The sequence below is a fragment of the Mesocricetus auratus genome, unplaced genomic scaffold (assembly GCF_017639785.1).
Source record: "Mesocricetus auratus isolate SY011 unplaced genomic scaffold, BCM_Maur_2.0 Super-Scaffold_100007, whole genome shotgun sequence".
Classification (NCBI taxonomy): Eukaryota; Metazoa; Chordata; class Mammalia; order Rodentia; family Cricetidae; genus Mesocricetus; species Mesocricetus auratus.
This window is the reverse complement of record NW_024429191.1, coordinates 39,214,318-39,356,851: the sequence shown is the minus strand read 5'-3', so window position 1 is coordinate 39,356,851 and position 142,534 is coordinate 39,214,318. Positions and strand designations below refer to the sequence as shown.

At 48.1% G+C, this 142,534-nt stretch overlaps 3 protein-coding genes across 5 annotated transcripts; 2 read left to right on the top strand and 1 right to left on the bottom strand.

The window, feature by feature from the left end:
• The first annotated feature begins 35,411 nt into the window (after positions 1-35,411).
• Pemt (phosphatidylethanolamine N-methyltransferase) lies at positions 35,412-115,984 on the top strand. Of its 3 annotated transcripts, XM_005067687.4 has the most exons (8): positions 35,479-35,646; positions 47,327-47,434; positions 103,423-103,538; positions 109,184-109,329; positions 112,442-112,553; positions 114,452-114,476; positions 114,601-114,606; positions 115,318-115,389. In XM_005067687.4, exons 1-8 carry the CDS (start codon positions 35,584-35,586, stop codon positions 115,387-115,389), a joined length of 648 nt encoding a protein of 215 aa, XP_005067744.1. In that variant the 5' UTR covers positions 35,479-35,583. The 3 variants fall into 3 exon arrangements, with proteins under 3 accessions (XP_005067741.1, XP_012967217.1, XP_005067744.1); XM_005067684.4 differs by lacking the exons at positions 114,452-114,476; positions 114,601-114,606 and adding an exon at positions 115,722-115,984 and having other exon boundaries at positions 35,412-35,646; positions 115,318-115,392; XM_013111763.3 differs by lacking the exons at positions 47,327-47,434; positions 114,452-114,476; positions 114,601-114,606 and adding an exon at positions 115,722-115,984 and having other exon boundaries at positions 35,412-35,646; positions 115,318-115,392.
• A 5,427-nt stretch (positions 115,985-121,411) lies between these two features.
• On the top strand, positions 121,412-123,642 carry Rasd1 (ras related dexamethasone induced 1). Its single transcript, XM_005067688.4, has 2 exons — positions 121,412-122,305; positions 122,435-123,642. The coding sequence occupies exons 1-2, from the start codon at positions 121,618-121,620 to the stop codon at positions 122,989-122,991; spliced, it is 1,245 nt and encodes a 414-aa protein (XP_005067745.2). The 5' UTR covers positions 121,412-121,617; the 3' UTR covers positions 122,992-123,642.
• A 983-nt stretch (positions 123,643-124,625) lies between these two features.
• Med9 (mediator complex subunit 9) lies at positions 124,626-138,864 on the bottom strand. Its single transcript, XM_005067689.4, has 2 exons — positions 138,615-138,864; positions 124,626-126,294 (listed from the first exon to the last, which is right to left on the bottom strand). Exons 1-2 carry the CDS (start codon positions 138,824-138,826, stop codon positions 126,078-126,080), a joined length of 429 nt encoding a protein of 142 aa, XP_005067746.1. The 5' UTR covers positions 138,827-138,864; the 3' UTR covers positions 124,626-126,077.
• Between the last annotated feature and the right edge of the window lie 3,670 nt (positions 138,865-142,534).

The window sequence follows — 142,534 nt, the reverse complement described above, 5'->3', positions numbered from 1 at the left end:
CACCCACTCTAAAAGTAACTGAAGTCAAGGGGTTATGGAAGAATAATTCTTATGCATGGTTACCTGGAACTAAATCCCTTTCACTGGAATTCATTCTTAGCAATATTGTTTATTGTTTATCAGAAAAAAATGACTCTTGGCAGAATATATTTAGTGGCATGTCTTCTAACTTTGGCTCTTTTTATATTCTCCCATTTTTCAGGGTCTTACTTATATGCTTCTACCATTAAAACTTGTCCCTTGTTATGTACTAGTTTACCACTGGTCCAGGAAACCTACAAACCAGGTTGACTCAGTCTTACTCACACACAAGGGAGGAATTAAACCAGGCACTTAAGCTGCTCTGCAAAAAGTGCTAACTCTTCACTTGGGTTCACAAGGAAACTAAAAGCAAGCTGGAAACCTGGCATCTGTGCCTCCATTTTGTGTCCGTCTCCTTTACTTTCACCAGAGGCACAGAGGTAAGATACAGGCCTTCGTCTTCCTCTTGAGCCACCTCAGGTATCCCCTCTGGGTTTTTATCAAACTCACATCACACTCCAGTGTTCTTTGGGTTGGATGTGCTTCATTCCCTGAGGGTCATGTGATGGGGTTGGTTTCCACTGCATTGGTGTTGAGATGATAGGACCTTTGGAACCTGGGGTGCTATATGGAATGTATCATGAGTGAAACATATGTAGATCATGGGGCTCTGCCTTCCTGCATGTATCAGTCTGTCTGTCAGGAGTGGGTTAGGCACTGTAGGCGAGGATTAGTTCTCACTAGAGTAGGCTCTTATAAAACAATGACTAAACAGCAAGTCTACAGCTAACCTGGTAAATAGGGAAATAAAAGCCTTTCTGTTAAAATCAGGGACATGGCAAGGGATGTCTTCTCTCCTCTACTGTTCCATATAGTGCTTGAAGTCCTAACTAGAAAAGAAAGACAAATGAAGGAGATAGAAGGGATACAAATAGTAAAGTTAGAAGTCAAAGTACCCCTGTTTACAGATGATATGACTCTATACATGAGAGACTCTAAAGTTGCCACCAGAAAACTCCTACAGCTGATAAACACAGTCAGCAAAGCATTGGGCTACAAAATTAACACACAAAAACCTCTCTGTATACAAACAACAAACATATGGAGAGAGAAATCAGGAAAACAATACCATTCACAATAGCCTCAGAAACACTGGAGTAAAAATAACCACCAAAGCCAAAGATTTGTTCAAAGGAAACTTGAAGAGCTGACTGTGGTGGTGTGTGCCATCAATGCCAGCATTCCTAACATCCAAGTTGAGGTCCAGACTAGCCAAGGCTACATAATGAGACCTTGTTTTAAAAAAAAAGAAAGAAAACTTGAAGACAGTGAAAAAGGAAATTGAAGAAGGTGCCAGAAGATGGAAAGGCCTACTCACAGATTGGCAGGGTTAATACTGTGAAATGGCCATTCCACCAAAAGCAATCTACAGATTCAGTACAATCCCCATCAAAATTTCAGTGCAATTCCCATGACTTGAAAAAATCATCTTAAATTTCATGTGGAAATATGCAAGATTCAGGATAGCCAAAACAATCCTAGACAGAAAACAAAAACAAATAAACAAACAAACAAAAAAAAAACCCTGCTGGAGCCAAGTAAAGCCTGGTCTACATAGTGAATTCTAGGCTAGCCAGGGCATAGTAAGACCCTGTCTCAAAAAATAGTAACAAACAACCCAGTTGCTGGAGATATCACCATTCTAAATCTCAAGTTATACTACAAAGCTATAGGATTAAAAACAGCACAGTATGGCATAAAAATAGACACATTAGGCATGCCTTTAATACCAGCACTTAAAAAGCAGAGGCAGGTGGATTTTTGTAAGTTCAAGGCCAGCCTGGTCTACATAGTGAGTGCCTGGATAGCCAGGGCTACATAGGGAGACCCTGTCTTAAAACAAAACAAAAACAAACCCCAAATAAAACAAGCAAAAAATCAGACACACTGATCAATGGAATGGAATTGAGAATCCACACATAAGCCCATTCTCCTACAGCCACCTTATTTTTGACACAGGGGAAAAATACACAATGGAGAAAAAAATAGAATCTTCAATAAATGTGTTGGACAAACTTCTACTTATAGGAATGAAGCTAGATCTCTATCCCTACACAAAACTCAGCTCCAAATGGATGAATACCTCAACATAAGGCCTGATACCAAAGATCTAAACTAGGGGATTTTTTGAACTTACCGGCACAGGAAAGGTCTTTCTGAACATGGCCTTGGTAACACAGGCACTAGGACTGGTAACTGATAAATTACCACGAAACTAAAGAGTTCAGTAAAGCAAAGGACACAGTTATTTGAGTGAAGGGGCAACCTAAAGAACAGGGAAAAATATTCACCAGCTACACATCTGACAGTTAATATCTAGAATGTACAAATAACTCAATAGCCTAAGTGTCAGGAAGGCAAACAAGCCTATTGAAAATTGAGGAATAAACAGAGTTCTCAAAAGATGAAGTACGAATGGCTGAGGAAGTTTTTTTAAATGGTCAGCATCCTTAGCCATCAAGAAAATGTAAATTAAAACTACTTTGAAAGTTAATCTTACCCAAGTCAGAATGGCTAAGGTTAAAAAAAACAAAACAAGCCTGGCAGTGGTGGCACACGCCTTTAATCCCAGAAGTTGAGAGAGAGAGAGGCAGGCAGATCTCTGAGTTCAGGGCCAGAGTGAGTTCCAGGACAGCCACGGCTGCACAGAAAAACTGTGTCTCAAAAACAAAACAAAACAAAAACAAATGACAATAAATGCTCTTGTGGACATGGGGTACTGGTATGAGTGCAGACTGCTACAGTGACTGTTGAAATCAGCACAGAGGTTCCTGAAAATTCTAGAAGTAGATTTACCTTATCATCAACCCATACCACTCTAGGGCATATACCACAAAGAATCTTTTTATCCCACTGCAGAAATACTTGCTCATTCATGGCCACTGCTGCTCTGCTCACAACAGCCAGGAAATGGAAGTAGCTTAGAAGTCCATCTACCAATGAGTAGATAATGAAATGTGGTACATTTTGATCTGGGAATGTCCTGTATATATGTTCTCATATTGGTTGATGAATAAAACACTGATTGGTCAGTAACCACGCAGAAAATATAGGTGGGACTACCAGATGAGGGGAATTCTGGGGAGAGGATGCAGAGAGGAATTGCCATATAGCTAATTGGAAGATAGGATGCTGGGCATTCTCCAGTAAGATAAGGAAATACATAGATTAATGGTTATGGGTTAATAATTAAGAGAGAGAGCTAGCCAGTAAGAAGCCTGAGCCATTGGACAAACAGTTTATAATTAACATAAGCAACTGTGTGTTTATTTGGGAGTAAATGGCTGAGGGACCAGGTGGGATAGAACCTCCATCTACAACACTTACAGAAAGTAATATTATTCAGTTGTTAAGAAAATTGAAATTATGGCCGGGCATTGGTGGCGCACGCCTTTAATCCCAGCACTCGGGAGGCAGAGGCAGGCGGATCTCTGTGAGTTCGAGGCCAGCCTGGTCTACAAGAGCTAGTTCCAGGACAGCCTCCAAAGCCACAGGGAAACCCTGTCTCGAAAAACCAAAAAAAAAGAAAAAAAGAAAATTGAAATTATGAAATTCATAGGTAAGCGGATGGAACTCAAAACAATGACTCTGAGTGAGGTAACCCAGACCCAGAAAAACAAATGCTGTGTATGTGAGGATGTTGACTTTGAACCTTTACATATGTTTGCTTCATTTGGAACATCCATGGAGATCAAGAAATTAGTAAGGTGCCATGGGAATGGGTGTTCCAAGGAGAAGAGGTAGGTTGTAGTACTAATAAAGTGTAAAGGGGAATGAAGGAACAGGAAGACTCAATGGGGTGGAGGCTGGAAAGGCGTGGCAGAGGAGGGAATACCGGCAGGCATAACTAACACTAAAGATCATTTGAAGAAGTCATATGGAAGTCTGCTACATCAGTACTACAGGCTAACTAATGAAAAGCCTAGTGCCAGGAATGGATTACCTATCTTGGATTGTTGGGTCAATGAAGTACCATAGACCCTCAAACATTGTAATCTAATTGCCAATGCTCTTGGTTACCCTTTAGAACTTGATGGTAAGACTCTGTTGCTGAAGGCAACACATACTTGAGTCATAGAATATGGAGAAACCAAGCTGGACCTGACTTGGAAGCTCTATCCCTACTGGCCAGCTTTCATAGTACTGGAGGATGCTGGGCATGATCCTAGAGGAGCAAAGTAATCATCAGTCATACTCAGCTATGAACCCTGTAATCCTCAATAACAACTTTCCTGGTAATATGTGCCCACAGGTACTATAGTGGCATGAATGTCATAGGAGTAACCAATCACTCTCTGATTGGATTTAAGGCCCACTCCACAAAATGAAACCCATACACAGCACCATTACCAGGGCTAGATGTGTTATAGGCTCTAAGGGTGACCTACTACTATTGTTCTGCTAAATGGACACAATATTAAAACAATCCCTAATACTTATCATTATACCTAGAGGTCAGAGCATCTCTCAGCTCCCAGCTGAGAGGCCTCTTTTTTGCAGTTGATGGAAAGTAACACTGAGACACAGAACTTGTCAAAGTGCAGAGAATAAATAAAAGCCTACAGAATGATTAGTCCTAGGAGCGAAATCATTTCTGTTGCTGTGATAAAACACCAGGGCCAACGCAACTTAGAGGAGAGTTTGTTTGAGCTTATGGTTCCAGAGATGTAAGAGTTCATCATGACAGGGAAGCAGCAAGATGGTGGCAGGAACAGGATGCCAAGGGTTCACATCGTGAACGACAAGCAGGAAATAGAGAGCATATAAAATGACTCACATCTTTAAACACTCAAAGTCCTCATCTAGTGACAAACTTCTACCAACAAGACCACATGTCCTAAGTCTTTAGAGGGCTGAAGAGTTGGCTTGGGTTAAAAGTGGTCATTGCTCTTCCAGAGGACCTGAGTTTGATTTCTAGCACTTATGTCAGGCAACTCACGAAAGCTTACAACTTTAGCTCCAAGGGATTATACATCCTCTTCTGGGATCATGGACATGACATGTACATGCACACTTATCCGAATGTATGCCCACACAAACACACAGAGGGTGCATATAAATAATAAAATAAGCGTAGAAAAAGAAATCTCATTATAAATCATCTGGTCTCAGGTATTTTACAATAGCAACAGAAAGCAGACTAAATGACACTGTCAGTGCCAGGCTTTTTTCTTTTGGGACACTAACTAGCTCCCAAATCACGACACGGAACTTATTATTGGTTTTGAATGTTTGACCTAGCTCAGGCTCTTTTCTGCTAGTTCATTTAACTTAAATTAACCCACTTCTCTTTATCTACCTTTTGCCTCCGGGCTGTTTGCTTTTCTTTTTTGTTTTTCTGTATATCTCACTTTCACTGCTTTCTGTGTAGCTAGCTGGCATCTGCCTGGCTTCTGGCCCTGGGCATCTCCCTCATCCTCTCCTCCTTCTTCCCTTCCTCTTCCTGAGCCTAAATTTCTCCTCCTCATTATTCTGTCTGCCTGACAGTCACACCTGTCCTTTCTCCTGCCTAGCTATTGGTAGTTCAGCTTTTTATTAGACCAATCAAGTGCCTTAGGCAGGCAAGATGAAACAGATGCAACACATCTTTACATAATTAAACACACATCCTTACATGTTAAACAAATACAGCACAAATTTAACACACCTTTACATAGTTAAAGTAATATTCCACAGCATAAACAAATGTAACACATCTTTACATGGGCAACAACTGTCCTTGCCCATTGGCTTTCTCCCTTTGTTTTTTTTTTGTTTGTTTGTTTTTGTCTTGTTTTACTTTTCTTTGAAACAGAGCCTCACTATGTATCTTTGACTGTTCTGCAGCTCACTGTGGAGACCAGGCTAGCCTCAAACTCATAGAGATCTGTATGTGTCTGCCTCCCAAGTACTGGGACTAAGGTATGTGTTACCATGACAGCTTTCTTTGATCTTTTGCTTTTGTTTGTTTGTTTGATTTGTTTGCTTTTTCAAGACAGTTTTACTGTGTAGACCTGGCTGACCTGGAACTTACACTGGAGACCAGGCTAGCCTCAAACTAAGAGATCTGCCTGCCTCTGCCTCCTGACTGCTGGGATTAAAAGCACACGCTACCACTGCCAATTCTTTTTGTTATTTTTAATAAGCATTTAACTCACCAGTAAACTTGCAGCGGCTTCATCCTGGATAACCTAAATTGGCACAATCAACATCCAACGTGCCCAGGTAAACGCCACTCCCAGCTGAGCCCTGTCATTGCACAGAGATGAAATAGCCTTTCCTGCATCCCCTGTGTTCTCCCCAGAGCTAGGATTGAGTGACGTTTGTCTTGTTTGTATGTGCACATCCCAAGCCCAAGCCTTCTGCCAGTTGTTCACATTTCTTTTCATTTATTCCATCCGTGTCTTGTACTCTGTCAAGTTCATATGCTGAAGACCGAGTCCTCAGCTGGGTCTGTAGCTGATGCTTTCTTTAGTCCTGGATGGTCAGGGAAGGCTGCAGGGGGACACATCCGATCTGACACCTGAACACTGGGGAGATTCTGGCCATGGCAAGAGCTGGGAAACAGAGTATCATTTGGAGGAAATAGTGAAATGAGGGTGTTCCTGTCCTTCATTTCCTCCTCCCAACCACCAGCACTCAAACTAGGCTAGGAGGCTTGTGCGTGAGTGAGTCCTAGACTCAGGAGACCGAGCCGGCAGCTGAAGGCCAGCAAGATCCTTTCAAACCGTAGCAGCAACAGATTAAACCAGGCCAAGGAAGACCCAATCGTTTTTGGAAAACAGCTAAATTCCTGTCCCCAGAGCAATGGCTGGGTAGGAGACAAGTGGCACCTCTTTTTATCCTCTGAGGGGGCACAAACCAGTTGATCTCTGGGCAGCATAGATGGAGGGGACTAGAGAACATTTCAAAACTACGGGCTCATTGTTAGAATCTCCCAGATGGGACCAGGCTCTGATTTCCAGCTGTAGTAATACATTAAGCTTTCTTTTCTATCTTTTTGTGTTTGGAGGTGGTGATGTTGGCGACGGTGCAGCACCTGGGGACTGTTTCCTAGCAGCACATGGTAATTCCTGTAGTGACACTGTCTTCCACCAGATGGCAGTGTTTGATAGGTGTTGGGTAGACAAATCAGCCTCTTCAAGACCAGGTGTGATGGCTCTCGCCTGTAATCTCAGCACTTCAGAGGCTGGGGCAGGAGGATTACTTTGAGTTCGGGGCTAACTTAAGTTACATAACAAAACACTGTCTTAAAAAACAAAAATAGCTGTGAGGTGGTGGCTCATGCCTTTAATCCCAGAAATGGAGAGGCAAAGGTAGGCAGATCTCTGAGTTCAAGGCCAGCCTGGTCTACAGAGTTCCAGGACAAGCAGGGATAAACAGTGAAAATCTGTCTCGAACAAACAACGAAAATGAATATAATGTCTGGTATATTGGGGAGATCTCAAATTTTCAAGGGCCCTAGCATGCTCTCTGTCTCTGTCTCTCTGTCTGTCTGTCTGTCTGTCTGTCTGTCTGTCTGTCTGTCTCTCTCTCTCTCTCTCTGTGTGTGTGTGTGAGTGTGTGTGTGTGTAAAATCCTTTAGGACCACGGGCTGTGTGCTCAAATGCAAATGACTTAACATGGCCTCACAAGAAGGGTCAGGACAGCCTAATCTCTCTTGTGCGACATTAGCAACCACTTCCTGAGTTTCAGTTGCCTCCCCCAGAAACCAGGGGCTGGTGCCATATTGAGATTTTGCCAAGCAGATTGCAAGCAGTCTGTGCTTGGCATGGTACAGGTGGTCACTGAAGTGTGGCAGCTCTTGCTAATCTGCCCATGGGAGCCAGACTTCCCACACCCATGCAGCTCCCTTCTAGCTAACGAATGGTTGGATGGACAGGACATTAAGGCCATTTTTAGTTTGTCCATGATTTTGCCTGTGAAGGTACAAAGACTCCAAAACAACAGCAACAACGGATGGCTTCCACACTGGCTCCAAGCTCTGGAAGGCATTCATCTTTTGAAGAAAGATTCCCTTTTTCTTTTCCATGGTTTGCCTCGTTAGTAAACTGGTGAGAGTTAGGTGGGGGGCATTTGGAGTTCCAACCCCAGTGGAACCAAGCCCAGGCTGGTCTTGAATTCCTGGGTTAAAATGATTCTTGATTCTCTTGCCTTCCTGAGTAACGGGGACTATGGGTGTTGCTGAGCCTGTCAAGGCCTCAGTTCTGCACTCTTTTGTTTTGGATGGGATCTCCTGTACCCCAGGCTGGCCTTGGACTCACTATGAAGTTGAGAATGGCTTTGAACTACTCATCTCTTGCCTCTACTTCCTATGTGCTAGGGTTACAGATGTGTACCACCATCCTTAGTAGATGCAGCACTAGGGGTCAAACCCATATCTTTGCATACAAGAAAACTAAAACCCAGTGCAGCCTTGCTCGAACTTTTCTTTCTTTTTCTGAGACAGGATTTCACTGTGTTGCCCTGGCCATACTGGAACTCACTTTGTAAGCCAGGTTGGCCTTGAACTCACAGAGATCCACCTGCTTCTGCCTCCCGAGTGCTATGAGAGCTTTTCTTGAGATAGGGTCTTGCATGTAACCCACTCTGGATTCAGACTTTCTGAATTTTCCTGCTTTAGCTTTTTCTGTGCTGGAGTTGTAGGTTTAGACCCACATTTATATAAAAGTTATTACTGCTTTTCAAAAATGAACACCCATGGGTCCACATATTCTTTCATTCATTTGTGCATTCATTCTGTGTGAGGCAGTTAACCAATGAAAAATAAGGCACTGGCCACCCTGCCTTACCAGGATCCTTGTAGCTGGACATGGTGCAGACTAAATAAGCAATCGCATAGGGCAGTTGGTGCGGTAGGGTGAGGAGCTATGTGAGGTGAGGCTGTGACCTTATGGTGTAGCTAGTCTGTCCCTGTCTGTCCCCCCAGCCAGTTCCCAAATCACCACATAGAGACTTATTAATTGTGGAAGCTGAGCCAATGGCTTAGGCCTGTTTTTTTTTTTTGCCAGCTCTTATAACTTAAGTTAACCCATTTCTATTAACCCATGTGCTGCCCTGAAGCTCGTTTCCCTCACCCATGCACTGCCCATCCTGCTTGCCTGCTCCCTCTGTGTCTCCTCACGTGTTCACCCTTCTCCCTCCCAGCGACCTCTCTACCTGGAAATCCTGTCTGGCTGCTGGGCATTCAGCTTTTAGTAAACCAATCAGAGTGGCACGTCTCCATGGTGTACGAAAAGATCATTCCACAACACAGTGATGCAGAACTTGTTCGTGGTACTTGGTCCTTCCTATCCAACGCTCTACCAAACAAGAAACAAATTATACAACAGAAACCTGTCTTATGTTTTGGAAGTCATAATCAGCACCAATGGGCAGAAACCAAGGTGTGGGCTCCTGCCGTTCTGCAGGGCCATCGATCTGTTGAGTCTTTTCCAGTTCCCATGGCGGCATCCTTGTCTTGCCACTCGAGTCTTAAGGCACCATCCTCTGTCTGCCTGTCATCACTTTCTTGTCTGCCTCTGCCTTGTTCAGGCCTGCGTGGGTAGAGTACACCCTGACAGGCCTCAGTGAGCGCTGCATCTCAGGGTCTTTTACCACATAAGAGAGCTCAGGTTCTGAAATCAGAGGGTGAATGCCATTTGAGGAGAATTTTCTCAGGAGTCTCTGAAGCCCAGGGACCTGGGAGGTCCAGAGGAGGTGACGGACAGCTGTGTAGCCTCAGCCCGGAACCAGACGTGGTAATGCTCGCAGGTGATAGCCCATTGCTCATTCAGTTAATGAGTGAACAAGCTGCCAACAGATACCTAAGAGCATACTGTCTGTCGCCCCAAACCAGCTAACATCGCCTTGCTTGAGGATGACCTGGAGCCTGCACCCGGCATGCATCTCCCTGTGGGGTCAGGAGCCTGGGCACACAGCTGGTGCTTCCCATCGGTTTTCTGGTTTCTTACAAAAGCCACAACGTCCTGTAAATAGGAGGTGTGCCGGTGGCGTGGCCCCTTCTCCTTACACGCACTGCTTCGGTAGCTCTACCTGCACTCTTCTCGTGTATTGCAAAATTGCTTAAGAAGGATTTATTCATTTTCAAACAAACAAACAAACAAAAACCCCAGACATTGAGGGGATGGAGGGATGGCTCAGTGGTTAAGAGCACTAGCTGCTCTTCCAAAGGACCCAGCTTCAATTTCCAGTACCCACATGGTGGCTCACAACCATCTGTAACTCCAAGGTCTGCCACCCTCTCACAATGATATACATGCAGGCAAAACACCACTGTACATAAAATACAATAAAATAAATTTAAAAAATTAAACAAAAAAGATAAAAAACCCAGACATCGAAAGGTCACCCACCCATTCCTGGTTATCAGCCAGAAGTGGCAGGATTGGGAAGTGGCCTTGGGCCAGACTGCATTCAGAGCTGCCCCAAGTGATCACAAGCCTGAGTTGGCCCCTGAATCTTACTGCCTTTGAAAGAGTGGGCTCTGGTGCACGGGGCTTGCTGCTTGTCTTGAATGGATACCACCCAGCATCCCAGGGCATTCGAATCAACTCTGGCCCATTAGTTAAGTGTGAAGTGAATAGGGATGAGGCTCGGGTCTTCTCAGTCCTCAGTAACCCTGCCTTGAGAGCCTCCCTGAAGCCCTGGATCCCTTTGATGAGTATCTCAGGATGGGACCTGCAAGTGGGTGGCCTCAGGGCCTGGGGGCTCCCAGTCCACAAGGCAGGCAAGCTTGAGCCCTCAAGGGGCTCAGTGTCAAGCAGGGCCATTGGGAGTGGTTTCTCTGGGTCAGTCGGTCTAGCCTCTCTTGCTGCTGGGGCTGGAGCTTCACACTGGTCTCTTTCTGACTCTGGGCTCACTGGGTTTGGCCTTGGCCTGGAGTGCTGGGGTTTGGGTTTGCTGCTCTTGCTGCCATCCTCGGCACGTAGGTTCCCCCCTGCACCTCAGCAGGATCCGTGGTGCTGCCTCCAGGTCTCCACACCTATTGTGCCCCTGGCTGATCTTCCAGACATCTTTTGGAATCTGTAAGTCCTCCAGTCTCAGTGGGACCATCACCTCCTCAGATAGACCTCCCCTACTCACCTTTGCTTAAGCAGGCACCTGGTCCCTTCTTATCATAGCGTCTGCCATATCCGGAAAGGCCTGTGGCTTTCAAAGTGTTCTTGACTGTATGTTGGCTTCTATGTGGACACTTTTCCTTGTTCCCCAGCGTGCAGTGGAATCCGTGGACGACATGTCAGAGGGCAAGTAGAAGAAGGACAAGAGAGTGAGGAGTGAGAGAGCCAGACAGGAAGGCGCACACCTGTGGGGGCAAAGCAGGGATGAATGTGTTTAACAAGAATGTTTAATAGGGAAGAATGGGGCGCTAGGGTGATGTGTTTGGGCCTTGGGGATGCTGGGACAAGCTCTGGACTCCCTGAAACTTGCAAAGGAAGGGAAGGGGCAGCCATTTCATCACTGAGCTTGGACCAGGCTTATCCTGGGCCCAGGGTCAGTGTAACAAGAGGCGACTGGTGTGCTTTGGCTGTGGCTTCCTGTCTGGAGTGGACCGTGGTGTGTAGGGGAAGGACTAGGCCAGGTTGACCCCCTGGGGAACATTGGCAAGTCTGGCCACTTCTGCCTTCTGAAACAGCTAGTTCCCAAGACGATTTTCTTGGCTCTAAAGTGAGTCCCTGGTATGTTTCTCAGGGGCTTATGATGACTCAGCGAGGGAGACAGTTTCACCCATCTCCATACCTGGGGCCCCCTTCTTTGTGTTAGAACCTTCTGCCTCAGCCTCGTCTGGCTACAGTCCCTGGTGTTGCTGTGAGTTGTCTTTCTTTCCCTTGTCCCCTGTTGGCCGAACCTTGTTGGGGTTTCCTTGGTATACCATCGCTGCTGGCCCCTCTGACTTTGTGAAGCTCTCTTTCCACCATGTCCCCAACCCTGCCAAGGCTCTCACTGAAAGGATCCGATGTTTGGTCAGGATATACCCTTGTAGAAGCACACAGTATGTCTCGAAGCCAGCTTTGTGTTCCACATGCTGGTTTATGTCAAGTTAGCAAAAAACTAACTAGCACAGAAGCATTGGCTGCTCATCTGCAGCCATTGGCCTCTGTAGGAGCATTGGCCTCTGTAGGAACTGCCTATACACGGTGCACAGATATTCATGCAGACAAAACTCCCACATGCATATTTTTTTGATATTTCAAGACAGGGTTTCTCTGTATAGCTCTGGGCTGTCCCTAAAACTCACTCTGTAGAGCAGGCTAGCCTCAAACTCAGAGATTCACAGGCCTCTACCTCCCAAGTACTGGGATAAAAGGCATGTGGATGGCTTTTGAGGAGGCTTCACATACACGAAGACCTCTGGTTTCTACATGCATGAGCATAAATATTCAGATGCTAAAAAGGGTGATTCTGTCCTTTGTATGGTATTGGCCATGGAGATGTCTTTCTTTGCCAGAGTCCCTGGTGCCAACCCAGAGCCAAAGTTCAGATTGGCAAAGGACTTTTGTGAGTGACACTGAAGGGGCCCCACAGAGGCTACAGGGGACAAGTGTCCTGCAAAAAGATGGGAAGACCAAGGACCAGATAGGCACATGGTTGTGAAGTTCCTGGTGGGGACCTTGTTTAGTTCTTTGGGAAACTCTGTGTCTAAAGGCTCCATGGTTCCTCAGCAGTGGCCATATCCCCAACATGACCACCAAGGCTCGCTGCAGAGGGATCCCAATTCCCAGGACTTGGAAAATGGAGGACGTGGCTGTGGTGAATGCCTCTTCCAGATATCCAAGAGTTCCTCAGCTCCTTGAGCAACTTGGCAAAGGGGAAATAATAATAGCATGAGGAAGCCCAGAAACTTCCCTAATGTGTCTTGTCAGAACCAGAGATACAGCTCTGTTCAGGTTCCCAGAAGACCCCCAGGCCATGATTATTTACTAGGGTCCTAAAACCCTACAGGTGAGCTAGGGGCCCTGTTGGGACAGAAGCCTAGATCCCACCAAGGAAGCACCTTCAGGTGAGTGAACTGCCAAGGTCTTAGAGAGAGAGAAAGAGAGAGAGAGAGAGCGAGCGCCAGTCGGGCATTTACAGTAGCAGTGTGTGAATGTTTGAGGATGCAGACTTTTGTTAGTGTGAATGTGAGTGTGTGAATATGTATGAGCGTGAGTGAGTATGAGCAGATACATGTAAATGAGTGTGTGTGAGTGGGTATACACCTGCATGTGTGAGTGTGAGTGGGGCATGTGACTGGGTTCACGAGTGGTATGAATGTGTGTGTGTCTGAGTGTATGTAAGTGGTGATGTGCCTGAGTGTGAGTGGTGCACAGGGGTGTCTCCCCTCAGTTTCCTGAGGGTGCTGCAATGATCCACTCCTGAGCTGTCACAACCCAGCACCCACAAGAGCCTGGCAACCTTCTATGGACCCAGAGGCTCTTCCAGGAGCCAATAGACTGAGCTTCTGTTCCCATGGTGCAGAGGAAAAGACCCAGGTTCAGAGAGGTGAGGTCACTTGCTCATGACCCCAGAGGCAGATGAAGCCCAGGTGAAGCTCCAATGTTGTTTGAGGCTTGGAGACCTGCTCATTGCCATAGTCACAGGGCAGGCTGTGAATGCAGATTCCTTGCAACCACGCCCCCACACATCCCAATGCACAGGGCACCCCCATGGGTTTGGTTGGAGAATCTGCCTGCTGCTTAGAGGCCGCACAAGTTGGGTGGCCAGCTTGGCTAAGAGGAGCCTGGCTGTGTACATGACTTGGGGGGCAATAGAAGAATGGGGGGAGCCTTGGAGGTAGACCTCTGGCCACCTCACAGAACTGGAAACAGTACTACTACTCAGGTCTGGCTGTCAGAAAGTGAGTCAGCTTGGCATATCTGAAAGCTTACAGTTTCCTGGCCAAGATATTCTTATAAGGGAACCACCGTGTGAGAGACCCTGGCGGCTGCGTTTAAACACCAGCACCCACGGGGCCTTCAGCGGCCTCTCTCAGACATTCCAGCCCTCTCACGTCCTTTCATAGGAGCTCCCTCAGATCCAAACCGGAATTCTGCTGCAGTGGGTGAACGCTGCATGCCTCCAGAGAGATGCCTTTCATGCCCCCTGGAAATGTTTTAAAATTACACTTTATTTTTGTTGGCGTGTATGAGCACACGTATGTGCATGCGTGCCACACCAGGCACGTGGAGGTCAGAGGACAACTTGAGGGAGTCAGTCTTCTCCTTCTATGTGGGTCTCTGGAATCAAATTCAGTGGCCAGGCTTGGTGACAAGGGCTTTTTCCTGCTGAGCCATCTTGTCAGCCGACATCAGCAGTAATCTACATAAGACAAGAGCTGTTCGTTTATGAATAAAGTCACTGTTGTAACAAAGTGCTGATTTTGCAAATGCTTTTTGCTTGTTTTTTGTTTGTTTATGTCATCCTTTAATACAAACGTTGTATTTATTTATTTTAATTCACATCAATCTCTTTGAAGTCTTTGGGGTCAGAGAGAGATCCAGGCACCAGGAGTTTCAAATACACTGGAGAAGCAGATCCACTGAGATGCCTCAAGTCAGAGCTCAGAAGATGGCTCAGCAGGTAAGAGCGCTTCCTGCTCTTGCAGAAGACCCGGGTTTGACTGCTCGTGACTCCAGTTCCAGGGGATCCGAGGCACTCTTTTAGATTCCACGGGCGCCTGCACCAGAAAACAACATAGATGTAGGTTGGCACCAAGCTCTCCTGTTGTCCTCTCTAAGAAGCGTTTATGAGGGCTGCAGAGATGGCTCTGTGACAAAGCTCCTGTCACGGAGTCATCAGGATGGACTCCGGAGACCTTCCTGTTGCTCTCTGAGCAGCTGCCCACTCTAGCACTCATGGCTGGCTTTCCAGCATGTCTTCAGGGGGAGGGAGTCCATTTCTTCTTTCTCAGCTGTCCAAGTCTCTTGCTCTCACAAGGAGGCCCTGACATGCTGCCTGCCATCTTGCCTGCAGGCCCGGGGTTCAGGCGGCTCTGCTCCCCTCGCCCTTGCTGTGGCCGCATCTCCAGTCGTCTCAGCCCCTTTGTGTCTCTGCAGAGAAGCTACAAAGTGAAAACGAAAACCAGGGGAGGCGGTGCAAAGGCCTTTTTAATGTAGCTTTCTTTCTTGTAGTCTTTCTTCTTTGACCTGTTGATATGATGGATTATATAAATTGATGTTTGCATGTTGAACCAGGATGCTTCGCATGCTGGGACAGATTCCCTATAGCCTTGGTGTAAGGTTATTTTTATCGATTATTGGATTTGCTAATATTTTATCAAGGATTTTTGCATCCATGTTCATGAGAGAAATCAGTTTGAATTTTCTCCTCTTGTAATGTCCAGGTCTGTTTAGGCACTGGGTAACATAGGGTCCCTGGAATGTGTTAAGATGTACCTATACCCTATGATTTTGTCCTCTATAGGAGGTTATAGAAAACTGATATGGCTTATCAGTATTTCACAGATCTCACAGTGGGCCCGGGGCTCCTCTTTGGACTTAGTGACTGACTGGGTCTCTTTTAACAGGTATATGCTTAGTCAGATTGCCCACTTGTTGTGTTTTTCAAAGAATAACTCCAACCACTTAGCCTTTTGGCTAAAATCAAGAACTTAATCTATTGCACCTAGGGTAACACATTTGTGGACAGAGTGTGAACAGTGTTCATCTCCTATCCTTTTGATGTTCATGGAATCTGTAGTGCTGTCTCCTATTTCACATCATGTATGAATCATGTATGTCATGTTATTTGTAGTTATCCTTGTTATCTGTAGTTAGAGACGTATTAATTTTGTTGATTTCCCCCTAAAATAATTTGTTTTGAACTTTGTTCATTTTCTGTGCTCAGTTTCATTGGTGTGTGTGTGTGTGTGTGTGTGTGTGTGTGTGTGTGTGTGTACTTTACTTTGGTCTCTGGTTTTCTGAAACAGAACTTTATATGGCTGGTTGGGATCCTTCATCCTTTCTCATATGTACATTCAATGCTACACATTTTCCTTTAAGTATTGTTTTTTTCTGCATTGCATGATTTTTATGTTGCAATTTCATTTTCATTTAGTTAACTATTTAACATTTATCTTGAGAGTTATTTGCATCAGATATTATTTACATATCTATTGTTTAAACTCCATTAAAACAGTTTTTTAGTTATTGTTCTACTACTGGCGTCTAGTTTAATTCCCCTGTGCCCTGAGAGCAGATGTTGTATAGTTTGCATGCTAGGACATATGTCTCACGTCCTAGAAGGTAGTCAGCATGAGTGAGTGCTCACCTGGGATACAGAAGAATCTGTATTCCTTAAATTTTTTTGTTTTGTTTTTTTGAGACAAGGCTTCTCTGTACAGTCCTGGCTGTCCTAAAACTTACCTTGTAGACCAGGCTAGCTTTGAACTTAGAGATCTGTTTGCCTCTGCCTCCAGAGTACTGGTATTAAAGGCATCCACAAGCCTAGTTTATAGTCTTCAATTTTTTTTTCTTTTTGGTTTTTCAAGAGAGTGTTTCTCTATATAGCCTCCACTGTCCTGAAACTCACTCTGTAGACCAGGCTGGCCTCTAGTTCACAGAGATCCACCCGCCTTTGCCTCCTGAGCACTGGGATTAAAGGTTTGCGCCACTGCTGCCCGGCATATTCTTTAATTTTTAAAATGCTTATTTATTTAATTTATTTCCTCACTTCACACTGTGGGAGCATGCTACAGTGCACAGGGGGAGACTCGAGACAGTTTGCTAGATTGGCTGTCTCCTTCCACTGTGTGGGTCCTGAGGATCCAATTTGGTGCCAGGCTTTCAGCAGGGGCCGTCATCTGTTCAGCATCTTGCCAGCCCAGGAGATTGGTTGTTGTTGTTGTTGTTTGTTTGTTTTCCAAGACAGGGTTTCTCTGTGTATCCCTGGCTGCTCTGGGTCTCAGAGATTCTCCTACCTCTGCCTCCCGAGTGCAGGGACTAAAGGTGTGTGCTACCACCACTGGCCAAATGAAGGAATCTTAAAGTCTCTACCTTTAATAGTGCCATCATCTATTTTCTCCTGGAAATTTATCCATTTGTTTTTAAACAGTTCTGGGACTGAACCTAAGACCCTCACATACGCCAGACATGACTTTACCACTGAGCTGTATAGCTTATCTTTTTTGTCATACACTTTAATGGTCTGTTGTTAAACAAGTTATGTTTTGCATGTATGTTTTAAAGATTGTAATGTTGTAGTAGCTTGCTTTCTAATGTTATAAAACACCACAAACAAGGACAGCCTGGGGAGGAATGAGCTTATTTGGCTTACATGCTATAATCATAGTCTCTTGTAAGGGGATGTCTGGGCAGGAACTAAAGCAAATGCCATGGAGGAGTGCTACTTATTGGCTTGCTCCTGATAGCTTGCTCAGCTTCCTTATACCACCCAGATCCACCATGCCCAGGTGTGGCTCTGAGCACAATGGACTAGGCTCTCCTCCATCAATCATTTATCAAGAAAATGTCTACAGGCCAATGTGATGGAGGCATTTTCTCAAGCAAGCTTCCCTCTTCCTAGATGACTCTAACTTGTGTCAAGCTGACAGTACTTAACGTGTGCTCCACATTTCACAGGCCTATTTACCACCTCTGACCCTCTGAGGGCAGAGGGTCATCCTCACTTAAGATGCACACTTAAGAGGCTTAGAGAGAAGACATGATGCATTTTGGTCAATAGCCCATCTGCAGTAGAGGCACAGTTTGTCCTCACACTGGGCAGTTCTAAGGGTTGTTCTTATAAGTCAGGAATTACAGTGGTTGGTGGGAGAGATGTGACTGTAGTTTCTTAAACAATCGTTTTTTTTATCTTCATGTCAGAGATAACTGGTGGTGGGTCCATGGGTGGTTTGGAAACTGCACAAAATGATTAGGATCCCAGACACCACCATCTCCAGAGTATGATTGTCAACCTCAAGGTCACCGCACTGTCCACAGTGGCTTCAGAGGCTTCCATTATTTCATGTGGTTTGTAGGCAAGAAGAGGAAAAGAGAAGGCACAGAAAGATCTTTTCTTTGCCAGAACCTACAGGGTTAATGGGACTCACTTCCCAGGCTCCCTGCAGCTTGGGCAGCCAAAGATCTTGAGTTGGAAGCCAACCCAAGGCCCAGGATGTGGGTCTTGTGGTAACTGAGCTAGTTGGTCAGTCTGGGACACTGGAATCACCCCTGTCATGTGAGGGGCAGAGCCAGCTCTCCTAGGCACATGGTTAGGGGTGGGGACATCTCTCCCAGTGTGTTTTTTTCGGCCAGCTTTCCTATGGGGGAGCAACTCTCCTTCTGTAGTGACCATTGAGGGGCAGGGCCCCTATCCCAGGGCCAGTGAGGGGGTGGAGCCAGCTGAACACGGTCCTTGGATTTCAATACTCATGGTTCCTGTGACTCCCAGTGGCAACATGGGCCATGGGCATCATCACAGACCCCAGCTGCAGCAGGGGCACAGATCCAGATATGACCATCAGCAACAGCTAGGACCTGGACATCACCATGGCCCTGGTGAGACACAAGTCACCCAGATCAGTGTGGTCTTGTCGGCAACAAGGCTTTGGACACCAACATGTTCTCAGGTGGCTACTCAGGCTCCAGGTATCCAAATGGCACTTGGTTGTAACATGAGCCACAGATATCAACTCAGACTCTAGCTTCTGCTGGGCCAGAGACCCAGACATGATCCTGTCAAGCAGCATAGGCCCAGATGACACTATGACCTCCTCTGGCAGCACAAGCTGTCTAGACTGGTAGGGCCCTGGTGGCTGCATGGCCCCCAGACACCAACATGGTCACTCACAGGTTGCAGCCTAGACCCCAGGCAACCATGTGGCTTTGGTGTTACCATGGGCCACGGCCACTAACACAGACCCTGGCTGTGGTAGGGCCACAGAACCAGGGATGGCCCTATGCAACAGACCGGCTTGAATGTCCCCCTGGTCTTGGGTGAAAAGCAGGCCACCAACATCAGCGTTGCTCACAGCATTCGCCTCTTCAGATCTGCCTCTTACCACAGCACACAAACCATGCTGCCTCTCTTTCTCTCCCATTTCCTCACCATAAACTTGTTCATCATAATGGCACCCACCCACGCTGGCTGGGCCTGTGGATGCCTTTAGGCAGCCCAGACTGTGAGGTCCCAGACTGCCCCATGGGTTTCTTTCACCCTCCTGAGCTGCATGGCATCAGGCAGGCCTTGGATTACTATGTTCTTAAGAAACTCACTCATGGGACTGGAGAGGTGGTTCAGAGGTTGAGAGCACTGGCTGCTCTTCCAGAGGACCTGAGTTCAATTTTCAGAAACCACGTGGTGGCTCACAACCATCTGTAATGAGACCTGGTGCCCTCTTCTGTAGTGCAGGCATGTATACAGGCAGAATACCGCATATACAATAAATAAATAAATCTGAAAGAAGAAAAAAACTCACTCATTCAAACCTGGTAGTGGTAGCACACTCCTTTAATCCCAGTACTCAGGAGGCAGAGGCAGGTGAATCTCTGTGAGTTCAAGGCCAGCCTGGTCTACAGAGCGAGTTCCATGACAACCATGACTGTCACACAGAGAAAACCTGTCTCAAAAAACCAGAAAAAAAAAAAAAGAAACTCACTCATTCAAAAGCAAAGATATGTGGGGTATGGGGGCACACACTTTTGATTCTAGCACTCCTAGGCAGAAGAATCTCTGTGAGTTTGAGGCTAGACTGGTTTATAAAGAAAGTTCCAGAACAGACAGGACTACACCATGAGACCTGTCTCAAAAATAAAACAAAACAAAACAAAACACAAAACAACACAACAACATCATCCTCAACAAAACAAACCAAAAGTGTGGTGTTGAAGACCATGGTGTGAACCATCATGGCACAGAAGCGTTGTAGGTCCATCGGGAGAGCAAGCCAACGCTGCTGGCTGCTTTGTATGTAGGGATCTTGGTCCCAGAGAACACATAGCAACCTGAAGGGTCAGGGATTGCACATCGTTGCCTGTGGCCTCTAAGGGGCTCCCTGATGCCTGTGTGTAGACCTTGCTCTTCCGTCTTCTCTCCCTGTGCTGTGGCAGGGACTGGAACGGAGCCCTGACCCCACTCTGCCCTGCTTGTGACCTCAGCAGAGTCGGGGGATGCAGGGGCTTCATCCCTCTGTTCATAGCACCTGCACTGTCTGTGTTTTCCCTGGAGCATTCCCAGCGAACCTAGGAGATGACTCTCTGAGGAGGAACCTGAGCGATGGGAGATTAAGCACAGACATCTAGGGAATGGCCACACTGGGAAGGCCTGTGGTCTGGCTGCAGGGCTTTTCACTGCTCACGGCCTGGGAGGTGCCCTGAGAGCATGAGAGGGGAGGGCAAAGGTGGTTGTGTTCACTCCCTGAGAGGATTCTAGGATGGGCTCCCCTCAGGGCCTGGCTCACCAGATACTCAGAACACAAGGCCACCATTGTCTTATCCCCAGGTCCTTGGATTCTCCCCCTAAGTTCTCACACTGGACTCAGTATAACTTATTTATTTTTATTTCCATTTCCTTGGGAGTCTGAGTTCTAGTTGAGCTGCTTGGGGGACCTGGAAATTTCTCAGATAGGAGTAACCAGGAACACTATGTCTATTTTGCAGAAACCAATGACTAGGTTCTTCTGGAAGGGTGACTCCAGGTCTCTCTTCCCTTCCTGGGGACAGAATCCAGCCACACCAGGATGGCTGGGTAGAATCTTCTGGTAAAGGCAGCCATGTCTTCCTGAAGACTTCCTGAGAAAAAGCCCCAAGGTAGAGCCTTCACTCCCTGCCCCTTTGTCCTTACAGAGACCGGTCCTAGAGATCTAGGCCTGTTGGCTCTGGAAAGAAAAATAGGTGCATGCATTTCTTTCTCTCTTTTTTTCTTCTGAGACAGGGTTTCTCTGTGTAACAGTTCTGGCTGTCCTGGAACTTGCTTCGTAGACCAGGTTGGCCTCGAACTCACAGAAATCCACCTGTCTCTTCCTCCCTAGTGCTGGGATTAAAGACATGCACTACTACTGTCTGGCTGGTGGATTTATTTCTAATGCACAAAAGTTGGGGCAGGTTGACCAGTGAGGAGGCATTGCAAGCCCAGAGAAAGCCATGAACAGTTCCTCTGGACTTCTGTGTTCTGAATCTGTTGCTGGACCATGGAGAGATGCAGGTGGCCAGGCACAGCCCTTCCCTTTACAGGGTGTGGTCAGCTCTGAAGGACAGACTGGATGGGGCCACTGTCCTCTGCCTTTGCTATCTCTGCTGACCCAGACAAGTACCTCCTATAGAAAGCCAGCTGCTATGACAAAGAAACCTGAGTCTCAGAGAGCCACACAGGCAAGCCCCCTGTGGGATTCACAGCCCATCATTGCTGGCAGGGTTGGGCAGCATGGGAGTTACTTGGCTTAGGCATTTGAGCATCTAGACTCTAGATCTTGTGTCTCTACCTTCTCTTGGTCTCCTTCTCATCACTGTGACAAGCCACCTGACCTAAGCTAGTTTGATGAAGAAGAATTCATTTCTGCTCAAGTTTCAGAGAGTTCCATGAAGTCACTTGGCATCAGGATTTTTAGGCAAAAGGCCACCGGCATAGGAATCTGCAGCAAATCAGTTGTTACAAGTGGCAACAGGGAGCAGAGACAGAGCTACTCCTGAGACCCTGTCTCCAGTGACCCACTTCCTGTAGATAAGCCTTACCTCCTAAAGACTCTAGAGCCTCTGAATGTAACATCCGTCACTAATGGAGACCTAGGCTTTGACACAATGTGAGATACATTTCATAATGAGCATTAAGATTTTTCTCAGCTGAGAAGCTGAGCTGAGCAAATGAGAGAGCAAAGGCAGTGCCAGCAGGGCTTCTGGGCCAGGTCAGAAGTGGTGCTATCACTGTCTCTCACATTTTCATCAGCTAGACCTTTTTACACATCTAACTGCAATAGGGTGCTAAGAACTGGAGTCTCCTGTGTGCCTGGGATCTGTATGCCACACAGATGCTGTGGGTACTACTTGGTACTTCTGAAGCAGAAGGCGTTGTGGGAGGTTCTACCTCTGCCTCCAGAGTGCTGAGATCACTGGAATTAAAAGCACACAATATCATGCCCCGCTACTCAACTGCTGGTTTTTTGTTGCATTGTGCTCCATTCCCAACACATTCTCAGAAAACTGAATGAGTGAATGAACCAACAGGAGCACATTCCTGGTAACATGACTAGAATTCCAGTTCTCAGGGGCCAAGACAGGAAGACCAGGAGTTTAAAGTCTACCTGGGTGGCTGTACATGCCTGTGATTCCAGCACTTGGGTGGCAGAGGTGAGAGAAAGAAAGACAAACCAACTTGAAAGTTCTAGGGCAGCCTGTTGGAAAGACCCTGTTTCCAAACAAAACCAGGGAGGACTCCAGACAGCTGATGGGGTCTTGGAGTAAGGGGTGGTCATCTAGGAGTATTGTCAGTGAGTTCATTCTGTGGGACGAAAAAGAAGAATTGTACATCTGGGAAAGAAGACTGAAACAGAGAAAGAGAAATCGATAGGATTTGGAGAATCTGCAGGCTCACACAACAGAGAAAGAAGTAACAGACCTGGAGAGAGTTAGGAAAATGAACCGGCAACCTTCTTTAAAGAAAACAACTCCCTGTCAGAATGGGAGGGGCCCAGAGCTGGGAGTCTGCCTGAACTGCTCTGGGTTGAATGTTTGAGAGGGTCCCCAGCCTTCTCCTTCCCTGATTGGTCCTGCCTATGTATCCTTTCTTGGCTGGGCTCTTTGACATGCCAGTGGGCTTTTTCTATAGACCATTAGCAGTTTCAACAGTTGTAAGATAAACTCAAGGAATGAGAAGCAGGCCCTGGGAGTGAGAAACAGTCTTTTTGGAAAGGGTTGGGCCTTGCTTTCCTGATAGACTTATGGTCCCCTAACTTTCCCACAGAGGGAGATGGGGTGACTCAAGATTGGGTTAGGCTAGAAAGAAGCAGGGTAGGAAGGCTTCTAGGAGGAGGCAGCAGTGGGGTGGAGCCTGCAGGAAAAATGAGAAATCAAAGTTGGAAATGGGAAGTTAGGGGTGGCCAGAGAGTACAAGAGATTGCTGTGCCCATGCAATGGCTGAGGTGATTGGGTAATATTAGGCATTGGGGATGCCTGGAAGCCACTTTGCAAGGCGGGCAGGCAGGATTGTAGTTAGAAGGCATAGCCAGGTTCACCTCAGTAACTGGAGATGTCTTGAGAAGCTATGAGCTTCTAGTTTTCTATGAGCTGGAGGTATGGTTACCCCACCTCTTGGAACCTAACCATCAAGAGGCAGGTCGCTCAAGTACAAACCATCATGGCATCAGATTCTTCTTCAAAGACAAAAGGGTAGCTTTTGGCACAGGAGGACTCTGCATGGACAAGGAAGTCCACCTTGCGCTGGGGAGGGCAGAGGGCATGGCAAAGAGGCAGAAGGTACCGATGGACAGGACTTAGCATATAGGGCTTTACCAAGTACACCCCCCGGGATTGAATAAATAAACAACCCAACAAATAAATACTAAATTAAAGGTGAAAGATACATGTGCTGGGGAACTAGCCTCCTCCCCCCATGACCGCTTATGCAGTTGGTCACATCAGAGCCCTAAGCAGCCCTGTTTTTCAGGTGGTAAGGCAGGTGGGGATGCACCTGGGAGTGATTACAACAGCGAGTTTCCTTGACTCAGAAGCAAAGACATGTGCCCCTAAAAATCCTGCATGGGAGACGGGCATTGCAGCACACGCCTTTAATCTCAGCACTCGGATGGCAGAGGCAGGCAGATCTCTGTGAGTTTGAGCCCAGCATGGTCCACGTAGTGAGTTCCAGGACAGCCAGAGCTACTTACTGAGATCCTGTCTCAAAAAAAAAAAAAAAGAAAAAGAAAAAAGAAAAAAAAAAGTCCTACACTTGGCATGCTAATGGCAACTGTTAGGTTTCTGAGGTAGTATAAAGAGACAGGAGGCAGGACCCTGACCTTTGACAGAAAGGACTGTGTTTATTGGAGCTCACAGCAAGGGACAGACTCTGTCCTATGGAAAGCTGAAGAGTCTACCAGAGAAAAAAGATGGCTGCAACCTATTACAGGAGCAGGGTGAGGGGGCAGACATGCATACCTCTCAGGTTTCCCTCCTGTAGTTCCGCCCCCTTGGAAGTTGCTTGCCCAAGTCGAGACAAGCTGTCCAACAGATCCAACACATACTCCATTCTAGGGTGACCAAGCAAGGTCAAGCCAGATTATCTGTGAGCTTGTAGGAATCCTGTTTTACAGTCCAGACACTCTATCAGCAACGTTTTTCAGATCAGCCCAAGAAGGGAACAGCAGTGATAAGCAGTGCAGTCTGTCAGACTCAGGGTGAGGGCTGGCTGGGGGAGGAAGTAGCTCAGATCCCTGCCAAGCTGAACATGGGAATCTGGTTCTGAAGGAGAAACCTGGACCCAAGTGCTGTACGTCCTACAAGTCCGTGGCTGTGACGTGTCGTGATGGCAAGGCCAGGAGACTGGGCATGGCAGAAGGCGCCAAGGACCACTAGTGGGCACGGATAGAGTGCTGGGGTGGGACACAAGCTGGGACAAGGCCGTGATGGTTGCAAGACAGTGACAGTTGCTCACAGACATAGGTTTCCATACAGAAATACATGACTGTATGCTTTGCATTTATTTCTGTGGTGCTGGAGCGGAATCCAGGGTCTTGGGCTTGCTAGGCAGTGTTCTCACTGTGCTGTAGCCCACATCTCAATACGTCTCTAGGGGCTATTTCATGTACTTCACATTCAATTTCTCTACAAGCCCAGAAATGATTTTTGTGGTTGGAATACGAAGTGTCCCACACGGGACCATGTGTGACTACTCAGTCCTCAGCAGCTGGTGTTGTCTGGAGAACTTGTTGAGACTGTAGGAGCTGAGGAAGAAGAGTTCCTGGGCCTGTCTGTCATTAGGCCAGCTCTGCTTCAGTCTGAGCTCTCTGCTTCTGGTTTGCTGAGATGTAAACACGCCGCCACACACTCCCGTCATCACAGGGCCGCATGCTGCCATGCTGTCCCTGCCACGGTAGAATGTGTCTCCTTGCTCTGTGAACCCAAATAAGCCTTTTCCCTTTATCTTGGGGTTTTGAGACAGTGTCTTCCTTCCCTATGTAGCCCTGGATGTCCTGGAACTCAGTCTGTAGACCAAGCGGGCCCCAAACTCAGAGACCCACCTGCCTCTGCCTTCAAAGTGCTGGGATTAAAATCTTTCCTCAAGCTGCTTCTTTTCAGGTATTTGTTTACAGCAACAAGAAAAGTAAGGGATCCATACTTCTAGTCTAATAGTTAAAAGACTCAAACGAGACTGGGGGTTCCCAAGGAATCAGTGGCCCTGAGCTTTCAGGTCTTTCTTACTGGCTGAGGGGCGTTGGCACCCCCTTGCCTGTTTCAGTGTGTTCACTGCCAGCCTATTCTGTCCTCTCCTCTCCTGAGAGAGTGCTGGCACCACCTTCAGCAGGGGCTGTCTGCACCTGTACGAAGTGTGCCCAGAATAGGTGTCTAGGCCATCAACAGTGTGTGTCTAGGTCACCAACAACAGAGCAGTGTGTTGGGCTGTCGAGCATGAGAGGGTGTGGGGGTTCAGTTCCTGCACTCTTTCAACAGCAATGCTGAGTATGGAGATGCAGACAATCACTGTCCAGAAGATATATAAACTCATAGATAGGCCACATGCTCTTTTCCCAGACTATACACATGTACCCTAAGAGGGTGAAACAAACCACACCACACACACACACACACACACAAATACACACACACATACACACTCATACTGAACAGCCACACCCACTCACACACACTGAAGAGCAGATAATTGGTGTCTCTGGAGTTGGGGCCTGAACTCTCCTCAGGAACCCTGTGATGCTGTTGCCTCTGTCTGTCTGCTCATGGCATTAACACCTTTTCTAATGAACTCTTTACCCACAGAGAGTTAGTTATCTAAAGGGCTTGGGTGGACTGTGAAGCCCTGGACATGAAAATTGACTTACTGATAGCACAAAGGAAGCTCCTGATCAGGACCACAAACCAAGCCTGCCTGGGTCTACCACCCAGACTGCAGGGTGACTGACCAGCAGACAGACTCTGCCATCTCCAAAGTTCCTCCCTTGCCATCCTATAAAACCCCAAGACCCCTATACCACATGCACACTTCTGCAGAGTCTGTGGTCTTCAGTTCTGACTAAAGAACAATTCTGTTTCTGGAGAAGCCTGTCTGCTTTCTTTATTTCCACATCACCCGGATCAACCCCTACCTAACACCTCCAATAATCCATCGTGAAGTTCCTCTTGAGGCCTCTCCATCCCAAACATTTCAGTCATAAGAATGGGCATGCGGAAAGCATGGAAATGCACATACTGAAACAGACACCAATAGATGCATGAAAATATGCACCGGCATGTATGTGTGTGTACACATCGATGGACACACTCAGAGAGACACACACAGAGCCAAGATGCAGGTCCAATACTTCTCTTCTACTTGGGAGCCAGGCCAATGGACACATATGATTAAAAACCATGGAGAGGGAATGGGGCTGGCCAGGAGGAGCTTCTGGCCTAGAATTTCCTGTGGCCTGAGTCACTGTGACTTACCTGCCCAGAAGATACTTGACCGCCTGGTGTCTGAGAGCCTTCTCCAGATTGTCACAGATAGTGGTTGAGGCCTGGGCTGGTGTGAAGAGACAGGGAACAGCACTGTGGTCAGGATAAGGGGCAGTGGCCTATCATCTTTCAAGGGCTGCCTATGTTAACATGATCATTCAGAACCCTAGGGTGGATGTGCTGTGTCTCCTGAAGTCACAATAGTGGGGACAGTGGTGATGAATAACACTTATCACTCACTTTGTATATCAGACATTGCACAAGAGCCCATGCCTTCACTCTATCCACTCCTAGGTCTACATAATTAATTGCACACAGTTTTTGTATATAGTTACAGAGGCAAGCAACATGTTAGGTAGGGGTTGATGCCGGTGATGTGGAAATAAAGAAAGCAAGGTCAGCCCGGTGCTTGCAGTGAAAGTCAGTGTGCTTGACTTTGAGAGGGCAATGGCTGGGCAAGAATGTCTGCTAGATAAGAATCCCATCTCTCATTCAGCCTTCACTTAAAAGCCCAGGTTATGTGCCCATCACTTAGAAGCCCAGGTTATGTATCATTAATTAGAGGCCTAGATTATGTGTCTGTAAGTGCACAGAGTTACATAGAGAACGAGTGCTCAGTGGCCGGGATTGGAGCCCTGCTTCCAATCCTTCATTTTCTGATTGGCAAGCTGGATTTCTGGAAGGTTCAGAGGGTTAATGTTTATCAACAGTGTGATGGGAGGCTGGTGCATGGAGCGCACAGGATGCAGTGGCTATGGTTACTAGTGACTATTAAGTACCCTTGCACGCCTGGCTCCTGCCTCAAGGGGAACAACAGACCATTTATTCTGGAGCCAAATGTCTGTGGCTATAGCTGGGGAACATGGATTTGGGTTGCCCCGAATAAAATGTTCCTGTCTGTGTTGGGGAATATTATTTTAAGGTGTGTTACTTTTTATGTTGCATTTGTTTAGCTCTGTGAAGCTGTGTTACTGTGCCTGTCTAAAACACCTGATGGTCTAATAAAGCACTGAATGGCCAATAGTAAGGCAGGAGAGAAAAATAGGTGGGCTGGCAGGCAGAGAGAAGAAATATGAGGAGAAATCTGGGAGATAGATCAGGGAATGAGAGAAGAAGGAGGAAGACTTCAGGGGCCAGCCACACAACCACGCAGTTACTTGGCCAGACACAGAGTAAGAAAGAAAGAAAAGGCATACTGGAATAGAGAAAGATAAAAGCCCTGAGGCCAAAGATAGATGGGATACTTTAAGAAAAGCTGGCAAGAAACAAGCCAAGCTAAGGTCGGGCATTCATAACTAAGAATAAACCTCCATGTGTGATTTATTTGGCAACGGGGTGGTGGACCTCCCAAAAAGCCAAAAGAGTAAAAAAGTAAATAACAACCACAACAAGTCTGGAAACAGTTTCATGGAGTCTTTATAGTTGCAGAACAAAAAAAAAAGTTAAAAAAATCAAGGTGCTTTTCAAATATGTTGGTAGGAAGTTGGGGTAGGTCAGTCACAGTGAGCAGGGAGGTCTCTGCTGATGGTACAAAAACAGTCCTCATCACGAGCAGGGTAAGAACTCATTTATTCTGGAGCCAAATTTGAGTGACTATGGCCTGGAACACAGCTTCAGCTCTCTCCGAATGCCATGCTCCAATGAGAGGGTAGGCTCAGAACTTTTTATGGTAACAGAACAAAGAAATCCACAAATCAGGATGCTTTTTCCAGCACACTGGTGGACACAGCAGGTAGGGGGCTAGGACGACACAAAGAGAACTCTGCTATTGGCTTTAGTTGTTGTCTGAGAGCATTCTCAGCCCTTTGGTGGAAAACTAGAGTTTTGTTGATGCATTCACAAAAGGTTTTTACCTGCTAGTGACAGATGTTAGGTCTGACACAAAGATAGACACGGGGCTAAAGATAGCTCCAGATAAACTGTAATTAGGCTCTGGACCTGCAACATTCCAGCTCTGCTACATCACTGAAGGTCTAATTGGTGGACAGCCTTGCAGACACAGGAATTCTTGTCCCCCACTGCTGTAGACCTCAGATGCTATCTGATACATTCTTAGCTTTGGTTGATGGAAGCTGGTGGTCTGTTAATAATGCATTCCAAAAGGCTTCCCATGATAGTTACAAGGATGTTAGTTTAGATACGAGTAGGTGACAAATAGCCAATTAAGGAGACTAACGTTAGTTAAGATAGTTTGGATTTGTAACATTCCAACTCTTCACAACCACAGTGTTGTAATCAGTCAATCAGCCTTGTAGAACCTTTAACATAATTGTGACTTTTTTTTCTGGGAGCTTTGGTTCATACTGGCCATCTTCAACTGGGGTTCTATTGCCCTCCTCAGAGTCAGTAGCTAGAAGAGCATTTAAAGACTTATTTCATGGGTGAAGGCCAGAGGTGCTTAATATCCCACCCTTACCCAAGGCTACACAAACCACAGGGAAGTTGCCCTGCCTTATGCTATGTGCCCTGAACCTGACCACACGCTTTCCAGCGCTGTGCTGGGAATTGAACTCAGGGTTGCTGGACTACGTACTCAGCCTTGAACAGACTCTATCTGGACACTGAATTTACAGGCAAAGAGGTAGGGCCCAGGGAACCCTGCAGGGGCAAGAACGGGTAAGTTGGCTGAGAACAGGTGGGCTCATCCCTGTAGTGGCTGGGGCCTTTTAGGTTGTCTCTGGGTGGTACTGTGGTCACCCATGAACCTAGTAGCCTAGTGCTGGTGGGAAGTTGCTGATGTCTCTTCAGCCCGAGGGCACAGGACATATGATCCCCTTTCTCTTTCTAGCCCTTCGCCAGCATTAAAGTGTGCCCACCGAGTCTGGGCCTGGGAGGGCTGGTGATGGCTGCTGCCACTTACCTTGTCTAAGAACCAAGAGGAGCAGCACAGGTGGGCATACATGCCTGCCATCCTAGGTGGTTGAGGCAGGAGGACTACCAAGAATTCAAGGCCACCTAGGGAATTCTATGCTAGCCAGGGTTAGAGAGTGAGACCTTGCCTCAAAACAAAACACTACGGCAAAAAATTCAACCCAGAACCAAAACCAAAAACTTCAGGATTGAAAATGGCACATTCCTAGCCTGTGACAATGCACCTGTGGGGACATTCCTGATTAAAGAGGCAGAACACTCAGTGAGTTGTGACAAATCTCAGAACCCCCTGGCTTGAGCTCTTCAAAGTTGCCAGTGTCATTCTTCAACTTCTAAAATATTATTTTTGAGGCAGGATCTCATTCTTTGTGTAGGCTGGCCTGGAGCGTGTGACCCTCCTGCTTCAAGCCTTCCAAGAGCTGAATTATAGGCATGTGCCACCACACCTGTCTTTGAGGTCTTCTTTTTAAAAAAATGTGGTTAATAAATTGTGTGTGTGTGTGTGTGTGTGTGTGTGTGTGTGTGTGCATGTGAACTCTAGAATGCATGGGTGCATGCATGCACACACATGTCACAGTGCACACATGGGGTCAGGGGACAACTTTTGGGACCTGGTTCTCTCTTTCCACTACGGATCTTGGGGATTACACTCAAGTCCTCAGATTTGTGGTAAGTGCCTTTCCCCCTCCTCTGCCAGTATATTTCTTTTCTTCTTTTTCTCTTTCTCCCCTGCCCCAACTCGAGGGAAGTTCTCACCATGTAGCCCTGGCTGTCCTGAAACTCACTATGTAGACCAGGCTGGCCTCTGACAGAACTCTGCTGGCCTTTGTCCCTGCCTTTTGGGTGCTGGGATTAAAGATGTGTGCCACTATGCCCAGCCCCCTAGTATATTTCTAATGGACAAGGATGGAACAAAGCAAGCTCTATGTGGCCTGTGCTGGGGATTTTAGAAGTGCTTATTGTCACCCGGGTGGTGATGGCACATGCCTTTAATCCCAGCACTCGGGAGGCAGAGGCAGGCGGATCTCTGTGAGTTCGAGACTAGCCTGGTCTACAGAGTGAGTTCCAGGACATCCTCCAAAGCCACAGAGAAACCCTGTCTGAAAAAACCAAAAAAAAAAGTGCATATTGTCAGGATGTCTCAGTGTGGATCTGGGCTGTATGTCAGCTGACAGTGTTGGGTATCTGTTAATTCTAACCCTGAGCATTGTGCTGTGGTGAGTCAACAGAGTGTCTGTTCATGGAGTGCCAGTGAAATTCACCCCAGCCCCTCAGACAGTTCACAAGAAAATAGAACATAAAATCAGAAGCAGATGAAACATATGCCAAGAAATTCAGAGGCAAATCCAGGGGAGAGGTGCCAGGAGCCAACTGGATAACTCTTGAGTGCTCATTGTGGCTTGAAAAGTTTTGAGATTTAAAAAAATCCTTAAGGTATGAGTTTTCTGCAAAAAGAAACAAATTTGCTTAAGTCTGGGGTGTAGTTCTATGATAGAGCACTCTTCTAGCAGAGACCCTGGGTTTGATCCTCAGCACTGCATACCGAACAACACTCCCCAAACACACTTATGAAACGGTACAGAACAAAAACACCTAGGAAAGCATTGTATCTCCCCCTTTTTGTACCACTGTGTATGAGAGTGAGTCATGCCATGAATCATGTCATGAGACCAAAGTCCTCTGCATGTGTGAAGTCCGACTCAGGCTTAGTACATGGTCCATTTGGGCTGAAGCTTCCTGGGAGCTGGGAAAGCAGTCCTGGTGGGGGTGGGACTGTGGACATATAGCATAATGTTTGAATCTGCAGCTGGGCTGATTTTCCCTGAATTTGCTCTCGGTTACCAATATAAACATTTTCAAATCTACAAGACAGATTCATGGTTGCCAGTATCTACCGCTCATTCCCATTTGCTGACACAAAGTCTCTGTCCCTTTGTCTGTGTCTTACATGCCAACTTCTGTGGGGCAGTCTTCAATTTCTGGGAGAATCCTCCTGGTGTGCCTCTTCTGGCTGGATCTGCTCCCAGTTTTTGTCTCTCTGAAAACATATTTTCTTTGCCTCATTTTCATTTTTAAAAGATGGAGCTTTGGGGCTTGTCTTAGGGTTTTTTATTGCTGTGAAGATACACCATGACCAAGGCAACTCTTACTAAAAGAAAGCATTTAATTGGGGGCTTGTCAGAGGTTTAGTCTATTATCATTGCGGTGGGAATCATGACAAGAGGTATGGAACACATGATGCTGGAGAGGTAGTTGAGAGCTACATCCTGATCTGCAGGCAGAGAGAGAGAGAAACACTGGGCTTGGCATGGACTTTTGAAACCTCAAAGTCAACCCCCAGTGACACACTTTCCTTAACAAGGTCACACATCCTAAGCCTTTTCAAATAGTGCCGCTCCCTGATGACTAATATCAGCCCAGGGGGGCCATTCTTATTCAAACCATTACAATCTGTGTGGGAGCAACAAGGAGGCCAACAGGAAGCAAGGGTCAGTGAGCTTTTGAGGCTGAGGTGCAGAGAAACCCCACCAGCACCCATGGCCATGATGGGTTCCTCAGCTAACTGTTACTATGGAGAACTGGGTTCAGACTAGTTTATTCATGTGCCATTTTGCCACCACGTAGGACACTTGGGGAAAGGGCTACTTTCCAAGCCTAATGTGGAAGGGAACATTTGGGAACTCTGCAAGGCCTTTGCTCCAGATGACCTCTGAACTGGAAGAGTCTTCCCACCACACCTAATCCTGACCCCTTCAGAGTCTGCTCACTGGAGAACAAGTGTGCTCAAGACAGGAAGATCATTTTATGGGTAGAAAATAGATGGTGGGCTGGGAAAGGATTATGGTATACCAATAGTTTCAATTAGCAATGCTAGTTTGATCAGTAAAAGCCCGTTTTGTCAACCCCTCCCTCTACACTTCCAGGAGCTGCTACATCCAGATCCAACAAGAAGGGAAGGCAGCATGGAGGCAAACGTCTGTGCAAAAGGAGCATCTGGAGCTGACTGGAAGATGTTCTCAAGTGTGAAAACCAAGAGAGAGCGCTAAGGATAGAAAAGAGGTCCATTTATTAAAACTCGAGGAATGGAGAATGGAGTAAGCAGGTATCAAGAACGAACACCCCAAGAGAGAAGCAGGTTACTTTGAGGTGGTGAGCATCCCATCACTTGGGATAACATGCTCTTCCACTCAACAAGGAAGCTGTGGATGAAAATCCTCACTGCCTGGACGACATCAAGCTCAGAGGTAGAGGCTTCCAAAGACCCGGATGAAAGCTTCTTCCTCAACATACTGTCCTTTGGCTTGTGACTTGAGCCCCAGTTGTATTTCAAGTGGCAAGTTTGACGTCCACGACACCAGAGAAGAGCTACCCTGGTGGGGTGATTTGAGTAGGGGGAAGGAATACATTGCATCAGTTCTGATGTGACCTTTACCCTTTACCTTTCTCTGTCCCCTGAAAAAAGCAAACACAGAGAAATTCACAGTCACAGTTCAATAAGGTATCCAGTAGTTGAGAAGACTGGACCTTCAGTGGAAAGCATTTCTGGTAGATGTGGGGGTTGCCAGCTGGGAGACCTCTAGATAGAGACTCTTCGCTGACTAGCAGGTCTTCTTGTGACACTGGGCAGGGCCAGCCTCTGATCATTGTGAGCAGCATAGCAGTGGTCATTTGGAGACCAGTTTATTGAGCCTTTTGTGTCCAATCCAGCAGCAGCCAGTGCTGGGTCCCATGGGTCAGTTCCTGTTCGATGAGTCTTACCAATGTATATTTCCTTTATTCCTAAGCAAGGGAAAGCTGGGCTTGGCCCCAGAGCTAGTGTGTCATTCAAAGCCAGTGTCCCTCCCATCTCCTTGGTCTGCTTGTCCCATCCTAGCCATCCCAAGACTGGGACCATCTGTGAGGTGGTCCCACGGAACTAAGCCAGGCACCTGCCCATGATCTGCTTGGTTCTTGGTGCAGGGGGTGGGGACAAGGTGCAGAGAAGTGGTCCACAAAGGATTAGGAAGTCCTGCCTGGCTTTGGGTTGGCTGGGTGCCTGAGCAAATATTAGAATTTCGAATTCTATTTCTCCATAGGTCTAACTAGCTACAAAAGGGATTGTCCTTCACCCTGTCACCTAAACTCCCACCTGCTCCCCATATCCCATCACTATGTAGAGATCGCTTGACTCCCCAGTCCCAAAGTGTTCCCAGTGCTGTCCTGCCTGCTGGTTTGCCCTGTGCTGGCACTTGCCATACTTGGCACTTCCTCTTAGCATTCTAAAGCTGTGCCCTTCCATAGTATCTGATATACCCTCCAGTCTTTCCCATCATACTACTAAAGTTATACCCCCCTTTTTAATCTCTGGAAGCATTGATGTCAGGGATCTTGTGCTGCTGTCCATAGCACCATTAGCATGAGGCATGTTCAGCAAACATTTAAGAATGAATAAGGAAATCTATGAAGGAATGAGTGGAGGACGTGTAAGGATTCAGGCACTATGCTGGCCTGCCCCTGTCACCTGGCAGAATGCACTCAGGCAGTACCCTGGTCAGCCCAGGGTCCCATGATTGCATAGTCCGCAGGCACACAGATGCAAAAGACCCCTTTAAAATGACAGACCCCGCCCACTTACGCCCCCCCTTTCTCTGCTCTCTTTCCTGCTGTTCCCCTGGGGCAGACAGGACTTTTCCTGTCTCCCTCTTGTCTTCTGTCCTCTCTGTCTCTATGTCTCTTTACCCTTTTTCTCTTTCCTCCCCCATTTCTAATGAAACTTCTCACGTAAGCTCTACCTGGCATGTTTGTCCTTCCACCTCGGTCAACCTCACCTTTCATGGAATCCTCTAAGGTCCCCCTCATGCTTTATCATAACAGGAGGGACCTCTGGTTGGATCAAAAGCTCTGGGAGCTTTGAGGCACCCAGAGGAGCAGTGTTGGTATAGGGAAGCTGTCGCTGGCCTGTTACTACCTCTGGGTTGCAGTGAGGGACACTGACCTGGGCTAAAAGTCAGATGGTAGAGGGGTGTACATAAAGTTACTTTTATCTCCAGATCACTGTCTGTAGTCACTAGTCCTGTATACCAAAGGACCTAGCTTCCTATCCTTCAGGGACCTTCTCTCAGGTAAAGCTTGATCCTTCACTTTATGGTGGAAAGAATCTCAGGAGAAGGCAGCTTAAAGCAGAATTTATTGGGGAGGGTTAGAATAGATATAAGCATGGGGATTAATAAAAAGAGGTGCTCAGAAGAAGAAAGACACTGCAGAGTGTGGGTGTGGGCTTCTCAGAGGAGAGCCACACTTAAGTGTCGGTAGCCATCCTGGTGACTTTCAAGGTACATCTTGGAGGGCTGATAACCGTACCCCCTCGACAAACGAGATCACAGGGTGGCTCCAAAGGCGCCTTGGTTAGGATTGTAATGTGGAAAAATAAATACGGTGGCACAAGGGCGTCAAGAAATGTCTTTTAATTACTATAAATGGGGTTTGTGAGACTCCTAGAAAATTGTAGGTTTGTAACTGGGAAAGTAGAAAGGTTATATACTCTCAGGCCTTAAAGCTTGGTGAATTGCTGTTTAACATTCTTATTTGAAAAGATCCATATAAAAGGAACACTGTATCTAGGCAACTTTCACAGCAAGAGTTAATTGTGCTGGAATCCTTGATCCTCAGCTGCCAAAAGTGTTACAACCATATTCTGGAGTGAGGGTTCTTTCCTTTTTTATCCTTTCTCAGGGAAAACTAGGTAAGCTGGAGTGTGGGGTGCAGCCATGGGTCCCAAAGAAGCAGGGTAATAGTCTCAATTTGAGGGATATTGCCGAGTCCTTTTGTAACCAGCAGTCTCTGTCCAATAGGACCCTGGGACTTGTAGTCCTCCGCTTCTTGTGACTTGCAAGTGCGCCCCACGGGGCAGAGTCCGGAAACTACATTTCCCAGAAGGCCAGGAGACGTTGGGGACACCAGGAAAGCTTCCCGGCCTGCCGCCCTTCCTTAAGTGTTTAAGGGCTGGCTCCCCTGCTATGTGTTGGGGCGAGGTCCCCACGTGTCACCTCCTGAGGGAGCTTATGGGGTGGAAGGAAATTCGAGTCCGGCAGCCGCACTTATGAGCAGCTCGGCGGCGGGACACGATTGCTGCGGAGGCCTCAGCAATATCGACTTCAGACAGGTACAGCTCGCACAGCAGCTCCGCTCTACCGAGAGTCCGGGATGGTCCAGGCCGAGCCAGCAGGCTACGCCTTCAACGCTTGGTGGGCGGGGCTATTCTGTTCCTAAGCAACGATGGGCGGGGCCTGGAGGAGGTGGTAGTGTTGGGAATTGCTGGAACGTGCGCGAATCCTGTCACCTGTGTTGTAGCAGAGGGGCGCCTCTGTGTCTGTGATTATGTTGCTCTGGGAAATTAAGCTTGGAAGTCTCTGGGAAAGTGTGAGCCTGGGGTTTTGCATGTGAGTTCCTGGAGTTGTCAGAGTTGCATGGGATGTCAAGAGTGTGAGTGCGTGCAGGGAGAAGGCAGCTAACTACATTTGGGAGCTGTTGTTAGATGAGTGGCAGCCGTCATTGTCCCTGGCTCCACACTTCTGGTCAGAGGAGTGGAGAACGTAGTCCAGTCGGGACGGGATGGGAGTGGTGGGCCCCTGGCCATCTTGGGACTTGGTTCGACCACCTGCAAACTCGTGCAAACTCATGGGCATCTCCCCAGGCTCCTGAGTCTATCTGAGTCTCCTCTCCTGTGTGTTGCCTTTTTTTTTTTTAACCAACCATGTTTCACACAGCCTGTAACATCTCTTCCAGAAGCAGCCTCTAATCCACTTTTTAATGTGATCATATTCATTTATTCACAGATATGATCAATATTCAGAAAGGGACTGCTGAGGTACAGTTCCTGGGACAGACAAGTGCTGGCTGTCACTGAGCTTTCATTCATGTCATGGAGACTACAGAAGTAGGTCTTGAAAAGAGAGGAAACTGATCGGTGTTTTAGAATAGCAGGTGAAGGTTTGCCTTGTGTGCCAGGGAAGGGATGGAAATGTAAGCCGTGAGTGATAAGTCACTGTGGCGGGAGTTCCTTGCGGAGGGACAGCAGGTGCACAGGAGGGAACAGGAAACAGTTACCCACTGAAGGACAGTCAAGGTGGTTGGGTGGGCAGTGGATGCTGGAGAAGAGTTTCTTCTTTGGAATATTTGTTACTGAAGCATCTCCTCCATCCAGCTAAGTGACTGATAGGTCCTAAGTACATCTCCAGCCTTTGCATAAGACAGACCCCCACTTGTCCCTTATTCTGTCTTTATCCCCCTTCCCCTTCTTTTATTTTTCTTGGGCATGTGAGACAAGTGTCATACCAGCCTCAGCTGCAGTGAGTCATGCTTTCCAACCCAGTGCATCACACACAGCAAGGATACTGGCTGGAGTGGTGGGTAGCCTTGAACTTGGGAGTAGGGAAGATGTGAGGGACGGGCTGGAATGCAGGGGGTAGTAGTGGCACAGTGTAGATTCCTCACACTGCCAAGGGTTCTCGACTTACCCCAGGATGATGGAAGCAAGACCTGTGTGGTAGACCCGAAGCCAAGAGACAAGTAGTAGTCTGTCTTGGCTGGGATGGCTGCCTGTGTGTGAAGCTTTTCCATCCTCCTAACACTGTCAGGTCTAGTGGGTTTTCCTATCCTGCATGCTCCCAGCCTCATACAGCTAGAGAGCCAGGGGCATTTCATGAGATATGTCAAGATGACCCTTGTTGACTAACATTGTGTTTTTGCTACCACAGCCTGGTCAGCACACTTAAGCTTTCTATTTCCAAGGGATTTTTCTTAATAAAATAAAAGTAGTAACATAACTGTCTTAGTTACGTTTTTATTGCTGTGATAAGACACCATGACTCACGTAATTTATAGAAGAGTTTATTGGGAGTTTGCAGTTTCAGAGGGTTAGAATACATGACCATCATGGTGGGGAGTGTAGTAGCAGGCAGGCATGGCATGGCGTTGGAGCAGTAGCTGAGAGGTCACATCTTGAGCCACAAGTAGGAGGCAGAGAGAATTAACTGGTAATGGCATAGGCTTTTGAAGTCTCAAAGCTCACCCCCAATGATATGCCTCCTCTAATTAAGGCCACACCTCCCTTCACAAACAGTTCCACGAAGTGTGGACCAAGCATTCAAACATATGAACCTATGGGGGCCATTCTCATCCAAACCACCACACTATGCAACATCAACATTATTTTCTTATGCAGGAAATCTTGCTCTGTCAAAATCCCTGGGTAAAATATGTTAGTCCCTGGTCTAAGAAAACATTAATGTTTTTCTTCACGTATGGATACCTGAGCTGAGGTGCTCAATGCAATGGAAGTGTTGTGTGTCTCATATGTAGTTTAGCCTTTGTGCTGGGTGTGGCTCAAAGATAGGCCCTAAATTGGATCCCCATCATCTCAACAAACAATATATGTGTGTGTGTCTATGTATGTATATAAAATTAAGGAGAAATATAAAAGAAGGCTGAGTATGGCTTATTCAGTAGAGTGCTTGCTTCTCTGCACACATGAAAACTTGAGTTCAGATCCTCAGTGTCCACATAAAAGGTTGGGTGCAGCCGTAGCATCCATAACCCCAGCTCTGGAGAAGTGGAGACAAGAGGACCCTTGGGGCTCTCTGACCAGCCAGTCTAGCCAAGTTGGTGAACTCTAGGTCCAGTGAGAAAGCCTATCTCAAACGATGAAGTAGAAATTATAGAGGAAGACATTCAATGTCAACTGTGGCTTCCACACGCACCCTACACACACACACACACACACACACACACACACACTTTCCCAAAATACAATTTCTCTCCATTCTGCAGTTTGCTTATCTGAACATTACCTTATCCAGATTGAAAAACAATTGTGTGCACACATGTACAGAATTTTTTCTTGATATAATTCCCTAAACATATAGCAGTAGCTATCTATACAGTGTCTCTGTTGTGTTGGGATATGATTTAGAGCATGTGAGGATGCACAGAGTCTATGAAGACACCATGGCATTTAACATGAGGGAACTTCAGCTTCCTAGCATGTTGGCATCTGCAGGGATTGCTGGAACCAGTCCTCTGTGGGCTCTGAGGGATGACTGTATTTTATCTGCAGATAAGGATATTTCACCAGGTGATGCTATGGCACTCACGACTTCCTGTTGCTGGTGGCTACTGTGCAGTGCTGGACAGTCTAGGCACCTGCTAGCCCACTCAGCTGTTACTGTAGTCTTGTTTTTGTGTTTAGTTTAAAAAGCCGTTGACTAGGGCAAGAAGTGGACCTGTCGTAGCTCACACATCTTCTGTTCCTCTGCGTGGCAGCTGTGTGAAGCAAGCTGAGAAGGGCTTGCCCACATGGGGGGTACTTCTAAGATTCAGGGTGTTGTCTTCTTAAGGCATCCAGGTTTTGGATCACCCTGGGATACTCAGAGCCAAGGCACGAAGGTCTAGGTGGCCCTGTTTCATGTCCAGCCATCACCTCCTTTTCATGAGAACTTTTCCTGCTCAAGGGAGAAGGTGATATATAATGTCACCAACTTAGCCTAGGTGTCACAAAATGTGCTTCAGTTTTTTGTTTTTTAATCTACCAGATGAGTATAGGAACAGCTATGGGCAGTGGTCCTCAGGAAACTGAGAGACTAGGTAGGGGGATAGGTTCCTTTAGCTGCTCAGCCCCATTTGTGATCGCTATGTCCAAGTGCAGCTCTGGAGACCAGGCCTTGGCTGCAGACGTGGTGTGTCTTGGCTATTGTGCTACTCGGCTTTTCTAACACTAGAGAATAAATTTAAAAGGATAAAAGGTTTAGTTTGGGTCACAGTTTCAGATGTATCAGTCTGTAGTCACTTTCTCCGTTCCCTTGGATTGCTGGTGGCATGGCACATCATAGTGGGGGCATGGGACAGCATGTTTACTTCATGGTGACCAAAAGCAAAGGTCACTCCATCAGTGACCTACCTTCCTCCCTCTAATCCCTATCTCCTGAAGCCTCCATTCTTTCTCAGCAGTCCCATCAGTTGGTGATCAAGCTTTCAACACATGGGACTCAGGGGGTCACCTCAGATGCAAACTATAGCAATCTATTTCAGGGAAAGATGATTGTGTGCTGCCAAAATAGTTTCAAATTATCTTCTTTCTTTTTTAAAAATTATTTATTTTTCTTTTATGTACATTGGTGTTTTACCTACATGTATGTCTATGTGAGGGTGTCACATCTTGGAATTACAGACAGTTGTGAGCTGCCATGTGGGTGCTGGGAACTGAACCCTGGGTCCTCTGGAAGAACAGTCAGTGCTCTTAACTGCTGAGCCATCTCTCCATTCCCTTCCCTCCCTGCCTCTTCCCTTCCTCCCTCCCTCCCTCTTTCCCTCCCTCCCTCCCTCCGTCTCTCCCTCCCTTCCTCCCTCCTTCCTCCTTTCCTCCTTCCTTCCCTCCCTCCCCCTTCCTTCCTTCCTTCTTTCCTTCTGTCTTTCATTCTTTTTTTCTTTTCAAGACAGGGTTTCTCTGTGGCTTTGAAGCTTGTCCTGGAACTTGCTCTGTAGACCAGGCTGGCCTTGAACTCACAGGATCCACCTGCCTCTGCCTCCTGAGTGCTGGGAATAAAGGCATGTGCCACCAATGCCTGGCTCCTTCTTTCTTTTTTATTTTTAAGACAGAGCCTTACTGCATAGCACACACACACACACACATACACACACACACACACATACACACACACACACACACGCTATATGATACACACACATATACATTGTTGGTCTCATAGAGCAAGTAGGAAACAGTCCCTCCTCTTGAATGTTCTGAAAGGGACCCTGTAGAACTGATATTATTTTTTTAAGTCTTTGGTAGATTTCATCCAGTGAAACCATGTGAACCTGGAGGTTTTCTTCCTTCTTTTGATAAACTATGAGTTCACTTTCTTTCATAGGCAAAGTACTATTTCTTCTTGAATGAATTTTGGTACCTTGTGTCTTTCAAGAAATGGTGTATTTCATCTTCATTGTTGAATTTATGACCATAAGATTGTTCATAATGTTTTCTTACTATCATTTTAATGAGTTAGATCTGTAGGGGGATCCTTTTTATTGCCAATGTTGGTAACTGCCCAGACCACCATCTCTATCCCTTTCTGGGAAGACAGGGTCTATTTTGTCTCATGCTTCCAAGAGATGCCAGCCCATTGTGGTGGGAAGCTGATAGGGTGGCCCCTGTCCTCAGTGGCAGGACCTCCAGGCTGTTCCTTCCTCAGGTGAAGGCAGACAGGAGATGTTAACTTGTGCCTTATCTCATTTGCTTCCCAGTCAGTTTGGTTAGAGGTTGGTCTATTGCTTTCTTCCCCAAAGAACAAGCTATAGGTTTGGTATTCTGTTTTTTCTCCCGACTTGAATAGGATTGGCTTTTGCTCCTCTCTTATGTTTTCTTCCTGTCTATCAGAGGATGGCCCCACTGTCCAGGGCTGGCTTTGTTTCAGTGTTTTCTGGTTCTTGCTTTAGGATATGCCTTCCAAGAGGTCCCCTCCAGAAAGTGAGAGGTGGTACATTTGTGCTTTGTAGTTAGGGTATCAGAGGAAAGAGTCCCAGTGACTTGGCACCAGAGCAGCCCTATGTACCTTCACACCTGTGTTTCACACCTGCTCTTCACTCTGTGCATGGGTAGTCTTGGGTGGCCATTCCTGTCAATCTTCTTCAGTGAGGGGATCTGGCCTCAGATTGGCCCTGGTGGCTGCTGTGAACCCTGTGGGGATCAGGAGAAAAGCAGAGCTCCATCCTTCACTGGGTCCCACCTCAGATCCAGGCAGGCCTCAGTGTAGCAAATGGGGTAGAAGGAATTTTTTTTTGAGACAGGGTTTCTCTGTGTAGCTTTGGAGCCTTTTCTGGAACTCGCTCTGTAGACCAGGCTGGCCTCAAACTCACAGAGATCAACAGCCTCTGCCTCCCAAGTGCTAGGATTAAAGGAGCGCGCTGCCGCCACCACCACCACTGGGATTCCTTAATATTATATGTGGCGCCTACTCCCTCTGGGGTGTAGATCTAGATGGAAATGTCCCAATACCTGGCTCCCCTGTTCAGGGTTAGGGTTCTTGTGGAATTGCCCAGGGAGTGTTCCTGGACCTGCTGGTAATACTCAGACACTGGGACAGCTGGGAAGAGGGAGATGGTATGCAACCACAGAGGTCCCCTGTATGGCATGACAGATCCTGTCCCTTTTCTGAGACAGTTCCATTCAGTCCCTTTTCATCCTTTGATGTGAATGGTCCATGCCACAGAGTGGCCCATTACTGTCGGGTGATCAATGCAACTTTGACTGTCCTGTGCTCTTGGTGTTTATTTGAATGTCACAATGTGACTTGTACCCTGGGTGCTATTGACCCCCTGCAAATCATTCCCTAACAACAGGACATTGCTCTGAAGTGTGTCCAGGTCCCCAGTGCCGTGGAATTGCTATCTGCCTCCTTCCTAGCAGCCTCTGGGGGCTCTGCAACTGAGTTCATCACCAGGAACAGGTGACCTGAGCTGTCCTTGGAGCCCAACTCCCATTTCATTCTGGTTCTGGTAGGTGGTGTCTCTTTAGCCTCTAGTAGGCCTGTGACCCTGAGGGAAAGCCCTTCCTTAAGAGTCAGGCTTCCCTGTTTGAAGTAGGTTGAAACTGGGAGGAGGCCCCTCTCCTTCCTGAGGTGGCCCTTATGGAACTTCTGGCACTGGCTGGGAGGCAGAACCTAGGCAAGAGAGCCACGGTTCCCCTGTTCATGTCAGATGGGTTTGGGGTTAATTTTGGCTGATTCGGTTTTAAGTTGGCTTTGGGGGGTGGGCCTCATGTGTCAGGTGTGGAATGCTGGGAGCATGTTCCCTGCTTCTGGTTTCTGCTCAGCATTAGCAATTCTTTCCTAGGAAGCAGCTGCTCCTCCAGGCAACATTAACCCTCAAGGTGACCTGGCTTCCAGATGAACTCACCTTACCTGCCAAGGCAGGCTGACCAGGGCACTGGGACCTGGTTGTGTGTCCTGGTTTGGATCTCTTCAGCTTTAATTGAATGACAGATGGATGCCAGTTTTTGTTGGGTTCAGCCATGTTTACTAGTCTTTGAGTACCTCAGTTTCCCTCTTTTGTTTCAGCTCCCACAAAGGGTGGAAGAAACATGCTTTTCCCTACCCACTTCACCCATCTTATGGTGGGGGGTCCAGGATCCAGAACGGTCTTTTAGAGTTGTCCACTTGGGTGGGTTGTCGTCCCCTGGTGGCTGAAATTCACATCTTGTGCGGAAGGGTTGGGCTGGTTAAGGCTGGTGCTGGTCCTCACAGTCTGGGCTCTGCAGGTTTCTCTAGGCCCTGGTTTCTCTTTGGTGGGGCCAGTGATAAGTCTTCTTTCAGAGCCTGGTTTCCAGATCTTGGTGATGGCCCTAGGGATGCTGTCAGGCCTGGTCATTCTTTTGGTTTTTGACATCCTATACTAGGACAGGGTCCTTTCATGATGCTCAGCACTGGGAGAATTCTTGACAATCCCTAAAGACTGTGAGAACATTTTTCACCCCGGAGCCCAGGAGAAAAGAGGGAGGGTTCCCACTGCAAAGGCAAAATGCTGTCTCTGCCGGGCATTGGTGGCACACGCCTTTAATCCCAGCACTCGGGAGGCAGAGGCAGGCGGATCCCAGTTAGTTCAAGGCCAGCCTGGTCTACAGAGCAAGTTCCAGGACAGCCTCCAAAATAATACAGAGAAACCCTGTCTCAAAAAAAAAAATGCTGTCTTCTCCAGGTGTCCCTCCTCCACCTTGCTCCCATAATATAAGCTCACTGCTAAAAATTATATTGTTATTTATTCATTTTGCATATGTGTGGGCATGCATTCACATGCCACAGCATATGTGGGATCTTATAGGACCTATAGGCCTAGGAGGTCCTTCTGTTGAGGGAGCTGTACGGAGGCCAGCCAGTGGGCGAGACAAGTAGAGGAGCAGAGTCAGCAAGAGAAGGTGGGCTCTGGGATTCAGGCCAGTCCAGAGGCTCAGGGCTGTTAGCCCTCCCACGTTTTCTCCATGCCCATAACTTGCATACCTAGGAGCAAACAAGTCCCACCTGGGGACGTCAAACTAAGTTCCTCCTCTCCTAGCTTGGCATTTCACCTCTGCCAACTCTTGTAAAGCATTTCTTCATCGTTCAACCCTGCAGAAATGTGTGTTTATGAAGCATAGTGTCTGGGTAGCTAGTGATTCCAGGAGTTGCAGTCTTACAAGAAGCCATGCCTCTGTGTCCAGAGGGGCCTGTTAGTCATGTTGGCTGTCCGGCTTTCTGGTTGCTTGCAAAAACTCCCTCCAGGGACTGCCTTGGCAATTTCTTGTCTCTTTCCAAAGCCAGACTGGAGGAAGCCACAGGGTGGTTCAGCCATTGAGCCCCTCGGAGATGACCATTAGCCTTCAGATTTTATTGATGATGAAACAAGGGCTTCTGTTCACTTAGCAAAATATTTACTTTCTGCCAGCCTTGGCAGTCAGAAGTGGAGACATGAAGATCAATAAAAAATGTGGTTCTTAGCCTGAGGAGCAGTTGCAAGACAGGGATGATAATTAGATAATACAAAGGCTGAACCCCAGGAATACAGTAGAGTGCCTTGGTAAGAAGTAGGATACTGCTTCATCTGGCTCTTGAGGGATGTGCAGGAGTTTACTCACAGTGTCTAGAAGGACAGATGCCATTCCTGGTATTCACAGAGCCTTTGTGGGGTGACATAGGGCCCAACTGCTGGTGTGCTCTGATGAGTGAGCCATGTGTAGGTGAGGAGGTATGAATGAGGGTGGCCAGCAGGATGTGAGGTGCCATCTAGGAGTGCTCAGGAGGGAACCAAAAGGTCATGAAGATCTTTTACTGTGCCCTGGGGGAGCCATGAGCACAGGGGTTGTGAGGGTAAGGGATGGATTGAGTGGTTAGGTAAGGAAAGACTGGACAGATAAGACAATGAAACAGGGGTGTGGTGGGGAGTGGGTGTGTGGGTGCCTAAGCAATGGGAGTTTTTGGCTGGGGCTGGAAATGCAGAATAGGAAGGAGGAGTTGTGATGTGTAAGGACTTCCTGCTGGGTAAGGATGTGTGGTCCACCCAAGGGAAGTAACATTAGCATGCTTGGAAGTGGTCAGGCAAAGGCAGCTACCCTTCCTCTCTCTTTGTTCTGCAGTGCCTCCTGCCCCCATGAGTGGTTGGGGCGTTGTGATCATGGATGCTTAATACAGGTCTCTCCCAGTGGGCTCAGATTCTAGACGCTTTAGGGCCTCACAGCTCCAACACCCCCCTTTCCTGTAAGGCAGCATGGTCTATTTTGAGATCTGATCCAGTGGCTTTGTCCTGCATGAGTGGTGTGTGCTCCAGGAACAGCAGCCTGAGGTTGTGCTGAGAGGCCCTGATCTTGTCCAGGGCTTCCTGAGACGTTGCCCAGGGGCTCTGAAAGGCAGGCTTGCCTGCTGTATGGCCTAAGTGCTCTTGTACTGTCCGCAGCCTGGGATGAGGCTGTGCCTTCAGGCTCATTCTCCCTGCAGGTTCCTGAGCAGGTTCTGTCATTCATTTGTCTACACCCCGAGTGTACCCACTGAGGTGTTTCACATCCTTGCTCCCACACTGGTGGCTTATTATCTGCTGAGCAGGACGGCCCTGCGCCTGTAGCCTGGGTCTGTGGTCTCCACAGCAGGATGGTGAGTAGAACACAGGAGAGAGAGTTCACACCACTTACTCATGTTTTAGTCTCACGCCTCCTCTTGCTTTTGTTTTGTTTTTGAGACAGGTGCTCACTTTTTTTTTTTTTTTTGCTTTTTTATTAATTTACTTTTTACATTCAAATCCCAGTTCCTCCTCCCTCCTTTCCTCCCACCCCTTCCACTCCTCTCCTCCTCCCATCTGCTCCATGGAGAGGGTAAGGCTCCCCCCTAGGAAGTCTACTAAGCCTGTCCCATCATCTAGTTGAGGCAGGACCCAGGCATCTCTCCATTCCCACACTACAGGTGCTCACTATGTAACCTTGGTTGGCCTGGAAGTCACTATTTAGACTAGACTGACTCTTAAAGATCAGCCTGCCTCTGCCTCCTGAGTACTGGGATTCCAGCTGTGCACCACCAAGGCCAGCTCTGGTTCCAGTTAGTGAGTAGTTATCGCTAGCCTCTTGATGTGCCTGTTTTACAAAATAGTTTCTATTGGAGGTTCATGTGTATTAGAACAGCAACAGTATAATATATGTAGCTTTTGGGGCCAACTGCAGGTTAGGCATCTGTAGGGGTCTTAGTGTTTCCCTTGTGGATGTGGGTGACTGCACACTGGGTTTGAACATTTAACATCTGTTTTGCCCACCTTTGGTTCCATATCCTGGTGAGAATTGTGGTTTGGTTAGGTAGAGAGGTGGCAGTGGAAGACCTTACAAGCCTAGTAACTTTCCAGTGTCTCTTGTGTTACACGGGTCGGTGTGGTCTGGCTGGCAGACTGAGTCTTCCCAGGAGGCTGTCACTGGGTGAAGTAAGAGCCTGGGTAGAGGTTGCTGCTTTCTCTCCAGGGATGGGCAACTCTGAGGGCGGGTGGCATGCTTGCACATTATTTCCTCTCCTCCCCCTACTGTGGAGAATGGAAGCACTCTTCGAAAAGATTATTCTGTCCTGGAATGAAACAGCTAAGCGTGCCATGAGAGCAGCGTCTGAGAGAGGCCATAGGCCTGGGGCATGAAGCCTTATTTATAATTTAGTGTGACTTATTTCAGTTGCGTGTGGGGAGACAACACGATATCATCAATGCTTGGGGCCTTTACGATTCTTCCTAAAATGAACACTAAGGATGTTTAGAGAAGAGCACGAGGGCCCAGAAATACCGCCCAGCACCAGCACCAGATCTTCTTCACTGTCTGAAGAAAGAAGCTGGCACTGAAAGTGACCGGCTTCTCCTCTCCTGGGGCAGAGGCGCCCACTCAGAAAGTTTGTTTCCACCGGACATACGGAGACATCTCTGGTTGCCTCAGTGGGGAGGAGCTGCCATCCTCCAGTGGGTGGAAGCCAGGATCGGGGCCTGCCAGGCATTCTGGAATGCATAGCACAACCTAGTACTGACAACTTGCCCCAGACGTCAAGCCCCACAGAGCTTTAAGTGCAGAGGGAACTGTCTACCTTTGTGGCTTGGGGGCTTCACACATGGGCTGTACCTTATTTCTCTAGGTTGGCCATGTAGGTTGATCTGGTGGTTTTGTTTTGGTGGTGATATTGCAGATAGAATCCAAGGTTTTGTATGTACGAGGCAAGTGCTCTGCTTCTGAGCTGTACCCGTATGCCTGGGCTGTCTCTTATGACCCCGGTCATTGTCATTGAGCGGAAGGGAGTGCTGCTACATGCTGTCCTCATGCTGTGTGTAGAGTCACTTCCATCCTTAGCTGCAGTCACACTGCTCCTCCTGGGAGAGGTGGTCATTGCCTGTGGTCATGAACTTTTCCTGTAGTCTCCCGAGGCTGAGCTTCTCTTCTCATGTATTTTGGTCTCCTGAGTTTTCCTTGGGTCTCTAGAGAATCCTCATCTGAGGATTTCCATCACACCCAGAGTTAGTGCCACTTCCTCCTTGGGAACCTGCCTCGAGAAGCCATGGGCATCTGCATACAGTGCCCACAAGCACCTCCGCAATCATTAGCCTAGCGCCCTCCTGACAGTCGACACGGCTGACTAGTCTCCAGCCTTTTATCTTCCCTTTTATGAGACTCAAGTGTAGTGACTCTGTCTGGACTTGGATGCCCCAAGCTTCCTTTATTCTCCCAGAGGTCTTTGCACCCTGAAGCCTCCCAGATCCTGGCAGTTTCTGAGTGTTGCTAGACAGGTCCCCTGCTGATGGCAATTCTGTCCTTGCAGGCAGATCTCTTCGTTATGACCTGGCTGTTGGGGTACGTGGACCCCACAGAGCCCAGCTTTGTGGCAGCTGTGCTCACCGTTGTGTTCAATCCGCTCTTCTGGAATGTGGTGAGTACCATTGTGTTGGCATTGGCTAGCCGGTGAGCCTGCTGTGGTGGGTCACTGCTGTCAGCAAGCTAGACACACAGTCCGAGGGATAGATGGTGGTTCTGTTCTCAGTCTTTCCGTGCCTGTTACTGTCCTCTTCCCTCCTTTCCTCCCGAGGTGCACTCAGTCAGTGTACACTGAGGGGAGCTTCTTGCCTTTGTGGAGGCCCTGGACCGATGTCAGGGTGATCTAGGGTGTTCCAAGAGCCTACAGTAGACAGCTGCGTGGTGGGGGGCTTCCACCTGCATCTGGCCTTCTCACTGGATGGCCTGGACTGTCCAGGTTCTTCCCAGTACTGCTCCCTGGGTTGCTCTATGGCAGCATTGCTTTTCTTACAGGAAGTTTCTGAACGTAGCCCACACACTGGGTGGGTGTGCCTGATGGAAGACAGGGACTGAAACCTGAAGACAGTGGCACTCAGTTCATTATGACACAAGGAGATAATGGAGGCCAGAGTGCTCGCTGAGGCAGAGCCTGGGGTACCCTGTGATTGCCCTGGAGCTGGTCTGTAGAAGGCTGTGCTTGCTGCCAGAAGCACACTGTTCCCAGACTATTGTCAGTTCAGCTGTACCAGGGTAGAACACTGTATTCTTTTCATCTGGTTTATGCTTTGGATCTTTTTTCCACCTGAGGCAATGATAGGGTGGGTGGGGGCAGGGATGCTTGGCTCAGAGCAACCACCTTCTGAATGTTTTGTCCCTGCAGTCCTGAACATGCTGGACCTGCCTTAGAAGGGAGCTGCTGGGTGGGATCCAGATGTCAGCCAAGACCACTGTGTAGGTGTGACCTCCCCTTGCTCCTGAGAAACCACGGCTTTGGCATGTGCTGCTCGAGTGTGCCAATGCTGGCCCTGGTTCCCCGATAGCCTTCTGGCACGGCCAGACACATGGTGCTCTGTGCCCTTAGCCTGCCATACTCACTCCTCACTCTTCCCCTGTGCCCTCTGTCCTACCTGTGCACGCAGAGCCTGTATGCCATGGATCCAGCAATCAGGCTGCAGGACCCTGTAGGGGACAGATGCTGACTTAAGCCATGAGAGAATGTTTCTGTTGTTTTAAACGAGTCAGAGGAAACTAGTACAGGGCATGAAAGAGGCTCCTGGCCTGGCTAGGAGATACCATAGTCCTAACTCAGTTTCCACTAGATGTGGTGTGTATAGTACTCTCCTGCAGGAGGCTGCTGGCCTCCATAGCTGGATGGAGACTGTGCTTTCTCTTCCAGTAGGCCTAGGTTTATTAGCAGGTGCCTGAGTGTGGACTGGGTTCCCAGCACAGGGAGAACAGTTGGCCAAATGCACAGTGGGTGTTGGGGAATACTTTTATTGATGTTCAAGTCTCCTTTGTTCTTTTTCCAGTGACACTTGAAACAGTATGTCTTTGCACACTTAATTTTGAAGCTGAGCTTGGTCCACAGGAACAGCCTAAACAGCCCAGATCTGGAGATGAGTGCCCTGTGGCTGTGCATTTATAAGTGGTTCCTTTTTTTTTGTCGTAAGTTTTTGATTTGACTCATTTTGAATAACATTATTCCTTGGAAGAATGTAGAGTCATTAGTGGAAGAATGAGTGAGCTCTTTAGTATCATTTCAGACTGAGACAGTTGGGCCAGCTGAAGCTCAGAGGAGCTGAAATGGCATCTGGAGGCAGGAGGACAGGAGGCTGGAAGTCTAGCTCTGTGCTTGGTGGGGACAGGAAGCTGTTGTAACAGGTGCATGCTGGACGAGTAGTGCAATATCTTGCTGACTATAGCACTGGGCATGGCTCACTGTGCTCAGGCTTTGTTTATTTTTGGGTCTTTTTTTTTTTTCGAGACAGGGTTTCTCTGTGACTTTGGAGGCTATCCTGGAACTCACTCTGTAGACCAGGCTGACCTCGAACTCACAGAGATCCACCTACCTCTGCCTTCTGAGTGCACTGCCACCCAGCCTGTGCTCAGGCTTTGTGCCTGGCATTTTTGCAAGGGGGCACTGCAAGGTGCTGTCATTCTTACTCTAAGAAATGGGTTGCAGGAAGGTTTTAGCTCCTCTCTGTTGCTTTTATACAGTGGTTCTTAACCTGTGGGTCGCGACCTCTTTCACAGATGTCACACGTGTTAGATATCTTGCATGTCATATATTTACATTACAATTAATAACAGCAGCAAAATTACAGTTATGCTGTAGCAATGAAAATAATTTTATGGTTGGGAGTCACCACAACATGAGGACCTGTATTAAAGGGTCACAGCATCAGGAAGGTAGAAAAACACTGCTTAAGCTGGGCATTGGTGTTGCATGCCTTTAATCCCAGCACTTGGGAGGCAGAAGCAGGCGGATCTCTGTGAGTTCGAGGCCAGCCTGGTCTACAGAGCGAGTTCCAGGACAGCCTTCAAAACAATGCAGAGAAACCCTGTCTCGAAAACAACAACAACAATAACAACAACAAAAAACCTCAAAAAACACTGCTTTAGCAGAATAACTGGTGCTGAGAACTGTTTACAAGGAAGAAGGATGTTTAATTCATCATGTCTAGAAGATCCCAACAGTGTGGTGCCAGCATTTTGGCATGGGCCCTCTAAATACATCAAAATATAACGGAAGCAGAAAGGAAAATGGCCTCATGTACAAGAGGCCAAGTATGTGTGAGTAGTTACATTTTCTAAGAGTCCACCCTCAAGAGAAAGAGCAGTCCTCAGAGACCAGCACTTCCTTCCCAGGGGTCTGCCATGATAACCCCTTCACACTTGTGCTTCTAAAGGGTCCCAACACCTGCCGACACCATGGTGCTGGGAATCAGCCTTTGGCACACCAGCTGTAGGACACATTGGAGTCATATCGAACCATGTCAAAGAGATTTGTTCACTTTTCTTCAGGTACTTATTGCGTAAACGTGTGTGGGCCTGGTCCTAGTGCAATGGCCTCCTAGGAAGGGTAGTAAATGAATAAAGACACAAACCAACCCCTCAGGGACAAAGAGGGAGAGACAGGAAGGGTAGTCAGAAGGCCTGTCTGAAGGGGCGGCCTTTGACCGAAACCTAACACTTGCATAAAAAGGTCCTGGTTTCTGGGGAAAAGTTGCTGGGATTGAGTTGATATTTTAAGGTGGTGTAGTGAGGACAGTGGGGAGGCAGCCAGGGTGAGCTGGGAGGCAAGCCCGCTGTAGAGGCCCACATGGTGGCTTGCAACAGATTGGGGCCATGGAAGTGGGAGAAACGGCAAGAGAGGTCCCAGTAGGATTGCTCTGGCAGCACCGTGCCCGTTCTGTGGTGGACTTTGTATGGTCAGCAGGAGGGCTGGTTCTTGGCTGAGCTGGGCAGTTGAGGAAGATAAGGTGTGAAGGATGAACTTGGCTCACCTCAAGGAAGAGCAGTGATGTCCATGAGTCCAGGAGGAGAGGCCATATTGGTCACTTTCCTGTTGCTGTGATAAAATAGCATAGCAAAAGCAACTTTTAGAAGAGTTTATCTGACTTTTGGTTCCAGAGAGATAAGAGCCCATCGTGGTAGGGAGCATGGGGTAAACACGGTGGCTGGAGCAGGACCTGACAGCTCATCTGCAACCACAAACACAAAGCAGAGAGCCAACTGAGAGCACCGGGAGACAGGCAATTCTCAGAGCCCAGCCCAGTGACACACTCCCGCAAGGCCGGACCACCTAGCTTCCCAAGCAGCACCGCCAACTGGAGACCAAGGGTTCACACCTACAGAGTCTGAGTGTGGGCCTAGAATTCTGGGCAGTGCCTGGGGCTGTCGAGTGGCTGCCCTGGGCTGAGCCTGGGGAACACAGGTTTGCTCTTGGGTTTGCCATCTGACCCCTGGGCTGTAGCTGGAGGATGTATGTTGGAACCTTGGGCCGGGTGGAGCCACTTCAGGCGGCAGCATTTGGGCAGGTGGGGCCATCCTTCCTTGTCCACATCCATCTCAGCCCCCTACTCTCCCTCTCTGATCCTGGCCTCCCTTTGATTTCTCCTCACTTCATCAAAGCTGACTGTGTCCTCTACCCTTAGGGACCCTTGTTCTTGAGGCCACCAGGGCTCTCTGTTGGTCAGCCCAGAGGAGGCCTTCCCGGCCCTTTTCTGCTTGGGTCTCTCGGAGCTGTTTCACCAGAGCCTTCCTTTCCCGGGGGCAGCTTTTCTGATTCCCCTTGCTGCCTTTTCCTGGCATTCCTCTGCCCTTGGAGATGTTTCTCCAACACCTCATATTTTTGAAGCTGGCAGATATGCATGTAGGTACCTCTGTACCAGAGAGGAGGCTGTTTGGGCACGGTAAGAAATGTAAGGGTCATAGTCATGAAAACTGTGATGGGGCAGGGAGGAAGGGGCCAGGATGCTATCAAGGGGCCATATGGGGCTCTCACTCTGACGTGTGGATTTCTGTGGTCCAGACTTTGCTCAGAGGTCTAAAAGCCCAGTGTCTGCAGCCTACCTGTGTGCCTTCAGGCTCCAAGGGAGCTGGACCAAGGTTTTCCCAATGCACTCTGTTCTTCCTGTCCTTGTAGGGGAGATGCCAGATGGAGGTCTGGCCACCATCCTCTGCCTTGACACTTGGGTCTGTCTTTACTGACTACAGCTGTCAGTGGCGGTCATCACGTGGTATTGGACCCTGTGTCTTTTGTAGGCACCTGCACTGCTCTAGCATCCATGCTGGTGGCTGTTACAGGCTCAGGAGGACTGACAGAGAGGGCGGAGCTCAGCTCTCAGCCTGGCCCGGGGCCTTTGTGTCAAGCATCTTTTTACCTGCATCCTTGCTTACCCTGGGCCCTAGCCCCTTACTGGATGTATGACCCCTGCTTTTCCAGAAGACTTTTGTCCCTGTGTTCTGTGGTGACCTGTGTCAGCTCACCTTCTGGTCTTTTCCGTCTCCACCTGCCTTCTCTAGATTGTAAACATTTGGGGCCAGCCACCGAGGATACTGTAGCGTGATGAACAGCCCCAGCTGAGGTCAGGAACACAGTGGGCAGTGGCCAAGTACTCTGAATGCCCCTCTGTATCTCATGCAGCTCTTGACACAGCTGCTAGGGACACTGCTCCTGTCTGTGTCTCAGAGTGCTCGCTTTTCCACGCTGTCCCCAGCCTGCCACACACTGAGCTCTGGGTAGCATCTGCTGCTTGGCCTGCATCTGAGGGGTTCAGCCCTGGTCCCGTTCAGTGCTCATCACCTTGTGCCCAGGAGGTGCTGGACAGTAGGGGGCACTGTGGACTAGAGGCCTGCTTCCTTGATCCTCAAGGAAGAAGAGGCGAGAATTACAGAAGGGAAGGCAGGGGAGAGGTGACAGGCAGGAAAGAGGAAGTTACAATGAGGGAAGAGGTGACAATGGGGGAGTGACAGCGAGGGAGGAGGTGACAGCGAGGGAGGAGGTGACAGTGAGGGAGGTGGTGACAGTGGGGGAGGAGGTGACAGGGAGCAAGAGACAGCAGTGGCAGAGGAGACACGAGAGAGGGGGAGCTGACTGGGAGCAGGTGGTGAAAGTGAGCGGTTTGACAGGGAGGAGGTGATGGTGAGGGAGGAGGAGAAGGTGATGGTGAGGAGGAGGAGGTGAGGAGGAGGAGGAGGTGATGGTGAGGAGGAGGAGGAGGAGGTGATGGTGAGGAGGGAGGAGGAGGAGGTGATGGTGAGGAGGAGGAGGAGGAGGTGATGGTGAGGGAGGAGGAGGAGGTGATGGTGAGGGAGGAGGAGGTGATGGTGAGGAGGAGGAGGAGGAGGAGGTAATGGTGAGGGAGGAGGAGGAGGTGATGGTGAGGGAGGAGGAGGTGATGGTGAGGAGGAGGAGGAGGAGGTAATGGTGAGGGAGGAGGAGGAGGTGATGGTGAGGAGGAGGAGGAAGAGGTGATGGTGAGGCAGGAGGAGGGAACGGAGGAGGAGGGGGAGGAGATGGTGGCGAGGGGTCACCTAAAACTGCAGTGGCTGGCGGGTGGTGCAGCTGTGCTGTGCTCCAGTGGTGGCCATCAGGAGCCCTGCCCCCCTCCCTTCAGTGCCTTTGTTCTGTTGCTGCTCTGCTGTGTGTGAGGAGCCTCTCAGGCGCCAGGGATGCTTACCCTGTGCATCCTATGGGGGGCAGCCTAGCTTTGTAGTCTGGTTCTGGCCTTGCTGACTCCGTTGGTCAGGTGAAGTCTATGCATTGAGATGTCTCTAGCTGTGGAAACCTGCATTACCACAGGCCTGGCCTGTGGTGAATTGTCTTGGGATCTTACCCCGCTCTCCTGGAGTGCGCACTTGACTTGGATACCAGAAGAGACGCAGGATAGCCAGGTGTGCTCATCATACAGCTGCAGAGGTGCTCAGGAGGGAGCACAGCAAACGCCAGGTCAGGCCTGAGTGTTGGCAAAGTGTCCAGCTGCAGGTTGGATGGTGTGTGGTGAGGTGGGTGGGGATAGCCGGTGTGGGCTTTCTAGAAGAGGATGAATGAGTGATGAGTGAGCAGCTGAGAGGGATCTGCTCTCCCTGGGGTGATGACCCTGCCTGCTGTTGTCTCCTGGAGGCTAGTGGTATGAGTGAGAGTGTATGTGAGAGTGACAGTGTGTCTCATTCAGACATCAGTGTGCAGTTTGGGATTCTTGCTCCATCTGGTTTAGAAATCTGGCACCTGGGGCCTGACCTTGTACCTACTAGGTTCAGAGCTGGAGCTTGGTGAGCAGAATATGTCTTCTCTTGCCTTGTGCTGCAGAGGGCTGGCCTGGCTGGTGCTGCAGCTGAAGACAGTAGCCCCTGGTTCTGTGCCAGCTGTACCCAGGATGCGTTCCTCCAGAACCAGTATATGCCCAGCTTCATACTGGACTGAGGTTGACTACTTGCGTTAGTAGTGACAGTGCTGGCTGAAGTGCAGGGCATCTCAGGGCATTTGCGTGTAAGCTGGGCAGTAGATGTGTGTGTAGCTGGGAGCAGCCTAGCCTCCTCACTGACCCCATCCACCCATGGCAGCTGTGTTGGTGACTCCAGCACCAGGGTTACTTTAGAACCCCACATCCCAGCAACGTGGGGTGAAGTGCCCACAGTGTCTCACACAGGGTGAGCTCACGGTCTCTGCTAGGACAGCTCAGAGACACAGCAAAGAGCAAAAGGAAGGAAGGCCGGACAAGCTTGCTGAGTGAGGGTCGTTTATGTAGCAGTTCATGCCATGGCTCTAGGCACTGGTTTCAGTTGCCTTAGAGTACGCTAGCTGGGTGGGACCGAGGACATCTTCTGGAGTATTTGATTAGTGTGTTGTGGCAAGGCTATCCGATACCAAAGCATGGATGATATCAATATACCTGAAGGATGGTGGACGGGATGCTTGGCCGTGTGGTTTGTTAAAGATGAGCTCAGGGACACGGGAAATGAGGTCTTAGTACTTCACTGTTTCCTCTGTATCTCTGACCAACCAGGCTGTTCTACTGCAATGACCCCCTCCCTGCTTTCTCTCTTCCTCCCTCTGTTTCCCCTCCCTCCATCCTTCCTCTGTTCATTCTCTGAAGGTTGAACCTAGGGCCTTACCATGTTCTGATGTTTCTCCACTGAGCCACACTCCTAGTGTCTGACCTTTATAGATCCTTGTTGCTATAGCATGGTCTGAGAGGGGCTTTCATGGGGCACTCCTCCTGTGACATCTGGAGCTCTGGCCATCTGACTTATCACCAATCTATAGACAGATAATTAATTCTCCATGTGCCTCTGGGTCCTATTCACTCTTACCCAAGGGATTTCCACCATGTCCTTGCTGGGCTACCCGTCCCCTCTTCAGCTAGACATCCATGATTCTAGCCCTAAGTAAACATGGCTAAGCATCTAGGTCCTCCTGTCCCTATTGTGAAGCTGAGCCCTGGCCATGGGAAATGTTAGTGCTAAATGTGGGTTCTGCTTTCTCCCAGGCTGGGTTCCCATCCACAGACACCCAGGACTGAGCCTAGGATGCCGTCCTTCCTGGAGAGTGAACCTGTGGTGGCCCCGGGGAGGAGTAGAGCCAGGAGTGATCAGCTCCTACTCTGCTTAGAGCACAGGCTTTCGCTGGCCATTCTCTCCCACCTTTCTTTCTCCATCTGTAAAAGGGACTTGCAGCTACCCCAGTGGGTCCTGCACGTGTCTTTTTGGGATCCATGAGGTACAATCATGGCCTTTGCACCTAGAGCCAGACTGGCCTTACCTTCACTTCACTCCGTCCTTGGATCTTCTGTTTGGCACAGAAGAGCTGAACATATGTATGGAGTGGAGTGACATGTGTGTACTGATCACATCAGGTTTAAGCAACATTTCAGTCTCCAGTGGAACTGAGCTTATGTATGGAGGAGAGCGACAGTTCCATGTGTGTCTGCAGTGTGTACTGATCACACCAGGTGTAAGCAATGTTTCTGTCTCCTTAAGCATTTACACATTGCTTTGTGCTGAGAGCCTCCCAACTCGCTTCTGCTTCTTTCCAAATTTGTAATAAACTATTGTAAAGATAGTTCCTTACATTAGGCAGTCATTCTATATCTTCCCCTTTCACTGTATTTTCCTTCTCCCTTTCTCCCTCCCCTCCTCTTCTCTAACTGCATCTGTTTTAGCTTCCACATGAGTAAAATCATGCTTATTTCGCTTAGCATAATATCTTCCAGCTTGACCCATTTTTGTATCAATTGGAGGATTCCGTGTGTGTGTGTGTGTGTGTGTGTGTGTGTGTGTGTGTGTGTGTGTTAGAGATGGACCTTGGCTGTTTTTCTTCAGGAGCCACCTAGGCTTCTTTTTTGAGAAAAGTTCTCTCATTGGCCTGGAGTTCACCCAGGAGGCTGTACTGAGTCTGAGTGGCCACTGGAGCCATAGGGATTTGCTTATTTCTGCCTCTCTAGTTCAGGGATCACAATAAGTCACCATATTCTCTCTCTGTGTTTCTCCCCACCGCCACCTCTCTTTCTCATACACACATGGGTTTCAATTCTTCATGCGCGTTTGGCAAGCATTTTATCAACCAAGCTGTCTCCTCCGCCCAGGAGTTCGTTCTTTTCTTGTGTGGTGAGTAGTATCACAGGCCTCATTTCCTTGTCCATTCATTCATCATTGGCTGATGTGAGTAGTGAGAAATAAACATGAGAGGCAGGTATCTCTCAGATGTGCTGGTGCCATTGCCTTTGACCATATGAGTCCTAGTGGGTGTGCTGGATCTTGTGGTAGTTCTGTTCCGTGTGTGTATATGTGTGTGCGTGTGCAGGTGGAGGTTGTAAGCTGACACTGGATATCATCTCAAATTGCTGGTGACCATGTCAGAGGAGCAGCAGGTGGCAGTTGCCTTCAGGATGTCAGTCCACCAGCGGGTGAATTCCTGATGGACAGAGCTTAGATAGGCAAGGCCCAGAGACCACAGACTCCAGAATGTCTTTTGCTTCTTCTGTGCCTTTACATGTGTGCTGCTGCCATCTTTCTCTGGTATCTGGCATGGTATGAATGGGTGTGGGGGAGATCCCCACCGCCTGTTATGTAGTGTGTTTGTCTTATGGAAATATCTCATTCTACTGGGCATTTTAACCTGTGGACTATTATGAAGATGGTTTCTTCTTAAGCTGTATCTTTTAATTGATAATAATAATGTTAGCTTAAATAGAGTTTTGATGATAGAGAACAGATACAAAGAAGTGTCACACAGCCAGAACACATGAGTTTCTATTGAGGAGCCAAACAGATTGTGACTTAAGTTAATGATTAAGGAAAACAACTGAGTCCCAGTAGCCCAGCTAGCTTAAATTCTTTTAACCTTAATATTGGGAGATGTGTTCACAGATTTTGGAGTGCTGAAACAAAGCTTTGAAAATAAAGTTAGACTAAAATGTTTTTGCCAAATAACTTTGAGGTGAAAAACGCAAGAAGACAATCTGAAAGTTTTAGAAAGGCACACAGTTGAATGAGGAGCTCGTTAAGGTCAGGGAACAAGAACAAGGCAACCCAATTATAATTAGCTGACATACCTTTCTTGCTAGCATTGGTTGATGACCAAAGGTGATGATTAATTCCTTATACCCATTTATGCCCTCAACTTCCTGATATGAAAAACTATTGATGAATGGGTATTTACCCTAAAGGTTTAAAGTAGAGCTGACTGATTGTTTATCGTATATAAAAGTTTAGATTTGTGATTCCTTTAAAATTCCTTATAAGATTACCTTTCAAGATAAGTAATAAAGTGATTGGTCCCTTCTTTGTAACTGCAAAACACAGCCTGCCAGTAAAAGAATATCTTGCTTGCTTACATGCTGTTAATCTATAACAAGTTGCTTGGGCATGAATGTATGTGGGTTCTTGGGATAATTTGTTTTTCATCTGTAATACGCAAAATGTTTAATCATGTAAGGGATATAGAAAACATGGTGTTTTTTCCTTGTATCCATTGTACTCATTCACTTGAAAAAAAAAGAAGGTAATCACATTGTAATTTTTATATTCCCTGAAAGATTTTGCTGGGGTATGTAAGCTGTAAGGGAAAGAATAGAGTTAAAATGAGTTACAAGGAAAACACCAAGAATGAGGGAGTTAGAAGGAAAACATTAAGAATGAGAGAGTTAGAAGGAAAATATCAAGAATGATGGAGTTAGAAGAAGGAAAGCATCAAGAATGAGAGAATAAGGAAGAATAAAGATAGAGCTAGAAGGAAAACATTAATGAGAGAAGGAAATCGCTAGGAAAATAAAGACTAGGGAATGCAAAAGAAGGATAAAGAATATCAAAGGAAATCATCAAGAGGGTGTGTGAATGTCTTTTCCCTAAGCCCCTCAGATAAAAAAGTCAAAGTACATGGGGACTCTGTGAATTCCCTGTGAGCCCTGTGCTGCTGGAGTCTGGTCTCCCCAGATAGCAATACCTACTGATAGTGAGGTATGGAAAGGTGATATTGAGGGGTTGTTCTCTGCAGATCCATCTACTGTTTGTTTGTTTGTTTGTTTGTTTAACAAGACAGGGTTTCTCTGTGTGTAGCCCTGGCTGTCCTGGAATTCACTCTGTAAACTGGGCTGGCCTCAAACTCAGAGATCCTCCTGCCTCTGTCTTCAGAGTGCTGGGATGAAAGGCGTGCACCAACATGCCTTCTTACAAAGGAAAACATTTAATTGGGGCTGGCTTACAGTTCAGAGGTTTAGTTCATTATCGCTGTGGTGGGAAGCATGGCAGCATGCAGGCAGACATGGTGCTGGAGAAGGAGCTGAGAGCTCTATTTCTTGATCCACAGGCAGCAGAAAGAAGACCGAGACACACTGGCTTCTGAGACCTCAAAACCCTCCCCCAGTAACTGACTTTCAACAAAGCCACACCTTATTTCAGCAAGACCACACCTCCTAGTAGTGCCACTCCCTACAGACCAAGCATTCAAATACATGAGTCTATGAGGGTCATTCCTATTTAAATCATCCCAAGCCCCAATAAGGATAGGGGTCTCAGCCTGGAAGGCAGGGAGGTCGAGCAGCTACATAGATGGGTATCCTAGTTAAGTTTCTATTGCTGTAATAAACACTGATCAAAAGCAACCTGCAGAGAAAAGGGTTTATTTTGCTTACAGGTCACAATCATTGAGGGAAACCACAGCAGGAGCTCAAAGTGGAAACTGAAAGCAGAGACCACGGAGGAATGCTTCTTACTTGCTTCTTCCCTAGGCTTGTTTAGCTACCTTTCTTATATAATCCAGAATCACCAGCCTAGGGGTGGCACCCCCCAGAGTGGGCTGGGCTCTCCTGCATTAATCATCAATCAAGAAAATGCCCCACAGACCAATCTGATGGAGGCAATTCCTCAGTTGAAGTTCCCTCTTTTTATTTGTGACTTTTATTTGTGTTGACAATGGGGGATGGGATCAGTGGCCTCCCCAGTGCTCCACAACCACAATGCAATTACAATCACCATAATACCCCCCTTTGTGTCCCTGGCATATTCTCAAGGGACAAAACTGATAGAATGAAATATATGTATTTAAGGGGATTTATTAGACTGGCTTACATGATATGATCCAGGTAGTCAAACATCAGCTATCTTACACTGAAGAGGCCAAGAATCTTGATAGTTCAGTCCATGAGGCTGGATGTCTCAGCAGTCCCAATATGGTGCTGGAGGCCTGGGGGATCCTTGGGAGTGCTGGTCTTAAGTCTATGTTGGAATCTGCACTAAAGTTGGTGCTAATATTAGTGAAGTAATGCCATAGCAACAGAATAGATGAGCTTGCCAGTGGGAGTGGGGACAAGCATGTGAAAGGCAAGCTTCCTTCTTCCACGTCCTGTTATGTGGGCTGCCTCCAGAAGGTGTAACTGACATACAGGGTGTGTCTGTCTTCCTGTTTCAATAATCTGATCAAGAAGATCCCTCACTGGAGTGCCAGTAGCTTATGTTCTAGTTGATTCCAGATGCAGTCACTTTGACAGTCAAGATTGGCCCTGGAGCCTGCTGCACTAGGGCACTGAGGACTCAGCCTCAGATTTTACAGAAATAACCACCATGGTCAGAGAAGTTCTTTGACAGACTTGAGCCACACAGCACTGGTAGAGAACTGGGTCTGCCCGCTCACACGCTTTCTTCCACCTACCCGTATTTACAGCCACAGCCACAGTGGGACACACACCCTGTACAGTGAGATGTGGTGCACAGTGTTGAAGAAGGATAGAGACATAGCTTGGAGTGGCAACATGGCCTGGCCTGGCCCAGATATGCTGAGTACTAAGTCCTGCTGTCACCAGTGCCTCTTAGAGCCTGGGTGGGGCCACACATGCCCTGCAGCCCTTTAGGGAGTTTTGCACGGTCTTATTTGTGGGCCCGTGTGTGCTTGCTTGTGTCAATGTTTTGAGTACGTGTAGGTCTTCCTGTGGGCAGGGCTGCACATGGCCAGCCTCGTGAAGTGGTCACGTGTCAGTGATACTCTTTGTCCTCCAGCCTGCCACCTTTCCTGGCCATCCTCAGGAGCTTGGTGTAGGCATGTCTTCCCACTCGCCGGGCCTCTAAGCACACTCAGACCCACCATTCCCCTTCTGCTGCCTGGGCAGAACTGGCTTCTCAGTGCCCTTTCTCCTCTGTAAGTAGTGGGCAGATGTGGTAGCCTGCCATGTTACCACAAGACAAGGTAGGTCTTGGCGAAAAGGGTCCCCAGACCTGTGCTGCAGTTGCTATATTGCTTTGTCTCTTCTTGCCTCTGAGCTCTCTCTGGTTTTTACAGAACTGGCCCATCTTCTTGCCTGTGGGGTCCACCCAGGATTCTGTAGAGTGTGCTCACTAAGCGCCCACCCTGGGACCTACTCATGGGTCTTGGGTGTTGTTTGCTGAGTAGCTGCCAGCAAGGCCAGGGAGCAGTGCCTTGATTTCCTTCCCCATGAAACAGCAGCAGTGGCAGCTCTGCCACACCCCCACACTGTGTGATATTACTCCCGGGGAGGCATGAATAGATACCTACTCACACTAGATAGGGAACAGATGACAGATAAGTACTGTGTCCGTCCTTATGTTCTCTTGGGGTTGCTTATAGGAAGATGAGTGAAGGTTACTTATAGGAGCAGAAAAACTGAAAGACAGCTGCATCACCAAAGCCCACCACAGCATGGGTGACAGCTCACGGAAGCTGGGAACATGGAACATGCTGCACAGCCTATGGGCAGCTCAGCAGATGGAGAGAATTCTTTCTAGGCAGCTCAGTTGGTCTGAGTGCTTTCCAGGCAGTCTGACTAGTCGCTGCTCTGTCTAGGCGGTTGAGCTTGTCCTGGCTCTTCCAGACAGCTCTGCTGGTCTGAGCCTCTTCTAAAGCTCCCAGCTTGTCTGAGAGTGTCTCTTAGCAACCCTTACACATAGGGAGGGCATAGTCTAGCAAAGCTGGTCAGTTTGAGGAACTTCCTGAGCTTAAGGAGTGTCCCTGCAGGGTGGCATGCTCCCCTTGGAGCACCTTGCTGTTTCACCTCCCTCTAAACATCCTGTCTTAAAATATCCCATTGTCCACCTCCCCGCTAACATCCTGTGTCTTGAGGAGTGAAGGGGTGTCCCTCCAAGATGGAAGGTTTTGATCTTAGAGGAAACTGCTACACCACACCCTGTCTAGCCTGTGGTGAAAGCTAATGAAAAACTCTGAGGTGAGAATACCCAAGACAGTGCTGGGCAGCTTGGCAGGGGCTACTGTGAGTATCATTTGTCCTGTCTCACTGAGAACCACTGGTGTGCTGGTTTGAAAGAAAATGGCCCCCAAAGGGAGTGGCACTATTAGGAGGTGTGGCCTTGTTGGAGGAAGTGTGTCACTGTGGGGGCAGGCTTTGAGGTCTCTTTTTCTCAAGCTTCCCTCAGTGTGATAGTCAGTTGACCTCCTGCTGCCTTCTGATCAAGATGTAGCCTGATCCATGTCTGCCATACTCCCGTCATGATGATAATGAACTGAACCTCTGAAACTGCAAGGCACTACCTCAATTAAATGTTTTCTTTGTAAGAGTTGCTGTGGTCATGGTGTCCTTTCACAGCAACGGAAACCCTAACTAAGACACCTAGTAAAGGTGTCTGGGGGGCACATGGGCCCTAATGATTCCATGGGCCCTGGGAGCAAATAAGGGTTCAGTGGAAGGGCAGGAAAGTGGGGGAGAACATGGACAAGAAGGTACTGAAGAGGCCTAAGCATTCCCTTGTCACATCTCACCCTGCCAGGCTAGGTTGGAAGGCAGTGTGCAGGTTAGAACAGGGCAAGGTGGAGCTGCATGGATGTAGTGCGCAGAGGAGCCAGATGCTGCCTTGACCATCATCGAGGTGGGAACCGGGCAAAGGGGAGCAGGGTCGACAGCAAACTGGCGGTATGGGGAGCCATAGCCGCCTGGCTTCTTGGCTCTGTGGCACTTTTCCTCACGGGCGCGCTTGGTTCCTACTGTTGCCGTTTCTGTTGACTAGCCTCTGGACTCCTGCTGTGGGTTCTGTGGCCTCTTCTTTCTGATCTTCTTCCAGCCTTCTGGGCCCCTGTGTAGCATGTAGGACTGTGAGCTCTCGTAGACTGGGCAGGCATTTGAGACAGCATGGGTAGCTATTTTTTTTGTGTGTATATTTGGAGAAGTTCTTTGCCTTTTTAGGTCCTCAGTTCTTCCTCTGACAACTCTCTCTGGGTGTTTGGTGTTAAAAATCAGATCACTTGTGCCAAGGGCAAGACACAGAGGGGTGGTTTATGCTGTTGTGTGTAGGATGCAAGGATGGGGGGGGGGTAGGAAGTCACTTTTGCCTTTTGTCCATCTGGGTACCAATTCATCCATTCCCATGCTCCTTCCTCCACTCCAGCCAGCACCTCCTGTTGCTTGTTTGCTTCCCAGCAGGAAACCAACTAGTGCCAATAGCCAGAGTTTTCTCCTAGGGCTGTTTCTGCAGCTGCCCAGGCCTCAGGAAATATTTGCCTCCACCAGGAAGCAGGGATGTCACCTGTTGCTGCCTGCAGTCCTGCCCTCTCCCCTACTAGCTCTCTGTGAAGTCTTGTGCCATCGGTTGCTCTCCTGCTGACGTCTTCTGTTTGCCTCAGTTTGCCATTTTTTAGGCAGTCCGCTATGTCCCAGAGACTTTCTGTATAGCTGGGACTGTAGGCGCTATGGTTTTGCTCATTTGGTGCCCATTTCCTGGACATTTCCCCGTGGAAAACACTGTTTTGGTAGGAATTGTGGGTATTAGAAGCGGACAGGAAGCTAGCCTATCCTGGGAGTCTGCTGATTGGTCTCCATGGCCACCAAGTTCATAGCAAGAGGAGCCTTGTGGCCTGTGAGGCTGCCAGCTATGTGGCCAGCCGCTTGCATAGCTCTGTGGGCACCAGCATTTCATCTTCCACGTCTCATTTCCGTTTCCCTCCTGTTTAATGTGTGTGCTTTTGTAAGCGCCTCACTCTTCATAATGAGCGGTGGGACTAAGAAACAAAAGCTTCAGAGCCTAGTGCGAGACGGCTGGTTGGGCTTGTGCTTGACCCACTTAGTGAAGCTAGGAAAGCAGCACGGCTCTTGCTGGCTGTGTCTTAGGTAGAATATAGCTGGGCAGGTAGCCTGGGTCTGCACCAGGCTCCTTAGAGGTCAGGGAGGGCTGCTGTGACTGCAAGGGTAGACGTATGGAAGGAAAGGGGTCAGGGAAGGTAGGGGTGGGCTTAGGGCCCCTATCTCTGTAATCTTGCTCTCTCCCATCCTGTTCTTCCACTGTGGTGTTGCCACAGTACCACTGAACTGTCTCCGTGCATCTGGTTCTCGCATTAGCAGCAGAGTACCTGCTGTTGGGGACTTTATGACAAACCAAAGTGTGTCCCTCACCTTCCCAACTCCCCTTCCTTGTGTGGCTCATTTGGCCTCTGTCAGAAGAGAGAGGAAGCTTCAGAGGCCCTGCAAGTGTTTAGAGGTCCACAGGAACCTAGTAGGAGTGGTGATTGGCCCTTAGCAGCTCCAGCATGGCCAGGGTGTCTGATACCTTGGGCACCTGCTCCGAGCCTTTCTCTTGGGCAGTGGGCCAATCCCAAGGGCTGTGCTGAGTTTCAGTGGCTTGCTCAAAGTTTTAGGGAAGTGAAAGTGATCAGGGCCTGGCCATGCTTTGGGGAGCCTGTGGTCTGCCCAGGTCCATTTGTCTCTGAACTCCTAGGTCTTTTTCCTTTCCTGGTGCCTAGAATTGATCCTAACCTGCCATGTGTGGCTCCTGCATGCTCATCCTCTGCTCTCAGAGAGGGCGGTGCCTGAGGGTGGCTGCATGGACATGTGAGCACATGGGAACTTGTGCCCTTCCTCCTTAGAGGAAGACACACTCACACACTCTGTGTTGCATGTATTTTTAAAAATCTGGTGGAACCTCACTGGCTGTGATTGGTGAAACTCTACAGTGGTAGGGCTTCTTGGTAGAGGGCCCACAAGGCTCACAGCACATGTCTGTTGACTTTGAATATGGCCAGATCTAGGGCAAGTAAGCTGCTCTACCCTTGCCAGTAGAGTTGGGGTGTGGGTGAAATGCTGTATTGATGCCTCTGAGGCTGACAGTTTTCCCTAAAGCAGGATGTGGTTGGAAAATCCATTAACAGTGTGTTGACATCTCTTGCTCCTTTGTGGACTGTCAACAACTTCACCATTTACTGAAGGATGGAGGGTCTGATTCCGTAGCCTCTGGCTTAGGGCAGGCCAAACTCTTCTCATGCTCAGAGCCCTTACTCTGAAACCCAACCTCCTCTGCATGAGGTACTTTGGTGAGAAACGTAGTAGATTCAGGGGAGAACTGAGGCGGGGCTGAGGACATGGGCTCTGATAGCTTCAAGGTCCTCTCTACAAGGTCCTTCTCTGGTTTCTGCCTGACTCCTCCAGGCCAGCTCCTGCTAATGGGTCAGGCCACAGATCCAAAGCCCACACTTAAATAAGCTTTGAGACCCACTCTGGTGTTCCTCATGGGCTGCTTGGCCATGCATCAGGTGGGGAGGGGGATGGACAAGTGCTTACTCCAGATGCAGTGTGTTCACCTGTCATGGCCAGGAGCTGAATTTTCCAAGATGGCAACAGATGTCCGGGGAATCAAAGAGAGTTATCTAGATATTGCTGGACTCTCTGGGATCATTTGAAGGAGCCTGGGGCCTCATATGATTGTGTGAGTGACCTGACATCTCTGTAAGTGGCTCTGCAGGGAGGTGGCCATACATGGGACCCTGGGAGGTGTCTGGGTCAGTCTGGTACTGGAAGTCAGGGAGACATGAGGCTCTTCAGTGTGCAGAAAGGATACAGGCATTCCAGAGGGAGGGGCTGCCCTGTAATTTCATTGGAGGGATTTTTCTGAGACAAAAGGACCAGCAGCCTACCAGAGGACTCACATGGTTGATGGTGGGTGCCCACGAGTGCTCCTCTTCCTTCTTCTGTTTCTTGAGTCCTCAGAGCCTTCCCAAAGAAACAGAGTATCACAGGCAGGTGAGAAGACGGGAAGTTTCGATGTGCTCTGTCTTATATGTTCACAACCTAGCCTAGGAAGGCCACCTTAAGGATATGTTGTATGCCTACCTGCTGGTCTAGTGACAGGGAGAAGGGGTAGCTGGGTCGCCTTTCCTGGGCTAGGGGTGCAAGCTTTGGGCTGTGAGGGGTCCTGTCCTGCACCTGTTTTGTTTTTGTTTTATTTTGTCCTTGCATCTGACTTTGTTCCTGGACTGGGAGGCAGTAACATTAGCCCCCTCTGGCCTTGGGTACTAGGTCTGTGAAGAATACAGCATGTAAAAACCTTCCAAATCCCCAGCTGGACAGGTGCTCTTACCGCTTAAGTGTTTCCCTGGAGGGAGAGTTGTAGCAGGGGATTCTGGGAGGTAAAGGAGGAGCTGGGCTGCTCCAGACAGAGACTTCCAGTGTTGTCCTAGGCCCACCAAAGCAGATTAGCTGCACCTGTGGCTCCTGCTGGAGTGGAGAGGCCGCTGGGGGAGCAGCATGTTCTCTGTTCAGAAGACAATGTTCTCAGGTGGATTTACACCTCTTCTACTGGGAGCTTGGAAAATGAGGTGTGAGATGCTAATTTTAGACCTTTGGTCTCCATGTCAAAATGGCAGCAGGATATTTAGAAAAAATGACGGCATGGCCTTGTCCTTTGTTAATTGTGGGTCAAACACATTTCCCTGGGAGAAACAGGTCCATCATGGACTGCATGTTGCCTATGGGAGGGATTCTTTCAGTTTCCTGGCCTGGGGTGACTCTGTGGGCACCTAGGATAGCTCAAGGTCCCTGTAGATAGCAAGTGTGTTTTAGTTACAGAAGCTATTTTCCTGCAGTGGCAGAGCATGGAGATAAAGCATCTGGAGTGACCATTGTAGCCCTTTGGGACAAATTCTTCATTGTTAGGAGACAAAAAGGACAAAAGTCTGAGCATGCAAAGAGGTCACTTGTGAGCCAGAGCTCCCACAGGAGGGTCTGCTTCACATCTGAGAAAGCCCAGCTTTCAGTCACCTCCCGGCTATTTGTCCTCTCTGCCTTCCCGCTGGCTCCCCACCCTCCTCGGTCCTCCCATGTGGCAATGGCAGACGCTCACCAGCCACTCCCAGTTACTAACCCCAGGCTATGTCAGGTGCCACTAGACCCAGCTCTGTGTTGGTGAGCCTGGTGCCATGCTCTTCGGAAGCCTCTTGTTCCTTTTCACAGCTGCCCAACAAATATTCTGTCACAAAGGTGCCCTCAGTGGTGGCTGTTTGACTTGTTCCAACTCTTACTACTGTAACAGTGCTTATGTGAACTGCCTCATGTCACTCATGGGCCCCATGGGCAGTTCTATGATGTGTCTCCAGTAGTCATGGAATTGATGTATGACACTGACATCTGCAGGGAGGGGACTGTGTTTCTGAAGGATGGAGACCCTGTGTCCTAAAGTAGGCTGCTTCAGTGTGGCTTGTGCTGAGTGTCACATGGGCCTCCAAACTGTGTCCTATCTGCATATTTGCAAAGCATTGTGGGGCTGCTTAAGCCTGACTTGATAAGTGATACAACAGACCTGTGCCAGATCATCCCCTAGAGAGCCTGAGCTGCAGCCGGCTGTGAATAGGCAAAGAGCTGTTCTGTCACATCATGTGCCCCCCCCCCCCGTTCCCCAGGGTGACATCCCGAGCATCCTTGTCCTCTGAAACATTTTGGTGTGTGTGTGTGTGGTGTTAGTGGGGGTACTAATTAGCACAGAACATGATATTTAGAATTTAGACTGTACCCAGTGAGGAGACCAAGTCCCCGTGCCCAGCTGCTGCTAGCCTCTAGCTGTCAGACAGTTCCCAGGGACAGTCACACCACTCTGTGAAGTGGTGTGGAGATTGGGTTTCTGTGAACAGGCTGACTCTGTTCCTCATGGCTCTGGGCCAGGGTACATACCTCTCCATGCTCTTGCCACCCCTCACCCAGAGGAGTGCACAGTCAGAGAGGGAGGACAGCTGGCATGGGATGGGTAGGTACATAGGCACCAAATGGTCGTGCAAGCATGGCATGGATGCGCAGACACCAGGTGAGCACGTGACATAGTAGCTATGAGGCTCCTCCAATAGGCTACACCTCCAAGCTAAGGAACCCTCAACTCTAGCAAAAGAGTATTGCTTTTACCCAAGCCTGAACAGCATGTCACTGCTGAAGTTGTGACCTCTGCCCTACGTCTGTGTGAAGCGGTAGTTGCAGGAAGCTGGATGGAGGCATGAGAGCAGTCCTTACTGTTTGTTTTAGAGATCTCAAAGTATTCTAGGAGAAGAGGTTGTTTTTAAAATGTGCTTGTCGTTGCAGAAGGTTGGGACCATGGCCTGTGCAGAGTCTACTGCAGAAGGTTAGAACTGGTCATCCTACTTCTGGACATTTGCACAGGGCTCGGGCATCTTATGGTCCACAAGAGCTCCCAGCCTGCTGCCAAATAGGTCCTGCCATCACTCAGCGAATCCATGCCACTATAAGCCCACGGCAACACCAGTGCAACATACTCACTATGGTAATTAATATTGATTGCCATCTTGATGGGATGTAGAAAACAAACCTCTGGGCATGTCTGTTAGGGTGTCTGTGAGGGAGCTTCTTGTTGGGTTACTTGTGTTGGGAAGATTCATCTATCCTGAGTGTCAGCAGCAGCATCCCGTGTACTGGGACCCTGAGCCGAATTAAAGAGAAGGGGGTCTGCTTCCTGGTTGGATGCACTGCCATCTGCTGATTCCTGTCATCAAGACTGGCTTGTCGTGGTGTACTGTGCCCTTGAAGTGAAGCCTAGAAAAGCCCTTCCTTGAGGTTCATTTGTTAGGTATTTTATCCCAGCAATGAAGAAAGTGGCTGATACAGAAAGTTGGTACTGAGAAGTGGGGTAATTGCTGTAATAAACTGGACAGTGTCATCCTTAGGCCTTTGGATGTGATTTGTGAGAGGATTTTGGAAGAGCTTGGAACTTTGGGCTAATAGTGACCTTAAAAAGCTACTAAGAGGCCGGGCGTTGGTGGCGCAAGCCTTTAATCCCAGCACTCGGGAGGCAGAGGCAAGCGGATCTCTGTGAGTTCGAGGCCAGCCTGGTCTACAAAGTGAGTTTCAGGACAGCCTCCAAAGCCACAGAGAAACCCTGCCTCGAAAAAAAAACAAAAAAAAAAAAAAAAGCTACTAACAGCCAGAGGTTGTGGTGCAAGCCTTTAATTCTGTCTGTCAGGAGGCAGAGGCAGGTGGGTCTCTGTAAGTTCAAGGCTAGCCTGGTTTACAGAGCAAGTTTGAGGACAGCCAGGACTATACAGAGAAACCCTGTCTCGAAAACCAAAGCAAAACAAACAAACAAACAAAAAACCAAACAAAAACAAAAAGAAAAGGAAAGCTACAAGTTTAATAGGCCATTCTGATCCGAGTGTGCAAGGCAAGATTGCTAGGAGACAGTATAAAAGGAGAACAAAGAATCAGGAGTTAGGGACTGGAATAAATGTTGTTAGTGTGGCTTCTGATAAGGAATCTGGCTGTATTCTGCCCATGTTCTGAGAACTTGAGTGAGGCTGAATTTGAAGAAAATGGATGAATTTGTTTGGTGGAGGAAAAAGGTTAGCACTTGGGGTGCATCATGGTTACTATGGTTACTGCTCAGTGCTCTCATCCAGATCTGTTATGAGAAACTGAAAAGAGTGGAGCAGAAAAGTAAGAAAACCATGAAGTTTGGTGAGGGAAGGTGAATGAACTTGAAGTATAGCACACTCAAGGGGAGTGCTGATTACAGAGACACCATAATTCTTTTCTTTCTTTTTGATTTTTTGAGACAGGATTTCTCTGTTGTGGCTTTGGAGGCTGTCCTGGAACTAACTCGTGTTGTAGACCAGGCTGGTCTCGAACTCACAGAGATCTGCCTGCTTCTGCCTCCCGAGTGCTGGGATTAAAGGCATGCACCAACCCCCCCCCCCGGCATTCAGTAACCAGCAGCTCAAGGGGAATTTCTGACCAGCTTCCAAAGTATGAGACATGGGGGCCACCAAAGACCCATCCTGTCATATGTTCTCCTTGGTCATACTTTTCTATAGGAGAATATACCTGGAGCATGTAGGACAGGGACTAAATTGAAGCAGGGCCAGCAACTCAGCCCTGAGGTTGTTGGCAGACTGGCAATGGTGAGTGGTGTCTGTGACTTTCAGGCAAGCAGTTACCAGGGCACTCTCATGAATGTTTCTTGTGGCTCACAATTCTGAAGATGCTTCTCCTTTCTCAGCGCTGTGACAGATCTAGCTCAGATCAGAGCATTGTAGGCTGCATATTTCCTCATATCCACAGCACCTTGGCCAGGCCACAGGCAAGCTGTCCTGCTTTCTGCCTGCTTGGATCACACTGCGCTTTCAGGATAGGGTTAGGATTCTTCTCAGGGACACACATCCCAGCGGGTCACAGCCATAGGGCTATTTCTGGGAGCAGCTGCAGCACAAGTCACCCAGCGTGGGGCTTTGTCTTGTGTTCTGGTTTTTGCCTCAATTCTTCCACTTGACTCAACCTGCTGACAACAAAGCTCTCGGACTCCTCTTGTCCTTCCTAGGGGCTGGTGCGTCCTTGACTCCTTCATTCTATTCCTGAACAGTCACTATGCAAAATATTTTGCTCAAAGCATTTTCTTTTGTGATAATGAACCTTTGGTGATGTAGGAAGCACCCTTAGTTTTAGAAATGCTATGATGAAGGAGGCATGGAGGGCGTGTCCTGGAGTCCGTGATGTCAACAAATACAGAATGTTCTGCGATTTTGATGCCAGTGCTTGGAGGTTGGTTCTTCCTACTTTTATGTGGGTTCAAAAATATGTCAATTACAAGAAAAGGTGTGCTGGCAGGGCAGGACAAGGGTCCTTGCCCTGCTCTGCTGGACGCCACTCTACCTCGACTTCCCTGGTTCCCTTTCCCCACATCCTGGTCCTTTTTGGGTGCAGATTCAAAGGAGCAGCAGGGCTGTCTTCATTGGATTCTCAGAAGTAAGTTCAGCTGGGGCCAGGTTCCCAAGTACTAGGATCATAGGCAGGTACTGCAATGCCAATATGACATCATTTCCATTCTGATAACTTCCCTGAAGACACTGTTGATGAATCATCTGCATTTTGTCCTTTATTGTCCCCAGTTGCTAAGATTTGTTCCAGTTGTTTGTATGTATGCATGCATACTTGTGCCACAGTGTGTGTCTGTGTGTGTGTGTGTGTGTGTGTGTGTGTGTGTAGGTTAGAGGACAGTTTTTGAGAGTTGATTCTCTCTTTCCACGATGTGAATCCCAGGGATGGAACTCAGGTTGGCTGACTTGGCAGCAAGCACCTTTATCATTGAGCTGTCTTTCCAGTTCAGGCATTGCTTTAAAATAATTGCTTACAAGGTGGTTATATAAAATAACAGAGATACTTATATGAACCTTGAATTTGTTAAAGCAATTTCATAAGTAGCCAAAAGCCTGAAACATAAACTTCAGAAAGCAGGAATAATTTTAATAAAACATAAAATCTTGTAGGTTTGGTCCGTTGTGAAAATGACACTAAGAGCAGAAAATATCCTGAAGAAAATCTTGTTTTAGACACAATTAAATATATAAATAGTTTTATATTGGTATCTTAATACTAGAACATTAAGACTTTTGAAAATAGGTGAATCTTATTTCATTAATTTCCAAACTAGATTTTTATAATTAGGGACAGACATCAATTTCTCTCTTGTGTTCTTTTTAGCCCTGGTCTATACCAGAGGTAAAACAGAGCAAACTATCTGAATAAATACAAAAATACTCAACAGCATCAACTAAATGACATTTAAGTTTTAAAGTATGAGAAGCTGTTTATGGCTGTAGACTACCTCACAGCTTTCCAAGTCTCCAGGAGACAGAAGTCAAAAGCACACATGTTACTTCTGAAACATTTAAGAGCAAAACGACTGATCAGTCTCCCTTCCTAGTGTCCTCATGACTCTCCCCTGTTTGTGAAATAGTGGGCGACCAAGAAAGAAGAGCCAAGCCTCGACAATCTGTGGGACCTGGGATAGTAGATCAGTATTTATCCCTGGCATCCAAATGGACTTTGGAAGCCTATTCCACATGGAGGGATGCTCTCTCAACCTAGGCCCTGCCCTGGAGGACCGATATGACAGACTTTGGGGATTTCCCCATGGAAGGCCTTACCCTCCCTGGGGAGCAGAGGGGGTTGGGGGTTAGTAGGGGGTGGGGGAGGAGGGGAGGGAGAGGGAGCTCAGAGTAACATGTGTAAAAAGTTAAATAAAATAAAAAAGAAAGAAGAGCCAAAATTTTAAATGTGTTCTCAGCATGTATCACCTATATTTTTAATTTTTCAAAGGTTGAATTGCATTTAGTTTTAGATTCACAAGTATTTTAAGGTTTATATAAAGATCAAAATTTAAAAAGAATCAGGTGAAAATTTTTTTTTTTTGGTTTTTCGAGGCAGGGTTTTCCTGTGGTTTTGGAGGCTACCCTGGAACTAGCTCTTGTAGACCAGGCTGGTCTCAAACTCTCAGAGATCTGCCTGCCTCTGCCTCCCCGAGTGCTGGGATTAAAGGCGTGCGCCACCACCGCCCAGGCAGGTGAAATTCTTTAGTAATAATATTTATATAATTTTGGCAAAGTGGAAACTTAGGAAGGTAGTTAATTATTTACCTTGAAATCTGAACGGAAATTTGCAAAATTACAAACACCTTGAAACGAGAAATCAAGGCTAAAGCACAGTTACATTTCTAAATCACTTAATAGGTCAAAACTCTAAATGTTTTATGGAGGAAAAAGTCATTTGCAAGCTTGATGACCTGAGTCTGAACCCTGGAACTCACCAGGAAGGGAGAAAATGACTCTCAAACGTTGTGCATGTGTGCCTGTGTGTACGCATGCACACAAACACACAATGATAATAAGAAGGATAATAATGATTAACTTTAAAGACTAAGTAGCCAGTATAAAGTCAGGTTTTGTGGGGAAGTTCTGGCTTTCTTTCCCTAAGAGGTTTCCTAGTCACCTGAGACATTTTTTTTAATTAATACTGGTGCAAAAGGGATGAGGAGTCTGTTGCCCCTTCTAAAAGACTGACAAATGGCTAAACTGCAGAGTTTAAAATCTAAAGTCACAGAATAGTGAAGATAAACAGTCTTTTCTGAAATTTTTTGACCTTTAAAAATACCAGTCCCCTTCTAGTGAGAGTCCACACACAGCCTACCCAATATCCAGGTACACAGAACACAATAGGAGAGGGCCTAGCTTCAAACATAAAACTATCAGCCTAGACTGGAGGAAGGCCAAGTGTTCAAGCAGACAAGTTCCAGAATCCTATGGAAATAAAACCATTTGAACGAAGGCTAAGTGGACAAACTGTCTAGGTGAGGATGGAGAGAGGAGCGCTAACTCTTGGCACTGTTACATTAGGAGGAGATGGGCTTGCCACTGGCGAAAGCTGAAAAGAAGTAAGCTCCCAAAAGATTTGGAGTGTTGAAACTGACATACACTGTTGGCAACAGTAAATATATGCAGAAAACCAAGGAAGTGAACCAAACCCAAAGTTTTAGCATGTTGTGTCTGCCAGTCGTAAGTTCAGAAGCAGGTTTGTGGGAAGGAGCAGATGTGGGGTTACCCTCAGGAGTGCTTTGTTAGGAGAGACTCATGAACATGGACAGCAATGAGGCCTTAACATGGGCGAGCATTTAGGAGAGAGGGAAAGCATCGTGCCTGCAATAGCATGAGGTGGCCTAGAAGGGAGAGAATGCCTTTTCTTCAAAATCTCAAGAGGATCTGCATTGGGAGAGAGGTCATGTATAGATAGATGATAAGGGACCTGAGGGAGAGAGCTTTCAAATCCCCAAATGTCAAGAGAGGTAGAATGTCATGGCCATAGGCTTGGAGCCTTCAAAACCAGGCTGCAGTTTCTGACTCTTACAGGTTTCCAGAGTGGGCGGGCAACCTTTATACCAGGTGGCCCAGCCTCTGTGACTCCTGGCATGGAGGCAAGCACTAGGTGAGCTATAGTTTAAAAGTTTCCTTTGTCTTAGGCAACAGAGAAGATGCTGGGCCTGTTTTTCTTGAGTTACAGTAAGTTCCTGTTCTCCTTTGTCCTAAGGGACAGACTGTGGGCGGCAGTGCCTGATTTCTGGGAGAGAGAGGCAGCTAGAGGGTCTGTGATCTAACAGTTACATAATGTATTGCATCTATCCTAAGAACATTCTTCTTACAAACACGAATAATATCATGTTCATTAGTCTAATAAATGAGACTCTGGCCCTTTTGAGAACAATACTGGTGTCTCTTGATTATTTTACAATGTACATTCAGGAGACAAGCATTAATAGGCTTGGGGACTTGAGGACGAACCCCTTCTATAACAGAACAGACTGAAAATTAGTGAGTAAATAGAAAATAAGCATATAAAGAAGGTGCTCTGCCCACCAGGATGGCAAAGCCTTTCCTTTACATACACACCGTCCTTTGCATTCACCGTATACAGTGTGAACACATCCTTTGTATACAGTGTATGCAACTCATTTCAACATTGGCAAAATATGTGTATTTCATATCTATCAATGCCCAGAAATTCTAAATACATTTTATTTAGGTTTGCTAGCAAAAAGCAATTTAGATATTTTTTTCTGACCATTTAGTAAAAGCATGTTTTAATTATTAACTAAGTAAGGTCTTAGTTTATCTCATTTTGGTAAGACATAAAGAAGTAGCTTTTGGTTGTACATAGGATGCTAGCATGGATCCTCAAAGTTATTGTTTATAGGGATTATTTCTTCTGTAATTTTATTGGAAAAAGGAAATGAAACAATGTTTCTTGACAAACATATGTATCCATCATTTTTATGCCATAGCCTTAATGAAAATCTCATATTTATCACTTGTATATTAAGAACATTCCTAAAAAGAAAATCATAACAATAACCTAACAAAATAAATTTTTCTCCCTGCCTTATTTTCCAGAATTTTTGAAAGTATCAAATACTAGCATTCCTTCAGCAAAGACATTCATAATTGATACTTCAAGTAATTAATATTTTATTGACAGAAGTTTCTGCTCCACCCTTTCCCATTCCTGCAGTCGTTCAGTCCCAAATAAACACACAGAGGCTTATATTAATTATAAACTGTTTGGCCTATTGTTCAGTGCTGCACCTGCTGTGCAGCCTGTGTCCCAGAATGTGCGGAGGGTGTCGGGGATTGACAACACAGAGACTTGTTCAACGATGTAAAGAAAACTTTAAGCAGGCCCCAAAAAGGCTCAAGAAAACTTCCCAAGAAAGGACTACCTCCAGAAAAGCTTCTGCTCCCTCCTTACCCCTGGCTGGTTCTGCTCTGACACCAGAGACTGACTTGGGTATGTCAGAAGAGGCGGTTAGTCTTTGGAAAAGGTCGAGGTCAGGGCGGTTCCCATGGGCCAGCCCTTTTCAGAAACTTATTGCCCCGGGCATTGTATTGTTTTTAGTAAACATGTTTTTAGTAAACATTGTCTTACAGCTGCCTACTCCCAGGCTGATGGGGAAGTGGGTCTCTGCCCAAGGTCTGGTATCCCCACAGTTCAGGCTTCTTATTGGCTAGCTCACTCAATTATTAACCCATTTCTACTAATCTATGTATCTCCATGTAGTCTTGGCTTACTGGAGAATGCCCAGGCATCCTATCTTCCTGGTCTACATGGCATCTCTCTGGCAACCCACTCTCTCCTTCCTTCTCCCTGCCCTCTTCTAGTCTGGTAGCCCCACCTATACTTCCTGCCTGGCTACATCCTGCCTGCCCATTGACCAAAACAGCTTTATTCATCAACCAATAAGAGAAACATATAATCACAGCATACAGAAGGACATCCCCCATCCTTAACTGAAGTAAAGTTCAGCATTCTTTTTAATCTCAAATTCAAATTTTCTAATTTTTGCATCATTGCTTCCTCTTTAAAGGAAGAAACAAAAAGAAATAGAAAAGCAAAGGCTCCACTAAACACCCACATTCATTTATACACATACTCAGTCTGGATTCTCTAGAGAATAGAACTGATAGGATGAATTAAATAATTTTAGCATATAATGACAACAGCTAGTAGTAACAGCTGTCTCACCTTAGAGACTGAGAACCTAGTACTTGCTGGCTTCTTGAGGCTAGGTACCCTGGGCGTTGGAGGAGTCCCACACTGGTGGCCTCACATCGGAGAGGCTGACAGCCTGGCAGTTCCTTAGTTCATGAGGCCGAGCACCTTACCACATGCATTCCAGCACAGAAAACCTGGATGGTTCCTGGAGAGCTGCTGCTGGTCTGTAGTCAATAATGGAAGCCTGGAAACACTGGCTGTGATGTCAGTGAAGGAACCATCATTAGTGAGTGGCAATAGGGTAAATCAACTTAGTGGAGAGAGGGCGGTCAGATGAGCAAAGGCAAGCCATCCTCCATCTGGTGGCCCCTTTTATCACCACAGCTAACAGAAGGTGCTGTCCACAGGTGGGGTGGATCTTCCCACATTGCTCAAGGCAATGGGGACAATTCCTTAAGGGAGGCTCCCTACCCAGGCATGGCGGTTTGAATAGGAGTGGTCCCCTTAGGCTCATATGTTTGAATACTTGATCATTAGGGAGTGGTGCTACTTGAGAGGGATCAGGAGGTGTGGCCTTGTTGGAGGAAGTGTATCACTGGGTGTGGGTTTTGAGGTTTCAAAAGCCCAAGCCAGGCCCAGTGGCTCTCTTTTCCCACTCTCTGCTGATCTAGATGTAGAACTCTCAGCGCCATGCATGCCTGTGTGCTGCCATGTTAATATTGGACTAGACCTGAAACTGTAAGCCAGCCCCAGTTGAATGCTTTCCTCTGTAATAGTTGCTTTGCTCTCTTTACAGCAACACGACACTGACCAAGACACCAGGTGACGCTAATTTGTGGCAAGTTGACATTAAAACCAACCATCACAATCTGGGACCTATTGCTTTAAGTGGCCAGGTGGACACTCTAGGAGACTCAGGCCATGTCCCTTCCATCTGTCATTCAGGACAAGGACTTGACAGGTGCCCTGGGACAGAGCACTCAGGCCTTGAGGGGAAAAATAAGCCAGCAAATCTCACTTGCAACTGCAAGATAAGTTTATGGTCTTACCTTACGGTCTTACGGTAAGCCCGAGACACATAGGAGAGGTCAGGCCTAGTCATGTGGTATGGGACTTCTCCCAGCCCTGAAAACCTACAAGGGCCAGAAGACTCCTTTGTCCTGGGGATTTGAAGACTTTCCTTCAGGTCTCCCATGGCATATTTATGGCAGCTTCCCCTCCAGAGTCCCATCTCCCAAGAAAGCACATCTGAATGCTAACCTGTGTTTACGCCCTCCCATGCGCTGAGAGGCAGAGGGGCAGGGGTGGCCCAGCTGAGCTACAACCCTGGTTCTGCTCTCTTCCAGCCAGCTCACTCACCACCTGTAGGACATGCTTAAAGAAACTACTCCCTATGATGTTTTGGGGGTCAAACTCAATGCATTCAGAATTGGAAAAGGCCATGAAGTACCACCCTAATAAGCATCCAAGTGAAGGATAAGAGTCTAAACAAGCTTATAAGGCTTATGAAGTTCTCTCTGATACCAAAAAAAGGGGGGGAGGGGCAAAGAAAAAATATGCCGAAAGAGTGTTCAAGAGGGTGGAGCAGGTTGTGGTTTCTGCTTCCCATGGACATCTTCAGTATGTTCTTTGGAGGAGGAGGAAGGATGCAAACAGGGAAGAGAGGTAAAGATGGTGTGCGTAGGCTCTCAGTGACCTTAGAGGGTTTGTGTAATGGCGCAGCAAGAAAAGTGGCTCCGGAAAAGAATGTGACTGGTGCTGGATGCGAGAGCCAAGGGGTAGGACAGAACAGTAAGCAGAGCGCCTCCCAGTGCCCAGGGGAAGGACAGAACAGTAAGCAGAGCGCCTCCCAGTGCCCAGGGGAAGGAAAGAACAGTAAGCAGAGCGCCTCCCAGTGCCCAGGGGAAGGACAGAACAGTAAGCAGAGCACCTCCCAGTTCCCAGGGGAAGGAAAGAGCAGTAAGCAGAGCGCCTCCCAGTGCCCAGGGGGAGGAAAGAACAGTAAGCAGAGCGCCTCCCAGTGCCGAGGTGCAAATCAGGATTTCATCAGCTAGGACCAGGAATGGCAAAGCCAATTCACACTGTGTCATGGAGAACAGACCAGTTCTGAAGATGTATGTAAGGGATGCAGCAGGAGAAAGGTGCTCTGAGAACAGTTTTTAGAAGTTCATATTGACAGGGCAAAGACAGTCAGAAGGTATAACATCCATGGCAAGGGAAACCAAAAACCAGGGCTGCAGCCAGGAAGGACCATGCCTTTTTTACTGGAAGAGAAGAACTTTACATATGTATGGACTTAGAGCTGATTGAAGCATTGTGTGGCTTCCAAAGCCAGTGTCCATTCTTGATAGGTGAACCACAGGCATCATCTCTCATTCAGGTCACATTGTGAAGACATGCCAGTGAACTGTTGACCATGTGAAAAAGAATCATTGAGTTTAAGGCAAACCACTTAAAATGGCTTTCTCTCTCCTGATAAATTCTCTTTAATGGGAAACTCGTGAGAGGAAGGACATAGAGACTGGTGAAATCCTTTAGGTAGAGCTTTCGAACTCTGAGCCAAATCAAAGCCAATGCCATTATAATGGAAAAGAGTGTAAAGATGGTTAAAATCACCCCGGTGGGGCCAGTGAATAACACTCATTGCTGGCATTTTATCTGCAGTAGTGAAAAGTGTGTAGGATTATAATCATAATATGCTCGCTATTTAGCTATTGTTTTTGTTTTAATACTCAACTACATCAGTGTTTTAAAAGTTAGGTAAAGAATAAACTCAAGCGCACTGACTTTACCATGTATATACTTATTTCAGTGTGTAAGAAATCCACCACGAGTAAAATGACTTTAAAAGCTCCCCAGGGCCAGGCGTTGCTGGCGCACGCCTTTAATCCCAGCACTTGGGAGGCAGAGGCAGGCGGATCTCTGTGAGTTCGAGGCCAGGCTGGACCGACAGCCTCCAAAACAGAGAAACCCTGTAAAGGGAAGCTTTTCCTTGAGAGAAGCCTTCCCGCCAGCCTGGTTCTAGAGCCACATCAGTCCCAAATAAACACACAGGAGGCTATATTAATTATGAAGCTGTTGGCCTTGCTTGTTTCTTACTGGCTAGCTCTGACTTAAGTAATTGCCCCATAATTGTTAATCTAAGTATTTCTCTTACCGGAGAATAGTTCTGGGCTTCCTACCCCATGGCGTTACATCTTGACTCTCTTGTGTTTCTCCTTCCCAGAGTCCTCCTGGACTCCTAGTCCCACCTATCTAGATTCCTATTGGCCCAACAGTGCTTTATTGACATAAGACTTCCCCAACAAAACCCTGTCTTGTAAAACCAAAAAAAAAAAAAAAAGAAAAAGCTCCCCAGGGTCTGTTAGTACATTGTGTTCTGCCTCAGGTGTGCATGAAGAAAAGCTTAGACTGACGTTCTAGGTGCATGCGTTGACTTCATTGTATGACTCTTCACTGTTAAGCTATGAAATTAAAATTCTATATTTAGCTGGTAATCAGAAAAATTACGTAGAGATGTGTCAGTCTAGTTATATGAAGTGGACTCACTGTGATGCTTCTGCATTGTACTGCCTCAGCTATTGCTTGAAGGTGGCATAATACAAATTACATAGAAACGAGACCTTCCTAAAGAAGTTTGTCGTCATAAGCTGTTGCTTAAGTGCTTGCATTTCTAGATTACATTCCTCCTGTGGTGCCATCTTCTCCCCCCCCCACTCTGGCCAGTCCTGGATACATTCTTTTTCCCCTTTCTTTGAACTACAATAAGCCCTTGAGTAGCGAATTTCAAAGTGAAGTACCTTAGAAATCAAAGGGAAGAGACCTGTATGTGGAGAAGTGAGTTGTACTATATTCCAGAAAGATGTCTCAGATATGTCACCACTTACTTTAAACCATTTGCAATTTAATGTGGTAGCACAGTAAATTATGAGCAGCTCTAATTGTATGTATAGTGTCATGTTTTCACATGCTTAAATCTAGATTCCAGACTTTAACCAATCATTGAAATGTGTGACTGTCTCCTAATAAACTGATTACAAAGCCCCCTAAATTGAGGCAGTAATTGTAATCCCAATTTCCAGTGCATAATGAGTTCAAAGAAATGCAAGTGGCCAGAGGGATTTTTTTTTTAAACTTAGTTATTTCAGGAGCTCTGTGGAGAGATTGGTTTTGCCCCTGAGGTCATAAGAAACAATCCTAAGTTTGTGAGGACTAGTTGGCGACTGGGGCAGTAAGACTTCATATTTTCATCAGTACACACAAACACCCTTTTTTTCTGTCTCAAATGAGCTGTCTACAGAACTCAGTGGCTCAGACATGGAGGCTCAAAGCTCTCCTTGTCACATGGCAGATGTCCAGACAGTGCAGTAGAATTACAGCTTTGCTTGAAAAAAACTTCTAATTGGCAAAGAATACCTTCCAAATGACACAACAGCCAAATTCCTCTACAAAAGAACCCCAGCAGTTCAATTGAGTCCCCAAACAGACAGAAAGGCAAACCCTGAGTCACATTAATGGGGAAGAAACTCACTAACAGCCAGACATTCTCAAAAATTCAAAATGAAGTCCAAATCCTCACTTACCTGCTTAACTAAATAGAGGTTTAAAAAGCAGCTGATGTCGGCTAAAGTGGGGAAATAAAAACATGTCCCCAAGTAAAGTGATTACAACAGCTGCTTGAAACATTTTCTTTATATACACCCAGGGTCATCTTGTTTGCATCTTATCTCCCATCTGGGTTGCCAAGAGTTACTAAGGGTCAGAGCTAGGGTCCTGAGAACCCCAATAAACCAAGTCCAATTGCCCATTCTTAATAAGCCAATTTAACAATAGTAAAAAGGACAAAAAGAAGACTTATTTAGTATGACCACGCTGGGAAGAGGGACAAAAAGGGCCTGAGGCCTTTCCCAGCAGGTCCACTTTCAAGGTCCTCATGTGAGGGTAAGGTTAGGTGGAGGGCCAGATCTAAGCTGTCCTGGTCACAGGGCATAGGTCATCATTGTCCTTGCTCCAGTCTCTCTTGTAGGTGACCTGAAAATTATCAGCATGTGACATCTCTCTTCCAGAGACAAGTTCTCTCTGTGGCTGGCACAAGATTCCAGCCTTTTCCTTCTCCCAGCATGAGATTCTTGAAGGGAAATCCCAGCCCCCTGAGATCTTCTCTTCAGTCTTATAGCCAGAAGGAGGGACACATGTTTTATGCCTGCCAGACTACAGGCTGCATAACTGTCTCGCTCTAAACAGGTTACAGAGGTTTAGGTAGATGTTATGCAAGGCCCATGTGTGGAAGGCTTGTCCCCCAGCCTGTGCACTGTTGGGTGTGGGGGACATTTAACGGGTATGGCCCAGCAGGAGAAAATCAGGTCTTTAAGTGGGACTCTAGCCTCCTCCTCTCTCTCTAGTTTCCCACTCATGTGGTGAAAGGCTTTGTTCTGCCACACATATCATAGAGGACAGAAACTATGAGACTGACTGTGGAACAGAAACTTTGGAAGCTGTGAGGCAAAAACCAAACAAACAAAAACAAAACAAAAAACCAAAAACCTCTCTCTCTACAATCCATCTCTGGTGTTTGTGACAGTGGTGGGAAACTACTTAACACAGCAGGGGTGCAGCCAAGGGGACACAGGCCGCACATGGTGGCTGCCCCGTGGAAACTGACGGCACTGGTAGCTTTGTGGACTAGGAAACACCTTATCTCAGGGCACGTGGTCCATCTGGCCATGCTCAGGAGGAGGGCAGCCCTGGGACTAATCACCGCTCTGTACCATTTGGTGGAAGCACTGCAGACTGGGTGTTGGCCGGGAGTGTGGTGGCTCAAAAGCCTGTCTCTGCACCAATTTTGTGTGTGGAGGGTGGTCTGAGGTGTCATCCTGTAGGGAAATGTTCTTGGGCCTCCGAGAGAGGTAAGGAAGCAAGGCAGTAACTGGCTCAGATGTGAAATATCAGCTATTACCTGCACTCTACCCTCCCCTCAGGTGGCCACCCTGAGATCTCCTCAGCAAGTATGGCAGAGCCAGTTGCAATAGAAGGAGACCATAGGCGTTGTCATTTATTTAAAAACAGCGAGAAGGAACACCATACAACAAGGCTCAAATAGGAGGTTTATTGGGATAGGAGAGGGGCAGACAGAGACTGGTCCCTGGGAACAAGAGTAGTGGAAGAGAAAAAGAGAGTAAAGGAGAGAGAGAGAGAGAGAGAGATGAGGTGGGCAATGCCCACCTTTTAAAAGGGGAAGGTAGTGAATATGCACAGGAGGTGCTCTTCATGGCTGCAGCTGAGGTCTTATCCTGTCAGGACCAAGGGTAGGACAGTACAGATGCTTGAATACTAACAATAGGACTTAGGTGTGGAATGAGGTTGCCTTTTCCCACTACCCAGCTGTATGGCTTTTGGCAAATTACTTAACCCCCAGTGCCTCTGTCTCCTCCTGTATAAGTCTTCATATTTGGCAGAGGAGTCTCCACTAGGGACATTTACAAATTCGTATGAGCTGTGTCTGCCTCTTGTATGTCCCCACATGACTGGTAACAAGGCTATGTTATGAGGTGCCTCAAGGTATGTGCTCCATCTTGAAATTCTCCTCACATCCAGTGACAAAGCTTTATATTGTCACTAGGAACTGCAGGTCACAAACTACATTCATAGCCAAGCTCAGCCGGTCTGTTTTGGGTCAGAAAAGTCATGAGCTGGGTTTGCCCTTTGCTGAACACAAATGATCATGCAGGTGTCTCTTGATCCCCTGAAGGTTCTTGCAGCTGTGTGCTGAGCGGGGACTTGGTTCCTAGTAGTGTTGTTGCTTCAGCGACCCTGAGAAGACACTATATTCAATTCTACCCCTTTGGGGGGGGGTCTGCCCATAGTAAGGTATCTGACATGGTGAAAGATGGGTTCTTTCTGTACTGACATTGTTATAGCTTTGCATACAGTATGATGACAATGTGTTCACCTAGCATCTGTGGAGAGAAAGCTGGAAGAGGGAAGCACAGCCTAGAGTGATGGGGGCATTTAAAGGAAGGACTTCCCGAGCATGGAAATGGTTACAGGAGTGAATGGATCATGGGGTGTATGCGTGAGGGCCCTTAAAGCATGGTGGAATGACTCAGCTCTTCCCATAAATCCCGGGGGGGGGGGTAGAACAAAATGCAAGTTCTGAGGCCACATTCCAGTGGAGCCTGAGAGTCTGCATTCTGACAGGCTCTGTGGTGATGCTGACCTGGGAATCACACTGGCTGTGATGGGTTTTGAGAAGGGGAGGAGGCCAGCCTCTAAGGGAAGCAACCACAAAGAGCGGAACTATGTCCCAAGGCTCTCTCGGTGTCAAGACGTTCTAGCTTAGGTGGTCTATAGGGATGGGGTATGGGAGGGGGCTCCAGCTTATCCCCCTCCCCCACTGCTGCTGCAGGCACTGCAGCTTCCTTGCATTGCAGTAAGATGATGCGCATGCTCTGACAGCTCCCCCAGGGCCCTGTGAGGTACTCGAAAGGCCAGAATTGTGGCTGCTGTCTTCCTGCAAGGTGCAAACCATTCTCTTATCTTCTGTGAAAGATGATCCTGTCCAAGTTCAGCAAGCCCTGTGGTGTAGCTGTGTGTGTCCTTGCTGTGGATCAGCCTTCTTAGCTGGCTCTCCTTAGAAGGCTGAGGCCTCTTCTGGCACCTGGTGCTCAGAGCAGGCAGTGTGGGCCAGAGAGATGCAGAGAGGTGGCAGCAGGTGACAGCTGGGGTAACTCTGGGAAACTGGTGGGCTAAGGATGCCTCAGCTTACCTGAGCTGGCCCTCTTTATCCTAGGCCAGCATTCTTGTGTCTGTGACATAGGAGTCCACAGATACTGCCCTGCCCCCCTGTTTCTAGATTAGCTGCGAGAGTTCCACTCATTCACATTGCTTTCACCTTAATGACAGGATTAGCTGTGCCCTTCTGGCCAAGTGTTGGCTTTCAGGGAGCTTCACTGGCCCTGGAAGGACCTTCTCAGAGGCAGCACCTAGCAGGCACTGTTTAGGGCTAGCCCAGGAGACCATGCCCAGGCTCTGCAGCTCAGTCCTCTGAGGAAGCTTTCATGTCCATCAGAGACTCTGGATTCTTTGCACACAGCTGGACCAACGAGCCTCAGGCACCTGAGTAACAGTCCTTTATGTCAAGAGCCTTGCATTCCTTGTCAAGTTCTTTACTCTCTGAAGGCCACAATTCATCCCTGGAAAATGGTCACCACAATATTTACCCCTCGAGGCCCCTTTGCTGTTCAACACCTCTAGTTTCAGAACTCTTGAGACCGAGCGAATGGCCTCCATGGCTCATGGGATCCAGGGCAGGGAACTGGCCAGGCCCGCTGGGGATGAAGACCCAGAGTGCCTGAGTTTTCTCATGCTGCAGCTGCCACTCTGGATCCCAGCGCCTCTTGTGAGCCTTCCCTCCCCATCCCGCTAGTGTAGACCAGTGACCCTAGTTGCTACTGCCCCTGCCCCTACATAAGTTTTTCTGCTCCCTCAAATGACAAGTGAGAAGCCTGGGTCATGGGGATGTCTTCCATACAGAACAGGGGTTCTAGGAAGAGTCTAGATTTGATTTGGGTCCTCTGCTGACTTGTATCTTAGAGAAGCTGCTGTACCTGAAGATGTACCAAGACCTCTTTCCTGTGGGGTTCTTGGAGGTGACATCTAGCCTCGTGCCTGGCACCTGCTTCCCATAGAGCTCTGTGTGGCTGCAGGCCCATGCACCGTACTGTTGACATCCATAGCTATTCTGGGTAGGAATAGCCATTTGGTTACTGCTGTAAACCCAGAGCCCCCTCAGCTGGTCTTATCTCTAACTCAGCCAAGCCTTGAGCTTCCAGTAGGTACTGTGCATGGAATGGAGGAGCAGAAAGTGCCCCCACCCCCTACAGTGGGTTCATTTCCTGTTCCTGTGTCTTTACATTCAGTGGATACTTATGGAATACCGGCTTTGTGCTTGAGGTCCTCAGAGGGGAGTGCTTGGAAGTTACATTTGCTTGGTATGAATGCATGCCAGGTGCCCTGGCAGTTGGAGAGTGTCCATAAGCAGTCTCACTGTTTCCTATGACTCTTGAGCCTATCCTGGAGGAAGGCTGTGCTTGGGGAAGAGATGCTGCTGGTTCTGGGCAGACACACTGTAGGGATAGTGGGAATAGACACTGTATCTTTTGTCCAGCACCTAACTAAATGTTTGGTTCCCTGGAAGTGGTCCTAGCCTCTGCTTTAACTGGGTAACTCATATGAAAGGGCCACACTGTTCACATAACTCTGACTCCAGCCACTGGTTCTTGGGGTCTGGTCAACTGAGGCCCAACTAGTGTTTTCTGACACCTTCGTGATTAAGGGTTCATCCGGGGACTCAGCTCCTTTGGTCCTTCTGTGACAGGTCCATTGTTGGTATACCACCTGACCTCCTCCTTCATACCACAAGCTCGCCTACTTGGTGCCTGAGCCCATGTGTTAGCCAAGAGCTTCAGGGCAGATACTGGCAAACTGTTTACTTAGGACAAGTTGGCAGTATTGTCCCTGTGCAGCCTCTGACCTGGAGGACACATCTGCTGCTTCCCTTTGAGTCACTCAAGGTAAGGAGTGTGGAATGTTCCGACTGCCAGATCAGGAATCAGTCTTCCTGCATAGCCATCGGGGACCTTCCTGCCTACCCTGCTGGGTGAGGGGCAGGACAGGGTAGAGGTGGACAGTAGTGAGTAATGGAGCGTAGGAACCCTGGCAGGGAGGAGGGCACAGAGTCCTGCGTAATGTTTCCTTGACCTAAAGGAAAGGAGGGCCTCGCCTCCCCTGCTCAGCAGTCGTGTTAACAGCCTAGGCTCTATGGTTGCACTCAAATGAAACACCATAGCCTCACAATCCTGCATGTGCAAATGTCTGCCGCTGCTGTGTTTAGCACAACAGCATCCTGCATTCACCCTGAGTGGCCAGCCTCTGGGTCAGCCAACCCGGTGAATATATACTATGGAATCCTTTGCAGATATCCAGGGATCAAGTCATGAATCTACTCACACATCACAGAGACATCATGTGATGCAAGGAGGCACACACCACATGAATAAATTTCTGGGGTACACAAAACAAAAAAGGGGTAGTACGCAGGCCAGGGACAGGTGGGACAGACCTGGTTATTCCAGGGATTTTTCAAGGGGCGGACAAGTCCATTCCCTGTCTTGGCAGAGTGTATATGACTGCATTTATTTGTCAGAGTCTGTGGACTCTGTGTATAAAAGATACATTTGCTGGGCATGGTGGCACAGTCCTGTAGTTATAGCACTTGGAAGGCTGAAGCAGAAGTATCAAGAATTAGAGACCAGCCTGAGTTATATTGTAAGACTATATCTTAAAAAACTGAATTTTGTCTCGATAAATCTGACCTTAAGTTTAAAAACAAAACAAAACATCTGCCTTGAAAATCTGCCTATCCTTTTTAGTTAAAAAAAGAAAGAAAGAAAGAAAAGAAAAGCCTGCAACTATAAAACAAAACCGGCCTGTAAGCCTGTTGGCAGTAGGCACCACTGACTTGATGGTGATGAATATGTTGCTGCCCACCCCCTTTGATTCCTGTGACAGGTTGCTTGGGGCCACGGCCCAGCTGCTTATCAGGACAAGCACTCCATTGTTCACCAGATACTTGCAAGTTTCCTTCTCAAGGCAGGCTGAAGTCCATGTCAATATTGACGATAGAGGCCACCGGGTTTCACCATATTTGGTTAACCGTCCAAGAGTCATCTCTAGGTTATTTTCCAGTGGCTTTGCACGGGCGGGCTGTGTTTTATTTAGAATAAAGAGAACAATCTAAAAGGGCTTTTCTGAATTCAAGGTCATCGTGCTAGAAAAGCCACAGGTGCAGGTGAATCTCTGTGCAAACCTTTCAGCCTCTCTGTCTTTTTCAGTAGATTAAGCATATTCTTTTGAAAAGAGTATGTGTCACTGGGAGTTGGTGGCGCATTTGGGAAGCAAAGGTAGAGGGATCTCCATGAGTTTGAGGGCAGCCTGGTCTACAAAGTGAGTTCCAGGACAGTCACAGTGGTTACACAGAGAAATCCTGTCTTGCAAAAACAAAAACAAAAACAAAAAAACACCAAAAACCACAACATAAAACAAAACAAAAAATGCGCTTGAGAGCTGGAGAGTTCAGTTGTAAAGTACCTGTCACAAAATCATAAGGACCTGAGCTAGATCCCTAGAACACCTGTAAGAAGTTAGGAATAATAGTAGAGCACACTTGTAATCCTAGCTCTAGAGAGGCAGAGACAGGCTCATTGGCCACTAGGGCTCACTGGTCACCCAGCCACTAGTTTTCAAAAGACAAAGGTGGACAGCACCTGAGGGCCTCCAAATGCATGCATATATATATATATATATATATATATATGTGCACATGCATACACACATAGTATGTTGACTAGTATCTGTAATCCTGTGGCCTCCATAATACACAGTCCTTGTTCTGGTCCTAGGCGCATGGGTAGCTATCTTTGTAGGAACTAAGAAACCCTGATGGGGTGAGTGGTGTGATCCCCCAGAAGTTTCCTCTAGTATCCCATATCTACCTTTGTAGGACCTGAGAGACTTCAGAGCCAGTGAATACTCTGGCCTGATGCCCTCTTGCAGAAGTTAGAATAAGCTACATGGCGGGTACCAGAAACAATCTGTTCTTCAGAGGACTTTAAAAAAAGATTCTAATTAATTTAATTTGTGTATTTGCGTGTTTTTTCTGCTTTCATATCTATGTTCCACTTGTATGCTTTGTGCCCTTGGAGGAAGAAGTTGGATCCCAGGAACTGAAATTATGGTCATTTTTGAGCTGTATGTAGGTGCTGGGGATTGAACCCAGGTCTTCTGGAAGAGCAGCCAATGCTCCTAACCACTGAGTCATCTTTCTAGTGCCCTGAGGGCTTCTTGGAACAGCCAGCTGCTCCTTGGCTCCTCCTGCCTGATCTTTCCTGGAGGTGGCAGCTTGGACACAAAGATGAGGTCCTACCTCAGTGTAGCTCTGTGAACTTCTTCCAGATCTGCAGACATTCCCCAAGCCACCTGAAGGTTACTTTTCTTGTGGCCTGTACAAGACTGTCCATAACCCAGATTCCCTTCCTACCGGAGGCTTAAGAATGGCCTGGCAGCTGCCTGCAGTCTCCACCTGTAGGTCAGGCACCTGGGCTGACAGACACCTCTAAACATCTATAAACTCTGCCTGTCTGCCTTGCCACCGCCACAGCAGAGCTGTAGGCCCCAGGGTCTCAGGAGTCAGGACCTGTCTCTGACTTCCCACCTCCATCTCTCCCCCATCTTGTCTTTCCCTGGCAGCCCCACCCCTGTTCTAGTTTGCTTTCTGTTGCTGAGATAAGCACAACTTGGGGGAAGAAAGGGTTTATTTCAACTTCCTATCCATCACTGAGGGAAGTCATGGCAAGAACTCAAGTAGAAACAGGAGAAAGGAGGCTTACTATCCTGCTCACTGGTGTTGCTGTAGTTTTTTCTTTGTCCCACCAGGTCCTGCTGCCCTTCTCAGCCTCAAATAAACACACAGACTCTGTATTAATTATTAAACTGTTGGCCAATGGCTAGGGCTTCTTATTGTCTAGCTCTACTAATATATGTATTTCTACGTGGCCTTACCTTACCAGAGAGCACCTGGCGCGTCCTATCCTCCTGGTCCCTCCATGACGTCCTCTCTGCCTATCTTCCTGCCTCCTTTGGCCAAATAGTATTTTATTCATCAAACAATAAGAGAAACATATGTACAGAAGGACATCTCCCATCATCTCCTCTTTTCTGCCTAAATAAAAAAAAGGTTTTAACTTTAACATAGTAAAATTATATATAACAAAACAGTTATCTAGCAAGAGCTGTAGTTAATAATATTTAGTCTATTAATATTTGGCAAAATTTATAGAAAATTTCCTATCATCTATCCTATCTTTGTGACTCTACTTATCTGTTGTCATAACTAAGGAAAACCATAACTATAACTATCTGTCTTCAATTCCAATGAAGACCACAGAAGGATAATATATAAGCTCTAGAATTGACAGCGACATCTTGCTGCCTGGACAGTCACCTGAAGTTCCTCTGTAACATTGGGGCATCCATCTTCAGCCCATAGGCCACAGTGTGCCTGGCAGACTTCTCAGCAAAGCAGGAAATTTCAAATTGTCCCACCTGTATTGGTAGTTTGTCAGCCATTTTTCTCTGTGTCCTACAGAATGTCTGGCAGACTCTTCCATGAAGCAGGAACCCTGCAGGACTGTCCCATCTTGTTTTGAAAATTCAGCAGTCACTTTCCTGTGGGTCCTGCATGTCCACTTTATACAGCATACAGGCAAACAGTTCAGGCAAGACCAGTTTCTTGACAAATGGCTAATCTCGCCATACTGAAAGCAACTCCATAATGAGTTTCTTCAATGCCCATCTTCCTTTCTGATGTCATTGGTATTGCCAGGAGCAGTTGTGTCTCACTGTCATGAAAAACCCTAGACCACTTTAAATGCCATATTCTGTAGGCCTTTGAAAGGTTTGAAGAATGTCTATTCATCTCAAATATGTCTCTGTATATCTAGAAAACCTAACATAACTGTTTTTTACTATTATAGGTGTCTGTATTTAATTATATATTCCATTTTTAAATAAGCTGTGTAAACACAATACATAAACAATAGAAGAAATATACCTTTAACAAATTGATCTTAAATTTGTATCCATAAAACAAAATCCATACCAATGTAAAGTATTCATTTCTCTATCACACTGGCCTATGCTTAATCAGCTTTCTTATTCAGCCCAGATCCACCTGCCTAGGGATGGTGCTGCCCACAGTGGGCTATGCTCTTCTGCACCAAGCATTAAGCAGGGTAGTTCTTTGAAGACATGGACACAGGGCAGTCTGATTAGGGTAATAACTCAGTCGAGATTCACCCTTTTCAGGTGGTTCTAGGTTTTTGTCAACTTGACAAAAATACTAACCAGTGTGTCCCCTGCCCCCAAAAGACAAACATCAAAGCCAGAGACAGAGACATAACTGATGGACAGGTGAGCAGTTTACACAGTGGTGCTGTCCAAGGCTGGTGTTGGGAGCCACGGGGCTAGCTGTGGAGAGCCAGATGTATCTACAGGTCTGCAGCTTTAGGTTGCAAAGTCTTCAGCTTTGGAGGGTTCTCAGGAGGACAATCTGTGTGGTTGGAGTAATGCAAGGCGCCACAGGCTCTTGAAACCCGTGGGAGCTGGTTGGTGGGTAGAGAACAGTTTCATAAATTCTTCCTTGTAATATGTTCTCTACAAGGGTGCCAATGGAACTATTGATGGAGGGGACAGTGTCCCCAGGCCCCCCTGCTCCAGGAGGAAGATCCAGCAGCACCTAGATGGCTTTTGAAACTTAGGGGTAGGTCTGTTGTAAGGCCTGAGTTTGTTGGGTAGCCAAACACAGAGCCTGAGGTCAGCCAGGGGGACAAGGTACTGGTGATGGAGGTTCATATCATTTGCTCATCCCCACCTCCAGCTTGCTGGGTTCAAGACAATTTCTGGGACACTGTGATGCCTGAGTGCAGATGGTGCTGAAACCTGGGGGACAGCTCTCCTGGGGATTGGGCCTGGGTGGAACTTCCCTATCTCCGCAGTAGCTGAACAAGTCAGGGTATCCTCATAAGGGCTGGGCTGTAACTGGGACCAGACCCTGGGTCTGATGCATTTACTCACTGTCCTTGGACAAGTCCCTTTGTGAGCTATGCTGCTATCTCTTGTGGGGATGGATTCAATGGAATGTGTATGGTGCTGGGGGCTTTGGTCACATGGAGCAGAGTAGCAGAAGTGGGGAGATCACCACTTCTCTCTGTGTATGTAGTTTATGTGTTTGTGTATGCATATATATTTGTGGTGCAGGGACCAGGGGTTAACATTGGGTGTCCTGTGTCGCTCTTCACCTTATTTTTTGAGAACAGGTTTCTCACTGAACCTGGAGCTCACTGATTTGGCAGTACTAGCTGACCAGCAAACCCAGGGATCTTCATGTCCCCACCTTTAACAGCTGGGATTACAGATGCACACAGCCATGCTCAGCTGTTTTTCTTTTTTTCCTTTTTCATGTGGCTGCTGGGGATCCAAACTCAGGAGGCTGTTTGCATGGCAATCACTTTACAAACTGAGTTATGCTTTCTGCTAGGCCTGTGAGCATACCCATTTCCTCAAGTCTTCCTGAGTGCTTTTGTGAGATTCTGCCCCTTCCTCCACTCCAATCCAGCTGCCCTTCATCTGCAGTAGATACCACTTTGAATTTTCAGAAAGTTCTTTTTTTTATAAGTGGAATTGTCCAGTATGTTTTTGGTCCAGTTTATTTTACTCTATGGAGGTGTGTGATGGTCATTTTTGTATGTTGTACTGGTTCTTACTGCACAGGACTGCCATGTATGTGCACACTTCATACTGCCACTGGTTCCTACTGCACAGGACTGCCATGTGTGTGCACACTTCATACTGTCACTGGTTCCTACTGCACAGGACTGCCATGTGTGTGCACACTTCATACCGTCACTGGTTCCTACTGCACAGGACTGCCATGTGTGTGCACACTTCATACCGTCACTGGTTCCTACTGCACAGGACTGCCATGTGTGTGCACACTTCATACCGCCACTGGTTCCTACTGCACAGGACTGCCATGTGTGTGCACACTTCATACCGTCACTGGTTCCTACTGCACAGGACTGCCATGTGTGTGCACACTTCATACTGTCACTGGTTCCTACTGCACAGGACTGCCATGTGTGTGCACACTTCATACCGTCACTGGTTCCTACTGCACAGGACTGCCATGTGTGTGCACACTTCATACCGTCACTGGTTCCTACTGCACAGGACTGCCATGTGTGTGCACACTTCATACTGTCACTGGTTCCTACTGCACAGGACTGCCATGTGTGTGCACACTTCATACTGCCACTGGTTCCTACTGCACAGTACTGCCTTGTGTGCACAAACCTCATGCTATCAATAGTTCTAGATTCCTGAACCTTGAGGAGGGGTTTGATGAGGACATCCCATTTGGGACTGAGTTCTTTAGAGTGTTTCATGCTCTGCACTTTGTCCAGGTGTGGCTCTCTGTGTTAATTCCCATCTACTATAAGAAAGCTTCTTTGATGTGGGTTCCATAAGGCACTGATCTATGGGTATGGCAGTATGCCATTAGGAGTTGTTTTATTGCTACGTTCCTTTAGCAGAATAATAGTATTAGGTTTCCACCTAGGCCCATGACCTGTCTAGTCTCAGGTTCTTGGCCACTTTAGCAATGTTAGGCATTGATTCCATCTTGTAGACTGAGCCTTAAAACTAATCAGAAAGTGGTTGGTTATTCCCACAACATGTGTGTTGTTATTGTACAAGCATATCTTGCAGGCAGGTCATTTTGTAGATCTCAGGGTTTGTATCTGGGAGACATTGATGATTATTTTTTCTTCTGGTAGCATGCAGAGTACCTTCCTACTGAATGCTAGTCAGTAGGGGTGAAGAAGCACCAGCTCAACTTCTCTGTGTTTCATGGCATATGTAAGTGTCTTAATAGGTCCTTACCATCAGGTTGTGGAGAATAACCAATAGCCTTGGCAAGGAGATTTTCATGGGCACCTTTTGCCAGCAACTCAACAAGATGGGACCTATTCCTGGCACTGGAGGTTTTACTTGATAGCATAAGATGTCTAGTTGGGGCATCATCCTGTTATTTGGGGATGCCATTTAAATTCCTTTCCTACATGTATATATTTTAGGATGCTATTACAGTAGGTTTCCGTATGGTTTCATGTTAGCTATCCCTCCTCATAGTCTCTTCTTCCACCCCTTTCTATTTTATCCTCCTAATCTAGTTTCTCCTTTGTCTAGTAATGCATTCTATCTCCCCGTCCTTGGAATATTCCCTCCTTTCCCCTAGTCCATTACTAGGTACCGACCTCAGCGGTTATCTAGGTTGTAGCACACATATTGAAGGCTTGAAAGCTAACATCCACATATAAGAAAGAGAAAATACACAATATTTGTTGTAGGCGGAGTTTCTGTACCACCTGGTCCCACAGCCGTTTAATCCAAAGTAAACACACAGAGGATTATATTAAATTATAAACTGTTTGGTCGATGGCTTAGACTTCTTATTGGCTAGGTTTCTCTTAATTATTAACCCATTTCTATTATTCTGTGTATCTCCATGAGCTCTTGGCTTACCCAGTGATGCCTGGACCTCTTGTTTTCTTGGCCGCTACATGGCATCTCCCTGGCAGCTTCTCTCAGTGTCCTCTCCCCAGAATCTCCCCATCTGGTAGCCCCACCTATACTTCCTTCTTGGCTACTGACCAATCAGTGTTTTATTAAACCAATAGGAGAAACATATATTCACAGCATATAGACAGACATCCCCCACCAATTTGTCTTTTGGGGTCTGGGTTACCTTAATATGATTTTTTTCTTGCTCTGTCCATTTACCTGAAAATCCCATGATTTCATTTGTTTAACAGCTGAGTGATGTTCCATTGTGTAAAAGTACCACATTTTCCTTATCCACTCATCGGTTGATGGATATCTAAGCGATTTCCAGTTTCTGGCTATTGTGAATAGAGCAGCAATAAACATGGTTGAGCAGGTGTCTCTGTAGTAGGATGCCCAAGAGTGGTATAGCTGGATCTTGAGGGAGATCTATTCCCAGCTCCCTGAGGAACTGCCACACTGATATCCATAGTGGCTGTACAAGTTTGCACTCCCACCAGCAATAGATGAGTGTTCCTCTTACTCTACATCCCCGTCAGCATGAGCTGTCATTTGTTTTATTGATCTTGGCCATTCTGACTGGTGTAAGATGAAATCTCAAAGTAGTTTTAATTTTCAGTTCCCTGACGACTGAGGGTGTTGAACATATTTTTAAAAAGTTTCTCAGCCATTTGTGTTTCATCTTTTAAGAACTTTCTGCATAGTTCTATGCCATATTTTAAAGTAGGTTATTAGATGTTAACCCTTTATTTGGTATGTAATTGCTAAAGGTTTTTCCTCATTTTATAGGCTGTGCTTTGCCCAAATGATGGTGTTCTTTGCCATATAGAAGCTTTTCAGTTTCCTGAGGTCCCATTTATTAATTGTTGTTCTTAGTCCTGTGTAATCAGTGTCCTGTTCAGAAAGGCTTTTCCTGTGCCATGAGTTCAAGCCTATCTCTCACATTCTCTTTTATCAGTTTCAAGGCATCCATCCAGCTTTATGTTAAGTCCTTGACCACTTTGGATCAAGTGAAGAGTGATGGACAAGGACCCACTTGCATTCTTCTACATGTAGCCGTCCAGTTTCTTATTGTTTCTCTTTAGTTGCTAGTATTCTTAGAATTTTCTGAGAAACTATCCCTTAGTTCAAAACCATGAAGCTTTATATGACTGTTTTCCTCTAAGAATTTTATGGTTTATGTCTCATTTTCAGGTATTTCATTATTTTGAGTTAAATGTGTACAAGATGCAAGGCAGGGTTCCTGCTTTATTCTTAGTGTGTGGCTTGTCAGTGGTGTATGTGCTGTCATCAGCCCAAGGAGTCCCCCTCTCCATAGGGACCTCCACTCAGGTAAAGCTGAATTCTTGACTACACCACACAAAGAAATTTCAGTACAAGCTAAGTTAGCAAGTTTATTAAGTAGAGATAAGAGAAAATACATTTTTCAGATTTAAGAGGGAGAGAGGGAGGAAGGGGGAGGAGATACTTATTTGGTAAAAATGACTATATATTCAGGACAGGGTCATACTTAGTTGTGTTCACAATGACTGTATAGAGGCTGGAGAGATAGCTTAGTAGTTAAGAGCACTTCTATAGGACCTGGGTTTGATTCCTAGCACCCACATGGTAGCTCACAAGAGCCTATAACTGTAGTCCCAGGTGATCCAATGCCCTCTTCTGGCTTCCCTGGCATATTCATGGTTCATGGAGGCAAATATACTTATACACATAAAAATAAAAATATAGAAGGTTGTTTAAAATGTAAAAAATCTTTTAAAAAGTGAACTAACACATTTTTCTTGAAATAATTATAGGTTCTATGCCTTTTAAAGTCACATTGCTTAAAGAATATAATTTACAACAAGGTTGAAATGTTAAGCAAAATTTAAGTAAAAAAACATAAGCTGGCTTACTGATTTATTTTATATAACCTCCCCTTGTAAATACAACTTTGAGGTCTTTGGTGGCTTATTGTTTAGATTTAGGATGGGAGAGGCATGCTGATGTGGACTCAAGGCCAAGGCACTCAGCTGTGGTGAGCACAGTTTGCTATTTCTAGCAACCTAGTTTGAGCTGTCTAGGAAAACACTGTCTCTGTTGGCTTCATTAGCTGTGTTGAGGATTCTTGATTCTCAGCCAGCAGGAAACTCAAATAGATCCCAGGCTGAAGGGCTTTATTCTCTTCCCATGGTCCCTTAATTGCCCCTGGCTTTCTTCTTGCCTCATTCATCCATTGCCCCCGCACTTGGTTGAACTGATTACTCTCTCCCTGCTTGTTTGGTTTGATGCCTGGTGGAAAAGCAGATGATGAGCACACGAGAGTTTCTTTCTGGACTCTGTATGTTCCTTTTTGTGCTAGCACCACACCATGTTGATCACTGCTGCTAGTGATAACTTTGAAATCTGGAAGTATGTGTTCTCTCTCTCAAGATTAGGTTGGCTATTTGGGTTCCCTACCATATGAATGGTAGGATTATTCTATTAATTTCTACAAGGAAACCAGATGAGACTCTTCTGTGCATATGCTTTAAAAGAACACTATATTCTAGAATGTTCCTACAATGACTGTGTAGGCATCTCCCTTCCCACTTGTTGGCAGAGTCATTCTCAAAGGCGGGGCTGCCCATCCCTTCCCGATGGACTTGGGAGGGAGCTCTGTCTTCATAGGATGCTACAGGCAGTTCTGTAGTCAAAATTAGAATCCAGATTGAATTAATAATCTACCTGACTTCTTTAGGGTTTTGCCCACCCCCTCTCTCTGGTGGGGGGCAGTGTCTCCCTGCATTACAGGACCATAGGAAGCCTGCCTCCTTTGCCTCCTGTCGCAGCCCCTTAGATAGAAATGAGCTTGAGCTCAAGCAGTGGGCTGACTGGAAATGGTAGCCAGTACTAGATTAGCTAAGGCTTTGTGCCCTGGTTGTCAAATGTGACTCTCCCCAGGCAGTCCAGTGCACAAGTAAATCTGCACAGGGGAGGGGAATGGCTTCCTCACCAGGCTAGTGAGAGCAGAGGATAGTTTCATCAGAAGTGACCAGCTGGGTTCCATGACAGTAGCTTTTAGAGGATTCACAGTTCCAAGGAGGATAATGTTTCCTGGCAAGACAAAGATAGGTCTCAGAAAGGAGCTAGGTTGTCAGTACCTGAATGACAGGTGGTACTGAGTGTTAGGAATGGCAACTGAGAGCATGGCCACCTCAGGGTGAGTGCCACCTCAGGGTGAGTGCAGCAAGGAGGCATGTTGGATAGCGAGGCCTGGGTGAGGGCTTGCTCTCTGGGCCGGGAGCTGCCTGGCTCATGAGAGATGAGGGGTCCTGCTGGGTGCTGCTGAGCTCCCAGGCCACACCATGCAGGCAGAGAGAGGAGTGACAGTCCAGACCCTGCCCGTGTGCGCTATTGTATATCAGTTGGCTGAGTGCACAGGTGTGCTCCAGCTCTGTCCTGGTCTAGGAAACACGCACATATGTGGTGAGCTTTCTCATGCTTCTGGGCCTGGCCCTCTAGGATTGTTGGGACAACGGACACCTGGTGACCTTGGCAGCCTCAGCTGTGCCTACAACACCTCTTGACCCGAGGGATCCCAAATCCAATCGCTGCTATAGAGCCTATCTGGTGAAAGAATGGGTAATGGAACACTAGGTCCCCCACTAGGAGTCTATGTTTCTCTGGAGCCTGCCTTGGAGTTGGGGAGACAGGAGCCATGTGTCCTCTGGAACGTCTCCTTCTCTTACCTACTGTCATCTTGCTCCATGCAGGGGAAGGCTGCATCCTTACTCTCAGAAACCAAAATGAAACAAACGGCACCTCCCCCAGTGAGCACCAGGCTCCCAACACATATTCCAAGAACTGCAAGTGCAGCGATTCTTTCTTCCTCACAGTGAGTCTGAGACAGATTATTAGTTCCATTTTATAGACCAGAAACTAAAGCAGAGAGACAATGAACTAAGCAGTGTGAGAGGAGCTGGTTCTGCAGCCCAGAAGCTTGTACTCCACATACCCAGTGTTCTGCTGGGCACCATCTAGTTCTTCAGTGACCACCAGGAGTCCGCCTCCTTCCCAATGGGGCATTTAAAATACCCACCTTGGGGCAGAAGACGTGCCTCAGAAGTTAAGGCCACTTGATGCTCTTCCAAAGGACCCGAGTGTAGTTCCTAGCACCCACATCAGGTGGCTAAACAGTCTGGAACTCCAGTTCCAGGGGCTCCAACTCTCTCTTCTGGCCATCCATACACATCACACCCACCACCCACCCACCCACACCCACAAATGAAAATTAAAAATTAATCTTAAGAAAATTTACCCTCACTAGCCATTACTTCCAGGATTTCTTGGAGCTGTGAATAGTAAACAAGAGGATGTTTCCAGATAATAATATAGTCCCCAGAAGCAGCTTTGCTGCCTTTGAAGCTCTCACTGGGTTGGAAGAGCCAGCCCGCTCTCATTAGTCAATTCCACTGTGCCCAGCGGCTCCCCGTGGGATAGGCTCATGCTGGTATTTTCAGTAATGAGGCACGTTTGGCTTTAATCACAATCATGGCATAAAAACAAGAACACCATTGCTAGTTTTGTTTTCTCTTCAAAGCACTTTACTTTCTTAAAGTTAGTGACCTATAACAGCCCCCAAGTAAATGGTGGGTGTGTGGGTGGAATGATGCATGGATATGAATAGATGGATGAGTGGGTGGATGTATAGGGAGGTGGATAGGTGGGTTCAGGGGGTGTAAATGCATGGATGGGTGGATGGATGGATGGATGGGTGGATGGGTGGGTGGGTGGATGGATGGGTGGGTGGGTGGGTGGGAGGATGGATGGGTGGATGGATGGGTGGGTGGATGTATAGGGAGGTGGATAGGTGGGTTCAGGGGGTGTAAATGCATGGATGGGTGGATGGATGGATGGATGGGTGGATGGGTGGATGGGTGGATAGATGGATGGATGGATGGGTGGGTGGGTGGATGGATGGGTGGGTGGGTATGGATGCACTGGCAGGTGGATGGGCAGTGTCTATATTAATAGATAGATTACTAGGTGAGTGGATGAGTGAATGGGTGGGTGTTGTGGGAGAATATTTCTTACAGACTTTTGAGCTGGAGACTACTCTGTGATTTGGGTTCTGAGCACTAAACATACACTCACAGGATATCCTGCAGACCCTGACCTTATTTGGTCCTATCTCTGACAGAGTTGCCAGCATCCCTGGGAAAGGACTCTAGAAGACATGATTGTATGTAACAGTAGAATGAACAGAAGCATCTCCCTTTACCAAGCACCTGCCTGGTTCTGAGCTAAGCACGTTTCTAGATCTGGAATCCTCAGTAACTATGATAGGTACAGTTATTTCAGCAGAGGAAATGACCCAAGGTCACCTCATTTGTGAAGACAGACTTTATAAACCAGGTATGGGGCACACCTTTAATCCCAGCACAGAAGCAGAGGCAGGTGAATCTCTGTGAGCTTGAGGCCAGCCTGATCTACAGAGAGAGTTCCAGGACAGCCAGGACTACATAGACACTGTCTCAAAAAACCAAAAACCAAAGCAAACAAAAGATTGACTCCATGAGCATGCTGTGAATCAACAGCACAAACATGCACTGGTGCCCGCTGGGGCCCTTCCCTACATCCAGCAGTCCTAGGGTCTGTGTGGCAGAGACAGCTCACCATAGGAGTCTGAAAGCTCCTGGCTCTGACATCAGAAGTTTGCACCCCATAGGAGCATCACAAAGACAGTTTTCTTTCCCGCAGACACAGACCAGGACTACATACTGCGTGGGGTATTACAACAGACTAGGTTTACATACTGAAGGTTTTGGGAGTGTGAAGTCACTGGAGGCCTGCTGGAGGCTGTGTTAGCTTCCAACATGCATGAGCAACAGGGAAGGCTGTTGGGACTTCATAGAGTAGCTGGCCACAGTGGTCTCGTCTAGAGATTTTTCATCACTGACTGGGAGCCAGAGTGCTAATATAAAATTCAGAATGTTTAATTGTTAGATAAAGTATGTTTCATCTTTTTTCCTTTTTGTCAATGCTAGATATAGGGCCCAGCACCTTGTACATGGTAGGCTAGCACTCCACCACTGAGCCATACTCCAGCCCCAGTCCTACATATATATATTTTAGTGCTTCGAATTTGACCAAAACTCATCATGGACTACTAGTTAAGACCCCTGTCTGAGGCCAGTGGTGTAGTACCTGATGATACCAAGAACAGAGCACTGGAAACTTCCAGTAAGGATCATCCTTTCTGACTAGAATGGCAGCTGTGTGCCCTTCTAGGGAGAGGCACACACATGTGCTACCACTACAACCAGGCTGGCATCATTACCATGGCCAGAACCTTCCCAACCTGAGCAGATCAGAAAGAAAGAGGACACTGTCCATGCTCAGGTAGCTGTAGAACTCAGGGAGGATACAGCTTTCATACACCCTGGGAGAGACACTTGTGCCAGAATATTCCTGTCCATTACCTGGTCTGCCCTCCCACCACGCAGGGAGGCAGCTGACTCAGCATGGTAGCAGGTGGTGGCAGTGACATCCCTGGGCCTCTCACCAGGTGAATGATCTCACGAGTGCTAATGGGCTGCTTCCAAAGTGTCAGCAGGGTTTCCTGTGTCAGCAGCTGTCACTGCAGCCCTGGCACCCTTTCCTGCCTCTCACTTGGATGAAGTGTGCAGTTCAGCACCCAGAAAAGGATAGTAAAACAGTCACCGTGGGACTGCAGGCTACAAATTGATTGAATAGCTTTTGAATCAAGTGATCCTGTTGTTCATGGGACCTTCTCGTACCTTTTCCCTTTTCTGTGAGGCCTTTGGTGTCATTTTGTTCAAAGTGTACATTCCTCACTTGCTCTGTCACAGGCTAAATGACAGATGAGGTTGGCAATGTGAGAGAGGCCCAGGTGTCACAGTGGAGTGGTCAAGGGTACCTATTTTTGTAACCAGAACTCCAAAGACTGGAAACAGCAGAGTTTGGGTGTCAGAGACCCAAGGCTTATCTGGGCTTTTCCAGGCTCAGTTTGCTTGGCTACAGGGTACCCTCCTTCCTGCTGCATGCAAGTATTCTTGCAGTGTGGGCTTCAGCAGGCCTGCCATGTACCTTTGGGTATTTAGGGGTATAGACCAAAAGCCTCGTTAAGCCAGGAGGAAAGACCTACCTTCAGGGGATGAGGGAGGGCCTGCACGGTCCATGTCATTGGCAGCCAGCCTTGCTCTCTCACTTGACCCTAAAGGTCAGGTCCAACAAGGATGTGATTCCTAACAACTTCCTGGAGTGCATTGTCTATAAACTGAAGCATACATAGCTTTCTCAGTCTGGACAGATGTCACCACAGCCCCCATCAACATTGAAACCCTTCCATTCCTTTTGTCTTCTTCCTAGGCCTTTCCCAGTGCCTTGTTCACTGGTTCCATTCAACTGATATTGGGATTTCTCCTCTTCTTCCCCTCTCCCTCCCTCCCTCCCTCCCTTCCTCCCTCCCTCCCTCCCTCCCTCCCTCAGAGAAGTCTCCCACAGTGTGACTCTCCATCTAGGGTCTCTGTGATGCAGGTTATGGGAGGGTCACTTAGCGTTAGAGATATGTTGTTGTGTGATCACACCTGTCCTGAGACTTCTATATCTGGAAATATCAACTGGGAGAAGAAATATCAGTGAACCAGAAGTGGGTAGCCCAGTGACCACAAGTGTGCTGGCTATTTTTATGTCTGGACACAAGCTAGAGTTGTCTTAGGGGAGGGAAAGTCAATTGAGAAAATGCTTCCCTAAGATCTGCCATGAGGAGCAAGTCAGTAAGCAGCATCCTCCATGGCCTCTGCATCAGCTCCTGCCTCCAGTTTCCTGCCCTGTTTGAGTTCCTGCCCTTGCTACTTTGGGTGATGGATGAACTGTTACATGGAACTGTGAGTGAAATAAACCCTTTCCTTCCCAAGGTGCTTTTGGTCATGGTGTTTTATCACAGCAATAGCAGCCCTAACTAAGACAGCAAGCAGACCTGCCGATTAGGCTTTTGGATAGGAAGACTTCTAGCCTGGGGTCTAAGGGGAAGTCTCCAAGGCCCCAGTCTCCATCTCTGCACTTGTGGATGGGAATTTCCCATGCATTTGACTTGTCTTGAAACCAAGAAAAACAATGACACTGAAGCAACTGATGTTTTACTAGTTGTGTCACTAACAATAGTAGCACTAACTAGTGTTACTAACCCCTCTACCCTATCCAAAAGTTCCCTTGACCAACCCCACCCTTTATCTCCTCAGCAAACTAAAAAAATTCTCATTATATCCCAGCAATTGTACTCTTAGATATATGGCCAGAAGAAATGATAACACGTGCCCATAAAAAAAAACCTAGACATGATTCTCACTGCCAGCATTATTCTAAACAGCCAAAATGACAGTTCCCTAACGTCCACCACCTCATGACCGGAAAGGGTAATGTTGTACCAAGGACTGGAGGCCTTATACCTGATGCACAAATTGCAGGAAGCCACCCACAGAGGCTGTGGGTCTATGCGAAATGTTGGAATGGCCAGTCTTGGGAGATGGAGAGCAGCCTGGTGGGTACTAGGGGTGGGGAAGAAAAATGGGGTGGGTGGATACTGATGGGTATAGGCTTTTCTTCAGGGTGATGCAAAGGTCTGAAAGAAGTCACAGTGATTGTGGCACTAAAAAGCCCTTTTGAGTTTCATTCCAAACAGAAACACATGAAGTGGTCCCAAAGAGTATGCTGAAGTGGCCTTAGGCCATAGGCAATTGGATCCCAGCATGTCCCCAAAGCCCTCCTTCCTTTTCCCTCCTAGGAGAGAACTCAGCATCCCATAGGGTTGAGTGAAGGGTACCGTCAAGAAAGGTCTAAAGACTGTTTGCCTTTCAAGAGAATTGGCAACTGCACCAAGAAAAGATGAAGGAGAAGGTCTGGGAAAGCCCCTCCCCCTCCTTCCCTTATATGGGCTCTGAGGCTAACATCTGCAGGGATTCTGGAGATGGAGAATCAGTGGCCCTAAGCCAATTAATTCATCAGTACCTGGGGCTGGTGAGCACTTCCCCACTAATCAGCTTCCCAACGTGGCAGGCCAGTTTGGGAAGTCACCTGGGCAGCAGACAGTGACTGTGGGGCCAGGATTGTGATAGATGTAATGACTGGCCCTAGTGTACTGTGCCATAACATGGTGGGAATGAAACTGTAGCTGCTATGAAAAATAGTTCAGTCTCTACTCAGCAAATAAAAATTGCTGACAGTTTCAGCAGTGTAGGGGGCTTTGGGACCCCCAATGGATATACACTGCTTATGGTGGGGGTTGGTCTGGGTGAACCATAGTAACTTGAAAATATCAAATATCATAAATAAAAAAATTACCTGGGGGCTTATGAGTTGGCTCAGCAAGTTAAGGGACTTGCTGCCAAGCTGGATGAACTGAATTCAATCCCTAGAGCCAACATGGTAGAAGGAATGAACAATTGTCCTCTGACTTCCCATGTATTCCATGGTACTTGTGCATGCATGCATGCCTAGCTGCCTGGCTGCATGTGCATGCCTGTGTGTGTGTGTGTGTGTGTGTGTGTGTGTGTGTGTGTGTGTTTGTGTACAGGTTTTCAAACCTATACACGAAATAGTAGTAAATGTAAAAACAAAAACAAACCCAAAAAACCCACAGTGAATACACTTAACACATCTAACCAAATAAGTATCCCAGCTGAACAGAAACGCAAATCTATTTTATGATAAATTGTTGACTAGCTCATGTCATTTACTAAGTGTCCTCCCCCTCCCCAGTACTGCCTTCATAGCCCACCATAGAGCAGTCAGTTCCCTCATGATTGATGTAGCTGTACCTCCGACACTGCTCAGTGCTGTGAGGGGATTAGATCACATTAGTCTGGAAAGAACTGAATTCAAATTTAGTGTGGTTTCCACCAAAAGCATCACTTTTGCACCATTCTAAAACTGAAAAATTCCAATTTGAGTTGAGGACCATCCATACACACATACACGGACATATGGACACATACATGCACATGAATGTGCCCAGACACATGGACATGCACATGTGCACACACAAACATACATGTAAACACACATACATATTCATATTCAGGGCATTGGGGGGTAGATAGCTTGCCCTCAAAATTAGGCAACCAAAGTGTATGCCTGCCCTTGGGCATCCTCCCGACTCCATCCTCTCTTCTCTGCATCAGCAGAGTTCATCTGAGCACCTGGTTCAGGCACAACGCCCCAGGGGCCCAGTGGGGGCAACTCTAGCAACTTGGATGTGGATGTGTGCACGGAACTCAGGGGTGGGGTCTGCAGAGAGTTGAGAGAGGGACTTACTTTCTTCTTCTGGCTTAAAGTTGAGATGTGACTAGTTGGAAATAAAAGGATGCTAAGACTAAAAATTATACATGTGCAGTCTCTTCCTTTGGGAGAGGCCAGGCTGAGCACAGCATCAGGGTGAAGGACTGCATTTGCTTTGTCTTGCCCTTGAAACAATCCTGTGAGAGTCCCTGATGGTGACAGGAAGAGGCCTGGGGCCACCACTTCTGAGGCTTCTTTGCTGGTGGCATCTTGTCTTTTTCTAAATAATAGAAGCCTTTGGAACTGCACGAGATAGGATACACAGCTCATAAGATGGCCTGAGAATTGAGTCCCCACCTTTAGGGTGACTGTCAACCTGTTAGCCACTCCATCCTACCTACACTAAGGGATGGTGGAAGTCCTGTGAACAGCCCTGATGTGTAGTTGACTCCCAACTGATCACAGTTGCTGTACCCTGTCATTCACCTTCCTTGGAACTGGGCCTGGACACTCAGACCTGCTTCTCCTGCCCTTCCTGTACCCCAGCCAGCACCTCACCTCTCACTCTTGTTCTCGGCCCTTCATGCAGGTAGCAAGGTGGGAGCAGAGAACTCGCAAGTTGAGCAGGGCCTTCGGGTCCCCCTACCTAGCCTGCTATTTCCTGGGCAGCAGCATCCTACTTCTGAACGTCCTCCGCTCCCACTGGTAAGCCCCGGGCCACCACGAAAGCTTGTCCATGTGAAAGTCATGGTCAGGAGAGGGTGGGGGCAGCAGGTCCACCAATGCCTGGGAGTTCTGTGTCAGCGTGTCCAGGGAGCACTGCTCCCAGAGGGAGGGCCAGCAGGTCCACCAATGCCTGGGAGTTCTGTGTCAGCGTGTCCAGGGAGCACTGCTCCCAGAGGGAGGGCCAGCAGGTTCACCAATGCCTGGGAGTTCTGTGTCAGTGTGTCCAGGGAGCACTGCTCCCAGAGGCCTCAGGTCATTGTCAGCCACCTGTATCTCTGTTGGCAGAGGCATCCTAGTGATTTTGGATATCATTGTCCAGTGAAAGGAGCAGCTTGAGCAGAGGGGACAATACCTGGGGATATTCCCCTTGCTTATATCCCTAGAGCTTCCTCTACAATATGCCAAGATGGGAGACAGACACTCTGGCTAGGAGTCCCTGGGGGTCAGGGATCAAGCTTAGACCACCATTAGAAGCCATTGGCCTGCCTGTTGACTTGGGACGTGTTGCCTTCCTGTCGTCAAGGAAAATGGCCACAGTAGTTGATGGTGAAGCTCAGAAGCAGAGGCTCTGCATGGACCTCCTTCCCTGGTGTGGGCCTAGCTGAACTGAGCACTGCACCATAGGATCTCAGGCTATGCAGGAAGACAGTGGAATCTATTGTTCAGATTGGCTCAAGACTAGCATGGCTACTTCTGAGGCTTGGATCCGCTTCTCAGGTCCCATGGATTTCATCACAGACTTTGCACATACATAGGCTGGAGGAAGCCTTTGTACTGCTTTAGGAAATAAAGAAGGTGGTGCTGCAGTTTAGGCTGAAGAAGTACCCTGTGTGGACTGGTCACTGAGGCTAATCCCTTAGATAGGGCATGCACACCTGGCGTGGCCACTCTACTTATCCTGGCTTGGTGCTGTAGGTGCAGGATGCACCTATGAAGAGGCCATCAGTCACCCAGTGTCTGGTGTGCGAGTAGCCAGGCAGGGATGTGAGTGATGGGCCCAGGTCCTCATATTCACATTCTGTAAGCATTTGGCCCAAGCTTCCCCATGGCAGGACACCCTAACTGCAGACCCTTGTCATTTTCCCCTCCTGTGGGTCAGGAGTGTTGGGTGAGGCAAGGGCCCCACCCAGCTTGTCTCTCTGCCAGACTTAGTCTATGCCCTCTTGCCAGTCTCTGCCGTGCTGGCCAGAGGTCTCCAGGGGCCAGTCTGGTGCTTGTTTCTTTTTATGGTGCTAGAGTTGGAGCCCAGGCTTCATACTCCTAAGCAAGTGCTGCACTGTCCAGCTACAAGCATCCTTGTTCTGGATACCTCCTCTGATTTTGTCCTCGTCACCTGGGATGATATGATCTCAGCTGGTGTGTGCCTTACTGAGTCAGCATGGTAGGAGAACAGGTGTATTTGAGCCAAGTCTGCCTGCCTCTTGTGATGCCAGGACCCCCCAGTGGTTGGTGAGTCACTAGCACTCATGATGTATCAGCTGGCTTGCACTAGCTGGTGGTCTGAGAAGAGACCAGGGTGGATAAGCTAGCTTGTTATTTGGAGGTTAAGGCAAAATCTGGACTCAAGGGAGTGATTAGCAAAGAACAGTTTTGCTCAGGCTGGGCTCTGGCTGGGTTCTGGCTGTGTCTTGAGTGAGGATGAAGCCTTCTGGATTGGGAGGCATCCATTGAAACCCCTCCCTCAGCAGCCCCCTGATGGCAGCCGGCCTGAGCTGCAGCTTCTCATGGGCTAAAGCAAGGCCCCTGGGCAGTTGGATGACCAACCAGGCTGGGTACCAGGGAGACACTGGAACCTCTTCTCCCCTGCTGTCTCTTAGTGGAGGTCCCTGTGCATGGCTGGAGAAGCAGAGAGGGAATCTGATTTTGGTTTCCTGGATCCCAAGAAAACAAGTGTGGGGGGAATAGTAAGGGGGACCAGCCAGAATAATATCCAGGTAGAGCTGAATCTGTCCCCTCAGCTGAGGCCCTAACAGCCTGAATTCTGAGTGACAATGCCATATGTCACCTTTCACGTGGTGAGGCTGAGGACCTGCTTGTTAACAGGCCAGCTGGTAGTGTATGAGACCCTCTGGATGCTGCCAGGCTCAGGGAAACCTTGGGGAGATGGTTTGGTTAGTGCAGTGTGGGAGCCTTGCTATAGGGAATAATGTGGTGAGCTGTTGAGCTCCTGTGCTCTGTATTGGAAAAATGAGCCCATCAGATTCCTAGTTTCCTGGTCTTGCTTGGCCTGACTGGACTGTGAAGAGAAGCCTGAGATGGAGAGTTCAGGCCACCCTATGCATGGCTGTGAGGCTAGGGAAGCTCAGGGACAGGAGTCAGCCTCTCAGCAGCTGTGCACACCTCAAGTGGTCAAGTGTGAGGAGCAGAGTGCAGGCAGCCTCCAGTCTCATTGCTGATGGAAAGTTCAGTCCTTAAAAACACAGAATGCGAGTGGCTGGAAAGATGGGTCAGTGGTTCTTCTAGAGGACCCAGGTTCAATTCCCAGCACCCATATAGTGACTCACAACCATCTGTGACCCCAGTTCCAGGGGATGTGACTTCTGGCTTCTATAGGCACTAGGCATACAAGTGGTATAGACATATATGCAGGAAAGACACCCATACATAAAAAATAAAATAAGATTAACATTAAAAATAGGACCCAAAGCCCAGGAATGAATCTCCATCACTGACACACAGTGCAGAATAGCTCTGAAGGAAAATTGCTCCTGTTAGCCCACTCTGCTGTGGAATGTGGCTGCAGAGCACTTGTTTCTACTTAATTCTCCCTGTGGAATGGCCTGTGCTTTCATGACATATGAAAGTATATAGCCAGCTACCTAATTAGGCATCAGTTCTAGTGAGCCTGCATGTGTCACCTGGTACACGGGCCACTAGGCTAAAATGACCCCTCCTACCCCCCCCCACGCTACCATCTCCACACACATGTCATCTCAGTAGGCTGGAGCCAAGGACCCATGGTGCACTTTGCCTCTCTTGCCCTACTCCTATCCCGCCACTGGAGGAAAGTCCACCAATGGTGCAAACAGAGCCAGGGGTGGACCATCCTTGGCCACAGGGGCACTAAGTCTGTGAGGTGTCTGATATGGGCTCCAGACCTTGTCTGCAATCTTCCCTTCCTAGCTGGGCCAGACATCACTGGTAGAAGTCATTCCTGCAGTCTCCATCCACAGGGACCCCCAGCCTCCTGGTCCTCTGCTCCACACAGTGTGTGCACATTGCAGCCTCTTCCAAACACCTCTTGTACTGCACTTTTTCTGAGCCTCAAAGTGTCTAGCCCCAGCCATTCCTCATTCTGGAATAGTCTTTCTATAACACCCCACCACGTGAATGCTCCCTTCAGATCTCAGCTAAAGCATGAGGTCCTCACTCAGTACCCATATTGCGGCACCAGCTAGCACAGTGTCCCACATGCTTTGCATCTTCCCAGAGTTTGTCACGGGGTTGGCCTCAGAGTTCTCCTGTCTGTCCACTCTCTACAGTCTGGAGCTATGAACCATTCCATGTGTATAGCCCTTCAGCAGCAGTGCTGTATGAAGAGGAAGAGAGAGGGGTCACTACAGTAACTTAAAGGAGACACCAATACCAGGTTTCAAGTCTGTTTGAGGTATCCTACCCCCTTTTCTGCCAGGAGCTGACAGCTCTTATATGGCCACTGATGGTGTCCCTGAGAACTCAAGACAGCTGGCTTAGGGCTGGCCAGAAAGAGCCCCACAGGTTCTCTATCCTCTGTTCAGGTAGATGGAGCCCGGAGGCTCCTCCTATGCAGTACTACCCAGCCTGCTGAAGAATCAACCTTCTCTGTGCCATGGGCCCTTATGTCACATGGCCAAGAAGCAGGTGTCTGCATATAGCCAGCACGACTCAGCCTGAAGGTCTGGTTCATATACCTCTCCCACTACACATGCATTCAAGGGAGAGCAGGAAGGGTATGAGGCTGGGAGTCTAATTTTCCATGGCCTCAGCAGCAGGATCTACAGTGTGGAGGGGTCATTGTGCTGTCCAGAGTGTGGGTTGTAGGTGCAGCCACCTCTCACAACACAGGGTGTAAGAGATGCCACCTAGCTCCACAGCAGCCACAATCACAAACCCATCTTGAGCTGCAGAAGAACCCTAGGCCAGGGCAGCTGAACTGATGGCTGAGCTTGCCCTGACATTATGCATTGTTGCTTACAGGTCACTTGTGGGTTTGCCCTGACACCATACATTGCTGGTGGCAGGTCACCTCCAGCCTCTGCCATGGTGTTTGTTTCAGGCCTTTGTCCTCCCTTCTTTCTCATCTATCTCCTGGCCTGTGCTGAGAGCCAAAGTGACTGTTTCCAAGAGTGGAACATCAGATTGGTAGGAAGAATTCCAATGAAGCTAGGTTTAGTGTGACCCACTGAGTGAATGATGTGCTCTGTCGAAAGAGTCTGAAAGATAAACAAGCTCTGGGTGATGGCAGATGGACACCGGGTGGATGAACAAGTGGGTAGCTGGGTCTCTGGTGTCTAGGTTAATAAATGGAAGGAGAAGGTTGGACAGATGTGTTGATGGGTGTGGTATGGACTGAGGAAGGGATGAATGGGATGGGTAGGTAGGCAGTGGGTGGGTGAGTGGATAGAGGATGGACAGACAGATAGATGGATGGATGGTTCAGTGAGATAGGGGAACCTATAGAGAAATATATGTAGTCGTGTATGGACAGCAAATCTCCACGTCTCCTCTAAGCGTCATGATTGTGGACAGATGGAAATGTGTTTATACATGAGCGCTTGCCTTACACATCCTCCCTTTGTATCCCTTGCAAACCTGCATCTTTCCTGTTGTCAGTGCCCACCCTCTCTCCTGGTGAGGCCCAGACCCATTACTGACCCGCTTCCCTAAATTCTCCATCCTCTCCTGTGACAGGTGCCACAGAGAGCCTGACCCTCCACGCCCGCCAACACCGCCACTGTTCACATGCACCCCTCTGCCCAGACTGCCTTTGAGGAGGGCCTCCCATCACTTGGCCACACAGCCTAGATGAGGGGAGGATATAAAGAGCCTTTGGTGGGATTTAAAATTTAGGCCAGTTGCCCAAGTGTGGCTTGGCCTTGGCAGAAGCTATGGCAAGCAAATCAGCAGTGTGGGCACAGCCAGCAAAGGCCTGAATCTACAAGGAGAATGGTGTCCATCACCACACGTAGCACGTGCCAAGCTCAGGCCCCAGGTGCTGGGCTTGCTGTGTACTGGTCACTGCAAATGTACCTGTTCTTCTATGAGCTTAATTCTCATTCACAGTCAAGTCAACAGGGCCTGCATGTGCAAAATGGTGACCCTTGATTTGAACCCTGCTAATGTACATGAAACTATAGATGGTTTTTATGAGTAACCTATTTCTAAAATTTAGGGTATTTTGCATACATGTCAGAATTTGTGACTTCTCATGAAAAGATTAAAAAATCTTTGGCAGGCCTTGGCCTTTGATCTTGTCTAGTCCTCATGACACTGAAGACTAGATAGTTCATTCGGGAGCCTGGGCCCTACCTGTAGTGCCTCTGTGGTTTTGAATGTGTGACCCGAGGGCTAACAACTCTGAGAAAGGCAGGGTACCTGCCATACATGCTATGACATGCTGTCTCTCCTTATCCCCTGCTCCACAGCTTCACACAGGCCATGATGAGGCAGCCCAAGATGGAGGGCCTGGATAATCACGCCACCTACTTCCTGGGCCTTGCACTCCTGGGTGGGGGCCTCGTATTTGTGCTGTCCAGCTTCTTTGCACTGGGGTTCACTGGGACCTTTCTAGGTAAGAGCCTGAGGTATGGGGTGACCTTGGGCAGGTACACTGGGGTGCAGGGAGGAGAAGAGTCCAGTGATTGTCATCTGCTATCTCTGATGTGCCTTGAGAAGCACTGGGTGACCTAGCTTGTCATGGTTAGGACAGATTCAGTTTTGCTAGCTCATTGGACTCCGGGGCATCAAGCTGCTTCCTGGGAGATAAGAAAGATCCTAGTCCTGGTTGATGGACACCAGAGTGCTCTCCTGGCCTCAGTTCCTTTGAAGAAGGCCCTCAACTCTTGTTTGCATGGAACGGTGAGGTAGTAGGTGCGTAGGAATACAGAGTAGAGCTGGAACTGGATGAGGGCTGATGGGGGTAAGACCCTCCGCAACAAGACCACTCTTGGGTTTGCTTAGCACAGTTGGTTACCAGGGTGTAGGATCTTGGTAGGTACAGGCAAAGTTTCTACAGGTCTAGGGTGGGGTGAAGGACAGAGGGATGTGGTCTCCATCCTCCACTCCCTGGGGGCTCTGGTGCTTTGGATCTGGAACCCAAAGTGATCTGATCTGGCCAGAAACCTCAACTCATGACAACAGTCACTTCTGCCATCGTGAAAACAAGAGAGGGCAAGCTCAAGAGAGACTTCCACAGAAGAGACTGAGGGAAAGGGGGCCTTCAGAATGTTGATGGAGAGAAGGTAGTGGCCCCATCTACAAAGGTGCCTGCTCCAGCTCCTAGGATGTCCCTGGAGGCTAGCTAGCACAGCTACAGGAGAGCTGCCTCTGCACAGGGGCCACAAAATTTGGCCCCTCCTGGCTTCTGACCATGCAAAGACCAGGCAAGTCTCTGGGCCTTAACTGCCACCAGGACCTCTAGTAGTCTTCAAAGCTACTGTCACCTAGCCTCCCAGGGTTCCAGCAAAGGCTCCTAAGAACATCTGTCTGCCACTGACACTTCAAGTACCGTCCAGTCTGCTGATCCAAGTGATAGGAAAATGTGTTGAAGAGCGTTCTCCTGTTCCAGGATGCATACAAAGCTAGCATACATGTTGGCCTGGCCTCTGCCTGGGCCAGGCTGTCCAGCAGCAGACTTGGAGCTCTGAAGTGTGTGCTTGTGACAATGCCATGAGAAACCAAGAAGCATTTGAGCTAGGCATCCTAGTGTGTCACTGGTGGCTCAGCGCTTGCTGCTCAGGCAGGAGCTGCTGGGAGCCATCCTGAGAGAGTGAGGCCAGACTGGGGAGAGGAGAAGCAGAATGCAGGCTGGAGGAGGAGCAGGTCAGAATGGGGGCTGCAGGTGGTGATGCTGGAGAGCTGTGGCAGTTGGGACAGGGTTAGGGAGCAGATAGAGACTCATGGCTGACTGAAGGCCTGAATCTTCCCAAGGTACGGTAGGAGCCATGGAAAGAATCTCTGTAACAAAGAGTTGGGGATGGGGAATGGTGGGACCAAGACCAGAGGAGGGAGCCTCGTGTAGAAACTGGTCCTCCTCACAGAGATGGGGACAGGGAGCAGTGGGAGGGTCACCCCAGGACTTGTGGGTGGAAAAGGGTCTGTGGCCACCTAAGGAAGAGATGAGGTACTGTCCGGTCCTGGAAGACAGGGTGAGCAGGGCTGAGGGGTGGGGTGGGAAGGGCTACAGGCAGTAGGGGTGGAAAGCCAGGGAAGGTACCTGGGTGTTAGAAGACAGACAGGTGCCCACCATGGATGGTCAGGGACAGATGAGTGAGTCAGAGGGGTGCAGGCAGCTCTGACATGGCTTTTGGTAGAAACGGCCTAGAAAGCAGAGGGCCCTGCAGGCTTTGAAAGTAGAGCAGAATGGTTCCTCTCCTGTGACTCAGCCTGAAGCAGGTTTCTGTGCCACCTACCGTCAGGCCCCACTGCCCCGCTTCCTGCTTCCTCCCTGTGGTCCCTGGCTAGGCTCTTGGACTCTTGTACCTTTTGTCCCTGACAATGACAGCACCATTTCTACCAGGCACCTCCTGCAGGGGCTCCCCTTGTTGAGCTGGCTGCCCTACTTTCTGCCTGGGATGGAGCTGCATTGTCTCTCTGGTCTAGAGGGGGACAAAGGAGAGGCTGCTGGGAAAGATTGCCCTGGCCCAGTGGAGACACTCACCATGTAGAGACACCTCGGCCAGAAGCTTTGTTCTGTGAGAGTAGCCTGGTTAGGTGGATGCATGACTGGCCATCTGGTGGTCTCCCCCCATGTCAACTCCCCTGGGCTGACCTCCAAAGTGACAGGAGGCATGTGGTGGGCAGGCTGGAGCCACAGCTGACCTGTCCTAGTTGGTTGCTGTGATAAACAAAGCGAGCTGGGAAGGAAGGGTGTGGTTGGCTTACATGTTACAGTCCACCCAAGGCTGGGAATTAAGGCAGGGACTGAAGCAGAGACTGAGGAATGCTGCTTGCTGACTTGCTCTCCATGGCTTGCTCAGCTTTGTCTTGTTTATACAACCCAGGACCTCCTCAGGGATGGCACCACCCACACTGAGCTGGGCCTTAACCTTCCCACATAAATCATTAATCAAGAAAATGCCCCACAAGGATGCCCACAAGCTAAGTTCATGGACACACTTTCTTAATTAAGGTTCCCTCCTCCCAAGTGACTCTAGTTTGTGTCAAGCTGACAAAGCTAATCAAGTCACACCCTAGCATCTGGCACCCCAAGAGGAATATTGAGGCTTAGGAGGTAAAGGGGGGAGGCAGCCAGGGAGGGAGGAGGGAAGAGCCAGGCGGACAAGAGAGGACTGACACTCTGAAGGTACTGATGGGAAGGGGCTCTGAAGGAGGGAGGAAGGCCCTAGGAGGGAGATCTGCACAGATAGGGTAAGGCTTCTCAAGAAAGGAACAGGCAGACACAGGGGTGCCTGCTAGGAAGAAGGGAGAGCCCAGTGGCTGGGGCTCTGGAGAGGACTAAGCTGGGAAGCTCAGTGTGCAGCTCACTTGTGGAGCTGGTGGGAAGGTTCCGATCCTGTAGCTGTGGGCTCTGGTCCCACCACTGACTGGGAGCTTCTTGGAGCACAGGAACCCACATCCCATGCAGATCTTCCAAGGCTCACTGGGGATTTCCTTAAGTAATAGTGTGGCCTAGGACATAGATGGCGAAGTCACCCTCACATTCTATCCCGTCTGATCCACAGGTGACTACTTTGGGATCCTCAAGGAGGCCAGAGTGACCACATTTCCCTTCAACGTGCTAGATAACCCCATGTACTGGGGGAGTACAGCCAACTACCTAGGCTGGGCACTTATGTGAGTACTTGGTAACCTCAGAAGCCCTAGGTGTCCAGACCCAAACTGAGCCCTCTTCTACCCTCTCCTTCTGCCACCTCCTGATCTCCCAGAAGGCATAGTTCCTCTCCCATAATGCATACTTGTTGTCCCTTCTGACTGGAACCTGCCTGCATCCATCCCTAGTCCAGTCTTCCAAACCCAACTGATGCTGTCCCCTCCTCCAGAAAGTCCTTCCTGCCTCCTCTAGCCTTCCAGTGTCCTGTGCTGGAGTCAGTGACTAGTGACCTGTCTCCTTTCTATGGCAAGGTCGTACACATCCGTCTGTATCACCAGTAGTGCCCAGTGCCCAAGAGTGAAGGTCACTCCAAGCTCAGAGTGTCCAGGTCAGGATTCTGAGACCTGTGACAGCTGTGACATGTTACAGCTGCCTCCACGGGGTCCTGATGTGCATTGCTAAGAGGCCCAGCATGGTGGGGCTGGAGCCTTCATTTGAGGACTTATTAGAGACACTCCATTACCCGGCAGTAGACGCTGACCCAGCAGGCCTCCCACAGCCTGACTCCTGCTTCTCAAGTCTCATTCCTGTGTATGAATCCCTAGCAGACAAGGCAAGGGATTTCTAGGGGCCCAAGATTGACACAGGCCCTGGACCCCTGCTTTCTCTAGCCCTCCACCTCCCCAGACCTACAACAAGGAGTGGAGGACCCTGGGCTCTGCTCTCCTTGACTCTGGGCTGAGCATGATCATCTGCCAGTGGGATTATCTTGTGTACCTGGGGTTGTTAGATAGTCAAGCTGGATCAAGGTGACAGTAAGTGGCTGGGTTTTCATGGAGATGGGGGGGTGTCAGGGAACCAGCTGACAGGACTGTACATGCCCATATCATCATCTTCTACAAGGTCTTTGAACTTGCATTTACCATGGGCCTGGTGCTGCCACCTGAGGCAGGAGGAGGGGTGTTTGTCCACAATATCTAACTCCTGCTTGAATCTGGCTTCCTAGAGCCCATGGGAGTGCTGTCACCCACCCTAGTGTCTTGGATCAAGGCAGGGAAAGTTCTTCCAGGGTCTCCCACAAGCCTTTGGCTGGGGTCACATCTGTGACTATTGTAGGCAATTAAAGATTTGCTTCCTTTAGGAATTGTGATGGAAAGTCGAGGCCAATGAGTCCATCCTTTCCCATGAAAGGTGGGGAAACTGAAGCTGAAGACTGAGTTCACCTCAGGCCATAGAGTAAATCTGGGACAGAGATGGTCTTGGTGTTTAAGTTCTTGGCTCCAAAGCATATTCCTTCAGCTCTGCTTGCTTTTTGTGTGGTAGTGAACTGTGGGGGCCATGCTCACAACCAGCTTGGTGTTGTGGGCTCTCAAACACCAGCCATCTCCCAAGGTCTTCCCTGACTCATGACCCATAGAACCTCATGTGACCAGAGCCACAGCTGAACCCTGGCTGGGGACAAAGTGCTTATTTAGCCAGGAGGGAGGGGAAAACATTGTCCCCCTCAGGTCAGAACACAGATATCAAGAGTTGTTCCAAGTTCCAAGTTGAAAGGGACAGCAAGGACAAAGGCCTAGTTTAGAGCCCAGCTAAGCTTTGGGAGGGTTGGGGGGCACAAATTGAGACATGACAGTTGAGAGAGAAGCTCAGCTCAGGGCCTGGGGTGGTGGCTGTGCAGTAGAGGGTCCTGTGTCCCTACCCCTCCAGACAGACACATGGACACGCTGGCCAATGTGAGGTTCAAGTGGGCATTAGGGAGTGAGCAGGGCCCCGTAGGAGACCCACACTCTTGAGCCCACTGCTTGGGTGGCTGGATGTGAGGCGGGGTAGTCAAGGAGAGCAGAGCAGATTCTCCCTGTACCCCACGGCCTGTCCCTGCGCTTTCTGGTTCAGTCCCTGCTCGCTGAGATGGATGCAGCAGCCCAGGCCCTGCAGGAGCCAGTGGAGCCAGAAGTAACCATAGAAATAGCCTGGGGGGCAGCTTAGCAGCAGCTATTTCTGGAAACCTGAGACAGACATGCACAGGCTCCTCCCTGCTGTCACTAACAGGCTGTCTGCTTTCACTGGCAGAGTGAGGTCAGAGACTGGTCACCTGCAGAAAGCCATGACAGATACGCTGTGTACATTCTGCCAAGGACTTCTGTCCTCTGAGCTGTAACTGCCTGGGTGCTGGAAGAACGGCTCAGGGACTAGGGCAGTGGCAGAGGTGGTAGCTGGACCACAAGGGCGGGTGGGCCTGAGCTCTGTGCTGTGCAATGGAGGGGTCCTGTGCCGCTGCCCTTGCCAGAATGACTTATGGACAGACTGGCCAACGTGAGGTCCAAGTGGCCATTAGGGAGTGAGCATGGCAGAGGGCCAGTGTGAGACTGCTGGCTCTGAGGGGAAGGTCTTGCTGTGGGAAGATCTTCACCACAGCCAGGGCCACCCTGGATGGTGGCTACGGGCTGCACCTCTGTGTGGGCCAGAGCTCAGATGGCAGAACTTGCCATGAGGCCGTGTGCTCATGGCAGCCCTGCGTTAACCTTTTACAAGAGACTTCTTTTCTATGAACACTGTCTGGTGGGCAGTGGAAATGTTCCCTGTCCTGGCCTCTGCCTCAGCAGACTAGGAAGCACTGGCTACCTGAAAAGGGGTCCCTCCTCCCCTCCTGTCTCCGTGAACCTCTAGAAAATCAGGGCCGCCTGCAGGCTTAGTTCATCCTGAAGGATCCCAGCATCAGCCCAGGATCAGCCCACTATGTCGCAAGAGTGTCTATGTTCTTCCAACTGATGGTGTGTCTGTCTGCAGGCACGCCAGTCCCACGGGCCTGCTGCTAACGGTGCTGGTGGGCCTCGTCTACGTGGTGGCTCTCCTGTATGAGGAGTGAGTAGAGCCGTGGTGGAGTGTGGGAGATGGATGTGATGGCCAAGTTAAACCAAGCCTGGCTTTAGAACTGGCCTGGCAAGCTTCACCAGGCTGCTGTCCGCCTGCCTCAAGAGGCTGGGGTGGGGAGGAGGGGACACCTAGTACCCGAGACCTAGGCAGGCAAGCAGGTGTCCCTGGTCCCTCCAGGACCCTCTTGCTCTTTGAAGTCTCTGGGAAAGCTCTAGGAGACAGTGGGAATATGGGTCCTATCACCGGTGGGGTGGGTTCTGGTGTGGGGGTGCAGTAGTGTCCCAGAACAGCCCGCTAGAGCCTCTTCCTGCCCACAGGCCCTTCACTGCTGAGATCTACCGACAGAAAGCCACCACGTTGCACAAAAGGAGCTGACAGGGCCATGGGGGAATCTGTGGAAAGCCGGACTGGCCTCCCGGCTGCCCCGGGCATCAACTGTTCTTTGGGGAGAACAGCATTGGCCACTACACCTGTGCCTTGGAAACCAGTCGTGGATACCCCAGGCATTATGCCGTGTGACCACTGAGCCTCCCATCCCCACCATGCTCTGATACACTAATAAAGACATGTGACCTCCGTGCCTCTCTGGGCCCCTTTCCATCTGGTCCCAGGAGGGAGGACAGAAGATGGGATCTAGGCTGTAGGAGGGCTGGGTAGGGCAGGGCAGGGGAACTACACCCCTTAGGACTTCTGGGCCAGCTTGGTTTGGCCCTTTCTTTCCAGTGCAGCCTCCTGGGGCCATCTAAGATTGACAGAGAACTGTCTCTCAAAAGATCTCAGCAACAGAACTGGCTGCAGCCACAGCCTTTCCTGGGCAGTGGACACCTTGGGTCACCTGCCATCCATGCCCCAGCACTTGTAGGACATGCACTTCCTGCCAGGGGACCCATTTCAACACCCACCAACCTGAGGGTAGAGGTCTATCAGGTGAATCGGCACTGTCATTCCACTAAGGCAGGATTTTGTGAACACCCACTGCGTCCATCTGAGCTGGCTAAAATTCAGCTGGAGAGATGGGATGTGTAGGCAGGATGACCAAGAAAGTATGGTCAGAAGTTGACTTTGGGGCATCAGAGGGAACCAAAGGACAGTCTTCCTCTGGTCCTTCTGGCCACTAGCAGCTGGGCCCACCTTGATCCCCAGGACTCCAGGTTCCTGATAAATGGATTTGGGGTACCTAAGCTTGCTGGACTTTGGGGTGATTGTCCCAACTCACCAGAGACCCTTGCCCCTTTAATCTCAGTTGTGTTCCTTTGTTGGGGTTCCTCACTCGTCCAGAAAGCCTTGGGAGATTTGGGGGTACAAATGATCAGCCTAAGCCCAGCCCAGCTCAAGGCTATGCAGCCTCAGGGGTTCATGGGACAGTATCTAAGTGCTGCCCACCTGACATCCTGTTATTGTCACCTGGGACCCTAGCCAAGGTTTGCATGGGCTTTTGCAAGTGCCCTGGGCCTACCATCTCACTGTGCACAGGTTTCCTGGCTCACATTTCCAGGCCTCTGAGGAAGCCCAGGCCGGAACATCATGTAGAGTCCCAGGTTAGGCAAAAAAGGATGACACCCTTTATTAGTGTGGCCTCAGAGTTTTGTTGCCCTTGACAGAGTCTGGAGCTGTCATCCTGAGTCCCGCCCCTCCCTCATACACCTCTGGAGGGTGGAAGGTGCCAAGACACCTCTGCCTGTATCCTCACTGTAGGTAGTCCCCATGCAGGTCCTGTCCCACAGCCCCAGCAGATGTGCTGGTAAGGCTGGGCCAGAGAAACATTGGTACCGAATGGAGCAGAGATGGTTCCCTTTGCCAACTCTGATCACTGGTGTCCCTATATGTATCTACTGACTTGGTTGGCAGGCTGTGGGGATGGCCAGAAGTAAGAGGCAGCTCCAGCTCCCTGACAACTGGGTGGAGACAAGAGTCAAGGCAGACATGGAGGTGACATGATTTCAGAGGTAAGAAGGGGCTACAGAGGGCTCTAAGGAGCGGAATGAGACCTACATTTTCCCCCTGAGGACAAAAAGCCAAGTGTGTCCTCATCACACACTCAGCAGGACTGGGTACATGTGTGTGAACTCTGGTGTGTCGGCCATAATCCAGAAAGGGGGTAGAACCTGCTGCAGTGGGCTGGTTGCCAGAGAGCTGGGGCTGCCTCCTGATTAGTTGACCCTGTTGCTTTGAGCCCAGGCCAAGACAGTTCATCATGGTGAGAGCACATAGTAGGGCAAGCTGCTCACCCAATGGCCTAGAAGTAAATGACAGATGAAAAGGTCTGGGCCCCACAATCACATTCAAAGGCACACCCACAATAACCTAAAAGCCACCTGCCACAACCCACCTCTTCAAGACTCCGCCACTTACAAGAGCCCATTTTGGGGACCCAGACTTCCAACCTCCAGACTCTGACAAGTGACCATATTTGATGAGGTCCTTGCTTGTGGAGACTGCAGAGTCCTAGAGTGGTCCTAAGGCATTGCATGAGGAGACCACATCCTGACTTCCCTTCCTGCTGCTCTTTTAATGAAGCCCCAGACCAGTTAGACTGCAGTCCTACCCTATGCCCTCTCTTAACCATGACGACTCCCAGAGGGAGGTCCCACCTCTGAACTACGCAAGTGCCTAAGTTTTGTTCTCCGACACCTTCCAGTAGAGCTCCGGTTTCAGTGGGTGCTTTGGTGGGGGCATTCAAACCAAAGTAGACCCCTTTTCTGTTTATTGCTGAATACTCCACTGTGTGTAGACAGTGTCTAATTTACCCAATCAGTGGGTGGACACTGTGTGGTTCTCACTTCAGGACTATTGTGGTTAATACTCCATTGTGAACACTTGTGTGTATCTTTATGCATATAGATGTTTACATTTCTTTTGGTTATATGCTTAGGAATGGAGTTGCTAGGTCACAAGTAACACATGCTTGGTAGTGTGAGTCACCTCTGATAGTTTTTTATGGTGTCTTCATCATTTTACACTCTCGATGATCATCTTTTCTGAGATGGGGTCTCTCTGTGTAGTCTTTCTCATGGTAGTGGGGATTGGATCCAGGGTCTTTTACCTTGTACACTGGGGTGTGTTCTTAGCTCTTCTCTGTGTAGTTGCATGGTACTTCTCTGATGGGATGGCATTGAAACTGAGAGCAGCAAGCAAAAGGAAACAGAGTGATGCCCGGCAGCAGGAGTGATGTGTGCCAAGGCCCAGAGCTCTAGAGTGATGAGCCATGATCAGTGACCATGAGCGCCTGGCACTTGGAAGGTGCTGGGCTATGGCACTCAAGTATTACCAAACCCTAGGCTATCAGTGTTGCTGGATTTTCTTGTCCTGCCAGGTCCCATCACCCTTCTCAGCCCCAAAATAAGATCACAAAGACTTGTATTAATTATAAAATTGTTGGTCGATGACTAGGGTTTCATATTGGCTAGCTCTGTCTTAATTATTAACCCTTAACTACTAACCTATGTATTTCTACATGGTCTTGGCTTACCAGAGAATGTCCAGACTTGTTACTCTTTTGGCAGCCTACATGGTGTCTGTCCTGTAGGGCTCCCTCTGCCTACCTTTCCCAGAATTCTCATCTCCTACTTCTGCCTATCTTCCAGCCTCATTGGCAAAACAGTGTTTTATTCATCAACCAATAAGAGAAACATATATACAGAAGGACATGCCCCATCATACCAGTCCTGCCTAAAGGCTGGAAGACAGAATCTCCTTTGTTGGGTGGGCAGTTCAAGAGTCCCTTTCCTGTCTGACCCTCTGCCTCACACATCATTCTCTTTTGGCCTTCAAAGGATCCTGAAGGCTGATGTATGAGGCTATAGAAAGGTTGGGGGAAGCAGGGGCTAGCTTGCCAGCTAGTAGGACTGTGGTCATGGGGAGGAACGGCTGGGGCTGGGTTGGGGAGGGATATTGTGTACCCCATTGCTCTTTCATGGCCAAGGTCTTTCTGCTTCAGTAGCAGAGATGTGGGTGACAACACTAGTGGCAGATGAGAAAGTGACAGCACCTGGGTCAAGTGCTCTTGTCCCTGCCTCCTCCAAGGGTAGAGAGCACTAGAGAAGAAAGGGAGGGTGCCTGTCGGGTAAGAAAAAAGGCCCAGTCTTAGCTCCCTCCTAGCGCTCCCCAGGACAGAGACTGGCCCTGAGTCCTTACCGCAGGTACCATGTAGGCATGCCTTCCTTGCTGGCCTCCGGGAGGGTCTTGCTTTATTTCTGGAATCTTATGTCTATCTCAGAGCCGGAGGGGCCACTAAAGCTGTCTTGTCCAGGACACCGGTGTCTTGCCACCCCCAGTGCTCATGTGACTGGATACTTGGTAGCAGAGACTGTATGAACTTCTGCCCGAGGGATGGAGTCTGCATCACAAAGCATTTTGGGTAAATAAGCCTCAAAGGTGTCAGGAAACCACCATACTTACCACTGTCGGCTTGCATATAAGAAGGGAGTGAGGTGTGATGTCAGGCCAGCCTTGACATTGACTGTGGAGGGAGAGGAGGCCATGAATCTAAACTGAGCTTGGTCCTCTGGATGTCTGTGGGTAGAGCTGGACCAGATCTTTGACCCTGCCACCCTTCTAAGTCCTTTGGATCTTCCTGGGACTGGAGACCCAGGGAAATGGTGACATTGGCTCTGGGCATACCAAGTCAGAGCCCCAGCCTTTCACACGATGCCTTCTGGAGACAAAGGAACCGGCCCCAGTCTGCGGTGAGCAACCCTCGCTTGCAACCTTGAGCGGCGCTTTCCTGCAGTGAACACTCTGTGCTAGTTACTGTACATAGCAGTCCTGTGTTTGGCTTGGGCTCAAGTTCTTCTCACAGATGAGAACAGATGCCCCAGATGGAAAAGGGAGGGAGAGCATCAGTGGGGGCAAAAACCAAGAGTGATGAAGGACTCACCCCACCTGGCCTGTCCTAGATGTAGCTGATGAGGCCTGGGTTACTCAATTGATATGGATGTTGAAGCAGCCTGGAAGGGAAGGGAGTGAATATGAATATCCTGCTGGTCTGAAATGGGCCAGACAATTGCAACAGCGTTGTTGCCCTATTGTGGGGGACACAAGCAGAGGTGAGGATGGGACAGCTGAGAGCCAGGTGGCCCAGGGGCCCAAGCCCCAGGCTTCCTTGCTAGGTAAGTAGTTTGCTTCCCTGTGCTTTATTAGTATCTTCATCTGCAACATACAGAGTTATCATAGTACCAGGACCACCAAATCAACACCCCTGGGCCCTGTGGTCCCTGGGCAGGATGGCTGCTACTGCTCTACAGAGGCTAGGCTGCTGCTGAGATCCTGGGTCACAAGGAAGAGATGAAACCTTGGGTGCACTATGCAAATATCTCAATGGGTGAGAATGACTTAGCCCTGCCCGTGCAGCACCAAGCCTGCCTAGTTGAGTGAGTGGCATTTGTCAGCTGGTGGGTCTCTGGTCCTCTCCTAATCAGACAAGGTCAAAGCAGAATGAAAACACAGCTTGATGTCGTCATCACCAGTCACAAGCAGCAGACACATCCAGCTTCTCTCCAAGCGTTACTCAGCACTGGTTACTCATCAACCTGCTGCTGGCTTCCTCCTTGAGCAGCCTCCCTGGTTCTACACACTTTTATTGTTCTGACCAGGGCCTGGGACTGGAAAGTGTTTGCACTTATAATTTCACAATCAAGGAACCGGTGTCGTTTTCCAGAAAGGGAAACTGAGCTACAGAGAAGGCTGTGCTCTCAGACCTCCTCTGGGACTTTTGGCACCACTAGCTCACTCAGTGCAGAATGAGATGATTGGCCCACAAGAGGGAAAAAGCCAGAAAGCCATAGGAGACTGTAGGGGACGCTGGCCTAGGTCTGACATTTTTTTAAGGGCGTGTCTCTATGTCGTCAGGGACAGAGGATGGCAGCTGTCCCTCGCTGAGGTTCCCTCAGATCAGATTGTCTTTAATTGGGAGAATAAAGCACGGGAATGGGGGGGGTCGGTTTCAATTGGCTCCCTGCCTTACACCTTACAGCCCTACTGGCCTGGCCACAACCTTCGGCCTCCCAGCGCGTCCGCGGGGGCTCCCTGCTTCCCTCTGGTGGCGGAAGCTCAAAGCGCGGGCCTTAGCACAGGAAACCCCAAAACCGAACACAAAGCCCCGAAAGGCAACGCGGGCCTGTGGACCTGAGGGGCTGGCGCCTGTTGTTATCACCGGATTGTATTTTCTGGGAAACTGAAGCCCAAGAAAAGTGAGTGCGCACTGGTGTTGAGAGAATGGGGATCCCAAGGGTCAGTCACCGGCACACCAAGACCCCTGCAGCCGCTGAAGTCGCAGCTGGGAAGCACCGAATCCTCGCGTGGCGGTTGTTTGGACTTAGTTTTCCTTCCAGGGCATGTAGGGCTGTAGCGGAGCCGCGGGCTCCAAGGCAGAGGTCGCTGCATCTGGGAGGAGCAGGGCGTGCCGGGGGGCGGGACGTGACGCACCTTGGCTGGGAGGCGCCAGCCCGGGCGCTTCGGCACGCTGCTTATAAGGGCGGTGTGGTGCGCGGAAAGCTAGTGCCTGCTGTCCCCAAGAGCCCAGCTAAGCTCCAGCGGTCCCGAAGCCAAGCCCTTTCGCCACTTCCGAGCCTCTACCTTCTCTCGGCTCCGCATCTGCCCCCGGGGCCCCGTTGCCCAATGAAACTGGCCGCGATGATCAAGAAGATGTGCCCGAGCGACTCTGAGCTGAATATCCCTGCCAAGAACTGCTACCGGATGGTCATCCTCGGCTCATCCAAAGTGGGCAAGACTGCCATCGTGTCGCGCTTCCTCACGGGCCGCTTCGAGGACGCCTACACTCCTACCATCGAGGACTTCCACCGAAAGTTTTATTCGATCCGCGGCGAGGTCTATCAGTTGGACATACTGGACACGTCCGGCAATCATCCGTTCCCTGCCATGCGGCGCCTCTCCATCCTCACAGGTGAGTGGGGGGGCCGGAGTCGGGGGTCGCGGGGGGGGGGGGGTGCTGGTGTGTCACACATGGGGCCGCGGCCGTCGGCCGTTCCACTACTAACAACTGCCCTCACCTTTCCTACTCGTTCCCCTATAGGAGACGTTTTCATTCTGGTGTTCAGCTTGGACAACCGCGACTCATTCGAGGAGGTGCAAAGGCTCAAACAGCAGATTCTAGACACCAAGTCCTGCCTCAAGAACAAAACCAAAGAGAATGTGGACGTGCCTCTGGTCATTTGCGGTAACAAAGGGGACCGGGACTTCTACCGAGAAGTGGAGCAGCGCGAGATCGAGCAGCTGGTAGGCGACGACCCTCAGCGCTGTGCCTACTTCGAGATCTCGGCCAAGAAGAACAGCAGCCTGGACCAAATGTTCCGTGCGCTCTTTGCCATGGCCAAGCTGCCCAGCGAGATGAGCCCCGACTTGCACCGCAAAGTGTCTGTGCAGTACTGTGACGTGCTGCACAAAAAGGCTTTGAGGAACAAGAAGCTTCTGCGAGCAGGCAGCGGCGGCGGCGGCGACCCCGGCGATGCCTTTGGAATCTTGGCGCCCTTTGCGCGCAGACCCAGCGTGCACAGCGACCTCATGTACATTCGTGAAAAGACCAGTGTCGGCAACCAGGCCAAAGACAAGGAGCGCTGTGTCATCAGTTAGGAGTCCCCAGCGTCGGCCACACAACCTGAGGACCTTTTTTGTTTAAAAGTCAAATCGGATTCCTGGGCTAGCCCGCGTGCTCCGTGCCACGAGGGCGCCAATTGGCCTCCTTCCTCGCTTCGTGCGACCCAGCCCTGAGCACCGGGAGACTATAAAGGGACAGTCATCTGTTGTGAAAGGAAAGAGAACTGGCTAAGATGGACGCTCTTGACAGTGACACCCCCGCTGGTGCCTGCCCTCACTTTTGGGATGCCAAGACCCAGCTGAGGGGTACTTGTCATTTTTTCTCAGAGACCTAAGAACGAGTGTGTGTGTTCAACCGCCGGTGAGACTTCAAGTAACTAATTGTCCTGCCTGCTGGAGGGCCAGGACCAACAAGGCATTATCTTGTCTGTGACTGGTGTTGCCATGACAGCTGCCAGCCACTTCAGTCTTCTGCAAACTGGAAACTTTGGCGAGAGGTGGGGGGTTCAATCATAGGCAAGAGACTTGTTTACATGTGTGTGTGAAATTGCTCAAAAGAAAAAAAAAACCCACAAAACTTGCACTTTAATTTAGTTTCAGTGTCAACATGACATGAACAAAATCTCTCTATTGTGTGAGGTCTTTATTATTTTTTTATTTAAAATAAAATAATTTAAAAATAGAAAATAAGGTTTTCTTTGCTCTTGCTTTTAGGGAGCTGGGTTCCTGCCTCAGTGGAAGTGGCCAAGCAGAACTGGGGGGAGGGAGGGGTTGGGAGACCTTGCCTTCTGAAAAGAGTCTCCCAGCTTCCAACTGGGACATGCTCTAGACCTAGCTTTGCCTATCCTGGCCTGTCACAGAGGGCCTCATTTCTGAAGATATATTCATAGCATCCTTCCACACTGTCCCATCTGTTACTCAGCTGTGGCAGGCAACAGAAAGCCCTCACTCTTGAAACCCTGACCTTGATTACCACAAATAAGGAGCCTGAGGTGTATCTGGGAAGATGCCAGTATAAGATGCTTATCCCCTGCCTCAGGGCTGCCACAGTACCTAGTAAAGTGCTGACAGCTTGTGGTGTAGCCCCCAGAAGCACTCACCAGGCGAGGCCCATCTCCTCTGCACTTTGCTGTCTCCCTCTGTGGCCAAGGGTTCATGGCTTGTGACCCAGATCTCCTAACCACTCCTACTTGGGGGCAGGCCTCACCCTCCAAACCTCTAACTCTGCAGCTGAGAAACAGAGGCACTCTGGGGGGGGGTCAGCTTGGTATCTCAGGATCAGCACAACATCGGTACCCATGAGCCAAGTGTCTGGTGGTTTTCAAGAGGGTCTTGAGCTTCAAGGGATGCTCAACATTGTCCTGGGGGTGGGATTTCAACCCTGCTTTGGGAAGGGCCACTTCCAAGGAACTGTCAAATCACAGAAAGGCATTCACTTCTCAACAATGGATGGCTGGGTTGCCCAGCGTCCCCTGCAGGAAACATGCAGGCTTTTATGTAATTTAATAGATGCACATGTTGGGTGGAGGAAGGAGCAGAGAACAATTTGCCTCTATACTACCTAATCAACACTCCCTTCTAATTCTTCGCTATAAAACCTGCAGTCCCAAGGTTTGACTCCTAGCACTATTGAAAAAATTTTAAAAAAAAGACAGTAGCCAAATCATGCATCCTGAGAGTAGAGCACACTTTTAATTCCGTATTTGCAAATGTAACAGGTCAGCACACTGGAGTAGAGAAGTCTCCATCCCTTCTGATCCCCTCTGGTCCTCTGAGGAGCTTTCTGTCTCTGTCTAGCAGGAGGATCTGAAGCTCCTGCATCTCATGTGCTCTGCGTTTCACAAAAATGGGGCAGAACCTTAAAACCAGCTCACCCACTGCTCCAACTTTCCAGAAAATAACTGATTCAGTTAAATAGCAGTTCCCAGGTAGACGTGACTTAATTGGCACTCTACTCTCAAACTCTTTTCTGTCCAAATCTCTGGAACTCTGCACCCTCTTTAATACATCCCAGGTCCAACTGAGGCATCTTGGATAGACAATGCCACCAGAGCCCCTGCTAAAAACATCCTCAGCCAGTACTTCTGCCAACAAGGTTAGCTGGCAGGCACCTGCTAAGTCCTAAACTGGTCAACCCAGGCTGTGCCCATTTCAAGATCCAAACAATATTGAGTACTTCTCACCTTACTCACGAGAGCCCTCAGTGTGACAGCCCCTGGGAGGGAGAGAACACAGTGTCCCCCACGGGACTAGCAGGGCACACTCTACAACTAGCACACAGCTCTAGAACCTCCAGGCTTAGCTACCCCTGCCCGACAGACCTGGCTGAAGGACCACCCCAATTACCCCTTCCAGGCACTCTGCTCCAAACCAGAAGTGTGCAGGGACCATGTGCAGGGTAGCAAATGTGGCTGACTCCTTGGCTAGCGAGGAGATGACGTGGTAAGCTAGGGCCTATGAATCAGGGCAGAGCTGCTAGTTCAACAGCCTCTTTGAGCCAGCGTGGGAAGGACAAAAGGCCCCAGGCAAGCAGTGCTTTGGCTATTCTGAGCACTGCCTGGAGTGATGGAGATAAAGGGAGCAGGAGTCTACAAGGCTAGTGTGCAGGAGGCTGCAAACTGGAGTTGGTGGCTGGCTGGCAGAGCTCTGGGATGACGCCCGGAGATCCAGGTTCATTCAGTAGCTCAAACAAAAAAAGGAAGTGAACTGTTTTGGGGGAGAAGCCACCCACCCTCTGGCCTTTCAAAACAATGTTCACACTCTCCCAGCCTTCTTTAATTATATTAAATCCATGCCATCTGAGTGCAGGCCTAATTTATCCCACGAATTCTATGCAAATGCTTCATGAAACTGCCATTAACAGGAACAGTATGTACCAGATATACACCGATGATATCAGGAGTGGTAGGAGCTAAGGGAAAGAAGGGAACAGCCACCTCCTCTCCTTCTGTGCCCTCTAGATCTGCTGATGGGGCCAGGGCATAGCTAGTAAGACTTGAGTACAGCCACTGAGGCCCCACACCAGCACATGTGGCCTCCCAGTTTAGAGCTGGGCTCCCAAGGAGCTGGACACCACTGGTGTGAAGCTTTCAGTCCCTTGGCAGCTATCCTGAGAGCTGGTCCTACTCTTTCGGGATCTCAAACATGCAGAGACTCTTGTACTTCTGTAGAAGCTCATTCTTGGTCCTGACTTGTTCCCGGAGGCTGTGAAGCTGCTGCTGTTGCTGCTCAGGGCTCACATGGATGCCGGGCATGGTGCCTATGAGCTTCCGCATCTCTTGGAACTTTGTTTTGAGAGCATTCAGGTCCTGGTGGAGATCTGGGCTGTCCTTGTCCATGCTATGGGCGGCAGGGAGAGAAGGCAGTCAGTTAGCAGGTGCAGCTCATCTCCACAATGGCTTCCTTTGGTACTCTCTGATACCTTTCAGAATGTTCTGTTTGACATGGTCTGTCCCCTGACTAGGTTACCTAGTCCAAAAGACAGGGATTGGTCTTCTTGTTTGTTTTGTTTTTTTCCTTAGCTTTTTTTTTTTTTTTTTTTTTTGGTTTTATGAGACAAGGTTTCTCTGTATTGTTTTGGAGGCTATCGGTCCAGCCTGGCCTCGAACTCAGAGATCCGCCTGCCTCTGCCTCCCGAGTGCTGGGATTAAAGGCGTGCGCCACCACCGCCCGGCCTTTTCCTTAGCTTTAAGTTAGATCATAAAAACATTCCCTTGACTAGCACACTTGACAAATCAGACACTTAAACTCTCCCCCTGAGGGCAGGCACTGAGCTTGCTTCATCACAGGTGTCTTGCTGGTCTTGAGCATGTGACACTATGCTCAAGAACCAATTGTGGATAAGAACACTTGCACAACCTGAGTTTGGAGCCCTACCACCCATGTAAAAGCAGGGGCACAAGTGTCTATAACCCCAGCTCAGGTAGGGGTGGGGTGTATAAACAGGCAGATGCCAGAAACCAATGAGCAAAACAGCAAGTCTCAGTTCTGTGCAAGGGAATACAGTAAAGAGTGATACAGCAAGGCACCCAAAGTACCCTCCTGTGGCCTCCCTTGCCACACACATGCACATACAATACACCAAATTAAGTTTCCAAAACACCACCTGTCAAGAGAGTGAATGCCTTGGAAGCAAGGCCACAGCCATGCTAAATGAATGCACAATTACCGATCACCAGCTGATCGCTACCCAAAACAAAAAACAAATTTGATGACATACTGAGCCATTTCTAGGCCAACCAGGAGACTTTGAGCTAGCAGAATCTCCATTTCACTGAGGTATGGTGCTTGCTTAGACTTTAGTTAATGTAAAGATGAATTCCCATAGAACTAGTCATGAACTTTTTGTTTTTTGTTTTTCGAGACAGGGTTGTTTTGGAGCCTGTCTTGGAACTCGCTCTGTCGACCAGGCTGGCCTGGAACTCACAGAGATAGGCCTACCTCTGCCTCCTGAGTGCTGGGATTAAAGGCGTGTGCCATCAACACCAGGCCTAGAGCTAGTCATGAATTTAACTCAGCTATAAGTCACTGAAGTTCTTCAACAGACATTGGCTCTCTTCTACCATGATTCTGCAAATGCCTTCTCCTTCTTATGTCCTTCCACAGCTGTGATCCACTGCAAAAATCGCCACTCCTGCCATCAAACCAAAAGCAAAAGAATAAAAATCCTAAGAACAGCTGGGCGGTGGTGGCACACACCCTTGGTTCCAGCACTAGGGAAACAGAGGCAGGTCAATCTCTGGGAGTCCAAGGACAGCATGGTCTACAAAGCGAGTCCCAATACAGTCAGTGTTGTTACACAGAGAAACCCTGTCTTGAAAAACCAACCCCTCCCAAAAGAAAACCCTGAGAACAAAAGAGTCACCCCCTGGAAGGCAGGAAACAGGAGCTTCGGGAACAAGCTCCAGCTCAGAGCACAGACTGAGGATTGCCACTGCTCAGGTGTCAGAATTTAAAATACTCTTTAAAGAAAACTGGCTCAGAGGGGCTAGAAAGATGGCTCACAGGTTAAAAGTCAGAAACCACATGGTGGCTCACAACCATCTGTAACATTATCTGGTGTTCTCTTCTGATTTGCAGGGAAACATGCAGGAGGAACACTGCATACATAATAAATAAATAAGTAAATAAATAAAATCTTTTTTAAAAAAGAAAGCTGGCTCCCAAGTTTAGAAGGATAGAGTAAAAGCAAACAACAACAAACCCCACAAAATTAAAACACGAGAGGAGGTTTATAATAATATAGTTCTTGAAGCAAACCTAACCAGTCCCAAAGAAGCTGGAATTCAGAAAGCAAAGTGTGGGCCATGTGTAAGATGCTCACTTCTGAAACCCTCCAAACTCCAGACACTCTTCTTTACCAGGTGAACTGTGTGGTGTATGTGTGTGTGTGTGTGTGTGTGTGTGTGTGTGTGTGTGTGTGTGTGTGTGTGTGTGTAATAGACTTCAGGTAGGAAACAGGTCATAGGGAAAGGTGCCTGGAGGGGATATGGGCTGTAGGCCTTAGGTTCTTCACCTGCCCTAGTTGGTGGTGGTAAATAGCACAGAAATCCTGGGGTGAGGAAAACACTCTATTCGGGAACCTGTTATGCCAGCACGACTGTGAAATCCCCAGGCCTAAAGAAAAGGGTCAGGCCTGATAGTGAGGGAATAAAAGTCGAAAGCTCTAAATGGGCCTGCCTTTGTGCTCAATGTTAGTCACCATCCAACTTTAGAAGGGAAAAAAGAGAGAGACTAGGTCAGGAACGATGGAAACCATACAAACAAAGACAAAGTTAGAGCACCATGTTTCCATCTACAGTGCCTTCTTAAAGAGTGGGCAGAAATCCTACAGCCCCGGGGGATGAAGAGAAGAGCATCCTCCTAGCAGCCATCATAGGCATTCAGGCACGAGTCCCAGGCTCTTGAACAAAAAAAAAAAAAAAAACTAGGAACGAAGGGTGCATCGAAGAACATGCCCTGATTTTCCCCAATTTCTTTCTTTTTTTTATACAGAAGCAAACTGGCAACAAGTGGGCAGTGTGTCCTCCAGCAAGGCAGAAACAAGGGGAGGCCGTGGGTCAGCAGGCTAGCCTCCTCTCAAACCCCACAGTCACTCTCCTCACCTCTGGGTAACTTGACCTGGCTACCTACCTCCATTAACCTTCTGTCCTCCTCAGAAGCCTGCCCCGCCTGCCCCTGCTAACCAACCCCGGGACTAGGGCCCTCAGTCCTCTCTATCCACAGCCTTTCCTCCCACTGGTCTGACTCCAATGGCTTTCACAGCCCCAAATCAATGTTTCTCTTAAATATTAGTGGAAGCTGAACGGGAGAAATTCAAAGTGATAGATATCAAGGCTTAGAAAAGGGAAGTTCTTTTAGTCCCAAGTCTCAGAGATGAGGATCATCTCAAAATGTGCAATAACATACAACCATGTATATACTTATTATTCTGACAGAAGTATATCAAATGTGGTTCCCATTCTTGTCTTTTCACTTAATCCATATTGGAGGTCTTTCATATTAATATGCACTTTATTACATTGTGAAATATTTACATAAATGTGAATGCATTCTAGAAAGATGTCCTACTAGGGGGAATTCTGGGTCAAAGGCTTTATAAAATTTCTGACATATATTGCCAGAATACTCTCTGAGCCCAGAAACACACACCTATAATGCTGGTTTCTAGGAGACTGAGGCAAAAAAGACTGAGAATGAGGCCAGTCCAGGAAGCACAGGAAGACCCCATCCCAAACATAAACATATCTCCTCAAAACTCGATGTCTCTCTCCTGACTGTGGGCAATCCTATCTGGCTATCAGTGGCTACTCCCTGCCTAGCAGGGATTTGGTTTTCTCTGTAGTTCCGCCAGCACCCACAGGTCTCTGGTACAGTGGCTCTGGACTTACCACACTAGCTTTCATTTGCCACAGGACTGCAGGTGTGTCACTCTCTTCAGTCATGAGTTACAGAAGGGTCTGCTACTTGGAGAACTTTGAAAACCTGCCTCTCCAGCATGCCTTTGGGCTTGCTCCCTCACTCTCGGCAACTCCCACGGCCCTCTTTCCCAAGTCCAGCTCCTCCTCCAGCATCCGTCCAGACTTTCCCCAGGAGCCTGGAGACCCTGTAAGCATCCACAGTGGAGCTGCCATCTGCCTGCCTCTGTGTCCGTCCAGCAGTCCCCACCCTGCAAGGCTACCCTCTCCAATTCCAGCCAACTCCCCCTCCCCCACACTACTTCAGACAAACCATTGCTAGTGCTTCTTAGACACCCAAGTCCTCTCTCCTCCTAATCCCTGTCCCACCCACCTTTAGAAATCCAAGTCTGAGCAGATCACTACGATGAGCTGAGGTGACTCTCCACCCCAACACACCCTTAAAGCAAATTCAACTGTGAAGGAGGCCATGGGTGAGCATTCTTCCCAGACCATTCCCCGGCAGCGTTTCTTTTACTGTTTTCTGCTGGCAGGGAGGCCTCCCTCATGGAGACCATAACGGCCTGGATCAGTTCTACTGCGAGTCTGAAAAGAACTGGCAGATGCAGAGGCTGGGAAGCAGCTCTTCCAAGCTCCAGACAGGCTCTAAGGGCACCCTTTCCACTCCAGGACACAGCGGAAGGGGTAGGCACTGGGTGGACACAGGGCAGTGGAACTGTGAATCCCAGACATGGCCTGTGGGGGTACTTCCTGCACAGCCCAGCAGGCCTCAGCTGGCAAGGAGCCTGTGTGTGGGAAGAGGCAGGTCAGCAACACCCTGTTCCCAAGAGGTCTTGCTGACCTGCCATGCGCAGGCGGGAGGGATACTTGCGCTCATCTCTTGAACTCCCTGTGCTGGGTCAACAAGTATGTCTCCTGTACCCACTAGCAACCTAAGACATCTGACAAAAGCATGACATTTAATTAAAGCCACATTGCTTAAGTACCCAAATCGACAGACTACTGACTGGGTGAGCCACAAAGCGGCACAGGCGGGGACACTGCCTTCAGCACTGGTAGGCTGGGGCGCTTAGCTTTAAATCAGACGAGCTAAGCTGAATGTGAAGGTCATGCTTTATTCCTCCTTTCTTGGCTATGTCCTTTGTAGTTTCGCTATATACAAAGAAAGGCCTCAGAGAGTGGGGTTTATAGTAGTTTTTACAAGTATTTCCTCCCCGCATTCTTTCAGACGTCAACAAATAGGCCGGGTATGGTGGCACATACCTTTATCTCAGCACTTGAGAGGCACAGGCAAGCATTTCCTCTATGAGTTCAAGGCCAGCCTAATCTACATAGTAGTTCCATGACAACCAGGGCTACATTGAGAGATCCTGTCTCAAAACAATAAACAAATATAGTCTATAAATTCTGGTACTAGCATTGAATCTAGGGCTTCGTGATTGACAGGCTAGCACTAAATCACTAACGTCCATCCTCAGCCCTCTTACAATTTCTATTGCCCAGGCAGGCCTTGCACTCTCGATCCTCTTAACCCAGCCTCCCCAGTAGCTGGGCTTACAAGGTTGCACCACCAGGTCTGGCAAACATGTAGTTCATATATGTCGTTGCCTGTGTTCATACCTGAGAGGGGGAGTGTGGATTGAGGAAAGGAATAGGCAGGACACAAGAGATAATGTCGGGAGGGCATCCAGTAAATACTGAACCCCCCATGTTTATTGTGTACAGTCTTTTTATACTCCTATCAAAAAGGCAAGACTTCCTTACCAAGATACAAAGAACAAGCAAGCAATACCCAAAATATCAAGTAACTATCTCCCAAGTTAAGTATTCTATTGTTCAGGCAGGACACACAGCAACTACATCCTATAGTAAGCATCCTGTTGCAGTCACATCTTAAGCTAGACATCCTTGTCTCACCTTGGAAGAACAAGGGCAGGCAAAAACTCTCTGACCTCAAGATGGAATGGAGTCAATGCACTGGACGCTGGAAAACCCCTGGTCCTGTTTTAATAGGGGACTAATGGCATGTTTATGTTTTATTCATAGGGGAAAAATGAACACCTAGTCTGGTATGTGAAACAAAAGAAAGTGAGACCTGATGACATCATAGCTGCGGGGGCCCTGAACCTGTGTTCCTGATCCTCTTACAGTCTGAGAAGGGAAGGAGACTATGGTTGGTGACTCCCAGTTTTTGATGAACCTGTTACACCAATTTCCACAGCATCTGTGAGTTTTAATTATTCTGGACACGGCTAAGAACTAAATGTTTGACAGTTTATCAACACCACATCTTGGGACACAGAACTCATTATTGCCACTTAAAACTCACTTCTGCTGTTAAAATCAAAAGCTACCATGATGGACAGATACAACTGTGTTTTGCCAAACTCTCCACCATGATGGACAAACACTCTCAGTGAGCCAAAACAGACATCCTCATGTAGGGTTTTCTACCATGTGTTTTTGTCACATGACAAGAAAAGGAACAAACACAAACTCATATCAGAAGCTGGGAAGGAAAAGCTGGGTGAATCCAACTATATGAAATAATGATTTTAAGTAGGAAAAAAATTACCATGACCATTACCAAAGATGAAAGAAAAGTCAACAGCCTGGGAATTTACATCTGAGAGCAGAGATGAGAAGCACAACTCAGTAGAACAGCAGCAAACTAGCAGGGAAGAGTACATATAACAGCAGCAACAAAAAATTAAATTTGCAAGCTAGGCACGATGGTGCACACCTTTTAATCCAGCACTCAGGAGGCAGAGGCAGGTGGATCTCCAAGTTCGAGACCAGCCTGGTCTACATAGTGAGTTCTAGGCCAGCCGGAGCTACATAGTGAGACCCTGTCTCAAAACAAATTAAAATTGCACATGAAAAGATGATATACTGAAAATAATAAAATAGACCAATCAACTATCATTTCTGACCTATCTATCAGACTAGCCAGTTAAAGTTTAATGGTAGCAGCAGATGTATAGGGAAAGAGAGATACACTAGTAACAGAAGCATATATTGATGCACTCTTTCCAGCTTTGCTAATAGTGACTAGAATGCTATAGTAACATGCCACATCACTAGAAATTTCTCCTGGAGACTCTAGAACTCATTGAGAAAGTGCACACCCAGGCACTCATTTCACTCCAACTACAGGAACAGAGCACAGATGCACTAAGGGTCACTGGGTGGAAAGTTTCAACAACTGATGACTCAGTCCTACATGGGATTATGTACAGATCTGGGAGAGGGAGGCAGTGGAGAGGAGTGGGAGACAGATCACTTCCTACTTTCCATCTATGGAATCAATCTTTAATTTGTCTTCGTGCTTCTTACATGGCAGATTTATGGGCCATTACAGGTTAGTAGAGTTTTCAAGTTAACTGAAGTAGCCCGATCTGAAGTTTGGAGGAGTCAGTTAAAAAGATTAAATGAGCAATAGTTGTCAAAATAGAACCTGCATGTCCCCTGCTTCAGTGGTCCCATGGCAGAGGATCCACCTCACTGTAAACTCAAAAGGGCTGTTCATACCAGCATGAAATGCCAATTGGAGACCAGCTGCATCTCGGATTCTCTGCAGCCCCCTTAATGAGACAGACTTGCATGTGCACAGGATGGAATCTACAGCAGCCTATGGATTCTAAAGCAGGCACATGACAGCCTGGCCCTGATTTCTATGACTTTCTGAAAAGACACACTCACATATAAACCTAGAGAAGAAATTTAAGGAATTCCCAGCAGCCACAACTTGTACTTGGCAACTGTTTCTTTTGTGAAGTAAACCCCCTTATGATGTAATTAATGATGAGCTTTTTAGGAGAACAAGGTTAAGTCCTCTATTTCAAACTTTCTGTCCTTACTAATTCCAGGAGGACACATTAGCTTAAGGACTGTTGAGGGAAGCACAGAACAAGGCATCAGAGCCTGGCAGAGCCACCCTGGACTACTAGACTTGCTGCTGGTCCCCATCCCCCTGACTCCTGACCTGTAAGATTTGCAGGCAGCTTAGTCCTCCAAGAACAAATGATTACCCTTCAAAGGAAATGCTGCCTTCAATTTCCTGGCTCCTCTACAATCTCTCTCCTTCCTTAGATTGTGCTGAACACATCACACTGAGCAGTGACCTCAGGAGTCACAAGTGCACAGCTTTTCTTCCTTACCCAGTTGTTTACCCTCCCTTCTTCCCCCTTGTGATATCAGCCTCACAAGTGGCATCACCCACTATGAGCTTCAGGCTTCCTAAATCCCTTCCTTCCCCTGCCTTTGCCATAGTCTGAATCTTTCCCCTTCACTAGCCTACAAACTCACACAACACCCCAGAGCTTTCAAACTGGACCTGCCCTTTTTCATGAAGATAGTACCAGCCGACCTCTCTGAGCATACTGTTTTCTCTCCGGCCTATCTTCTTTCTTCCTTCCTTTTTGTCCCTTCGAGACAGGATTTCTCTGTGTAACAGAGCTGGCTATCCTGAAACTTGCTCTGGAGACCAGGCTGGTCACAAACTCAGAGATCCACCTGCCCCTGCCTCCCAAGTACTTGAAATAAAGGCATGCACCACCTCATCTTGGTGGGCCCCTGCAGTTTCTTTTACATGTCTAGTGGCCAGTGCTAGCAGTCACATACTTACAAGTGCCAAAGGCTCTGAGTAGGAATAACATTTCATCTGTAGGATGAATGGAACTGGCTTTTCTTGAAGAAGCCTTTGCTCCCCAGGGTCTTTTCCCTTTGGTTGGTCAGACACTCTCTGGGGTGAGCAAGGGGCTCACAACTCGTTTTCAGCTGATTTCCCTTCCCAGCCCCGAAATATGCTATGCGTCCCACACTGACTCTGGCTTATTCCTTCTAAAGGATCAACCTTAGGCAGAGCAATGTTTTCGTTGTCTGCAGCTGGAAGGGTATCATCTGGCTGCTTCAGGCAGGAGTGGGTCAAGACTGTGGGTGCGTCCCTCTTAGACGTCTCCCATTCTTAGACCACCTTCTTTCACACTGCTTACAGAGGTGTGGGGAAGGCTACCTATACCGTTCTATCACCGCCAGGCTCTGAGGTATAGGGAAGGGCATGGTCAAGGCAGCTGTTTCAAGTCAGTAGGTGAGTTAGCCCTTGCCAGCTGTTTTCTGGTAATTATTGCTTGTCCTTCCTGTTCTTATGCTAAATAATTAAATAGAAATAGAAAATTCCTTGTGTGTCCTTTTGGACAAGCCCGTGTGATCAACCTGTCACTTTTCATAGGTATGCACCTTAGAGTTCTCCCAGTTCTATAAGAAACGGAATTACCTGCCCAAGGCTACCTAGCCACAACTCATGAGCTACAATTTGAACCCATTGTTCCTGGATGGCCTGGAACAAGACATGTAAATTAGGTTGGTCTCAAACTCAGAGATCAGCCTTGGTCTCCTGATGCCCAGCATTCAGATCTACAAAGACAGGAAAATTACAGCCTGGGAAGGTTAAGTATTTACAAAGACGATAAGGCAAGCCTCAGCACAAAGTCTTGAACTCACACCCTCTGACTTCATAGCATGCTCTTGCTACATAGCACTTCCTGTCACTAAGGCTGGCCCAACCAAAGTACTCTGCTGGCTTGGAAGCATCCACTCTACAGTGTTGATGAATGTGTACCTATTTGTGTTTTAATTTTTCCATGTATGTCTGGGTTACTCTAGATAACCCAACGCTCTGGATTGCCCTGAGATGGTGAGGGTTTTTTGTTGTTGTTTGTTTGCCTTCCTTTTTTCTGTCTTACTAATATGTTTGCCAAAAGTTAACACAAAGGGGACAGTCTGTCTTACACTACATACAGGATGTTCACATTGTTTGAAGCCAGGAGTCTAACATGAGAACCAAAGCTTTGCAATCATTTGAAAAGTTTCAGATGAGCACTGTGCTGGCTAGTTTTATGCCAACTTGACACAAGCTAGAGTCACCAGAGGAAGGAGTCTCAACTGAGAAAATACTTCCACAAGATCAGGCTGAAGGCAAGCCTATAGAGCATTTTCTTAATTTGTGATTCATAGGGAAGGTCCAGCTCACTGTGGATGAGCTACCCCTAGGATGATGGTCCTGGGTTCTAGTAAGAAAGCACACTGAAACCAGGCGTGGTAGCCCACACCATTAATCCCAGTACTCGTGAGGCAAAGGCAGGTCGATCTCTGAGTTTGAGACCAGCCTGGTCTATAAGAGCTAGTTCTGAGCTGGGCGGTGGTGGCTCACGCCTTTAATCCCAGCACTCGGGAGGCAGAGGCAGGCAGATCAGCCTCCAAAGCCGCAGAGAAACACTGTCTTGAACCCCCCCTCCCAAAATTACAATTCCAGCCATGTTTATGAACATTGGCATGCCCTTTGATGTTTTGCTGATATGGAATTGTCATTTGGTTTAAAAAAAATCTTAATAGCCATCTTCATTGGAGTTGAGGCAGCCTAGGTCCCTTTCTGTATGGTGGCTTGGTGCTTGCCTTAATTAGGGTTACTATTGCTGTGATGAAACACAATGACCAAATGCAGATTATGAAGTGTATGGCTTACACTTCCATGTCATTGTTTATCACCTGGAGAAAGTCAGAGCAGAAACCTAGAGGCAGGAGCTGATGCAGAAGAATTGTAATCTTGTCTTAATTTATTTTTAGTATTTGATGGTTAAGCAGAAGTTACAAGTTCAGGGGTTTGCACCTCGTGTCCTATGGCTATACAGTTAGCACTGAATAACCTGGTCAATGCCATATCATATATACAGTAATAGTCTAATGGTTATAATGTAACCAAAACCTTCCTTTGCCTAGTGACACATTAGCTGTGGTAACACTGCAACAGAATGCATCACTCACACTATTGTGAAAAAAATATTGTCAGATATATAAAAGTATAGCATATACAATTACAGGTAGTGCCTAATGCTTGATAAGGATATAAATAATGATGTCACTAGTTTATGCATTTACTATGCTGAACTTTTTACTGTGATTTTAAAGCATACTCCTTCCTACTAAGAGATTCACAGTTGCTAGGTGTAATGGTACACACCTGTAGCCCCAGTACTCAGGAAGCTGAGATAAGAGGATCAAAAGGTCAAAGGCAGTATGGGCTTTGTAGCAAAAACCCTGTTCTCAAACAAACACACGTTTAATTAAAATCTCCCTTTAACAGAATGTCTTAATACACCAGCAGCAACTTCCATACATCCCATGCTACCAAGACTCTTTTCTGTTTATTATGTATGTGTGGCATGCCTTGTATGTGTGTTGGGGCTGCTATTCAGATCTGTGAATGCCTGTTGAGGGTGCAGGCAGGTATGCTAAGGCGGTTGTCTTTTTCTGTTGCTCTTCACCTTATCCCGTTGAGACAGGGTCTCATGATGAATGAAGTTCAGTTTCTACCAGGCTGGTTGGCCAGAGTTCTCAAGATCTGTTTGCCTCTACCCTGAAATGCTGGGCTACAAGTATGAGCAGCCATGAGTGGAGTGGCTTTTTATGTGGATGCTGGGGATTCAGGCTCAGGTCCTCTTGCTTGCACAGCAAGTAGTCTCACCCACCAAGCCATCCAACTCTCTCTTGCTGTTAGCAAGAATCCCGACAGCACCATGAGGCCCCAGGGAGTAACTGTCCTGCACCACCTAAGTTTATCAGTGCACACTTGAGATGAGAATGCTTGCACAACAGTCACCTCTTAGAAGCGACACAACTGTATATGGAGATAACAAAAAAAAATGTAAGCCAGATTGGAGACTGGAGACTTTGGGTCTGTTAAAGTTAATACTGAGACATAGTCATTTGGAACAACTTCCGTGTCTTTGTTTCAATGTTTGCTAGCATCACCCCACCCCTCTCCGGTTGTAAAAATCATAGACGATTATCTTTGGTTTTCTCTGCTTCTAACTGGTAAGCCCTGTGACGGTGAATCGATGGTTCCTTTCCAGTGTTCATCCACAGCACTTAACAGTGCCACACAAGTAAAGATGCCTAGTACTGAAACGGGAACTGTGTTCTAGGTGAGAATCTTGCATCTGAGCATCTAAAATCTAACAATATTCGAAAACTTTTAAGGGGCTCACATAATGCTACAAATGGAAAATCCCACACTAGGATTCATATGAACAGTCAAAACGCAGGCAAATTAAAATTATTGTATAAAGCTGCCTTCAGGTAGCCGGGTGGGGTGCCACACACCTTTAATTCCAGCACTCGGGAGGCAGAATCAGGCGATCTCTGAGTTCTAAGGCCAGCCTGATCTACAAGGCAAGGTCCAGGACAGCCAGGGCTATTACACAGAGAAATACTGTCTCGACAAAAAATAAAAAATTGCCTTCAACCGGGTGGTGGTGGCACATGCCTTTACTCCCAGCACTCGGGAGGCAGAGGCAGGTGGATCTCTGTGAGTTCAAGGCCAGCCTGGTCTGAGTTCAGTTCCAGGACAACCTGCAAAGCTACAGAGAAACCTTGTCTCGAAAAACAAAACAAAACAAAACTTGCCTTCAGACTATATGTGTAAGGGCTTGAGACCCATTCCAAAGACGCTGAGGGATCTGGGATACGAACAAGGGGAGTGCACCGCAGAGCCTGTGAATTTGCTCAGTGTGTGAGTTTCACCTGGATGCACAGTGTTTAACTCTCAAGGCCTGGGAGGTTGCTGAACTCACAAGGCGACTGTGCGGCGACTGTGGGAAAATGGGGCGTGGCCCGGGGCGCACAGGCTTTGGCTGCTCGGACCGAACCAGCAAGTTGGTGTCTTGACCTCTCCTAGGCCCTTACCATTTGATGACATTGTGAACCAACGGCAAAAAGGAGTAATTCTCCTCCTTCACGCCTGCGGGGGACTGAGGGCGGGCAGCTGGCGGCGGCGGGAGCGCGGCGACCGGTAGAGGCTGAGGCGGAGGCGGCGGCTTGGACTCCGGCAGCAGTTCGGGCGGTGGCTGCAGTGTATCTTCGGCTTGTCTCCCACCCGCCACCCCAGAGGAAGCCATGGTACCAGGCGTGCGGTGACTGCCGAGAGTCGCGGAATACTTACGTCACAGCTGCGCGCCCGGGAGGCCGGGTGGGGAAAGACTCTGAGCCTGCGCCCTGGGCGTAGGCGGGCAAGTGTTGCTAGGCGACAGGTGTCTGGACCGCTAAATTAAGTAGTCAGGAGTAGGGGGCCTATTTCAGTCATCTTTTTTCCAGTTCGCTTGACAGAGAAGGGTCAAAACACCAGCAAGAACCCTTCTCCCCGGGACTGACAGGAAGAACGGATGACGCCGGTGAGCGCCGTGTGACAATGGGGCTCTGAGGCAGCGAGCATCCTGATGACAAGGACCTACGTTTCTTTGTGTCATGCCAGCCTCCAGGAGGTCCCCTGACTGGCGACAGCAAAACACACCATACAAACACGTTGTCTGTCGAGGTTCCATATGACTGCCGAGGGAAAAATTAACGGTTCTTCAAACATTTAGTCCGCATCTAGCAGGTGCCATAAACATATGTGTATAAGACTCTAGGATCTTGGGACAAAAGCGCAGGACTTCTGATACATATTATGTTTTCCCAAGGAAAACATGATATGGAAGCTGTGTTATAAATTTCTGGACAAGGATGGCCTAAATCCTGATCTTGACTAACAAAAGACAGAAATTAGGAAAGCTGTCGCCTGGGAGAGTCCTTGGTCAACCCCCATGTCAGTAAAGAGAGGCAAAAGGCTCACATGCTAGAAGCAAAAAGGAACAGGGAGGGTCTGGAGAGATGTCTCAGTGAGTGCTCAGTGCTCTTCCAGAAGACCCTGGTTTGATTCCCAGCACTCACAAGGCAGCTCACACCTGCCTGAAACTCCTGTTCCATCGGGTCTGACACCCTCACACAAATACACATACATGCAGGCAAACACCAATGCACATAAAGAAAATGATTCATGAAAAAAGGAGCAGGAATGCAAAGTTCACAGTGGCCAATCCCAAGTGAACAGGGTGTTGCTGACTTCAGCTGCCTTGGGAAGGGCATATGGAGCCAGATCTTCCAGAAATGGAATATTGGAGATATTTTGAGGGTTTTAGGCATGGGTCTCAGAATTGTTTTCTTCTGAGCTGCAGAGAGTGTCCCAAACAGAGGAAGTGGAGGAGTGTTTGGAAAACAATTATTGAAGTGTTGCATAAAGGAACACAGAGACAGAGTGAAACTGGGCAAAGTGATTTCCTTTTGAAAAGTGAGTGCACTGGAACCCAAACCAAGACAAAAATACTCAACAAAATGCCCACTGCCTTTACCTCTGACTTAGATGGTGACTGCATTTCATCCCATTGGTGGAACCACACACAATATAACACGATGAGCTAGTCACCCAACACAAGTCCTTGTGGGACTAAGTGTCTTTGATAGAAAAATGTTTCTCACTGCAGGAAACTGTAGGGTTTTCTTCTAACTCAGTACCTCTCCACCTAAGGGGAAAATTCGTGAGTCTTGGGGGAGAATGGAGAATGGAATGGCCTATTGAAATTGGACCAAGTGTGCCAGAAGAGATTAGGCACGTATGGAGATATCTGGGAGAAATTATGGTAAAGTAGCAGTGTTAGCAAATAGCAAGTGTCACTACTATTGTAGAATGAAAGTGACAAGAAACAATTAAAACCCTCATTTAATCCACTGAGAAAGTTTTTCATTTCATAGAGAAGGAAACTGAAGTTAAACGAGGGCTGTAATAGCAGCCCTAGGATCACAAAGTCACAGAGCTTTCTTGACACCAAATCTGTGATCTAAAATCTACAGGTAGGTGATCGTAGGTTCTCCCTAATGTGTAACTTTTTTATTCAAAGTGTTAATGTTTTTATCCAGAACTCAAAAGGCAATCTAGTAGCCACCAGTAATACCCTCATATCATGTCACCCCCATGTGTTTTATAACTTAATTACAAGTCCCAAATTTAACATAGGCAGAATGAGGGCATCTCTCTAAAAAGCACTTAAGATATAAATAGATATGGTTAAAGAAAACAAATTGGAAATGTAGGAAGCATGAATAAGTATGGTGCATTGACAGTTTGCCCTAAAAATAGTTAATATAATTAGTGGCAAAGAATAGAGCTGACTTCACAACATTGAAAACAGATCTCAGAAAAAATGCTCCCTATTCTGGTTTCACTAAAGCTGAAATTGCTGCAAATAAGTGTGTGTCTGTACAGCCATGCTGATGAAAGTTAGAAAAGTGGGGGGTGGCGCTGAGATAGATCTAGAGACATTTTGTGAGAGGCTTCATCAGTTCAGCTGTGGCTGTACCTTCCTGGGCAGGTTTACACAGCTCCTCGGGGTACCTTGTACCATCAGGTGTGTGACTAAAAGACCAGGCAGCCTGCCTTCAAGCCAGCCTTCATCTCTTGGGAATGGTATGAGTCTGAACAGTTACTTAACTTCGCTTTGAATAGCCCCATAGCATTATAGGAAATCTGAGTGGGTTATTTATGTATAGCAATCGTGGGAGCGTGTCCCCAAAGTTCATGTGTGAGAAACAATCCCAGGGTCAGGGGTAGCACCTTTATGAGTCCTTAGGTTGAGTAACATGGATGAATTCACACTACTTTAGGAGTGAATTCTTATGAAGGGAATAGGTTTGCTATAAAATCAAGTTCCGCCCTCTCTTGCTTTCTAGTTAGACAACGCCTATTGTCGTGTTATGACAGAGCCATAAGCTCCTTGACAAATGCGGCCCCTTGATCTTGACTTTCTCAGCCTCAGCAACTGTGTACAAAATCTCTGTTCATTATCAATCATCCAGTCTGGGGTCAGCTAGGTACAAAATGTACTAATACTTAGGATAATTATCTGTGTCAAGTAATATAAAATGTATTATCACTTGGTTGAGGGGTGTTCCTCCTTTTCCTGTTAACAAAACCTAGACCGGCAACAGATTAAAATATACTTGGGGGCCCAGCAGTTACGAGCACTGGCTGCTCTTCCAGAAGACCTTGGTTTGACTCCAGCGTCCACATAGGCAGTTCACAACTGCATATAACTCCAGTTCTGGGAGACATGACGTCCTCTTCTGGCACCCACTAGAGGGACAGAGAATTGGAATGTGGTACTTATGGCAGGCACAGAAACATTTGTTGCAGTATTTTGTTTCTTTCGTAAGTTGCAAGGGGAGGGCCTGGAGGACCCAGCACCCATGAGCATCTAAGGCTCTCTTTTGACCTCCTTGAGCACCCACATGTATGGGTCCATGGATATACACAAAGATACACTCACATACACATAAAAATAAATTGGAAGGGGACATAATATGTGGGACTTGTTATATAGCCCATGGCAGGCTAGCTTGCTTTCCTGTGCCTCAGTTTCTCATCTGCTTTAGAGCTGCTGTGCCAATTGTTGGTGCAAATGGGCACAGGTATTAGTGCAGGTGCAGAGCAGATTTCCTTTTCAGCTTTAAACCGTCCCATTGAGAGGAAAGAAAACCAAAACTAGACTCAAATGTTCAAAGAGGCTCTGCATCCAAACACCCAAGAGCTTGCTTATGTTGAGTTCTTTACCAAGTCTAAAAATACTCTTGTTTCCATCAGACGCCATCATCATGTGATGGGGGCTTTTTTAACTGAGTGTGTTCCTACCCATGAGTCCTCTTTTCATTTTTTTCACCTGGCATGTTGGGCAGGTGGGGAAGCTTTTTTTTTTTTAAAGCAATCACAGTTCAAACGAAAGGTAGTTCTTTCTATG

Coding starts and splice junctions, on each gene's coding strand:
- Pemt (XM_005067684.4), top strand. CDS start 35,584: ATGAGCAGCTCGGCGGCGGGACACGATTGCTGCGGAGGCCTCAGCAAT. Junction 35,647..47,326: donor GCAATATCGACTTCAGACAG/GTACAGCTCGCA, acceptor CTGTCCTTGCAG/GCAGATCTCTTCGTTATGAC. Junction 112,554..115,317: donor TACCTAGGCTGGGCACTTAT/GTGAGTACTTGG, acceptor GTCTGTCTGCAG/GCACGCCAGTCCCACGGGCC.
- Rasd1 (XM_005067688.4), top strand. CDS start 121,618: ATGGGGATCCCAAGGGTCAGTCACCGGCACACCAAGACCCCTGCAGCC. Junction 122,306..122,434: donor GCGCCTCTCCATCCTCACAG/GTGAGTGGGGGG, acceptor GTTCCCCTATAG/GAGACGTTTTCATTCTGGTG.
- Med9 (XM_005067689.4), bottom strand. CDS start 138,826: ATGGCTTCCTCTGGGGTGGCGGGTGGGAGACAAGCCGAAGATACACTG. Junction 126,295..138,614: donor GTTCACAATGTCATCAAATG/GTAAGGGCCTAG, acceptor TGCCGCCCATAG/CATGGACAAGGACAGCCCAG.